At 28.7% G+C, this 110,649-nt stretch overlaps 2 protein-coding genes and 1 long non-coding RNA gene across 9 annotated transcripts; 2 read left to right on the forward strand and 1 right to left on the reverse strand.

The window, feature by feature from the left end:
- Nucleotides 1–20,584: 20,584 nt before the first annotated feature.
- LOC132928449 (1-phosphatidylinositol 4,5-bisphosphate phosphodiesterase) lies at nt 20,585–73,655 on the forward strand. Of its 6 annotated transcripts, none has more exons than XM_060993123.1 (22): nt 20,585–20,739; nt 60,104–60,314; nt 60,573–60,632; nt 61,134–61,271; nt 62,479–62,558; nt 62,669–62,804; nt 62,871–62,971; nt 63,329–63,495; nt 65,805–66,015; nt 66,099–66,192; nt 66,448–66,612; nt 66,674–66,862; nt 67,403–67,556; nt 67,626–67,783; nt 67,911–68,282; nt 68,409–68,613; nt 71,737–71,928; nt 72,231–72,411; nt 72,477–72,680; nt 72,756–72,921; nt 73,029–73,109; nt 73,174–73,655. In XM_060993123.1, the coding sequence occupies exons 2-22, from the start codon at nt 60,144–60,146 to the stop codon at nt 73,249–73,251; spliced, it is 3,303 nt and encodes a 1,100-aa protein (XP_060849106.1). In that variant the 5' UTR covers nt 20,585–20,739; nt 60,104–60,143; the 3' UTR covers nt 73,252–73,655. The 6 variants fall into 6 exon arrangements, with proteins under 6 accessions (XP_060849106.1, XP_060849123.1, XP_060849133.1 ...); XM_060993140.1 differs by lacking the exon at nt 20,585–20,739 and adding an exon at nt 38,151–38,197; XM_060993150.1 differs by lacking the exon at nt 20,585–20,739 and adding an exon at nt 43,594–43,615.
- A 4,517-nt stretch (nt 73,656–78,172) lies between these two features.
- On the reverse strand, nt 78,173–80,134 carry LOC132931856 (uncharacterized). The gene is made up of 3 exons (XR_009662783.1): nt 79,866–80,134; nt 79,295–79,400; nt 78,173–78,501 (listed from the first exon to the last, which is right to left on the reverse strand). It is a non-coding gene; the product is annotated as an uncharacterized LOC132931856 (long non-coding RNA).
- Nucleotides 80,135–81,872: 1,738 nt separating this feature from the next.
- LOC132931855 (homeobox protein vnd-like) lies at nt 81,873–106,237 on the forward strand. 2 transcript variants are annotated; one of them, XM_060997902.1, is made up of 5 exons: nt 81,873–82,575; nt 98,011–98,147; nt 98,307–98,411; nt 103,707–104,176; nt 104,942–106,237. In XM_060997902.1, the coding sequence occupies exons 1-5, from the start codon at nt 82,145–82,147 to the stop codon at nt 105,197–105,199; spliced, it is 1,401 nt and encodes a 466-aa protein (XP_060853885.1). In that variant the 5' UTR covers nt 81,873–82,144; the 3' UTR covers nt 105,200–106,237. The 2 variants fall into 2 exon arrangements, with proteins under 2 accessions (XP_060853885.1, XP_060853886.1); XM_060997903.1 differs by lacking the exon at nt 81,873–82,575 and adding an exon at nt 92,519–93,222.
- Nucleotides 106,238–110,649: the final 4,412 nt, after the last annotated feature.

The raw sequence follows: 110,649 nt of genomic DNA on the forward strand, positions 1-110,649 counted from the left end.
ATAAAATCGAAGGAGCGCTGCAGAGTGCAGATATATAAAATCACGTGTACTGGTGCACAAACTGTCATTTGTAATTTATTCTCACGAAAGGTAACTTTTTATTTTTATAATCATCTCCAAACATAACTTCAGAAATTGATTTATTCGTTGTTTATTTTGAGGTAGGTACATCGAATGTGATACGCACGTGGGTAGATACAATTATATGGCAAACGTTACTATACAAATATAAACCTTACCACGCAGTTAATCTGTTTTTGTTGATAAGAGTTCATATTATAGTTTCTATGTAAGAGGTATAATATTATATTTATTTCATTAAACTTTTTGTATTCAATACACTATCAACGAGTTTGACATTGACCCGGTGCAAACAATAAAAGTCGAATCAGATATCAATGTCATATAAATAACTTAAAAAATATAATATTTTTAAATAATGCGACGTATCTATACTTAAGTACAGTACGAATCCCCAAACTTTCAAACCTCAATCAGATTCTGAGCAAAGCTAGGAGTGTATTGATTTTATAATGGTGTGGGTCTTTGTAAATACTTTTCGGGGCAGTAAAATGCTTTGATTTTCAAAACGGGCGTGATTTCTTGTAGCAAATTGGATTTAGTTGAAACTTTATGGGATCAACAATTTAGAAATCCCTAAAAGTAAATTTTATAATCAGGGTAAACCCAATACCTAACCCAATAAAAAACCTAACGGAAAATGTTATACGAATTGATTTAGTTTTTTTAGTGTGAATCGAGAATGAACTACCGTAGGATACTTAAAATTTTCACCAAATTTTTATAATATTTTTTTTTATTTATACCAATATTTTCAATATGTTTTAGGTTTTTATGAGTTATCTATAGGCAATGCCTATTAGGCATAACAAAATTTCAATTCTCAATTTTTTTCGTTTTATTTTTCTATAAAGGTCGAAAAACAATTATTTACTGAATCAAAATTCTTATAATTTAATACAATATCCTGTATATTAAGCTCACGCATAAGTTTTTATAACATTTTTAATTTTACTTGCTTAATGACCTTGTTATCGAGTATTTCAATTTTGTATATCATATAATTAATAATTTTCTAAGGGATTATGCAATATAAATTATTTATTTATTTAAAATGAAAATCATACTTTTTTTGCAATTTGTAAATTAGATAACTTGGATAATTTTACAAAACATCATTTATAATTTTAATAAATTAAATAATATTAATAATAATTTTAAAAAACATGAACTTAAAATTATCCTTATACACAATGTTAAATAATTTAAAACCACTCTTTCAAATTGATTTTGAATTTTAGTAAATGATAATATAAATTTGTATACAAAAATAAATCTGTGTGAAAATAGTCTGTCAGTTTATATCACTAAAACACTAAGTATATTTTATGATATTATATTTTTGATATCGTGATTCAATTATGTTATTTATTTTATTGGGTATAATAGTATTAAGGTAAATTTTTTCAAAAACTTTGCATTTATTATATTATTATTAGGGCAGGGACTTCATATCCTTAAAATCTTAAAATATGTATTTATTTATGACCTAAAAAATCACTAAACATGCCCTTAAATTATATAAAATCACACGCTCTTAATTATTATAATACTTAGTATATTTGTATACCATAATATATTATTGTTATTAACTTTTGAAAAAAATCATTGCGTATAGTAAATGCAATAATAATAAACATAAAAGTTTTAAGTACCTACTAAGAATGTTTTTGAGTTAAAATAAAATAGGTAATTTATATCGATATTCATCGCTAAAATAAGTAATTTTGTACAATTTTGAACTTTCAATGTCCATAAAAAAATAATTGTGTTTGTTTATTTTTGTGATTTGTTCGTTCAAATATTTTATTTTTAATTGTTTTTTAAATTTAAATAAATATATAATTTAATTTTACATAAAAAAAATACAATGGGTCCCATTACAAATTTGAGAAATATCAGAAATAACACATAACATTTTAATTGTCTAAAAAAGCTCAAAAAGGGTTCAACATAGAAAATATTCATATGTATTGAAAATTCTAATTTGAATATTTGGTTTAAAAAAGTCTAATTTAACATTAAACTGTTTTTCGTTTTTTAGTTACAGAAAAAAAAAACAAAATAGGTTGTTTCAAATATTTATCACTCTTAAGGTTAAAAATCAAAGTATTTTTATTGCCCTAAAATGTGATAGTAGACACAAAAATTAAAAACAAAAACCCACATAATTTGAAAATCAATATACATATTTATCGCTTCGCTCAGAATCTATAATAAGTTTTATTAGTCATACTAAATCTTAGTACTTATTTAAAATCAAGGTCATTAGGTGTATGCTTAAAATCCCAAAAATCAGAATTAGAATAAATTAATTATTAAAGGAAAATATGGGAATAGACACGCTTGGTGAATTATCCTGTATATAATTTAAATACATACACTCGTACAAGTATATGGGTTAACATTATGTATACGTATGTGTGTAAGAAAGAGAGAGTGTAGACGTGATTTAAAGGTCACCATGCAGTGTGTTGTATACCGTGCGTACATATAACTTAGTGTGAAAAAAACGAGAAAAAATAATAGTTACGGGGGCGTTTGTCACCGAGCTGTGGAAATAGAGTGAATTAAGGGTGTACGCGCGTAAAGGAAGGGTGGAAGAGAAGGTTATACGTCGTGGCCTGTACACACACGTAGTCACATACATAATATAATATATTGATGACGGCAATAATGGAAAATGTGAAGAAAAAGGAAAAAAAACTAACTTTTGTCGCGTGGGCGAGCATTCAATTTTGCGCGCGTATGTAAAAAAAAAAAAAAAAATCCTTTATAGGCGTCGTGGACCGGAACGGAAAAACTACAAAACTTCAATGGCATATCGTGCACAGAACAAATATACCTAATAACATGGCATATATTTATGTATCATAAATGTTTTTCAAATGTTATAAAATAATAAAATGTAAAGTCGTTTCGGTTTTACCGGGACTGACCTATATTCGTACGGATGGACGTCATATAAGCTTTTTGATGCCTTGACGGTGTAGGCGTACTTCCCATTACGAACATATAATATGTATGTGTATTATTATATAAGTATATATTATTAAGAAAAGGCATATATGTACTATATTTTGATCAATTATTTAGTTGTTTTGTGTGTGTGTGTGTAATATATAATATATAAATCGCGGGTATAGTCATACAATATAATATATTATACCCAATGCCATTCGTTTTTCGAAGGATACATAGAGCTAATGTATGTGTGATAATTTTAATTAAAAATGATTTAACAAAAATATAAAATAAATGTAGTGTTTAATCTGCACTTACGGTACACAGACAATTTTAAAAAAATTATTAAGTATTTATGTAATAGGTAGTATTAATAAGTACAATTTTAAAATCACCCTAACTCCCATGTATATTTTATAAACTTATTATTGTGGATCTAATAATATTCTTAGGACACAAAGTCAATTAATTCAAAAACTACTAGTTCGATATTTGATTTCGATACCTTTTGTTTTATATTTGTATACCTATATATAAGAAATTCTCATTTAAATAACAAAATGTAAACCACTTCTTACTACTAAGTAATATAAACAATCTCAAGAATTTGAAAATATATTCTTTAAGTATATTTAAAAATTCCGAAAATCAGAATTTAAATAAATGTATACTTAAAAGAATAATTGTGGTAAATTACTTAGTATATAATATATTATACATAGTGAGGGTAAACTACAAGCCAGCAGTTTAATACGCAAAAATGTTGACTTTTCGATTAGTCGAATTGATCAAATTGCACTGAGCTCTGCTCGAGCGTTACCAAGACTTTTTTTTTATTTCTTTCACCCCAACCCTTTTTACAATTGAGAAAAACTCTTCTTGTGACACCGATCTTTATTTAACTACATTATATATATCTATTACATTATATGATGTATGCATTATAAACATATATATGTATATGCAATATATATATAATATGTATATATATATATATACGTATATACATACATACACACACACATACATACATACATACATACATACATACATACATACAAATACATACATACAAAAAGTACATGAGTCTATCCGGCTGTAGATGATTTATGACATCCGATCTTATACGGCCGTCATTTCACTTATTTTTCACTCCGGGCTTCGGGTCCGAATTTGGTCATTCAATGTTCTTTTTTCTTGTATGTTTTCTCTCTTTTTCCTGGTTCATCATCGGCCACTATAGAAAAACTTTTCCATCGGCGTCGATATTCTAGTGACCTACTCTGGAAATCACATTATTGTACGCGTATATTGGTGTATTAATATTTAATAATAATATGTACCTAATATAATTTCCAAACTCACAAAATACCTATATGGTAATAGGGTTTTCTTTATTACGACATAACATTATTATTATGATTGCAATTTACAATAATACAGTTACTGGGCGAAAAATGATTTTCGTCTTATTATACATTATTATAATTTTGAATTCTATTATAACCGTACTCCGTCGTAGCAGCGACGTTCTCGTTAATAATTTAAAAAGATATATCGACCGTAAGAAAACTTTTCGACGTCCATGATCTACGGATTCCGTTCACATAATAAATAATAATAAATTATTATATAATTATATACTAAACGTACACGATGATTTCGAGAATATTAACTCCACTACAACACCCGTATTTTTGCAGTTACAATATAATACGTTGACAGCGACCCACCTAACCTATGTAATAATTACGTCTCAATATTATATTGCTCGACCGGTTTTTTTCTTCTTTATCGATCCAGAAAGCTTTAACGTCTCTGCAGTTTTCATAAAAATAACACTGTTGAACTCGGTTACTCGTATTTACATTTCTATAGAATTTAAATTAACAATAAGGCGTCGAATATTATTATTATTGCGCCGTTGTGGTTCCAATCAAACGATCGCTATATAAATAATTGGTCGACGATGATGGTTTATAAAAGATGATCACGTTATGTAAATTCAATTTTGCTGTGTGCTGCAGTATTTTTCATCCAAGTTAACTCTTATCTAAGTTCTATTCCTATATACTATATAAAATATTAAAAAATAATATAAGATTTCATTGAAGAGTTTAATTTGTAATTTTATTTTTTTGTATAATGGCAATATTATTATATTTTATATATTTTTTGTCTACGCGATATTTGACAAAAGCATATTATCTACTAGAGGTGCGTATAAAAAATGTCGTGTGTTGAACTTAAATAGCGATTTCTTGTTAATTCGTCGAAAACTATAATAAAACTAATACGTCTACCTATACATGTTATATAAAATATTAATTAAATAATTAAAAATATTAACATTATTTACACATGTTAATACTGCACTGTAATCATACATTTCGCTTAAAATCGTACAGTATTTTTATAGTGCAATGAACTCTTATTGATAATCTACAGTCTGTGATTCTGTCGTCAAATTGTACCCGGCAATAGGTAATCGACTTAACTGCGAAAGTCTCGAATATGGCACAACCTAATATCTTACGGAAGCGACAATATACTTTGAAAATGTTTGTCAAGTTTTCAAATGTGAAACAAACGAATCTAAACGGCGTTGATATAGGTCAAATCCAAGCTTACATATTGTATTAGTAAACTTTATAATATTATATACCGTACCGTGTGTTTGTGTTTTATTTATAATTATATAATATACACGACATAATGTTGTACGATAGTACATTACGCTTCACAACCTATGTTCATAACCTAACCTAGATCAACTTTTCACAGAGACATCTCGTTGTTTTGAAAAAAAATTACGTATTGGCCAAATTAAAGAAAGGTAGATAATTTATTGGTATACTGTTCTTCTTTACATTAGGTTTCAAATGGGTCACTATTAGAGGACTGTTAAATTGTAATTCAACGAAATACTCATATAGACGAATGAATGTACTCAAAAAACGATTCTGAGCGGAAACGGTCAACCGGTCTGTACTCTTTAATATCATTAAGTAATAATATTTTTTTTTTCGATATAGCTGTCAAAGTAATTTATTCTACTTTAAATATAGGTAGGTTGTAATTATTCCTGAAAATATTTCATTTGATATATTATTAGTATATTTTAATTATTATAATAATAAATATTTATACCTTTTTATGTCAACTTATATAACTCAAAATGCATGCAAATAATTTATTTTTAATTAACATTTATAAAAAAAAAAGCTTGAAATATTTTGAGAATTATTGAATTGTTAATAGAAAACTATAACATAAATATTTAGTGAAAATTTCAAATATCTAGGTTTTTTTATTTTTGAGTTACATTAAAAAGGCAAAATTGATTTTGTCGGAAATCTGATTTATGTAAATAATCTTGGTTTTCGTTATTTTTTTTTTAATTATTAAAATAAATACTGAAAATCTTGAAGTTTACTTTTCTTAAATATAAATTTGATTAAATTTGATATAAAACCACACAAATTTTTAAAAATCGAAGATTCGACAATATATCGTGCATTTATACAGCTATATACACAAAAAAAAAACACAATTATAATAAAATAAATACAGTCATTTGCGTACCATGTCAACATCGTTAAGAATCTAAAAAAAGTTTATACTTTTAATAATGACAATTAGTATGTAGCCATGTTTGCTTGCTAAAATAATTACTTTGTTAAAACAATCTTAACAAGTTCGCCTTTCCTTCCGTTTTTTCCCGTTTAATGGATTATACTAATAAGATATAAAGTTTAATGTATAATATAAATATACATAATATTTGAATATGATAATATGAATATATTGTGATTTAGTTAAAAAAAATACGATTTGTTTTTTTTTTAATTAGGTACCCAATTTAATCGGGTAATATTATTTTGTAGATACACTGTGAGTAATGGTTTTTAAGCAATGAAAACATTATTAAAGTTTCTGAAAAATTAAACGTAGCGCCATCTGTTATATAGTAACGCTCAGAGAAGGGAGAAAAACGCAATGAAAAATCGTCAATAGTAAATCAGTCTAAATTTGTTCAGACCGGGTGGCTCCTTCTCTTATTATGTATCTGCTTCAGACCGTTTCATCTTTTTATATTTTCGAAACCCACTGCAGTATTTTTACAATAAGTAAACGATCTAAAGCTTTCAATATACTTAAGAATGTATATTACATAAAATCGGTATAGAACTTATGTATAGATAGAGAGAAAAGGGGTGGCGGAAAGAGAGTGATAAAGAGAATAATGTACAGTATACAACGAACCTAAATAAAAGCCACATACATTTAAGTGTACATTTAAGTACAAAGGAATCTACGAATTGTTTCAAGGCGACGATTGCGTGTTTTTTGATTGTTTATAAATGTACATTATTTTAAGGACGCTTTTCTTCAAGTTGTACGCGTGTGAATGCACAATCTTATTGTCAGTGGGACATAATCGCGGTTAACGACATTTCTGCATGTCACAAGTTTTTTTCGGAGTGTGAAAAGTGCAAAAACAGATATCATACCATGTTGTTCGTAAATAAAAATTAAATTATATTTTAAGTATATTATTTTGTACATTTTATAATACTTTATTACACAGTACAGGTAGTAAATACAACAAAATATATCGATGTGCGATTAATTTAAGTACTTATTAAATTATAATTATGAAATGACCCAAAACGAAATGTTCAAAATGTTCATGAAAACTATGTGATTGTAAAGTGCACATACAGTATACAATATATACGATTCTAAAAACGTCGTTCATTGAGTATATTTATAGTTTAATGATGGTGACACATTGCATTATAAATACAATATTCTGTTTAGCCTTTGATGCTCATTTCAGTGCAATAATAATGATTGCAAATGACACATGATTATATGACATTTTTACAAAGACGTCTGGTTTGTCATAAATGTTATTATTTGGGTTAATACGAATGTTGAGTAGTTCAAGGAAGACTTAATTTTATTGAATTGATCAAATGATGGTTTGATTTGAAATCATGTAAGTAACTATTTTTTTTAGGTTATAGGATACTCCTTAGAAAATTAAATGTTAAAACGTAATGTCAATGATACATATTTAATAGTTATTGATTTTAAAATTATTCATTAGTTCATTTACAACACCATAATTTATCATTATTATTTATTACTAAACAAATAATAATTACAAAATCCAATACTGATCGCCAAAAAATATATGCAAAATTACACGAATTTCGTATAAAATAAAAAACGATTCGAGTTCCACCGGTTAAGGCGGATGGCTTGCAAAAAAAAAATCATTCGGATTATAAAGGTTTCGGGTGTTGGGTTTTATGAGGACTTAAGTGGTGTTAAGGTCTATTATTGAGATTAAGGCCCTGCAGGTTTCACAGACGTGGATTACGCGAGTCTGCTTGCCATCAGAGATCTACTACGGGCTCGCGGAAAAAATCGCTCGCCGATTACAGTTGCCCCTGACAGACATCGCGATGCTGAAACTCGTGCGGGAACCGAATGACGAAAAAATATTCTGTGAAATATTCACGGCAGTTATATCTACTGCGCCGAGTCCGAAAATTCAGCAAACAGCAGTGTACGATCGCGGGATTGCGGCTATATTTGACGTCAACCGAAACACCGTTGTCAAAATATTGTTTACGCCAACAAATCCCGAAGAACTGGAAAAACGATGCTGTTTTGCCTCGTATTATTATTTATTATTTAAACGGTCGCTTAGCAACCGACGACGATCCGTTTACGGCTGTCTGCGTAGTATTCACTGGAATCGCCCGTCACTCGTGGACAGGGATTTCATTTGTTTACACACATTTTAATGTTTTCAGACAATTGATTACGAGTAGCACGATTACTAAAATGTCTATACGAATAATTTTAATACGGTCTGTTATTGACTAAGCGTAGTATTATCTTTATTAGCAATGATTATAACAAACATCACATATTTGATTAATTTACATCAGCACACAGAAGAGACGTGTCCACGTTTAAGTAATTATCAATTACTTATTAAAAGAAAATAATATTATGATATTATTATTATTAGTTACCATATAGTATGCTAGCAACTTCTAATAATTTTATGAAATAAAATATTTGTAAAAGAAAATAATATAACGTTAACACAAAATGTGTGAGGTCACATCAGTTAAACCATTTTAACGCTTTTATGATTTTATAATATTATGTATGCAATAAATCAATATCAGAATATAATGTATAAAAGATACTTATGTATGTAACACTTTAAAAATTGAATTATTTATTATAATAGTAGTAGGATTCTCATTTTACTTTACGAATTAACCCGTATTACGGTTCAAGTCTCAATTCAGTCACTTCATTGTTAAAAATAAAAATAAAAAGAACGAACAAGTTTGAATATAAGATTTTTAAGAGGTCACCCGTCTGTATTGTCTCCGTTTTATGTTTTACGTTCACAATAATCTATTTTACTTCATTAAGTATTTTTTAAATCGCAGTAAATAGCCTATCAATAGAAATTTAAGGTATAATTATTATTTAGAATAGTAGAATATTTTAATTTTAAAGCAAATTTTGAGCATTAAAACTGCAACTAGGAAAGTTATAAATTTCATTAATAAAAATATTATTATACTTATTTTTATAAATTTTAAAATGATCATAATTTATTTCAAAGTCATAATATTTTATATTAATATATATATCTTATAATAAAACCCTCTGAAATTTCTTAGATAATAATCCTACCTTATTAAATTTTATAATGGGGCAATTCGCATTAATTTTAAAAATAACAGTGAAAAATATATTATTGTGAACGGCAAAATAATAAAGCTAAGTGCTGCAGCTTCTAAAAGATTAGAAATATATTTTTTTTTATACATACCGGGAAAGTCGCTTTAATAAATACCTAGTAGGCGTAAAATGTACTTTGTCATAGACTAGGTCACTGTAATACGCATGATCTCCGATCTCCAAGTTTTTTTTTATTCAATTATTTAGAGTATTTAGTATGTGATTTGTGCCTTGGTTAGGTCCATTTACCAAATTTGTAAAATTTGTTTTTCGCACAAATAAGAACTCAGGTAGAGCTGGTTAAATGTTAGTAGCACTCCCAAATGTTGTTAGGGCGTATTTTATGGTCGCATCATTATTAGTACGGGATTTTTATGCCCATTTCCGGATTTTATATAACCCCCTTTCCATTTTAAATAGTGATTAAATGTAGGCGTTCCCTCTGCATAAAAACTATGTTGTTAGTGCAATTTTTTAGCTCTTATTAATTTAGTATATGAATTCGCATGCTATAGTGCCCAAAAATTATAGTTAATACAAAGTTTATTTTTAGTTTGCTTGATTTGAGAAATTTAAAAAATGATTCAAACTCAATCAATGACTCAACATTGTAGAGGTTATTATAATAATTATTTATAAATTAACAAATTTGCCATTTATAATTCTGAAATTATTCGTATCCATTATTAGTATTAAAATTAAAATTAATTGTTTTTGTTTTTATTTTTATCGCCCTCTAGAGTGATAGACTGCTAACCAATCTAGAATACAGTAACTTGTAGCTAAATACATTTGTAAGGGCATAAGTGTGCAATATACATACAGCATACACACATGTCCAATTTTCGGAAGAAAGCAGTTAAAGCAGTTGACCAGGTGTTTTATTTTAGTTTTTAATTTTTATCGAGCTATTTTAACATTCATATCGATAGCCAAAATCTACTCGATAGTCGAATGTTATACCACATTCGTGTAGTATATGCAGTTGATAAAATTTAAAATTTTAATAAAATAATAACCAATAATTTAATTTTTTTTTTTTTTAGTGAAAATATATATTTTTTGTTATTTTATCTTATCTCAGTTTAACTATTAAGACTTTATTCGTTTTTTGCATGTTTTTGATCAGTATAAGCAACAACTTTGTGCAATGTATAATTATTATCTTATTGTTATTATATTTTGTTTTCTTTATAATATTTAATATCTTAATATTGTATAATATTTTACTTATATCGACTTCTATTATCAACTTTTTCTCTTGTTAATTTTACAATTTTGAGACCACTGCATAAATTAATTAGCATAATATCATATTTAAATACGTTCATTGTTCCTCTCAGAATTAAAACACATATCACCATATCGGTGCTTTAATTTTATTTTTGACAGGCCAAAGAAGGCATTTTATAAAAATATACATAAATGCAGACCTTGCACTATCTCAAATGATGCGCCTGCTGTTGTTGACGGACCATTTTTTTTTAAGTATATACGATCGTATTGGTAATGCATAACAGACGTTAATAAATGTATATGTTACGGGCAAAGTAGGAAATCCGGACATTGTTATACAATACATGAACATTTTAGGCAATGTAATAATGATCACTTTAATACTCGAATTGTTCATACATTGGCCGATCATTGTACGAGATTGTCCGGGCAAAGTGTACCATATCCGGATTCAAGTGGCCAAACTAACTAGTTTTGGTGGATTTCGGGTTTTAATTGGAAAATATATATAGTAATAAAAAATAAAAGTATTTCACAGAATATATTTTTTTTTCATATATATTAAGCTATAATCTTTATAACTAAAATAAAACTTATATTTTAAATAAAAAATCTCTGTTATTTGTAATAATGATTAATTATTATCGAATAGACAGGATTACCTATAATGGCTAATACTGATCATTATAAATATAAAAACAATGGTTAATTATTAAAATTCACAAAAATTCCGTTCAAATAGTTTTATGAATTCTCATAATAATATAAACTATAAAGTCATAAAGTATTTAGCTAAAATAATATAAATGATATCAAATATGTAAACATAATATTGTGTAGATTCTTTCAGAAATTATAAATAATTAATATTAATTTTTGACGTCGAGAATTTTGTGATATCTAATACTAAACTATTTTGACACTGGTTAATCGTTTTCGATAAGTAATTAATATAACCTTTAGAAACGATAAGGTCATAATATTTTCCGACCAGAAAATAGAGCGCGACGGCCATATTTCCGTAATATTAGATACAACGTAATACGATTATTACATTTTATAGGTAGGTACACGAATAATAGAAGGGCGTGTTTCCAATCAGTAAATTTTCTTCGCTTGCCTCAAGTGCGTACTACCATCATATTTATCGGCGAACCGATTTTAATGAAATTTACAGGAGCAAGAAATAGTTTTATAAAAACGTGTCCTTTATCCGTGTATCGAGAAATATTGACTTTTGAATGGGTAGAGATTTAATGTTAGTTTAATATTTTCCTAAGCGACCTAAGCAGACAAATATTGTGCTTTACCGTATACACATTTTTATGTTACACTAAATTTACTGAGCCACTATATAGTTCATATTATAATGAATATTCATTAGCTATATAACACTATGTTGTAATAATATAATAAATTTTAGCATTATTTTTGTGTTACTTATCAATATTTTATTGAAGTATTCGATATAAAAAAAAATCTATAGTAAAATATAATAAATAAATGATATTATGTTAAGCGAATTTCTATCTGTCCCGTTTTCATTGTTATTTTATTTTTTAGACCAGTAATTAATTTTACATTTTATCGAGCTTAAGTTATTGTTTTAGACATTTTAATTATATTTTTGAAAAATCTGTGAAAATCTACTACATTTTTATAGATTTTATGAACTAAATAAATGAATTGTTTTTGACATTGTATTAAAAGTGAATAAATAGTAAATGTTAAGTTGTAATAATAATATTGAGATATGATAAGTTTATTGTAATTTATTATTAAAATTTCAGTGTTTCTTTCATTTTCCAATGTTAATGCTTTAAATCAATTTTGTTGTATGATTTATTAAAAAAAAAAAAAAAACTATGTATGTTTATAATAATATATGCCTGTTAATTTGAATTAATATTATTTGTTTAATTCTGAACATAGCAATGTAATGGTTTCTCAATGACGTGTGTTTTTTTAAACGACTGTCATCACCTTTTGGGCCAATAAAAATATTTCCATTTTCCAAATGTTTAACCATGGGAGGGGTTTTTTAGTTGTAAATTGAATTTACTTGGTACGAGTACTTTGAGGAATTAATTGTAAAAATTCCCCACTTCTTTTCTCAATAATTAAAGAAAAAAATAAGAAAAAAAAGGAAACGGTAAACTGATTTAAAAAAAAATGATATATTTATTTTGTTATACAACTCAAAGACGAATAATTTTAATATTATTTATTTATAACTTTTTATGAATCTATTCACACTATTTTACGGATAAATGGTATTTTTTTTTTTTTTACTTGAAAGTTAATAATAATAATAATAAATAATAATATAAAATATTTAACACGACTTATAAATATACCATTATAATTAAATTAAATACATACTAATAATATAATAATATACTAAATACATTATTATCGTTGAAAATTAAATCAACCTACCGTAGGGCATAGACTAATAAGGCAATAGCCAAATAAATTATTTTAATAGCAATATTAATAAACATATCGTGAAATATAATTAGTGATATATCAGGCTGATATACCGTCTCCGTTCATAATCAATTTTCGCATACAATGACTTATGATTAAATTCAAATTAAACACATCCATTACAGTTACCCACGCGTAACCACTGCACGGCAGAGCGGTAAAAATATAAAAATACAAAATATATTGGATAAAAACAATTACCATATTTTATTCAAAATCAATTAATGTGATGCAATTTTAAAGGTATTACTTTATAATATTATAGAATTAAAGTAATAAATTATTCAAAAAGTTGAAAATAATTTTAACCAACTGAAACTATTTGTCAATTTTATGAATTATTTGTATTTTTGTCGTTATTGTTGTTCCATTGTACTCGCAATATCTGATTTTACTAGTGTGAATAATTCGAAAGATTGATTTTTAGCTTGTCGGTATTAATTAAATAGAAGTCAAAAATTTAAAAAAAAAAACAAAATATTTGAATAATCATCGCAATCAATCGCCGTTTCACAATAACTGTGTATTTTACACATCAGTTGTCATAGCCGGTTAATGTTTTCCTGAAAATCTTTACTTTTGTGTTTAATCGTTTGCTTTTATAATAGTTTGTAAAGGAAAATTAACCAGATAATATTATTCATAGAACTGATATACTGAAACTGCACAACATAATATTATTATAATATAATATAATATATTTAAAACTTTAAAAGTATTATGATACACATATGTTTGAATCGTTGCATATGAAACACTCTATTATCAATAGGTAGTTTATATTGTATACCATATTAATTTAGTAACTTTTAAATGGATTATTTGTTTAATATTATATTATCGTGTTAATCTCACAACAAACATCTCCTGTACATTATTATAATATTATATTATATCGGCTATAGCCTATAACAATATTATTGGGCCATAATCTAAACTACCAGTAATGTAATTTTGACTTCCGAATTAGATTAACTATATTTTAAATGATATATTATTATATGCATTGTTTGTAAAATAAAGTGCTATAAAATTGTAATACGATCGATTTTATATAATAGAGCATACTGCGTAGAAAGCATAATCAAAACTTATTTTGGCGTGTATATTATATAATTTAAAAATTAGTACACGCGCAACCCGTTTATAATTAAGCAATCGTTCGAATTTGGCGTTATAATATTATAAGTATAATATATAGCTAGGTGAGTAATGCTTTTAATTTGATTTTTGATGAAAGTGTTGATTTTAACTGCAATACCTACTTTGCGGTAAAGCTTTTCGCGTCAGTCAATCCTTTTGTAATAATATTATTTTATTTATGTTTAACGTGTATTAGAGTTATATATAATAAATGGAGTTGATTTAAATTGAAAACTACTAATCGCTTTAACCTTTAAAACCAATTTCCGACGGTTGAAAAAACGGTAATAAATAAACAATTTTCCATTTTAATTCTCGGGTTGGACTTTAATAATATTAATCATAAAATAATTTTACATTTAAAAAATTAATCTATTTCCAATTATATAAATGCAGTATTCGTTGTATCGTTTATATTTAAAAAAATCGATTAATACGATGCGGTTAAGTAGGTATTATTGTATTACACATTATAGCAATAAATTGTTGAAAAATATTGAAAACATTGTTTGAAAATTACTAATCAATTTTAATAATTACTAAATATGCTTGGTAATTACTTATTAGTTATTTTTTATCGATGCCACGAATCCGTATAATAATTATTGTATCACTTCGCCACCAGACCAGACGATCAATACGTCGACAGTAGGTATTTAATCTAAAATCTAAAATTTCTATAGTCTAAATCTTACTTGTACATACATTTTATAAATTAATATATATTTCAAGAAAAATGGTAAAAATATTTCAATTATAATATTTGAATTGTATTTTATTATATTTTAATCGTGGTAATATTAGTACGCTGTTAGCTTGACGGTATATCGTAAATGCAATTTAAATACTATATTATATTTATATTTAATTTATTTAAAAATATTGTTAAAAATACATTTTAGTAAGTTAGTTCTCACAATATTTAATATAGACATTCAATAAATGGATAAATGGTAGTTAAAGTAAATACAATAGGTGTTACTTTAGAAAACTTTCTTACTGTTTTATGTGTAATTATTATGAAATATTAATAATTAACTATGCTATTATTAACAATTATTGTTATTATTTACCATTATTTAAAAATGTTTAACGGTAAATTATATAAATGTCATAGTACAAGGGAAGGTAACCTGGAGGCAGATTGTTAATTTTTATACCACGTGGGTTGAAGCGAGAACACACAAGTACCTATCATATCTTGTATTATGTACAAATCTCATTTTAATTGATATCCGTTATTTCATTGTCGAATCATTTATGTTCCATACAATTTGTCAGCGAAGAAGTCCACTTATCATTAGTCAAATGACTCAATTTTTTAACACATAAATGTAAATTAAGTAAATATATCGATAATAAAATACGTAGTATATCAAATATTAATAGCTGATTTTAATACAATAAAATTACTATTAAGTTAACATTATTTTTGAAAATAATAAGTTATAAATACTTATGTGATATAATTGCTATATTAGAATCTAATAATTAGATTATTTTCATAACATCATTATGCAATACTATAAAATATTTTTGTTATTATTATTACTATTATTATATTGCTGGAGATACGTAGATAGGTAGAGTTATCGTGAATAATATGTATTTTCGCATTTTTTTAGAAAACTATAATTTGACATTGCACTATCACCCATAGGATAAACAGGATTGTTTCAAAAATATTATAGGTATTCGCTAATACACTTACTGAAATCGAAAAAAAATACAATATAATAATAAATTAATAATATACTGGGTATTAAAAATTTAGAACATATAGTATAATGCAAAACGTATTTAGGTATTATGATAAAAGGAGGCGCTTTTTAATATTAATCCAGGAAAAATATGTTCTCATATAGAAACCTATTAATTATCGTAGCAATAACCTAATTATTTTGGATCTGATAGGGAAATTGATCCAGTAGGAAATCCCATGACATGTCATTAGTAGGTTTTTAGACCAACATTTTTTTTTTCAAGCACCAATATGTAAACTTATCAGATGTATACGAGACTCATGGGTATAGGGTGGTAATTGGGGTTCGTGCAGTTAATATAAAACTGAAAAGTATGAATAATAATTACCAAAGTAATTACCTTACTCGATCTAGTCAATTCTATGTAAAATTTTGGAAATTTCAGAAATCAATATAACATAACTCATAATAATAAATAATAATAATACATTAATACATAAGTAATACAATTTGATCTAAAAGCGACTCTACGATTAAATTATCTGGTGAATACAGGTTAACAATAAAAGATGATTGCGAAGCTTGGATTTTGACTTTTCTTAACAAATTATTTTTGTTTTAAAGAGAAACCATTGGGTTTTTCTTTTGATTTCAGTTGGATGGCTTTTTTTGTTTGCGTTAATTATATTAACTATAGTAATATAACTCTCAAAGTTACTTAAATGATGAAAGGTATGTACATGTAACCCGTGCAATGCGGCTATAATCTTGTTAAATAGTTTTAAATAATAAACTACTTACACTAATGCAAAAATTAAATCCTTTACAGTTCTCAAGTATATCATCGAATTTGAATGTATATTTAATATCTGTATAGTATTAAGCATTGTGCGCTTTTACTTCTAACTAACCATTAAAATGAGGGCATCAAATAGTTAAGAAACTTTTTTTATCTTAACTTTTAGGCCAACTATTAATTATATCTATATATTATAATCACATAGTTTGTTCCAGTTAATTTAAAAAATAATTCATTAGATTAAAATAATGTAACTAGCTATTTCTTATTTAATCAAGTTCTACGTAATGATTTTAAATAAAAATAAACAAATAAATATTTCTTGATTAAAATAATTTAGACGAAACTATAAATATATTATTATATTAACATATAATTGCTTAAACCATTAGCTACAGTTATTATAAGAAGTAGGTTGCATAATATTATATTGTCAAATATATTTAATTATTATTTAAAAATATCGAAAGTTGCATTGCACTCATTTTGCGATCCTGGTAATAATGAAAAATAAATAATATTTTTTTTTAACATATTTTTTTTAACATTAAATTTAAACTTAAAGTACATTGTTTGCAATTTATTAACAATTAAATAATAACTTAACATTCGTATTTAAAGTTATATTTTTTAAGAACTTTCCATCTTTGATTAATATAGTCATCCGCATTTATATAATTATGGCAATATAATATTTAATAAATCGATAATAACTTTTTTAATTGACAATATATTGAATAATATGTAAATACTTCATGTGTATAATAATATAATACAGCTAGTTTCTTAATATATAAATTTATTGACTTGTTACCAAGCTTTTAAAAAGAATATCGATTCATTTTTAACAAAGAGAAAATAAAAGTAAATTTACCTCGCTACACAAATAGGTAGTGCAGACTGCAGGATATCAAAATCTACAAGTGTAAATAAAATACATAATTTTCCAAGGAACGCGATAAAAAAAAATTGTTTTTTAATTATTCCGATAGTATTATGAATTATAATGTGTAAATAGTGCATACAGATTAAGTATATTATACACAACCATTTGATCTGGCTATCTGAGATGATAATAAATAATAATACAGTAATTTGGAATTTTGATCAATATGGGTAACTAATACAATTTAATATTTAAACGCCATAATATATGTTGGTCCAGACGGAAGTTTGTAAAGTGTAACGCGCAATAAATCCCTAATATTATTACGAGTATTTGTCCAAAAGTGAACCTATAAATATAATATACATTTTGTATTGTCTCGATATATTGAAGTCTGCAGGTTATTCATTTTTATAACATAAATGTGTTATTTTGACCTGAATATCGATCGTTGTTAAATGAAAAAACGAGAGCAAATTATTATATTTTACTCATTTTCTTATATAATAATTTAATATTTTAATGCAAAATTAAATTTTACGATCGAATAACGCATCATTAGTTTTATTTGAACATAGGTATACTTAATATAATAAACATTCAGCACGTTAATTTAATTTCATTGGCAATTTTTTTTCAACTGTATAATTTTATGAACATCGCAGAAAAAATTATCATTTTAAATAAAAAGAAAATGAGTTAGTATACTATATAAGCAAACATGTTTTAAATTGATTGTTTAAAAAGTGTCCTTGGTTTTCTTTCAGTCGTAGTTTTTTAAGATACAATATTATTTTTTTTATTATTTTAGCTTATTTTTAAATAGTATATAGGTAGGTATTAGAGAAAATCTTGAACAACAACAAGACAGTGTATTAGATGTTTTTAAATAAGACATAATTTTATACTATTTTTGTTCTATTTTGGTTACTAATTTATTAAAAAATATGAATAATACGAACCACGCCATTTCCTTATTTTTTTTTCGATTTCTTTTATCGGATTTTATTTTGAATTATTTATTTTTGGAAAATGATTATCGACAATGCACGCATCACTTTATCACATGACATTTGAAAATATATGTAATGGAATTTCTTCGCGTTTAGTTTACCTATATATATATATATATATATATAGAGAGAGAGAGGGAGAGATACGTATACATATACATAATACATATAGTATTTGTAAATAACCAATGCGTGCGATGATCTTTACATTCATTAAACAATATTGTGGACGACCCGTACTATTATGTTTTACACCGATACGTCTACTTCCATCGTCCACACTATCGTTGTAATCATTGTCCTGCATATATAATTACCGTGTACGCACGGCACACGCTCACACAATATTACTCTAAACACGAGCACTTACACATTCGCTTACAGTCACAATGGTGTCTAAATTGACTGCGGTCCGACTTTTATTATATTATATACACTCGGACCATATTGTCCATATTTTAATATATAACGCACACGCGTAACTATACTATATAGCTAAATATACTATAATATAATATATATACCAACTATATATGTACAATATGCAAAGTATCGTTTGAGCGTCTATTGGGTATATGAATATAATAATATTGAAAAAACAAAAATATGTTTAAGAGCGAAAATTGATCATTCGTTCTTAACCCACGCACTCCTATATATAGTCTGTGTGTAAAGATCCCACAGCCGTTTTATAATATTAATGAATTTAGGCATGCACTAAACGCCTACTGTGTATAATTTATACTTAGCCGTTCAATAGATATTCTTTATTATCATTCGAGAACGTCGTCGAGAATTTCAAAACATACGAAATCTCTTATCAACGCGCCGAGCGACCGAGAAGCGCGCGTAGCTCGCGGGAATAACGGAATCGTATTATCGTATATATATATATAAACGATGACGAGATGACACGATGTATACACAATTGACCAATTAGATGCTGATGCCATCGTCTATTGTGCGAATTAATAGAAGAAAAAAAAAACAAACAAAAAAGTTCGCTACTCGTTTTTGCCCGTCGCAGAAGACAAACCTCCGAAGACATTACGACGATGACTGACGATGATCGTCCCTATACATTATATACGTCATTATAATAATATATAAACGATCTCGCTGCAGACGAGACGAAAAAAAAAATAAAAAAAAAAAACGGCGGGATATTATTTTTTTACGTCTGGCGATCGACCCTCCCACCCGATTTGTCCGTCAGTGTCGGTCGTCTCCTATCGGCGAGCGCGCGCGTCTGTGTGTGTGTGTGTGTCCGTGTTTGTGAGGAGAGTTTCCACGCGCGCTTTTCCGATCGATATTGCGTTTTGTTTCGCCTCCGCCGCCGCCGCCGCCAGCCAGCCAGCTATTACGACGACGGGCGGGAACGGTTTTCGTGAATGTGCGGCGGACGGGCGCGGACGGAGGCGAGAGGAAAAAAACACGCACGCCGCCGTGCGCGCACACACACACACACGCGCGCACGCCGACGCTGCACAAACGTATATATCACGCGAAATCTTTCGCTACCGTAATCAGTACTTCCTTGACCGCCCACGCAGCAACATCGTCGCCGTCGACGTACAACAGCAGCCGCCGTCACCGCCGAAGTCGTCGAACGGCACCGTCTTCATTCGAGCTGTCCCGGTAAGAGCGACTATCGCATATATTAATACAATAATATATAGAGTATATGAATAATAATAATGATAAGAAGAAAAATATAGTCAACTATATGTAAATATCACAATAATAATCGTGATAATGATAATAATAATATGTTATAATGCCTATACCTAATCTATATCGTACGTCATAAATGGTTCGAAATTAAAATAATAAAGAATATTTTATATAAACCCTATGCAAGAAGGCATTAAAATGTATTACGATTTATTGTCATTACTCATTATAATATAAATTCATCTATGTTATATACGACGTACCTATATATATTATTATACATGTACTGAAGTAGCATACATTTTTCGTTCTCATCGAGTATAATATTAATAATAAGATAGATACGGATCCGTGTAGTAGTTGTTATCGCAAACGGAATTAATTCAGTAATATGCGATGATAATAGTAGGCAGGCTATTTTATATTTTTTAATATAATACGGTGGAACTATATTCAAAGGTGTAAATAATTCATACTCAGCAGTCAGCAATAGTTTTGGCGCGCGATGTGATCGATGCCCATTCCTAACGTGTGCAATAATATTATAATATTAGGTGTGTGTAGGACGATTGGTATAGGTCGAAAGTTTTTTTTTAAGCGGGAGTGGGGCTTTTACACGCGTGTAAAAAGCCTGTTGGCCAAAGTTCGTTATATTTAAATGGCCATTCAATTATTCACACGCCCGCCTTAGCTCCACCCTAATCTAATTTATAAATTAAATGCAAGTAGGTAGGTAGATATTTATATTGATACTATAATTTGTAATAAAAAACAGTTAAGTGTATAAAAATAACACCATTTAAACTGTTATATTATTATTTCTTGAGTTTTTTTTTTGTCATAATACTTACAATGTTTTAATAATATATGATGTATTACGAGTACTACAAAGAAACCGTTAGGTAGTATTTTCAAATATAGTAAAAGCAGCGTTTTACAAGATAATTCCCAAAACATGTTCAATGGGGACCTCCATTTTTTCATAATTATAACGAATTTACTAAATTCCGATTGAAAAACCAAGTTTTTGAACTGAAAAAAGGGAGAGTTGCATACTTGGCAAACAAATGTACATATGGCATTTCTTTCGAACACATTATAGATAAAGTTTATTTCGTTTCATTGTTTTTTAATCATCATAATGATTTTCCGGTTTCATATCCAATACAAATTCTAATTCATTGATGAAATTTTATAATTAGGCAAAAGTTATTTATATTTAGAATATCAAAGTAGTTTATTTTAAATAATAGGATATCCACCCAAATTTGATCTTGTTTTTATTTTTGATAGTCAAAATAAAAAAGTTCCCCGTACTTATAAGTAGTACTACCTAAAAATTTAAATAATATTAATTTAAGTTAATACATTTTATATTATTATTTTTTAATTATATCTATGCACAATTCAATTTTCAAAATATTTATCATGAATTTTAAACTATTTATTAAATTAATTTTGAAAAGCCTTAAAATTTAATAATACCTAATAAATTATAACAGGTACAATATTATAATTATAATAAAATAGAATAAATGCAACATTTTTAGAAAAATAAGTTAAACTTAATGTATTACAATAATAGTATGGATCAAATTACTAATTGTTTTATAAATAATATATCAAATATCCTATAGAAGTAAATGTCGACTTATCATTCTGCTCAAAATCCTTTTTCATAGCTATATGCAATGATTTATCAATGAACTAAAATTTAACACGTCAATTTCCATTGTAAACGAGATACACTCAACACGTCATACTGTTCAACATAGGGAATTCCCTATTTTTTTTAAATTTTAATACGTAAACGAAGGTGTCATAATACAAATAATAATATCATAAATATTCTATATTATTATTGTCATAAAAACAATTCTGCATAAATTGTACAGACAATTTATACTAAACAATCAATTATTATTAATAACACATATAACGGATTATTGATGTTTAACAACGCCATAATCGTATATGTAGGTAAACAAAATTATAAAGTACGTCACTATGGTTTAACATAGTATTATCTCTGGCTATATTGTATATTCTATGTATACCTAAATACTACCTATATGTATTGTGGTGATTTATTTTTTACATAGTAAATTAAAAATGTAAATGTATATAAATTCATCATGACGAATAATTGTAGGATAGATTTGCATTTATATAGGTATTAAAGTCATATGCTTATATATTATAAAGCATACATGCAATTACAAATGAACCTGTTTGTGCTGCTGGTATATTTTGAGTACCTATATGTGTATAATAAGTGTGTGCGACCCTAGGGGATTGGTAATGGTATATAAAGTCAATTACCTATGTATAAGCTGTATAATATGATGTATATACACATGTACGTGCCCGAGGATCTAAAATCCTAAACACACTACTAATTAAGACATCGCAAAGTTAATTAATTAATAATCACTCATTTTTTAAATATAATTTTTATTATAGATACGTATAATAGTAATGACTAATTTGTTTTAAAAAAATAGACATAGGATAAGTAGATATATGTAGGTACGACGGTACCTATACGTGCTTAGTTATGTCAATATCGGAAAATTTTAATAATGTCTTAAAATTATGTTATAATATTTTGGGAATTTTATGGAAGCGTATCTAACGGTATCTGGGAATCAGCGGCTGTTTAAACAAAACAATTTTAAATCATTCAATATTATTACAATGCTATATGAGTGTATTCAAATTTTTAATATACTGTATAAAATATAACACAACCAGAATATAAATTAAAAAACAAGCAAATCAATTATGCGTATATAATTTATAAAATCTATATAATGTTAAATTAAACAATTTTTTCAAGCTAAAATCATCCGAAATATTAAAATAAAAAGCTCGGCTAATCCATAATCTAGCTGTGGCCGTGTTTCAATTTTAATGTTGGGGTGATCGTATATTTTATCTGTTAAAGTTTATGGTCATATGCCCGTTTTTATTTTTACATTTTTACATAAGGATTTTACAGATTAGTTTGTGCGACCTAGGCCACCAAAAGACAAACGCGTGGTGAAAAATTTTATCATGTTGATGTATCATTAGTCAATTTTCCATATTATCAGATAACTATTATGACATGTAACTATATATTAAATAATATATTTTAAAATTATGTTATATAGTTATAATACCATGGTCAAACAAAGTTAATTAATTTAATATTTCTGATAACTAGGTTTCATAACAATTTTTTTGATTACAATTTTAAATATGAATTTGATATTTTAGTTATACCCTGTGAATAAATTAGAATTATTATAATATTTTGAATACAAATGCGCGTATTAGCTATTATTATTGTTATTATTTTTATGTACCTATTTAAAAAAATAGTATTGAAAATTTAAAAATTATAACACTGATTGACAGCTCACAACTTTTATTATTTACATGAATTATCCACGTATATTATATATATATATATGTACCTATACTATTATATAAACTTTAGATACATATTATTTTTAAATTATTTTATTTGATACCACGTAATTAGAATACTATGAATATGAGTTAATCACAACTTAAACACACACTCTATACAGTTATATTAATTAGTTATTGTTGTCGTATTCGATACATTTTGAAAATATCAGCCCTCATCACATCAAACTAAAACATTATTACTTATGCATAGTTAACTACTTAATACATTGTTCAGTTATTACAATTTGTTTTCCAAATTCAATAATTTATCATCGCTTATACTTATACAGTACATATTTAATATTACCTATATATTTGTGATTTGTTATAATTATACATGTATACACTGCTTTTTTATGTTATTACCACAATTTATTACTTTTATGTTATGTTATTTACGATAAAACTTATACATAAACTTGTTGGTTAGTACAAGTTAGAAAAAATATACAGAAATATTATATTCTGTTATTCGGCCCGAACTTTTTTTAACACTTTTTTACTTAAAATACACAAAGTTTAAAAAGTAAAATTGATTATATTTATGACAAAAATTCATAAGTAAAACAGAAAATATTTTAAAGTATATCCAAAACTATTAAACTAAAAAATAATTTAAAAAAATATAACACGTCATATATGTTTATGCTTTTACAATAATTTTTGGAAAAATACATATGTAGATATAATTTTTAATTCGAGCTTTATGTAATATATTTTCACTATTAATAATATAAAATAAATAATATCAGTAAAATCAAACCAAATGACGATGGTAAAACATTATTAATATAATGCAATCATAATTTCAATTACTTTTTCTTAGTTTTTTATTAAGAAAAATAAAAAAAAACTAAAATTAATAAACTAAATTTTTTTAATATGTTAATGTTCTAATTATGTTTTGAACTAATACAATTGTTAGTTGTACAATTATGAATTAATTAAGAAGATATGTAGTATATTGAATTTTTCCAAAATGTGTTGGTGAAATTGGATAGAGACTAGGAATTAAAGTATTACTTTTTTATTAAAATCGAAAATCGACATAATATAAATATTATTATGTTATTTATTTTTATTATTATTGCTTTTTTATTTGTTGATGCGATTGATAGGTAAATTTATCTGTTTTTTTTTTATTATTGTAAATACGTTTATGAAACAATAACCATTATTTTTATATGCTTAAATCATATGAAATAGTATCATAATTGTATGAACAAATATGAAATAATAACTTCCAACGAAATTATGTTGTTTTTGTTACGATCGTTTATTTAAAAAAATATTTACAATACTATGTGATATTTTTAATGATAGTATCTATATGTACATTGTACATAGATATTTGATGTTATTAAAAATAGTTATCTCAATCACTGATAAAGTCGATCCAATTTTATATTTCTATGTAATTTGTATGCTATAATAGTGCTAACATAAATTAATTTTAAATTGTTTATTCTTTAATACTATAAATATCTAATTCTAATGAGATGTTTTAGTTGCTTTATAGTTTATGAAATGTAATAATGATTTATAGTTTTAGGTAGTCAGTTGATTTTTTTTGTAAAAGTTGATGCCCTAAATGGCGCTGTATAAAACGGAGCACCTTATTTGCGTCTCATTTAAAAGATATACAAGAATTTCACTATAATAATTGGTTAAGTAATACAGTTTTTTTTTCATTTTTTGAGTTCTCGTGGTGTATTTTTAAGGGTGGCTGAGATTCTTGTATAGTATTCCAAAATACATAACATAATATTATGAATTACGATTTAACATGGATGGATTTTGTTCCTAATTTCTGATTAATATATTATAAACAATAATAAACAAGTTTTCGTTTATCGTCGTCAAATTCATGAAAATCTTATTCTCTATTAGTAATATACTATCAGTGCTTTGTATAATATATTCATGTTTACGTGTGTAACTTTATACTATTTAGTCTCATACTAACTAATATAAAATACTTGATTAAATACAGTGAAACAGATAATTATTATTAAATATTAACCAAAATCGTAACCTAATATTAATGATGTTTGGTATTTAATTTTCTATCTAATCTTCGTTCGTTTTTTCTGTGACAACTGATTTATATTTATATTTTTATAATGAAAGTATAAAATATTATAAATAATGACAAACAAAAGTATTTGAAAAAAAATTATGGTTTTAAGTTCTGTTTATAAAAATGTTTTGTTAATAATATTAAATGTTGGAAATATACTGAAAACGTGTAGAGTATATTTTAAATTCAACGACAATGAAGACAGTTAAATCGGTCACCGACAATTTCCGCACAACCACGAAGTACTATCTAAAGCAATAACTAATCGACAAATTGTAAGTAATTCTTTCAAAAGAAAAGCACACAAGAATTATATAATGAAATACCATATAGCTAAACTAATGCATCAGTATTTAAAAGAAAATATTGATATAAGTGTTAAAAATACATTAGCAATTGCATATGTTCACTGTATAAAAATAAATTATATCGAGCTTGAAGTGTAAAACTATCAAAATCACCAACAACAATTTTAACTATTCATTCATAAATATTAAATTCCATTAACTGTAATACAAATGAAGATGAACCATTTTTGTTTTTATATGATTCTATTGATGGTATAAAAGGTAATGTTAACATGAAAACTGAATTTTGAATTTTTAAGTAAAATTAAAACAGCGTAATGTCGATAACAGATTTGAATATTATACAAAATTGTTAACCAATTATTATTAATTATTATTGTTATTATTACAGTTCACGGCCTTTTTAACTATAATTATTACATGCCTTGAGTATATTTTTTTGTTTTTAGATAAACAAAAAATTACCTATACTGAAATATTTAAACTGTAAATCTATTTATATAAAACATTTAAAAATATGCTTTGGTTTTAAAATTGATTTGATTCCTGTTGACTTCAAAGCATCTATTCAAAAAGCAATTCAGAAAATATTCGCCGCTTTAAGCTAAAAACAACGAGCCCCACGGGTCGAGTTTTATTCGACGTTTTATTAGATTAAATTTTCACTTTTTTAATAATGATTACGTAAACCGTTTACAGGAATCTATGTACCTACCTACCTACCTATTATGATAATTTTGATTTCCGTTGAAATTTAGTGTTAAATCACAAGAGAAATCTAAATTATCGATGGTAGTGTATATACTATATACCCTAATATAAACATGTGATATTCAAACGAGAAAAACACCACTATTCATTTTTTCATAATAAACATATGCGTCATAGTGCTATTTAGGAGTTATGGTGAATATCTACTTACTTTAATATGAATTAAAATATAATATAGAATTCATTAATGAACACGACTCCCGAATTCGATTACTATTCGATTATACTAACTCAAATAGTTTGACATACGTATATCGAATTATTTCTATCCAGCCTGATTGCACTCAATCATGTTTATTTACTGTAGATAAAATCATGCCAATAATCATTTTTGTTTTCTACAAGAGCTTAATACACAATGTTATTATAGTCTGTCATAGTGCAATTTGGAATTTGGGATTAACTACATTAAAGTTTTGTTAAAGAGAAATCACACGCGGTCACACATTTGTCGGCATTTTACAATCTTCTTATTTACATAAAATACGCGTAATTTATTCCAAATCGAACTACACAAATAAACACTTCGTACACAACCCGATGTAAATTTAATAGAACACAATTACCAAACCGCGCTATATTATTATTTCCGTTAATTAAAACATTTAATATGTAGATTTTATTTATTCCGAGTAAATCAAAACACGTGCTGTTTTAGGTATTCAACAGTAGTAATATTTATATAACAATATATTAAATTATGAAATTTAACGCTTGAAAATAACTTAAACTGTTGTGTTGGTAATATAATTCATTAGTCATTTAAGTTCACGATGCTATTGATGCTATAATATAATATAATATTATAACTATTGTACTAAAAAATAATCGACAAATAATATTTTACCAGAAATATTAAATGATGGCTTATTGGATTTAATAAACTGCCTATAATACATATTTAAATTAATATCTTGAAGACATTAATATAAAGGTGTTAATAAAAAGTTTAATAGCTATAATCATTCACTAAATGTATTAAAATGTATAGTTATATTTGCACAAAACATTATGATTAATTACTTATAATAATAATGTTATACAATACATTAACCTTTTCAAAGTAATAATTTAGATACTTTAATTTAAGTTTTAATACAACTCGTAGATTATGGTACTTACTAATTAAGATTTAATGAAAATAACGTAATTTTTAATATAAGTACATAGGTATTTTTTACTAAAAAAATATTAAAACATATAATATGTATAATAACATGTTCTAAAATTATGTTAGGTACTCTGCAGTATATACTCACTACACATTGTTGTATGTTTTAAGAAAAAAACCATTGCGTTTCTATCGATTTAAAATATTCAGAATTCTGATTGCAATCAGTTATTTGGTATAATATATTTTTATTTGCACTCATTTTTTTTTTAATAATAATAACAAATTTGCTTTACAACGCATAATAATCTTTCTGAATTTATATAATGTTATATTTCATTTTTGGTTTCAATTTATATAGCTATTATATATAGACGAATTTGCTGCAATGTAGTATTTCGATTTGGAGCATATTATTTTAACGTGCTTAAAGGAAAGTCGAGCGGATTTGTACAGCAGAAAATGTAACAAGGAACAGACTTTATTTTCACTTTCTTTGGATATTAGAGAAATGAATAAAATAAACAACAATAAACGAAAACGAGGACGAGGACCCGAGAGGCCAAGAAAGTTTGCACACCACGCTGAGTTGCCGCTTTCAAAAGCAGCGAGTGTCCTCAGACAGCGATATAGTTTTCGATTTTCATTAAAAATTATGCTAATAATTCAACCATTTATGTGCACGTTAATTAATATGAATTTATTCCCAGCCCAGTCATTAAAACTATTTTATTAAAATTTCGGCTATTTGTTTTTAATATTTTTTGTACAAATCTGCGTATAGTAGGTACCTAATATGAGACAAATAACGATATAATTTACTCCCAAAACGAATGATTTTATTAAATTTTTATTTTCTATTGGTACGACATTTACGTATTGTACATTTGTACATAATATGTAAGAATAAATTATTATTAAAATAACTTTCAATAGGTATATTTATAAAATTATAAATATATACAAACTATAAAAATATACAACATCAGCACTATGGATCGGAAACGCACTACTTTTATTTGCGCTATAAGCAGAAAATCAAACAATACTATACTCGTGACCTTTAGAAAAATAATATGTATTATATTTTTGTTCTTGTTAACGCCCAAATACTTTTTTTCACCCTACGCACACGTGCCAAATGCTAAGACACCACATAAGTCGCTTACATACCTATATTCAAAGACTTGTCTTTAATCTGATTATGATATACCTATTTAATATTATATTATTTTATTATAATTTTTATTAGACCATAGTTAAATAAATTAAAATTGAATTAATTTTAGTCAAATATTTATTTTAATTTTATTTTTAATAAAAACTGTAAGTTAGGTACTTCGTATTTTCTGTTCGTGTTTTTGTATAATTTAAACCTTAAAAAACTCTTAACACTATTATAATTTCTATACATTTTGCTAGAGTTAAATGTTTGGCAATTATTTTTTAGATGATTTTTTTCTGTATAAAAAATATTTATACACGATATAAATGATATAATAATATTTAAAATAATCAAAAATATTTTAATAAATGGGAATGACCAAAATATGCGAAAAAAGTATCCAGGTATAAGATACTAGATACATACAATTTTTATTTCCAGCTATAAAATGTAAGATTTATAATATATTTATAAGAACATATTTTTTTTTTTCAAAAAAAATATTAAATACTTGATACTTTTGTTTGTCTATATTAGATAATATTTACTTTATCGAGACATAAAATATATTTGATCAAATAATTTTTGTACGGGAGATATGCAATAAACTTAAAAAATAATAATTATTAGATTCTAATATTATAGTCACTGACCTAACTATTAGTCAGCTGCAGTATGATATAAACTAAACGTCATTGCATTAAAATTTTTATTAAAAAGCTTACAGTATGATCGACCATGAAGTTAGGTTTTAGCTTTGTTTAAATTAAATATTTATTAATACATTCATGAAAAAAATACATTATTTTTTTCTGGGATCTCAAATTTTTTTAAATATTTTTCATATAATATAGCGACAATTTCTAACGAAGAGGTTTGAAATTCAGACATCTTATGTAAATATGTAATTATTAAGTTTGAATTTTTATAAAAAAAATACAAAAATACGTAAATATGTTACATAAACTGAATAGCAACAAAATATGATGAGTTATAGACGGTATAGGTATTTCAATTAACAACAAAAGCGTACTAAGTTCTAAAATAGGTCGTCAATGTATTTCTTACATTATATGAGATATGAGCCCATAAATAATGAATATACAAGGTACAAGTCTACAATATATAGAAACAAGTGATAACTATTTTGTCAAAAAGTCAAATAACCAATAAAATTATATATTTATATAGGACTGTACATTATACACATCATTATATCTGCGTTAAGTAATATAGTTGTTTTTTTTTTTTGCTATTTCATAATAAATTATTTATATAATACACTAATATTCAAAAATAAAATACATAGGTATTAATAGTTATTATTTTTCAGTTTAAAATAAATAAATAACGGGGCATTTTACCGCAATAAACTATAAGAACCTGATCTCCGCTAAAAACCCTCCAAACATTAAACACTCATAGCCTATATAACCCGAATGATCTTTTTTCCAAGAATTTGTTGTATGGCTCATCCTATTTTTTTTTCTGGCTTATTGAACATTTGTATATTAATCAATATTAACTCGAGTAATAAAATATTTGAGTGCAAAGTCTTAAAAATAAATGAATCTTTCTTTGTATTTAGTATTTTTACATACACTTAAAAAAAGATACAATATAATATACCAAAAAAGTATATACACATTAAAAATATATCTAAATACAATATTCTTAAATAAAATTAAAAAATATAGATACAAATATACATATTTTAGGTACTGCCCATCCTTGTTAATAGTTACAATATTACTATATGATGTTATTTTAATAGATACTATGATATTGTTTATTTAATAATAGTTTTAAGTTCAAATGAGTTTGGAATAATGTAAATTATATTATATTATTTAGATTGTATAACAAAAGTCTAAAACCAAATAACCTAGTGCCTTTTTAAACAAATTATCATATTTGATGTACCTACAGGACTATATATATAAGTCTTAAATGCTTCCAAATTATAATTTATAATAAATAATAATTGAAAATATGCAAATGTCTCGAGTCTATTAAGCCCGATAAGAGAATCTAATATCAGGTCTATGATTTAATGACACTCTGCGTGTAATAAAATCTAATTTATAATATATACATAATGTACTATATTATTAAATTAGTGCATTGTGCAAACTGCTTTATAGTGTTCATAATACTCGCGAGTATTACAGCAATATCGTCATTAAGTGCGCGTGTATAATGTAATATTACGTTATATAATTTGCGAAAATTTTGAATTCCATTTAGAATGGTATATCTATATATATAATATATATATGTGTGTGTGTAGTGTGTATAACAAAATAATACGCACATAATATGCATAATTTAATATGAAATTGTGTGCATGTCTGCATTTGTCACCACCACGGGGCCCTTATTGCATGCAATGACACCCGATGTTAACAAGTTGTTTTCGCCGCACAGAAAATATAATACACAATATTATAACATATTTTCGGAAAGTTTAACGACAACTATATTATTATAACGTCACATGTGTCAGACTGCTCTTTTTAATATATAAACGCGTTTATAATATTACTTTTATATTATATAATATGTAGAGTATACGTATATTATATTTACATAAGTGAAATGTATGACGTGTTTTCTGGAGTGCAGCATTTGCGTTAAATATCATACAAATAATATAATAACTCAAGTAATCGATAATTTATTAACTATTTTAAACTATTCTGTGTAATATCCCGAAATTCCAGTGTCGCCTAACCTTAGTCATCCGCGGAAAAACAACGGGAGTTTCCACAATATTAATCTATAAGAAAATTCTAATTTAATAATAATTTTTAAATGAACCATTATTCTCATAAATATCAAAAATCTAGGTCAACTTTTACTCAATTTAAATTTTTTTTATTATCATTATATTCTTGTTTAAAAAAATAAAGATGGCTATTCCAAAAGTTGAATGGTATAAAAAACATTTTTTTTTTTTAGTTTATAACATAAATTGAAATTGTAAAAGATTTACTGATTAGTGAAATGATTGAATTACTGACACTCTCATTGATTTGTCACAGAGATACAAAAATAATACTGAAAGTCCGCTGAAAGAGGACTTTTGGGATATTTCATATTTAGTGTATAATGATAAATTGATAACTAATATACTAAATATTATTGTATAAATGACAACGCTCTATACAGTATATTTATGGTCTGACTCGGTTTGAGCAAACGCCATCTTCGACATTCTCTATACCCACGCAATGATAAAAAGCATTGTGGGTAAACGTTAAGCATTATTCAATCATTATTATCATACATATTACAATACGTTACGTTCGAATGCGAAAAGATCGAATTTTCTTTGGTTTATCGCAAGCACTAAACATAATAATATTATATATACGTATTGCGTGTGCACGTAAAAGCACGCGCGCGCCTGTATTGTACGTGCCATAGGCTTGCGGAGAAGAAGCGACGATATATAGAGGACGTCGAGCCTTCGGGGAATTTCGAGAACCGTCTGAATGTGAGCTTTCCGGCTGACGAGTGGTCGGCAAGTACCCGTGTGCTAAATAACATAAATTATTTTGTACAATATATTATATTTTCTTTTTATGGAGGTTTTAGGGTTAGCAATTACACGAAAAGTAGTATATTATAAATACTGCAGGCTGATTTTTTTTTTATCGCTAACCACACATGATAATATAATATCCTATCCACGCTATACATTATTATATATGATTTTATTTTTGTTTTAAACTTTAAAGGATAACGCATACAGTCTATATTTTATTCATAAATATTTCTTCATAATTCAAACACGTTTACCTACCTTATAAAGGTTATAAAAAAAATAAAGTAGGTAATAATAAAATCATAATAATATAATGCCTGGGGATAAAATTTCGCCCTATTCGCGATAAAAAAAATGTTGTTATGTATATATTATAGTAGCGGGTTTGGGGGGGGGATATAAAAAAGTACATGTAGCCTATCCGACAGGTGTATTATAATGCGATATAGTCAGTAGAGTGTGTGTACAATATATTATATTATTAAATATATTTTACTGGACGGGCGAACATTGGCATCGGACAAATTGCTTGTAGTTCGTCACGCCACGCTGCCCGAACGAGTGATGTTTAAAACGATATTATCTATCGTCGTGTCTCGCGCGCTCGAACGATATAATATTATATTTACATTCACCCGATATAATAAAATTATATAGTAGCTAGTGCTTAGACACTATACTATAGGTACTATAATACTGATATACCGACTAATATTTGCTTCCTATTTTTTTTTTATTTTTTTTTTTATCATTATCGTTTTGACGGCTGTACCTATAGACTAGTATATCATAGTAAACCGCATATTGACTTTTCACACCCATTTCACCACCCCGCCGTCCACCTCCGCGGCGACCGATCGGCTGTACACGAGTTACATTAGTTTTTCACGTACCTGTGTATAATAATAATATGCTCGTCGCGACTCGCGGGCAATTAACGTGCCGCCGATTTTCAATTATACGAAAACCCGACTCGGATCGCGCGACCGTATAAATTCGTAATAGGTTTATGCGTATCAATCGTATCATTGCATTAAAAGTACACGTCAAAACGTATATGTTATCCAATAACGCGTCGCTCTACACAGACACCGATATAACTCTCCGCGGTAATAATATTATATATTATACTATGCGGTTATCGCGTACGGTTATGCGCGCGCGAGTGTAATGTATATTATGTTATAGGTTTTATTTTTATTTTTACCGCGACCGAGTCGATCGCAACCGTATGTCGATCGTTTTAGCACCTTATTATGAACACGATCATATCGAATTTTACAGACTAACTGGGGTCCTTACGATGTGCCCGTTCGTGACTAATTATACGTGATATAATCACATGTATAATAGCTATATGGGCGGTATATTATTATGGTTATTATTTTCTATACAATATCTCACTCAGCTCGCCGCGCTCGTTAAATCGTTTATTTATTCCTCGATATTATATTAACCTATTAAAACGGTTAAAGTTTCGTATAAATGATCTCTCCGTAGGCAATTACAATTTAAAACTTTATTGGAATTCATTAATACAGTTACAAATTAAAGTTAGTATATGTTACAGGATTTTTTTTTATTTCGAAAATATATCGCAATTACTCGTACAGGACACACGAGAATACGAGATAGAAAATAAAAACTCTTAAAGATTTATTTGTATATAATACACTTAAGCTTTATTAACTGAAGGAAAATACTGAAAAACAGAATGAAAAAACATCTATGGCATATATTTTCGGAGTATTCTTTTGTATCAAAATTTTCAATTTTAAACTTTTCTTGTTATTTCTTTTCTAATGCAGTTCTTGTTATTTTTTTTTTATGTTCTCTATAACTCCATTTATATAAAACGATCATTATAACGAGAAAGTTTAGATTTTTAATAGTAAAACAATATACTAACAGTATTGATTTATTGTTCTCGTAAAAAAACTAAACAAGTGCACATAAATCTTCATTGAAATTCAATAAAATAGCAAGATATAACTATTAAAAATTTAATAGTTTTTTAGTTTTTATAAGAACAATTTAAATGTTTGCTTTATGAGGGAGAAATTATATAAACGTATACCACACATGCAAGCTTAGCCCTCCACGCATCCATAAACTTATCTTCTTACCTTTTACATTTTCATACTACATTTTATTAATACATTGTCATTATCATACTTATACCTGTTCTCCCCTGATACATGGATTGTAAAATCTAAAATTCAATAAATTACAATACTGAAAATATAAGGAAATAGCGTTATATAAAATAAATTAAAATAAATAATCATCAATGGCTGATAACACAAATTAAAATTACCGTATCTATTAAATTAAGCTTTTTCTACTATATCGTATATATAGGTATTTGTTCCCAAAAATTAAAAACATACATAATTGATTGAATGCCTCTCAAATAATTTCTAAACACGTAATTGCTTTGAATTCTAGACCCCCCCTTCCACTCTAGAAAGAGTTAAATACACACATTTTTGCGTGTGTAGAATTAAATATATTTAACTTGTAGGTAGGATGAAGAGTTGTAGCAAAGTTCTAGGTAACGTATTAGTCGTATAACTAACAATGTGTTACCTTCTACATTATATGAGTAAAGTTTACTGCAATTATGGTTGCAGTTAGTTGGTTAGACAAAAAAAAATCTTATCCATTTTAAAAATTCCATAAATTATAAATATTCATTATGTGACAATAAAATTATTTATTTATCATAAACATCTTAATATTTTAGTTAGGCAACTAAATGAGTTTTAGAGACAACCCCAATTGCACGTTGATAATATTTGAATCTAAGTTGTATAATATAATTTAGATACCTAATACATTTTTACATCAATATCAACTTTATCATTTATATACATTTTAGAATAGATTTGATGTAATTTAATCTGTTTGAATATTAATAACCATATAAAAGTATATAAAGAATTAATAACATGTTGTATTTAAAAGACACGTCATTATTATTCATCGAGTCTAGACCAAACGTATTGTGTTGGACTGTCAAAGAGTATTTATCTGGATACTTAAAATAAATTAATTTGTCCTCCAAATGGAATATTTATGGCATATTATGCTTTCTTCACGTGATTTCTACACTATGTATATTATAATATAACAATTAATAATTTATAGTATTATTCATCAACCATCATAATTTCTTAAAGGATATTTTTTTTTTAATAATTTTGAAATATATGAATTCAATGTTTATAGTAATTCATTAAACACATTTTTCACATAAATAATAAATAAAGTTTTAGAAGTAAAATACATTACTATAAGTTATTTCTGGTTCAGAGTTCATGTTAGGTTAGGCTGAAGTATAAAACATATTCAGACGAATTTATTAATTTCAATTAAACATAGTTTGTACATTATCAAATAGTTATAGTCTATAAACTTATAATTTATCTATGTATTACATTTTTAACTTCACTCCATTAATAAGCACAATAAAACTAAATTGCTTAATACATTAAATCTAAGTTGTTATACTTCTATAATGTCATAATGTAAATATCATTATATTATTATTTATTATTAATATCAATTTTTTGTTAATTGACCTCTATTTTTGTATAGCGAAGATATTTACAAGGTCATGGACTAACAATCGTTTCAAACTCAACCTAACTAAAATAATTTACACAAAAAATGTTACATAAAATATTTATATATAATAAAATAGTATGTTAAAAAATAATTAAAATTTTAATAAAATTATATTCTAAGCCTCAATTGAATCTAATAGTTTTAAACTATGTATTGTTTTTTTAGATTCACTATTAAGATTATTTAAGATAAAAATAAATGTTCTCCAAAAGTTTTATTTAGCCCCTTTATTCCTGTGAATTGAAAATGTAATGCATATGGTGTTATATTGTTGATAGAGATTAAACATTATCAATGGTTTTTGACATTTTTCATTAAACTGTTGCTGCTCTAACAGTGATGTGATACAAAACTACAAAAGTGATCAGAAATCAGAGTTCTTCCCACTTCCATCGGGGAGGAAATATTTTTCTTTCATATTTTAAATTGTCCAGATTATTTGATTGTATTTATACATCGTGTTATTGATATTGTGATAAAATTTTCAAACGTATGCAGTGGAATGGAGACATAGATTAAATTTCAAAGAGCTTAAAATGTAATACAAACCATTATCTGCTAATCTGTAATATTATGCACGAAAGGTTATTTCAAAACTATTTATTATTAATAATAATAAAAATAAGGTACATTTTTTTTTCAATTACATAAAGTTCAATGAATGACGGCGGTTTTTAATTAATGAATTGTTTTATATTTCTTTTAGTTCAATAATAATTTATCACATCGCTTTCAAATGTTTATTAATGATAATTAATAATAATACTACAATTCATAATCTCACGCTGACTGCCGAGGTGAGAAAAACGAGACAACCGAACATATTATAATACGATAAAAACCAAATTTGTTTCATGCTTGTTAATTGTTTACCGAATACAATCAATTAAATAATTCATCAACCGTATGTGTGGTGTGCATATATTTTATACAAAAATGCAGAATACGTATAATATCGCTCACTTTGTAAAAACAAAAAGTATTTGCAAAAAAATTATATTAGTCATTGCCCTTTGGTGGGTTTGAGGCGATGCGATGACTTGTACGGCGAAAAACGAGTTCATTTTGTATGGTTTCTATGTACCTAGTCCATAAAAATATCAGAATAACGTTTTAAACGTTACCTCGTTATTTTCTCTAAACATTTAATATGAATGTGACCTAACTGCAAGTAACTACGATGGATATAGTATTAAGTCAACTTTTTTACTGGTTTTAATTAGATTCGATCCGTTGAAACCTTTAAAGTTTTTTCTATGATATAATATATTACATCGTAGCACGTACCGAGTAAAACTGGCAGTATTAGCTGTAGATGGAAGCCATGCGGACGAACTTTCGACCAACAGTATGTCAAAGTATTAAACTATTATATATTGGCTTTAATAAACTATCGATCGCAATTATTTTCTGTTAGAATTTACATAGATTAATAGCGTTGAACGAGTAGTTTGAAACGTATAGACGGTAGCAGGTATGTGCGTTCTTCGTGGTTTGTATTGTTTCAATGATTAACGTATTATTGTATACGCCATACAGTAATAGTTGTAGTTTTTATTTCACACTGTTAAAATAAAGGGTTGTTTTTATATTTTTTGTCACCCGAACAATGGAATATAATTAGAGCGGAAATTTGTGATTGTTCATTATTAAAAATAAATTTGTATTTTTGTTTTCATTTAAATTAAAATACAATACGTTATGTGTGTCCCGCCAAAACTACTCACTCGCTAATGACTTTAAACACCGATTTAATGACATTAGCTCTTGAATGTATGGAGTGACACTATAGTATTATACCCAATTCTATACCGGACTATTCATTTATCGTAACTCTCATTATTTCAAAAACTGTAAAACAAACTTAATTATTTTGAAAATAATTTAAGTCACTAAAAACGACAATTTTCGAAAAATAACTGATATTTTACTAATTTTTTTTATCGTTAAAACTTTTTTTAATGACAACATGCAAATAGTTCTTTAAGAGTATATTATAATTTGAATAGATATCGATATTAATTATTTTTTATAATTTAAAAACATTATTCGTGATAATTTAACATTTTTATGCACCTTTATATATATTATTACGAATTTTAGTATACGCAATAACATTTTTAATTTCTCTTAAGGTATTATCTATTTTTACTCTTTTACAGTATTTACACTATTTACATAAATATTATGTTATTTGATATTAAGTTATATAATTTGATGTAGTATGATGTAAATATATATATTCGTATATATTATATTATTATAATAATTAAATACTAATAATAATATAATAAATGCAATATTATCTAAAAAAACCAACAAAACTGTAATATTATAAGCACAGAATAAATGAATTTATTCTGTATTATAAGTAAAACAATTGACTTTAATACAAAATCAAAAACCCATCTTAAAATAAACTTGATGATATACTAGGTTGACAGACCATTTCTGCTTAAAATCGTTCTTTGTATAAAATGATATATCATTGAATTCAAATTTAACTTTCGAGTGGGTCTGGTGACCCACTCGACACCGAATATACAACAGACTACAGAGCCGGGGGGTACTGACCCACATGCCTACCTTTTTATAGATTGAAATACTCTGAATAATATTATTCTGCTTCTGAATATGAAATTAAAAATGCATGATGTCATTAAAAATATTAAAAACTTAAAAAATGATATAAATAAAAAAATTTAAAAAATAGAATTTTGTTCTTAAATATATTGCTTTATATCAACTTAAAATTATCTAAAAAAAATACATTCATTAACGTTAATATTATTTAAAATAATATGTATCTCAAGTTAAATGGATCACTCCGTGTGTATAATATTATTTATATTGTACACGAAAGTTGTCTGAAAACCATATTTCAAGTTTTTGTTACGGTTTGAATTTGCGAGCACAAAAGCAGTACAAAGTTATTATTTCGCAATCTTCGGTTGAAACAAATTAATTTTGTTGCAACGAAACAACGCCCGTACAGCGTAATATATAATATACATTCATTATCATATTTTGTATTTATGCCACGAACGATATATTGGTAGGTACCTATGTAATTATAATACAATAACATATGGGAACCTATACGCATGTACAATATATTAAGCGAACGTCGTCATATATATTTAAGAATTTTGACTTTTGAGCGGTGATAACTGATAATATAATTTCATTAAAAATATTTTTTGCGCTTACATACTTGATTATAAAGATTTCATAACGAATTTATTTAAATTTTCTGATTTTTAAAAATTTTAAATATATTTAAAGAACATAATATTTTAAAATTATTAAAATATTATTGTATTACCTATGGATTGTCGTGTGATTATAATAGAAGCTACTGTTTTTCAAATAAAACCTCTTTTTTTACTGTAAATTATTTAGCAGATATTGTTTTGCATAAATGAATATACCCAATTCAAAATTCCATTGAGTAGTTTTTCAGTTGTATATAATGTATATATATTATTAAGATTAAAAGTCTTTAAAAGTGGTTTTACAAATATTTATAATAGATGTTATATAAGATATAGTGTTCATTATATTTGGATCATTTTTAAAAATTATAAATGTTAGATTATAGTGCACAGAGTTTAATAACTGAAAAACTACTCGTGTGAATTTTAGTTATATTTTAATACGTCAACATTTTCAAAAAATATCCACTAAATGATTAACAGTTAAACAGGAGGGGAAGTTGATTTCATTTGAAAATATAAATTTGTATCTCTACTGGATACTTATTCAGATTTATAGAACTACAATAATCTCAAGAAATTTAAAATATGGTAAAATATAGTACTTTTTTTTTAAAAATTTCCAAAAATCAAATTCTAAATAATTGCGTTATCGAAAAATAAAAGGGGGTTAACATGCTATCTGTGTAAGTTTTAAATTATCTAAGAACCCAAATTATGCATGAAAATGTAATATTAATTACATGATAGATATAACAGAAATATATCCAAAACACAAAATAGTAGATGGATTATAATTATTGTAGTATTATGCTCTTTATACTTATATGTATATAGATGTAATTAATAATATTGTTATGTTAATATATAATAACCATCTGTCCATCTGTACATTTATCTAATATAATATTACAATACGTACCTGTCAATTGCATTATAGTATTATACATACATAAATACCATTATTAATTATTATAACTGTTATGTACCTAAAGTTAAACGAAACAGTTTAAATTCGATTTGTACAAACATTTCAGTCTTAAAAATAACAATGGATAAGTTAATTATTATTGTTTTATACATCAATTGAATTTCGTTTAATAGTTTATTATTTTTACGTTATTTCTCTATACCTTTGATGTTATAAATCGGGTATTTCTATTTCATATGCATCCAATCGTTTTTCTTTTCGAGGTCATCAAAACATATTCATAAAGTTAATTGAAATGTTATATTAATATAAAGTTATACATCAATAAAACAGTATAGGTATACTACAAAGATATGAATGATAAATTTCCATCTGTATAATAAATAATAATATCTTTTATAGTCGATACATTTTGTTTCTACAAAGTACCTATAAATAATGTGTTAATTTAAATTATATTTACGATTAGTATTTACATACTTGAAAAAACATAATCATTTTATGCATACTCTCATCGTATATCATGATCTTATGATATTATATCAAAACAATAGACTAATGAAAATACATTATTATGAAAATATATTTAGTATCATTAAAGAATTAAAAAGGTCTATCAAAATAAGTATCTTACTTTTTCGTGTTTATTCTTTATAAAACCTTCATTAATACAAGCATTGTTTTTTTCTACACTAATCATAACTTCTATTTCAATTACATTTCTTTTTCCACTAACGTATTATATGTATTAAATATCAAATAGATAATAATATTAGAGTGCGTGTGCGGTGTGCTTTGTGTTTTGTCCTTTGACAGTTGTTTGGTATCGTTTCCGTGTACAAATCTCTCGAGTAATATATAAATCATTTCATTTGTTATCAATAATTAAAAAATCGATTTAGAACTTCTCCGTATACTATATATTGCATATTATGACTATGACTTGACGGGCCCACGAATTATATGTCCGTTTGTCACGCGACGAAAAAGCGATATTGTTCACAGGTCATTTGCTCGGAACACAGTCCAGCAATATTTAAGTAAAACAATATTATTTTTTTAAATATATATATATATATGTCATCCATAATGTAGTTCGGCATCGTCAAGCCGACACGGGTAAACGACAAGACTCGGTGTGAGCGTATGACCCGCCCATGACGGTCTGTAATATTTTTTCTACCTAACCAAAAATGAAAAAAAAAAACAAATATTTAATATACAGCTGATAAGGGTTCGGTTTGGATGGCGTCTGATTCTTATCGCGGCGCCTACCGTATACATAACAGTCCATCGGCTCGTCATTGGCGAGGTTAGGTCGGCGAGGTATACATAATAATATTATTACGATAGTGCAGAACGGGTCGCTTATTATTGCTGCGCGACTTCTTCCGGCCGCACAACAGTACAATAGTGGTCATAGTAATCGGCCTAAAAGGTTTACACGGGAGAGTCGTTAAATCGTACCAGTGCACAACACAATTATAGAAAATATGCGATTATATATAGTCGATAATTGATAAATATTATATTTTCCGAATGCACTGAACATGTACACCCACTCGTAAATATGAGAAAACACCGTCGTATCGCGTTAATCAGTAAATGTTTTATTGGCGCGACTCCCGTACAGCGGTGACGTGGGTAGTAATGCATATAACTGTGAAACGCGTGTGCGGCACACGGGATGGTCGTCGAGACGATTCGACCCCCTTCGATCCCCTGGGAGATTTTCTCTGCGGTCGTGTATCGTATGTAAATCATATTATTTTAATACCTATACATAAATACGCGCGCGCGGGTGTGTGTAAGTGAATAAGGGTGTATACCGTGTATAGGTATAATGTGTGTGGAACGAACTCCAATATGGTTTCCACAACCCACAATCCCGGACGGATGTTACCCGTTTAAAATATATTGTATACATATAATGCTGCGCAATCGCACGCGCGCATGTCATATATTTTAAAAGGATGTGTGTAGGTATTAGAGTAATTTTAATTTCCTGAAATCCATATCACCACAAAGGCGGTTCTCGACAAGTCCCGTGACGGTGGGATGAAAATTGAAAATACGTTACATATTTACTCGTCTCGCTTTTATCTCCATTTATAGGTTCACCCACCTTCGTGAGAAATAACCGTGTGCGCAGTGTGCTATACACTATAATTCATACCCATTGAAATATTCAAATATCTATATTAAATACAATTTATTTATAAATTATATATTTTTTTTTCAAGACTATCGTGACGACTATAATTACTACGTATCGCACATATCATGGGTGCGACGGGTGTGTCCCATTCATTGCCCCCCCCCTTCGTATAAAATCAGTAATCACCACTCCATCACCATCATCACCAAACCGAACGCGCAGTTTACAGATTTATTTAGTTGTCTTACGATATAGTATCCGGGAGGCCGAACGTCGTTTGCCCATCACTATAATATTTATTTCGAACTTTTTTGTAAGACTGTTGCACGTCGTTCGGTTTTTGAATTATACATATAGTTTGGGCATCGACACTGTACCGTTCATCTCACGTCAAATTATCGTGCATCAGCTGCGCATTAAGAAAATAGAACTGGAAAATATAGTGGTGTTCTAGTCAATAGCGTAAGTTTCTCACTAACTTTCATCATAACACGTAACGATAACGTTCGTAATATTAGATTTTCAGTTATTGAGTTGGTACGAGTATTTCTGTGTAAAAATGTATGTTACGACGAGATTAAACTGCAGTATCATAAGTGTGTGACTCGTAACTACGATGCATATTATACATTATAATCATAACTATTATTTTAAGATTTAATCAAGAGTCCAATTTATTTTGAAACTCTATACTTATTATATATATATATATATATATATATAACGTGAATTTATTATAACAATAATTGTTGAACTACTTATAATTCGACCAGAATTTTCCAATAAAAGCTCTTTTAATGTGTGGTGTTGCCGTGTACTCGTGAACTTTCCAATATTTTTATACCTACCCTCTATTGTTCGATATTATGTTGATGCGCAAACGATATAAACGAATATACGATATTTTGGCACACGAACAGACGATGCGCAAACCACGACCGAAGCAATCTGAGAATATTATGTTTAAAGGTTATGCTATACGCGCGCCTATACGCCTATACGTATACAGCAGATAAAACTTTGGGGTTGGGTTGCAGATTACCGCGTGTACACAAATCGCTTCGACGGGTTTGGCATTATCGCATATATATTATATATACTTATTGGCAATATATTATATTACCATTCAAAATGTATTATGTCGATTTTTCGATATTTAACGCTGCAGATGTATAGGTACTTATATATAAATAAGACTCGTCGGCTCATCGGGAGGATCAATGATTTTACTATCATATATACCCTTATGATAGTAATATATATATAGTTAATACCCGGTAGGTATATATTTATACGCGTGTTTTATATACACTGTGTATATATTGGTATATATATAGGTATATAGCGCGGTCGGAATTCGAATCTATTTTGAATATTTGTATAACCGTCGGTGTATAATATATTGCAACGTATAATATACGAATAATTTTAACACCTATCCTAGTACAACATTATAATATTGATGATGATTTAAATAATATATCGAAAACATACCGAATTTCCTTTGCCACCGGAACATTATTTGCAGGTTATTATTATGTTATGTTTTATATCGGAAAAATATAATAAACTAATAAATAATAAACGGTCGACAATGAACGTGAGACATAATATTATAGATTTTTATACATGTAAATATTACTTTAACTTTATATAATATCAAAAGTTAAAAAAACTATTGTGCGATTTTACACCTGCGTTTGACAGACACTACAATATGGAGATATTATGTACAGAGAGAGAGATTATTTTAAGGTAAAAATTACTTTTTTTTAAAAGTTAAAACTTTTTGAAAAAAGTAATTTTTACACTATTTAAAGTTTTTGAATGATGATGGCATACATTTTTCATTTTTATTTCGTATTCTCAAACAGAATAACTTTCTGAGAATTTCAATACACTAAAGTCGGATTTCAAACGAGTAGTTAATTAGTTATAACTTAAGTTTTTTTTTAACTTATAAATAATCATTAACTTATTTAAATGAGTATAATATATTTTCATTCAAAACACTAAAATCATAAAAAATAAAAATTCCAAAAACATTTACACTTTTCGAGAAAATTAGTGTTTACTTTTTGAAGAAACACTTTGTATTTTATATTATCGCATACATTATTTATTACACGAAGTGATCATCGTGTATATAGTGTATTATTATACGTCTGAATCCCAAATAAAGTTTAAATAACTATGCATTGTACGTATACTTACTCGTTTATCGGCTTTCATTTTTATTTTATTTTTACCTCCGGAAAAATCGAGTACGTTTGATGTTTTGATGACTTATTCCAAACATGAATAATAGGATTGATTTGCATATAGCCGATGGATCGTGGATATAATATTATTACAGACCATAAATAGGTACCGACAAACCAATATATATATAGCCTACCTATATAATATTACACAATAATACGATGCTTGTGCCGGTTTATTCAATATACTCTAACTCAAAATATTTTACTTTAATCTATTGTGTTTTATTCCGAGTGTTTAATCGACACTTACGGATTCGGAAGACAATAGCTGCGTTATGACTTATAATATGCTTTCATTTTTATTTTTGTCGGACGTACACAAAATTATAGCATACACATAATGACTATAAAATTAAATATTTTTTTTTTTTTTAGAACCATGTGTTCAACTTTTAAGGTAACTATAATTATATCAACTGGATGACCTTGCACTTTATTCGGGGATTTTCCAATGAGCCGAGGCCATTAAAATACACATGATTTTATAAAAATAATTAATGTAAAACATTTGTATACTTTTAATCTGCGCATGTATAATACAATTAATTTATAAAGTTTTTTAGTTTTTTACGCTTTCAAAATATTTGTATGAGAAATATCACATGAATTTCATTTTAACCAGATTTTGCACATTTCCGTTTGGTTTCACGTAATAAATAAGTATAAATTAAGATAGTAATAAAAATTAAATTGTGAAAGTATAAACAACTTTAGAAATCAAAGTTGTTTGAAAAAAATTATAATTTAAATCCAGTCTCAAAAATGAGGTATTTATTGAAGAAAAAACGTATTTATCTACTCAAGCGCAGACAAAAAGGAAAAAAAAGATTAAAAATTAATTTTTTATCAAATTAGGTATTTGAATTTTAACGTTTTCTCCTCTATTCAATGGATAAATCCTAAATAAAATGCAAGGCCATTCAGTAGAAATAATTAGTGTTGCCTTAAAAGTCGAATACGCGGCGTAGGTGTAATATATTATATATAATACCAGTGGGGAATGAGTAATGACACAACGTACCTAGTCTCACCAATTGTCCAAAGATAATATATTATGTGTGTGTATATATGTATTAAATTATTAGACTAAAAATATACTTAAAAATAAAAATAAATTATACTCAAAAATGGACTTAACAACTTTTTAATTGACATAGTATTTATTACAACGCCCACCATCGCTATATTGTTTTATACAGACTGAATAATAAATTGTTGAATACTGTTATAGTAATAATAAACCACCAAAAAGTGTTAAGAGCTGCACATATTCACATGTGAATTTATTCAAAACAACAATTTATAATTAATTATTATAAAAATATATTATTCAACATGTATAATATTGCGATATATTATTTCTCCGTTAAAGATGTTAACAGCGTCAATTCTGAGCCCCTGATTCCCACGAGACCTGCGATCCATTCTTCCAAAAATTATTCAAAGTAACATATTTAATTTAACCATCCATTTTCAGTTGACTTGAAATTATTCATAGCGTATAATATTATTTTTATTTTAAACCGACAATAGTTTTTCACCTTAATAATCATTCAAATTTAAGTAAACATTTCGATATTATTGAATTTAAGTCCGAGATCTTTGAGCAAGTACCTACAATTTGTATTAGGTTCCAATAATACATAAAAAAATATACACATTAAACGTCATAAATTAATAATATTATATTATACTATATAATTTTAGTATATTATATAGTTGCACGATTCAATTCAAAATATCATATTTAAATCGTGTCCTCTACGAAATAAATGTATTTAACAGTGTATATTTGATTTACCTAATTTACAACATTTCAGGCTAACCGTAAATCTAAATTTATAATTATTATGACTTATAAGAAAATCAACCGCACAATATTAATTTTAAAAATAATTAATACTTGATAAAAAGTTCATAATATTTTCATTAAAAAAATCAATTATAGGTATAAACCATCACAATTAATTGTTCAACATTTATTTAACAAAAGAGTTTATGTGAATAAATTTTTATTTCCATACAAAAATTGGGTCAAATTCAATTTTTACTAAACTTAAAAATACATATAGCCACATATTTTGTATACAATTTATATTCTACAGAAAAATAAAGTTAATAGTTTGTTAATTTAACGAGCGAGCGGTTATTGATTAAATTATTATTATGGTTTAATAACAGTAAAATACTAATTACCGTATAGTTATGCTCATCAATCATACACATAATAATGTATCATTAATTATCTTAAGAGCCAAAATAAATTAGGTGTGTAAATGTGAAATTTAACATTATATTATGACAGAAAATGTAATAACACTTAGTTGTCTAGGTATGTACCTTAATACTAACGCCGAAAGTCGTTTGACGAGTTGAAAAATATATTTTTATTTATAAAACAAAAAAAAATGGACGTATACTGTATGCGAATCAACCGAGACTAAAATACGATTGTCGGTATTAAGTTTGTTTGAAATAAAAAATAAAATGATATTTGTTTCTATTTTTACTACTCGTCGCACTATAAACTATTGTGGGTTCTATCTTGGCCACTTTACACGTTTCACACCAATGATTTTTATATTGCAGTTATATATTATAATAATATGTCAACCGTTGACCCATGTAGTGATGTTTTGTAGTCAGACGAATTTAAATGTAGGTATTAAGTAAAAGAGGCGGGAGATATTTCTGTGAAATTCAAAGCAATTTATATAGTGTACCAAAATAACAAATAGGTAGGTAGGTGATCATATTTCTAGTTATTAAAAAGAGAAATTTACGCGGTGTAATGGCGTTTATTAGTAGCTTTTTCAAATATTAATATATAATATAGTCTGTATAAAACCCATTATAATAATAAGCAATATTTTATTCATTTTATCCATTTTATAAAATCAAATTTTCATGGAGAATGCGATTATTAAATAATATATCAACATTTATATGATTACAATATTATTTTGACGCATACGCATTATAATAGATTAACGCATAATTGGTTTATGTTGTAATGCAACTATCGTGACAACCAATCATTCAATCGCTTATCAACATAAATGAAAGCATATAATATAATCGCATTTACACTAAACAATTTAGGCGTATTGTCGTAAAAGAAACTTGTCGTTAAAATGTAAAAGCTCCAATATATAGCGTTCAATTCAAAATGTTTTCTCTCTTTCGCCCTACAGACTACAGTGTATAATAAAAATGCAATTTTCTCGTTGGTTGGGGCGGAGACGAACTTACATACTTCTTGTACCTATTACCTGTGTGTATGGTAACACAAAATATTATTATGTACAATAATATTTATTATACTTGAGAGCCCAATATGTTAACAAACTTAAGAGTTTTTTTAATGATCAACAAACGTCTTTATGGTCTAAACAACAATAATTAATTGTAACTGCAATCAATATTTAATTAATTTTTAAAACACGTTTTAAAATGGTTGAAAATGGTTTCGCACAAAACAAAAAAATGATTGTGTAATATTCACGAATTATTCACGAATATTCTACGAATTGTATTTCAATTACTCATTAAGATCCTACAGGCTTAAACAATACCTACATCATTTATAGCTATCGATCCACTATTTATTATTTCATCAGTTGATAAATATTTATAAAATTCTTGTAGAAAATCACAAATCTAATATGATGACAGGTTACCAATAACCGTACAAATTATATGCGTTAACATTTTAAGTGCTCGTGAATATTTTTTTTTTAAATTTCAACAATATAATTAAAATGTTTATTCTTCGTTTAAATATCTAATTTCATCCAAATTTGAACTTCGAATACACATCAAAAATAATTTTGATTAAAACGCATCTAACTATCTAAGATATTATGGTTTCAGAATAAGCAACTTACAAAGAACCTTGTATATAATTTAAAAGTTTTTTGACTGAGTAAAACATTTTTTGTTAACAATTGTTAAAAACTCTAAAGAAATATATCAAAAATGTCACATACCAATTAAAAAGTCAAAATATCTTGAAAATAATATCATGCATATAAAATATTAATATAAATTTTGGTAAACAACTAAATAAGAGAATCGTTTTCATCGTAAATGGTTTTGCATACAAATTCCCGTTTTTCATAATTATATTTTTTGTTTTCTTTTATCACAATAAAATTATTAAAAAAAGTAAGGACTTGACATTTTTTTTATTTTTGATCCCACAAAGTACTAAGTAGATTCACTTTCCTGTCAGAAAAAATATTGAAATTGATAATAGACGCATTTTTTTACAGTAAAACATATCGATCACACTCAATAAAAAAATATATTATTTTAAAATCAATACATTTATCACTCTGTTTAAAATCTAATATTATAATATATGGTTATGTATTTCTGTTGAAAAAATAAATAAAAACCACTAAAAAAATAAAATAAAATGGCTTTTCTTACCCTTTTGGCCTTTTCAGAGGTAAGTAAATACCTACTTATTAATTATTTATAAGACAATATTATTATACAGTTTATTACATGGTATTGTATAATATTATATATTACTATATTATTATATATATTAATTCGTTCCAAAAACACGTGGTATTTTACATTCTTAAAACAAAATAATGTCATATTATATAGTAAATACATAACACATAATATTATAATATGCGGTTAATAAACTTTATATAATTTATGATAGATTATTATTTATTATTAAAGAGCATGCGCGTCACATTATAATACACGTTTTTAGCGTCTATATAAACATATGGCTGAACACTTGTGTACAATAACATTAGGCTTAGCGTCGACGTTGCACCGATTCACTAGATATACGTAGGTAAAATATGTCATTTCAATAATATACGATACCATTTCGCGCACTAAGCATTTTTAATTAAAATTGTTTTGACTATGTGTTTGCGGTAAAATATTATCGCACGCGAATACGAATTGTCTAGAAAAACGTCTAGAAACTACATATTTTGGTATACAACCAAAAGCAATCTATTTAGTGCATAATGAATTATAAATTGTATGTATGACGTACTGATTGCAATTTTGGATAGTAATAATGAAAGTAACGCGTAGACGCGTGTAGTCGCTGTATAACGATGTTACTATTTGTAAGGCGTCACGTATTTTCGTAAAGTATTATTTCCTAGTAAAGAAAATTTAATGAAAATTATTTTTGATAAGTAATTGCTAAAATAATAAATGTTACCATTTCGACTATTTCGAGTATAGAAAAAAAAATGTAATTAATCAGAAAAATGAATAATATACTATAAATTCTATAATAGTAGGAATATGTAAAAATATATAAATTTAAAATAGTAGGTATATATTATGTTAATTTTCTCAAAATTAACATTAGTAGTTTACAGAGTATTAATAAAATTATTATTATTATTTTGATATCGCTAACTACTACCGTGGAAAACTCGTTTTTTCTTTATATTATAAAAATATCCATTTACACTTTGGTCAACCTAATTTCGGTTGCCGACTTATACACAGGCTCGTGACTCACTACACGGTAAGCTTAGCTTACAGATGGTTGATTCGATAGCGATGACAAACGAGTATTGCTTGACCACCGCTCAACGAAAACTGATCATTTTTACTCAGGTACTCTCCGCCGACTACGTTTTTTTTAAGTAGAACAGAGTATAAAAATAAACATTTTTTTTTGGAATTCAAACAATTATAATGAAAATAAAAAAGGTCCTAAGGAGGATCCATCTCCCCAAACTAAGACTATATTTTTTATTTATCTTATTTAAATTAATATTGAAATATTATTGAGCCTCACTGAGAAAAACTCATGTTATTTTAGATTACAAATAATTCTCATTATTTTAGGTACATATTTACGTTGCTATAAAAAGACAAATGTCAAATAAGGAGTTTTTCATAAATAAATCACATAAATAATTTCAGTAATATTATACAAGCTTTAATTATAATAACAGTATTAAGTTTTAACACATCACATTCATATCGAAGCCAGTGGGTAATTTTTTTTTTTTTATTTTTTTATATTTTTAAAGCGTTTGAATATGTTCCAGCTTACCTATAATGTACCGTTACGGAAATCGGCCCTAGTACAAAATTTAATTGGTTATAATAATAATATCGTGCATTTAATATAATAAAATGAAATTTTATAACCACAAGAATCTACATGTTTTTATATAATAATTATATTCAAATTGACTAATTGCATTTACTTAATATTTTGATGGTGCAGATGTAGGTAACACAGAGTTTCCAAAAGGTATATTATGAAATTTGAGAAATTTTAAGCGCCGATAGAATCTATCGGTTAGGTATTTGATTGTGTAATGTTATACCGATGGTATCGTATTACAAATATTACGATACTGAACATTTTAACTTTATTAAATATACCCATGTGATGATAATATATATAGCCATTGGCGTAATTGTAGGGGACAAGAAGGGGCACTTTCCACTGAATTTTTTTCGAAAAATACCAACAGTAAAAATCTCTAATGCTTCTAAAATAAAAATAAATAATGTACTTGATATTTGTAAGATGAAAAATATAATTTTCCTCAAAGTATTACATAAAGTAACTTTATATTATAGTAAAATACATATATTTCACTTTTTTTTTGTTGGTAGTATAATTATATATTGTCAAAATTATCACATTATTTGAGTAAAAAAATATCTCAATAATATTATTTCATAAATTTGATTATAGGATTATCATTACATTACTTTATTCAAGTAAAGTTATAGAACCTTATTTTTGTTTTAATAAACTCTTATGTACTTGATATTTTTAACGATATGAGTTCCTTATGGTTTGTTTCTAAGCTATAACAGAAGTCTCGTCCATTTATCTATAATAATATATGTATTCAACTTCCGAGTATGTATACCTATACCGAACTCAAATAAATAAGTGAAAATCCAACCCAATTGTACGATAGATAGATGAGTACAGGAAATGATATGTTTTTAACACGGACGTGCTTGGCACAGAAAACATAAAAAGAAATATTATGTGAGTCGCTTCGAAACTGCCTTTTGAATACTGAATGTCGACTACGGTATTTGACTCCTGCTCGACTTCAAACACCAGTGCTTAAATTATTTATTACGTCGAAAAAAGAAAAAGAGGAACCAGTCGAAGCGGGTTTTTTTCCATAATAATAAGGAATGATAAAATATATATTAATAAGCTTATACCATACTTATACTGCAGGGCATCTTCTCTGCAGCATCCGTATAAACGAAACGACAACACTGACATATATAATAATATAAAATGCGTAGATACCTACAATCAATTTATATAATACAGACCAACTAATTGTATCGATCTGGCGTTGGTAGTGTTTCTTTAAAAATAGTTTTTCACTTTATACTGCGAAACATCAATTTCATCACTCGTACAACAATAGTCAATAATGCTACAACTTTACTACGCTGCGCTGTTTTTATTTAATTTAAAATTCATACGTATAACCTAATAATTTATTCAAATTGTTTGATTGCTTTCTTTTTTGTAGACATTTTTGAAGTTCTTCACTTAGTTGAGGGCAACCCGTATACTATTTCAATTCCATACATCCTGAAAAATAGGAATATTTTCCGTAATTATTATATAAATTATAATATAGTGTAAAGTTTAACTAAAGTAAAAGTCAGTCTGCGGTCGAATAAATCCCTTAAAGTTTTGATATTCCATTCAGCTCATCAAATGTTCAAATACTTATAAATAATAAATTAATCAATTGATAAATATTTTTGTTTACTTGAACATGTTCAACATAACAAATTTGCAAATTTAGTAAAACCGTATTCTCAAACCACCTTTAAAAAATCAATACTCAAAAACGAAATTTTAAAATACTATAATTAGTATTATTATTTGATATATCCTGCACATCATTATAGTAGTAATCAAAGTACTATTTGATAGTCTAACCATATAAAGCATATTATAATGTGTGTAGTGTGCACTATGTATGAATACTATATTCTATTGACTATTCTCACACTATTACGATATACTCTTTGGTTCCCCTGTAAAACAAATATTTTCGATTTACCTCCATATTTGATGTAAATCTTTGTCTAAATTTAAAATTAGTATAATATTAGACACATTATATTATTGCAGAGTGCCAGGGCATATATTTGATTTTAAATGGGCCGATTAATATGTGTTGGTTTGTAGGCTAGCAACGATGTGTGATTGTTTGTTTATGCATACGCTTGACGTCGATTTTAAGGAATCATTTGCAAATTATACTTACACGTATTATAATAACACGCAATGAGTCAATGTTAATTACATGAATATAATATGAAAGATCCCAAAAGTAAGATGTCCATTATTAGCAATGTCTTTGAATATAAACTAATTTTAACTTTTTTTAAGAGAAAAAAAAGGATTAAATATACTATTTATATTACTTTTTTAAGCCGTCTCTAATAAAATATCGTTTTATCTTTCTAGTGTAATTTCTTGGAATAATTAAATTAGGACATTTGATAGAAGATTTGTATGTTAGTTGTGAAATCTATTGCATTTTAATGTAATATTATATTATACTGAAGGGCTATATTTGTTTCATGTTTGAGTGTAGAGATACGTAGGTCGTTGTTTAAATTAAGGTTAGATACATACCCTGGAGGCACGGACATCCAGTAATTAATCATAAACTAATTGCCTGAAATTCTTCCACGCAGTAGACGAATGTTTGATGGTTTTGTTTAATCCTAGATTTGGATGACATCCGGCTATAAATGGGAACTAGGGAACTATAGTAGCTTTATTATAGATGAGCATTTAAATTTTTTAGATGACTAGACTAAAAGTTGAGTGTGAATTCTAATAGGTAAAAAAATTCGGTCAAATTATTAGTACTTTGGGAAGTAAAAAGTAAAAATTGTCTTAGTATTGTTCAAATGATCTAAAAAAACAAGTATTCTACAAAACAGATATTGGTTTTTTATGGTTATTGTAATGTATTTTATTGTAACTGTGAAATGTAGATACTTGAAATTTTGACCAAATGGTTATGTTAACATTTTCTTCACATAATATAATTTTCAAAATATTTTAAATCTTTTTAAGCTATCAATATTTAAAATATCATATTTTTATGAAAAAAAAAAAAATTATAATATACATCCGTTGCTTTACTCAGAATCTAAAATTAACCTTATAAGCAAAGAAACAAGTTTTTTTCATTTTTATTTAAACTTCATTTTATCAATTATTTTCTCTTCGTCCATATTATTATACAATGATTCTTATTATAATCATTATAAGACCATGCGTACAACAACATATTAATATATTATACCTAGTAGTAGTAGTATATACAAAAAAAAAACATAGCATTACAGCTATAAGTAACTACAACCTATCATAAAATATACGTATATGTAATATGTATATGATGCTCAGGATGCTGCATAGAAGAAAATTGATGAGAGGAATTAATGGCGGAGGTGCTTATCTCCACCATTAATTCCAAAAATGATGTCCAAAAATCTGGACATGTGAGTTTAAAACAATTTATATGTTTAATTTATCAATTAAATAATATTATTATATTTTTTTTTTTATTAAAAAGAAACTTATTTTTAATCTATACAGTATACATTATGCCAATATAGTATAACAAGTAAGTTTGATTTCTAAATATGTTTACTTAACTTATTCGGTCGAAATAGGAAGACTTTCATCAGTACCACTTGATAACACTTATATTTACATACAGATAATGTGTATATAGTATTATATTAATATATCTGTGAATTTGTAGAAAAATAGATTATTTTACTGTAAAATATGAAAGCCGTTTAGCTTATTTTATATAAATATTGAATTAAATGCCACTGGATTCAATTTTGAAACTTTCATCTTAACATTTTTGATTTAATAAATCTTTTTGAGACATTTTTTGTACTACTTTTCAGATATTTTTATAATTATTCTCATCAATTTTTTATATAACTATTTTTATTTATTTAATGTTCGTCTTATAGATATTTTAAATGTTCTTTGCACACGATGTACGCCTACACGATAACTGTTTTACACGTTTACATATTATTATTATATTATTTTGTACTATTGTGTGGTTCGACTACACGATGGGTCATGGGTATGAAATATGAATAGTTATGATGAGAACTAGCGCGGAAGAGAATATATCTATGAGTATATCTGAATATACTATAGTGTCGGTGAAAATGTGGACAATGGATTACGACAATACTATAATTTATATTTTATAGTATATATATATATATACATAGGAATGATATACACCTCTACATGGCAAATAGCAGGTACTTAAATAAGCAATAATGAGAAAAAAATATTACAGACAAGGTGTATACTCGCTCGTATATATGTTATAATAATATACGATTGTGCTTGTGTTTGTAACTGCAGTTAAATAATATATTGAAATTCAATTTTTGTGAATATTTTATGATATGGCATAGACATTTAAGCATGAATGTATCTATATTGTTTTGGCGTTAGTTCCAAATCAACAAAAAAATAGAAGTTGTGGTGTTCTGGATGTTCTGTGAATAAGCGTTTTGCGTTCTCTCCTAGACATCTCGCGTGGTTAGATGTATACAGTTTTGATAACAATCTAAACAATCCTATGTTGTTTATGTAGTACACAATTCGACTTGATTCTTTTAAAAACTTGATCGTGGCTTTTTAATCTTAGTGTATTTACTGAAATGGTATTTAGTTTATTCTCAGCTCAGCAGAACTTTTACAAGTGAATTCATAAGCTGGTTATTATTCGTTAATAATTTTAACATAATATGTATATATGTGTTTTTTGGGTGGATACAAATTTTTGTTCTGAAAAAAGTATTTCTAACCTTCGCAATTGCCATAGAAACTAAACTATAACAAAAAGATGAAGTTAATGTTAACTTAATTTAGCGTTATAGTACCTATAGTTGCCAGTTGCCCCTAGCAACAGAAGAATAATATAATAATTACGTTACCATATCCGTTACCAATATCGTTAATGAATGCACTTTTTTTATTATAATTGTAAAAACCTATATATATTTTTTCAGTGTTTTTTCCGTGCAGAATAGAAAATATTGATAACATCACGCTACGTTTTTAATATAATAGTTTTATTTTTCTTATTAAAATGTATTGGTCCTATCCAGACGCATCGTTCGATCGGTATAATAATATACTATAATAATTGTTATAGTATTATTTGATACCTATAAATAGTTTATTACTATCACAAAATACTTAATAGTATTTCATTTTTGATGACTATTGGGGAGTTTTGTAATGGTTTCGTTAACCGTGTTGGTTTCCGTTTTCTTAAGTACCTATTGCTTTGTTTCAGATAATGATTATAATCCAATTGGATTTAGACGTTTATGACATAATTTGGTCAATACAACCCCGATCCAGTTGAGATCAAAGATTTCGTTTATATAGTGGAGATTTTCTTATTAGACTGTAATAGTATAAGTACATATATAGTGTTTTGTTTTATGATTTTAATCGGCGGCACTAATAGCATTTATTTAGCGCACGTTAAGTTCTGTTTGGCAGGAATTGGCGTATTTATTTTAATTTTTATATAGATATCAATGGTTAAGTACGAACTTTTCATTAATTAAATAATTTGTTCACAGGCATTGAGGGGGGGGAAATGCCATTAAGGAGTAATATTCACAAAAACGTGTTAGTCGTAGGTAGTTTCCTAAATATATAATAACATCACTTAAAAAAACGATTAGTTTTAAGTTCTATTTTTTTTTCTAAAATGACAAGAGCGTGACAAAAAATATGCATTGTGACTAAATGGCAGCATAAGGCTATGACTATAGGTTTATACATCTATATGCAAAATGTCTTATCCTCGTCAAACTGTATTCACTAAAACTAATTTAGGTAAGTAGTCTGCAGTGCAGTAGGTAGGTATATATAATATTATAATATTACATTAAGGCTCTAATATCCATTTAAAATCGTGAAAATCCGTACTTTATGTTAAGAATCGGGTAGATAAAAAAAGGAACATCGTAGACATATTATATAGGTAATATACTGTATAGTTATTTCGCTCAATAGTAATATACTAACATATAATTTATACTATAAGCCACAACTTATATGATAGACAATTTGAATTTCAGAAAATATAGACTTGATGTTTATTTATTTTATAATAATAAAAAATAATAAAATATAAACGTAAAACGATTGAACGGTGTATACAGAATACAAAAAAATAACATAGGTACCTATAATTATAAATTATAATATTACATGGTTTCTATATGGAGGCTATATTTTTTTTATTTCATATTATTACTAGGTATTATCAAATTATATTAAATAATTTATTGGAAATAGTCAGTCGGAACGTAAAAATTTGAAAAATATTATTTTCTGAATTGAATAACTATATTAGTCCATTACTCATTATAGTTATCTAGAACCGTATTCATTTAGAAATTTATTTACTCAGAAACGTATTTAGTTTGAAATTTATTTATTCCAAAATGTTTGTAAATCAAACCGTTGGAAAATATCATTTAATTGAAACCTAATGTCTGAAAAGTACCTATTTGTTCGGAACCGTCTATACCATATATTTATATCCTAATAATACATATTTCCAACGAAATGTTTTCCGCGATACTAAGTTTCTAAGTAAATACGATTCCGTACAAATATCGTTCAGTAGGTATATTACTGTTCCGCATCAATATACATCATACGTATATTATTATGTTTCCAATTGAATAATTTACATAAAATTACGTTTTCCGAGCGCATTTGTTACCGATATATAATAATATATTATGATATATTTAAAACGGTACCAAAGTAGATACCTACCTAATATTAATAATATTATAATTTATAATTGAATGAAAATTCAATTCCAACGGGCAAAAATATAACATTAATGTGTTTCCAACGAGCAACGAGTCATGACAATTTACGACATATTTTTCATTGCAAAAATACGGTTCTAAGTGTTCCAACATTTTATGAGTGCCTACCTATTTTAGTATTTTATTCCGATGACCGCCGCCGCCGGTGCACTGCCGAGACGCGTGACAGTGGTTCGCAAAAGTGCAAAACAGCGCGCGACCTCCGGCGACGGACGACCACTGATTGCACGGTATAATCACTGATAAGATCGATAACAGCCGCGGCTAATCGGTGACGGACAGTAGTTTGTTATTATTTTGATTCGATGAGATTTTGTTTTTGAATTATTGTCCACTCCGCTCGTTCACGTTCGATTTGTTTTTTTATTTCTCCCTCGCAAACTGTCAATTATTTGAACTACTGTCGCCGATCCGTTGCGCTTGTCGCGGTTTGTCGGACGACCCCACGGGCATACCGATCCGATACAGACCGTCGAAACTGTCGTTACGGGGATTGACGACAACGTAAATGTTAGACATTATCACCGACGTCGCAGTGCCGTGACCACCGGAGTCGCCGCCGAATGACGGTTGCCGCACCGGCGATGGTGGTGTTCGCCGACGGACCCGACAGTAGACGTCCGCTCGCCATTACAACCGTCAGATATCCCGGGTGACAGGCAAGACGTCATGGCCGCAGTCCGTACCTAATTGATTGTATCGTCGGCAGTAGGTAACGGTCGTTTCCGAGGGAAAATTAATACATACGTGAGTAATATTACTTAGGTACACGTCGAACGTTTTTGCCCGGTACCATTTCGTAGGTTCTCTCGTCTCGTCGACGATGTACGATGACAATTGGTTGATCGTTCGCCACCTATTCGTCAGGCAGTTGGAACACCACGTATACCCGCTTGTCCTTAGACCTCTTTTGATTCGACCAGTGTTATTACACTTTATAGTTGTGTCGTAATAGTACCTATCTATTTAACTACGAGTTTAGATTTTGCTTACTCAAAATTTAGGATTAGGCCAATCGTTTTCATACTGGTTTTTTAATTTTATTTATGTTTTGGTTAATTTTAAAAGCCATTTTGGTACTAATTAGTTTTAAATGTAAAACTCAACTGTATTTTGTCGAAAATCGTTTGTAAAATTATATTACATATGGTACTTAACAAATATTTTACTCTTAAATATAGACACTTATTATTATAATATAAGTACAATAAGTAATGGTTGGTCAATAGAATCTAACAATTATTAAAATCACACGTAAAATAAAATATACCCTTTCTATTCAATTTTATATACAGAATTAAATTTAATATTTGTATTTGTATATACCTTAATATATGTACATGTAAATACTTTTAAGTTTAATTTTCATAAGGTTATTAATAATAATAACTTATTAGTTATTCATAAAATATTAGCAGTTTACTTATAAGTTATAATTAATCTGGTTATAATAACATATAACTACTTAGCCATTTACATAATCTATTATATCCATCGCATTTTAGTCTTACGGTATAAAAAAGTAAAATTCTGTTATGTCTAGTATGTCTCAGTATTAATTAATTTATTAATTTTAATTTAATCATTACATAATAATAATAATAGGTACAATATAAAATGCATTGCATCCAAAAATCCATCTCAACCTTAATTGCTCTTTTATTTGCTACTTAAAAACCCATTAAATTTGTTTTTAATTGTAGTTGATTCTGATTAATTACTCACTTGTTTGTTTCAATAGTCCATGAACACAACGTGAACATAACGGCCAATCGGTCGCAATGACAAAGAAATTTGAATTCAATTGGCAGATCCCAGTTCCGGAAGTGTTGTTACAAGGTTGTGTGTTCGACCGCTGGTCTGAAGAAAAAGACAATGTGGAAATCGAATATGGCTGTACATTCAAGGTTGATGAATATGGATTTTTCATCTATTGGAAAAGTGAAAATCGAGTAAGTGCTATTTTAAAATAATGAATACTCAATTTTTATATTATTATAAACACTTTTTTTCAATCCATTTGAATAATTTTTCTTAAATTTTTTGAACATAATATTTTCCTTAAAAGTTAATTTTTTTATTAGATACATTGGTTTAGATTACATCAAACTTTTATCTAGTTGTATAAGTTTTTTTTGTTCATTATCGTTAATAATATTATATTTATAATTGTAATTTAAATCTATTTAAATATGTTCCTCTATTTTTAGGATGGGGACGTCATTGAGTTGTGCCAGGTCAGTGACATACGCTCTGGAGGATTACCCAAAGTAAGTTTTTTTTTTAAAAAATTGTCAACTTTAAAATATGACATTATGAGACCACAATTTTTCACTTTTATACTTAACCCAATTTTGAAATATTTTATAAAAAGACGTTATACCCACATATTATATTTTCTTCATCTTACAAAACTACAATATAGCAAATTTATGTTAGCCAAACGAACTTTATGTTTTCAACTTTAAAGTATGAATTGACCTTATATCAAACTTAATGGTTAGAACTTTATCTATGTTTGTATGATATTTTAATTTTTAAGTGAATCATGAGTATGTAAAATATTGTGGTATAAAAATACTCATAACAAGCATAGATAATTAGCTATAAGTTTTTATTACTTAAATTTACTTGAATATTAAAGCAAACTACACAAAATTGATTTTGCTGAACATAAAATATCTATGTTATACTTTTGTAGACTGAGACAATATTATAATGCAGGTGTGGAAATCCATACTTAATATAAAATATTTATATTGCTTTTCCAGGATACCCGACAACAACAGCAGTTGATAAATAAACATGGTGATACCTTGGAAGAGAAATCCCTAACTATATGCAGCAACACGGATTACATCAACATAAATTATCAGCATGTTATTTGTCCAGATGCTGCTACAGCTAAAGTAAACAATACTGAATAATTACATCGCTTAAAACTATTTAATTCATAATATTATGTATTAATATTAAATTATTCAAAATTATTAAAATTATACTATTATCTAATACCATCCTACACACCTTAGATATTATAAGTTAATATAATTTAAAACTATAGTGTAATGAAAACACTAAAAGTTACATTATATTACTGAACCAAATCTATACAAATTCTTTGAAAAAAGTTATATGTTGATCAATATCTTGGTTTTTAAATAGGTTACCCATATTTTTAAAACTAATATTTAAATTAAATTGTTTATATTAGTAACTTTTAATGTATATTAGAGCTTATTCTTCTATATTCTTATGTTAATAAATAGTAATTAAGAAATTATAATACAATTATTTGCTAATCATTAACTTAATAGGCTTTTTATCCACAAAAAGCAATAGATTTTAATTTAATTAATTGGTTACAGCATTCACCTTACAAAATAATTTTAACGGGATACAAGATACTTTTTTATTTCTTACATGTTTCATTTTCATGTATTTGGTTTGCAATCATCCATGTATGAGTAACAGTTATAAATTCCTCAGGGAAATAATAAATAAATCACAAGTATAATATTAAATTTTTATCTACTATACTTAATATAACTAAACTTAAGTTTAATGAAGTACCTACATTTTATTAATGTATTGCTTAGTATAAATAATACATTTATACTACATTTGAAATATTATTGTGGTTAATTATTCTATGTATTATGTAATTTTTCTTGTGTACAAAAATATTGCCGTAAAGCATAACTTAAAATTAAATAATAAAAATTGCAAAATTTGTTATTTTATTTAAATATCAATCTTCTGATTTATGGTATTCATCACCATTACTTAAGAAATCTTTGTTAATAATAATTTTATTTTTATTTTTAAATAAAAAAAATAACATTAATGATATAAGTAATAAAGCAAAATAAGCAACAATTTTCCAATTTAAAATACATTATATAATAAATACAATTAAAATTGGTTTAGTGTAGGTATTATTAATCTTTAATTGCTAGCTGTAAATTAACTTGTTTATAAATAATAATGATATTATTCTTTTTATAGTTTTAGAATTTTAATAAATAATTTAAATTATTTGAATTTGCATTTAACTCACTTATGATAACTATTAAATAAATACTAAATTTTTATGTATATTTTATTTCAATAAAGCAATGGCAAGAAGGCCTTCGTAAAATTACGCATAACAACAAAATGAACAATGTTTGTGTACGGACCAATCTTATGAAACAGTGAGTTTATAATAATTTATCTAATTATCTTATTATTAAATATAATATACATTATTTGTATAAAATAAATTTATTTTGTGTCATTAATTAATATTAATATTATATTATAGTTGGATGCGATTAGGCATGTTAGTGGATCCAAAAGGTAAAGTTCCTGTAAAAGTAATCGCTAGAACATTTGCTTCAGGTAAAACTGAAAAAATGGTTTACCAGTGTCTGGCTGATCTCAACTTGCCTAGTGGAAAAGTATAAAAGATTTAAAAAATTGAATAAAAAAAAAATTATATATGTATAATTTTATTATTATTTTAGAATGATACTATTGAACCATCAGATTTTACATTTGATAAATTTTATGAACTTTATCACAAGATATGCCCTAGAAATGATATTGAAGAACTTTTCCAGTCAATGTGAGTAATTAATTAATTATATGATTATTGCAATACCAAAATATATAAAAAATTTGCTTTTATCCTTGATTTTTTTTTTCATTTCAATACTTAATGTATTATTAATTTAATATAAAATCATATCGACAGTTTAACCTTAAAAACTGCAAGGAACTCAAAAATAAATTTGACTTGTATTTTGTGATGAGTATATTATGTATATTATGCATTTAATATATTAATAAAATTAATAATATTAGTTGAGATTCTTAATTTAGATATTTCAATAAAAATGTTTTATAAACAAATTAAACATTCTAAGTACTATCTTTTATCTGTTTTCCAATACTACATACATAATAATATTTTGTGTTTTAGCACTCAAGGAAAAGCTGAAAATATCAGTTTGGATCAATTTATCACATTCCTAAATGAGAAACAGCGTGATCCTCGTTTAAACGAGATTTTGTATCCTCTGTATGATGAAAAGAGAGCAATTGAAATTATCAACGATTATGAACCATCTGAAGAAGTGAAGAATGAAAGTAAGCATTTTTAAACTAAATATTTCATTAAAATTAAAACAAAAGTTCAGAAGAGCTTCCAAACTTTTTATGGAACTACCCATTTTGGAAAATGTTTAAATTTTAGCAACCTATAACATATTAATAATACATATATACAGGCAATTCCTTTACCAAACACTCATTATTTAGAAATCTATTAATGTTTTTTAGAAAATATTTTTTTTACATAATTTCTATTCAAAATAAACAACATTTTTTACAAAAAAATTATTATTTAAATATTTTTGTTATAATATTTTTAATTTTTAATTTTTTGAATGACAACATACAATTTCAGTATCATGTTCTGAAGTTGAATATTGTTGGTATTTTTTTGATGTATATAAAAATCAAAATTTAGGTCAGTGCAGTGGAGAGGTACAAGGATATCCCAAAATATGTCAGTCTAATATTCCACTTATAAATCATAAACTACTTGTCTGGTTTTTGATTTTTATATCACAATATATCATTGAAACGTTAATAGTTTTTGAAATAATGAGTGTTGTTTGATTAAAGAATCACTCAGTATAAAATATATTTCAAAACTGAGTAATGAACTAAAAATATACTGCAATCTACTGTTGGGAGACCTAAAGTTTATTACTTACAATTTTTTTAATTATTTAATCTGAGGTTATTATTATTATTGAATGTTAAAATTAAAGTCGATTCAGTTGTTGGTTTATATTTTTTATGTCTATGTATTATTTTATTATTACTATTACTTTAAAGCAATTTAATTGAAAGAACCATAAAAATATACAAATTTACTAAAAATTAATAATAATATAACAGTTTAATAAATTGGTTGAAAACATTTTGATAACTTTTATTATGGTAATAGTAGGCCACTTGGTTGAGCACCAAGAATTGGATTATTCCATGATTACATAAAAATAGCTTTTTTAAATTTATCTTGGTTAATAGATAAGTATTATATGTTTATTTTCATGTATATTTTATTGTTGAGGTACATCATATTTTGTAAGATTGATGAAGTTATTTAAAAACATACAAATAATGAACTGTCATCATTTACATTATTTTGATATTCATCATGTACAATGCTTTTCTTTTTCTGTATTCTACTTATTTTTTCCGTTACCTTTAGTACTACACCATTTTGATCAGGAAACATAATTGGTTGATTCTTTAACACTTTTTTTGCACTGTCTTCTGTCATAAACGTCACAAATCCTGGCACAACATCTGTATTAGGTTCTAGGCTTTTCTCTGTGGTTATAACTCGTGCATTCACTATTTCACCCCACGCACTAAAAAATTGTTTCAATTCATCAGATGTCACGTCAACTGGAATATCGCCTACAAATAGCTGATGACTATTCGGAAGATATCTGTTTTCCTTGTATTGGTATGTCTTTTTTTTCTCTTTGACGACTAACCACACTCCAGTTTTATTTGGGTATGTTATTGGACGGTTTAGTAATACTGCTTGTGTGGACTCAGATGTAGCATATGTTATAAAACCGTAGTTCACATTTCTTGTCATGATCCTCAAACTGTATAGTTGACCATACTGTTCAAAAAATTGACTCAGGTCCTGAGGTTTTGTATTGACTGGTATACCGGACAAAAATAACTGATTACTTCTAGGTGGATACATAATTTTATCATATTGACTTAAAGAATGCATTTTTTTATTTAATGATTGGTTTTGCGATTTTCTTATACTTGTTATTACCTTTTTGTTGTCTATATTGAGCTGTGCTCTGTGATCTAAATAAACAAGTGTATCATTTTTTATTATACATTCATCTTTGATATTGCGATCCAGAACAATTGTTTGTGAAAAATTTCTCTGATCATTATTGTGTTTAGTCAAGTCACCATTAATAACTATTACTATATAGTTATAGAGCTTTTGAGTGTTAACTGAAAGTATATTGACATTACATCCTTTATAGCCCAGATGGACCACACAATCATGTATGTCTTTTTGACCAACCACAAATTGAGTTTCATTGGTCACTTTGTGGTGCACAAATATTGAGTTTTTTTCATAATATTTACTTAAATTATGTGGACATTTACTGAGTATTGTATAATATTTACGTACAAAATTATTGCCAAATATTTTGAGATCTAAATCAACATCCATATTCTGATTTATATTACTACATAGTACTAATATGAAAAATCATAAATGATTTTGAGTTTTTGTAATTGTGTTTATATGGTTACAGTCAATATATGAATTAATAACTTAATATTTAATTAAGGCCAGTATAATAATAATAATAATAATAATAATAATAATTTTTCAGAGCAATTATCAAAAGAAGGTCTCATTAGATATCTAATGTCTGATGAAAATGCACCAGTTTTTTTGGATCGATTAGATTTCTACATGGATATGGATCAACCTTTAGCTCATTATTATATTAATTCATCTCATAACACATATTTATCTGGACGACAATTTGGTGGCAAGTCTAGTGTTGAAATGTATCGTCAGACACTTTTAGCTGGATGCAGGTAAGGTTATTTCAATAAAATTAAAGCTTCTTTTTTCATTCAAATTAATTTTTATTTTTTAAAACTTACCTTGAAATCTATAGATGTGTTGAACTCGATTGTTGGGATGGTAAAGGCGAAGAAGAAGAACCTATTATTACCCACGGGAAAGCCATGTGTACAGATATTCTATTTAAGGTATGACTATTATTTTTTAGTAATTTTATGTTATTTTTTTATTGTTAAATACTGAATAATCATTTTGATTTCTTGAATTTTTAAAAGATTGAAGTAATGATCATACTATTTTATTTTATTTTTCAAGAATAACTTAAATTCTATTTATATATTGAAGTTAAGAATAATAACAATAACTATGTTATGAACATCATCTTATATGTTTATAACTACTTAATTTTAAATGATAAAAGGTATTTGTTTGACTAAATTTAGGATGTAATCTATGCTATCCGAGACACAGCATTTGTAACATCTGACTTTCCAATTATTTTATCATTTGAGAATCATTGTTGTAAAAGTCAACAATACAAACTTGCCAAATATTGTGATGAAATTCTTGGAGATTTATTAATGAGAGAATGCCTACCTGATTTTCCAGTAAGTTAATAATTGTTGTTTTAATGCTTATAAATATTGTTTTAATAATATATTTTTTAAGTGTGATCCAGGAGTGGCATTACCTCCTCCGTCATTGCTTAAAAGGAAAATTATGATTAAGAATAAACGGTTAAAACCAGAAGTTGAAAAAAGTGAGTTAGAGCTGTTTAGGAAAGGTCAGTTTGTTATTGAGGATGAAGAAAAAGAGGATGCAACTGCAGTGACTTCAAATCCACCTGAAGAAAAAAAGGTAATACAAGACTTCAAATAATATTAGATATTATATACTTCTATTACTTACTTTTTATAATTATTACTGATAATTATCTATCACATGATTTCATAACAATATATTGCTGAACTTATAAAATGTTTAATTCATCTCTAAGTAAGTTTAAATTTTCTATATTATGCCATTCATAAGATCTTTAAAAGCTATTGTTTAGGATGATAGTATGTCCATCACTTTTCTTGAATTTGTTGGTCTAAAAATGGGGTTTCACCATTTGTCTTAATATTATACTTAGATTTCATATGTCACAAAAACATTAGATTATTTAAGTGTGGGTTTTGGTATGACTGTATGAAGCAATGTTAATTTAATGTAAATGTATGCCTTCTACTTATCAGTATGTTTTTGACACTTATATTTTTACTATTATAGGTAAATTAATACTTCTATATCTTTTGTTTTATTAATAAAATAATCAACATAATTCAAGTCAAATGTGCACATCGCATACATTACTTCTACTGAAATGAAAATAATTATTTTATTTTTTCTTACAAGGTTGAAGTACCCGATGTGGGAACAGGTACTGAAGGTGCCGAGGCACCACCACCTATACAATATACTGGATCAACTACAAATGTACATCCGTGGTTATCTTCGATGGTTAATTATGCACAGCCTATCAAATTTCAGGGATTTGATGTAGCTGAAAGTAAGTTTGATAATGTAATATTTCTCTAATTAATTACCATGTATAAATATTTTTTTATGTATTTATTAGAAAAGAATATTCATCATAATATGAGTTCCTTTGCTGAAAACACTGGACTTGGGTATTTAAAATCTCAAGCAATTGAATTTGTAAACTACAATAAAAGACAAATGAGCCGTATCTATCCAAAAGGAACCCGTGCTGATTCTTCAAACTATATGCCACAAGTAAAATTACAAAATTGTTATCATAATAATTGTATAATAATTTATTAATGTCAAGAACATGTATTTCTACTTTCAATTTTAACAAATTGTTTAATCATTTTAATATTAAAATAATATTAATTTGTAGGTATTTTGGAACGCTGGTTGTCAAATGGTATCATTAAATTTTCAAACTGCTGACTTGCCTATGCAGCTTAATCAGGGAAAATTTGAATACAATGGTAACTGTGGATACTTATTGAAACCAGATTTCATGCGTAGAGCAGACCGAAGCTTTGACCCATTTGCAGAATCCCCTGTAGATGGGGTGATTGCTGCCCAGTGTTCTGTTCAAGTGATTGCTGGCCAATTTTTGTCTGATAAGAAGGTTGGTACTTATGTTGAAGTTGATATGTATGGCCTTCCTACAGATACTATCCGTAAAGAATTCCGTACCCGGATGGTACCTAGCAATGGTTTAAATCCAGTGTACAATGAAGAACCATTTTTATTTAGAAAGGTAATTCTCATTTTTTTTTATGTTCTGTACATAGTGTATAGTATTACTTTTAAATGTAATTTATGCTTAAAATGTTTGATCATCAAGTGTATATAATATATTAATTTCTATAATATTGTACTTTAGGTAGTGTTACCAGATTTAGCAGTATTGAGGATTGGTGTGTATGAAGAAAATGGAAAACTATTGGGACAAAGAATTTTGCCTTTGGATGGTCTACAAGCTGGCTATAGACATATATCATTAAGATCAGAAGCCAATTTCCCAATGGCTCTTCCTATGTTATTCTGTAACATTGAATTGAAAATTTATGTTCCTGATGGTTTTGAAGGTGCGTTAAATATTTTATTAAGTTGTAATTTTTCCTCCAATGGAACGCTATCATAATTTTTTTTAAATAGTTAACAAAAGTATACACTCTTTATTAATTGAATAATTTATCTAAATAATCTTGAAAAAAAAAGTTATAATATACTATAAACTATTCAGAAGTTTTGAGACTGTAAAAAAAAAACCATGCCTAAACGCCTAGTAATATTAAAAAGTAAGAACCTAATTAATTGTGAACTTGTTTCTGGGATGGGAAATGCGACGCGTGAACGAGTTTTATTACGAAAAAAATTGCGCGCAAAAAGCAACCACATCACAGTCGAGAATAGATCCTGAACGCGGACATCCATAATAAAAATTGAATTAATCCTTAGTACTTTGAAAACCTGTTCCGCGATACCGTTTGTCGGTGGGGACGGCGATAATATAATATTTCCGAGTGAAGCCGTTTAGAAACTCTGCGCACCCATGTCCCATTACACTCCACAACCACCATCACCACCACTCTTTCACGAATTATTATTACGACGAGTTAGGTACATTAATATAATTATTATTTTGAATTATGATAACTATTACACGTAACTTGCCCGGTGCCGTATATAATATTATACCTCCGTTCAAATTATTATCAAAATCGAGAAGTTCCGGAACTGCTGCTATTAAAATCGTAGCAACAGTTGGCCGCGTTTTCGCAAAAGTGTGTAACGATCGTCGCGTGACATTAAAAAATACTTACAACAAAAAAAAGGCACTTTTATACCGCCAAGTTTCGGACGGATATACCGGTAGGACATTTTTACAGTTTTTAAAATCTATAAAATTGTTTCAAGAGTGTAATTAATTATTTTAATACTTACCTTTTATGAATAAATTGTGGTAATTTACGAATATCCGATGATACAAACCTAACCTTTTATCATTTTTTTTTTCATTTTTCATGCGAATGGATTAATTAATTCAAATACGATTCACTTAAGTAGAGTAAAATTTTTTTTTTTTAAATACCCTCTTGTTTTAAATTTTTGGGCTACGTCTCTAGGTTTTTTCAGAAAATCCAAGAAAAATATAGGTACCTAGAGTTTCTGAAACATAATTTTACTTCATTATTCTTAATACATACAATCCGGGTGATTGTCTTATATTTTCAAAATGGTCATTTATTTTAAGCCGATAAAAAGTTAGATCGAGACTAGACCGTGTATTTCTCAAGTATCGGGGTTTCATAAATTTATTTTCTTTGAAAATAGAGAACCTTTGTATCTATGTTTTCTAACATTCTAACAACAACCATCTGTGGTTTATCGTAAGGTGATCATACAAATGTATAGTGTTGATTACGATTCCAAGTATACCACTAACTGCATGATCTTGGATTGAAATAGGGTTTTTAGAAAGTGAAAGTGTATCCAAATACAATTTTAACCCTTTCGTTACGCTCATACGCAATACCACTTACTTTTTTTTAAGTGGCTATTTTTTTCTATTTTAAAAATTGACTATGTTAGAGTAAGCTCAAATTTGGATTTATGCATAATTCGTTTTTAATAAAATTTGAATTTATGACCTCTATAAATAATAAATAAAGTGCCAATTAATAATAATTATTATTATTGTATTTAGTTAACTGAATTAATTAAATCAATAACAAAATAGTTAAAATAATAATAGTAGTAGTAGTATTAGTAAATAGTAATGATAACACAAAATATAATTGTTTTTTATTTTTATTTTAAAGAATATTTACAGTCTATGCTACTAAAGCATACTAAGCAAATTTGAATATAATATAATTTATTAAATAAATTTATCTTATGAATTATTCAGTTTTCTCCCTTATGTTCTAAACATGATTCAACATTCAAGTCACCTTAAAAATGCAGTCGCAGTTTCCGCTTTGATTTGAATTCTATCTTAGAATGTTACATGTTGCTTGTATTTTGTTTTTTAATACTAATTTATGCATAAATTTAAATTTGAACTTACTCTAACATGGTCAATTTCGTAATAAGAAAAAAATAGGTAAGTCTTTAAAATAACGTAAGTTTTATTGAACATGTTATATTCAACAAAGCTTAAAAAAAATTTATTTTTCAAAATGTGTAATTAGGTATACTCTTTCACCTCTCATAAACCCCATTTCAATCTACGGTCTTCCAGCTGAGATATTTTAGTAGTTCTTGAAATCGCGATCATACTGTATACATGTATATTTTATTTTTAAATTAAATAAATTTGTCCACTACTATTATATTGGTATAATATAGTACATGGTTATACTAATACAGTATTAATGTATAAATAATATCACTAGAATCGACATCGATGAAAATACGTAGGTTATATATAACTTTATGTCAAGACTCGAACGGCGATCGTGATTCGTGATCCAATCAGTTTTCGATTAATAAAAATAAATGTGATTTTGAAATCGTTTATTTTTGTATTCATTTCCTTATTATTGTTACAATAATCTTTAACGCAATATTTTAACATCCTTATTTTATAAAATTAAAATACTAAAATATTAAATTTAAAAAAAAAATGTAAATGTAATACAAGAAGGTGCTATCTACTCCCAACTTAAAAGTCGAATTTCCGTCTTTAAGAGATACTGACAAAATCGGATATTATTTTTTCTTATTTTAATTTTTTTAAATATGGTCACCCTAGTTTATTGCATAATGTACTACGATGCAAAAAATAATTAAATATTTAATCTTTTTTACTCATCAGATCAATTTTAGACTGAACAATATCGAGTCAATCCCTTTATTTTTCACTAATTTTTATTTTTAGCCCTTTAAATATTTAAACCATTTATAATATAGTCTTAAAGTTTAACATAGACAAGTTAATAAATATTTTTTTGTATTATACTTCGGAAGGTTACATTTTCTTTATTAGGCATAGTTGGATAATAAATATACCTATTACCTATGTAATTAATCGTTTTGATTTTTATCATTTATGTATAACATATTGTCTTCTATTTTTTTTTTTTCAAAAATTGAAAGAAATCTGTAACAAATATGATAAAGTTAATTGTCACAGCTATTTCTTGTTCAATAGATGCTGCTATAATTTTTATGAATTGCTAAATGTTTTTTGTATGTAAATATAGATTTCATGGCTGCTTTATCTGATCCAAAAGCATTTTTGTCAGCACAAGAAAAACGTTTGCAGCAGATGAAGGCTATGGGTATCGAAGAAACCGATATTAATACCAAAGATATTTTAGCTGGTAATGCAGGAGAAGGCGAGAAGACTGGTAAAAAGGGGAGCAAAAATAAAAAGTCTGATGAACCAAAGAAAGGTAAATATTGAAATATAAAATATTTTTTGTTTTGTTCCCAACCATATATACATATAATATTTATCACCCTTCATAGCCTCCCCACCTATCTATTCTTTACTCACTAGCTTTTTTCATGTCATTCTCTATTCTGTCTATTTATCTAATTTTTAAGTCAAGTCTTCTTATTTTTATTTTTACATTAATTTCTATAATCACTCTCACCGGCTCTGTGACATCACCTCTCTTCATAATGTGATAAAATCACTTCAACCTATTCTAATTTAAAATATCTAAACTTGAATAATACTATTTTGTTGTAGAGGAAGAACTGAAATTCGAAGATATAAACCTCGAGTACCTGAGAAATGACAAAGGATTTCAAAAAGCAAGACGAAAGCAAGAAAAAGAATTAGAGACTTTACGCAAGCGACAAGCTAAGGAAAAGTCTGCTATACAAAAACACCAATGTACCTCTGTGGAAAAAGCTGTTAAAGGCAAAGAGTGAGTATAATTATAATATTCAATGAGACGTTTTTTTTATTTCTTAACATGGTATGATATTTTAGTAAAACTGAAGTAATCAATGATGGCGGTGTTAAAAAATTGGTGACTGAGCAAATGACTCAGTGGTCTGAAATGGTTGAACGTCATAGGCGAGAGAAATGGGCGTTACAAAAACAACAAGCTACTGAGCAGCAGGATGCCCTTTTAAAACTTATGGAGAACCTCCAAGCTGCACAAATGAAGCAGTTAGAAGTTCGACATGAAAAGTATGTTTCAACTTACACACAGTGGTACTAAACACACATTGCGATTAAACTTAATGGACATTTTATTGCTTATAGAAATTTAAAAGACTTGAACACCCAACAGGCAAAGATATCTGTTGAAGTGATGAAAGAGGTGATGAACGATAAGACGTTGAAGACAAAAGGTGACAAGGACAGGCGATTAAGAGAAAAGAAACAGAACAACACTAAAAAATTCATGGATGAGAGGAAATCTGCTCAGGTAAAAACATTTGGCTAGATTTTCCATGGGGAATGAGTACAAAGTGAATTTTAAACAGTGCGTTTGAGTTTTATTATTAATATTACACTTCAACTGCAATGTTGCAGATTAAACAAGCTAAAGATAAGGACAAGTTGCAGGCGAAACATGAGAAGCAAAAGCAAGAGTTGGTTAAAGAAATAAACAATGTACGTTTTAATGTTACCCGGTTTAAACTCGACTTATTGTTGTTGTCTTTTCATATAATCTTAGATATTCGATCTGTACATTTTAGCTTTTGGAGATGTACAAGAACGAGGAGATCGAGTACGAGCTGAGCAACAAGACTGAGTTTTTCGTATGATGCCGCAACAACGACGTAACGAATAATGACTCGCATGCCGTTGCAACGGCTATCGTGCATGCCCAATTTATTATGATTTCTAGATTAAATATCTTGTTTAATGTTTATAACTTTTTCATTTAGTAACTAAAATAATTATAATATTAACTATATAATTGTCTAGTATAAAATACACGTTGCGGTAGACCCAGTGTAATGTACAATGATATTTTGAAAAGGTCAACCTAGTCAATCCTTTCTGACCGTCATTCTTTGGCCTAGAATAATAACAACTTTCCAGTCGACATTTTTTCGTGTCTACATACATAGTAATATTGTTTTAGTTATAAATCATAAGTTCTATAGTTAAAATTATTATTATTATATATTTATATATATTCTGTGGTTGAAACTATAACTTTTATGTGTGTTTTATTCCTTTTATTTTATAGTTAGAATATTTTTTTTTTTTTTTTGATTTTTGTTTCATACATAATTTTAAGTCATTGATTGTATTTTATTTTCCTAATTTGATGTTTACTTATTTGTTGGCTAGTTTTTTAATATTATACTATTTAATGAAATAATAAATACAAACTTTGTTTTAAATAGAACCCTATCCCGTATGATCAGCTCTTATACGATCATTGAGTTGAGACCTAACTGAGATTTGTCAACAAGATTCAAATAATACTATGTACTTTGATACCAACGCTTGGATTTTATGATCATATACAGGGGCAGATAATATAAGATATTATATTTATTGAGTTATCATTGTTTCTCTAGTGACTATCAACCACAATCACCTGTGTAACTATGAACAAATTGACTATATAATAACTGAGGATTCTATACTGAATTTCCCATTTCATAAATCCCTATTCTTTCGAAGTTCTAATTTTTTTTATCAATTTTAAAAGAGTAGATAGTAGATACAGATATCTAATTTAAATTATATTATCTCCAAAATATATTATTAAGAGTTAAGACTAAGTGAAAAATACATTTTATAAAAAACTTGTAAAAGAAATGGCTTTATCTACTATTAAGTCTCAACATTGTAAGTTTTAAATTTTAATATTTTGGTATAAAAACTACATTAAAAAGTATAAATAAATTGTTTTAAAACATAATTGACCTAAACAACTTATAACCTCCCAATAGCTACACCCTACACCTACTTGCTGTGGATGTTTATGATATAGCCCAACTTGTTGCATAACGTGATGAACGAATAATAGAGAGGTATAGCAGATGATTATTTATTTATTTTTATTCAACTCAACAAAGGTAACATGATATAAACAACAGGAAACCTATAATTTAATACATGAGTTGATTACTCTTCCCTTTGAACAAACTGTTGGTGAGGGGTCTTTCAGTATATATGATAGATATTAAAAAGACAAAACAAATTAAGCAAATTAAGTTATTTGAGTACAACAAAATCTAGCAAAGAATAAAGATAACAACATGACAAACATTATATTTAATTAGAATATTTACAAATAACTACAACAATAATGTCTACCTAATAATTAAAAATTGCATTTTCGAAGTATAATTTGTTCAACCTTAGTCTTGAATAACTATATATTTATCGTTATTAATTGAACTTCTATGGACAGCTAAGCAGCTTATTAATATAGCTCTATAAACGTAATAATTCTGACAAGTAGTAATATTGTATTTAGGGATCTTGAGACATCCTTCTATTCTTCCTTCGGAAATTTTAATTAAGTACATTCCATTACAGTATTACACCGAATCTTTGATTATGTATAAATGCATATAATTGAATAATTAAACAATAATCATATACTAATCATAGTTTTAAGTTACATTAAATACGTTGAGAATATAAAGTAGTTGAGTGTTGAGACGTATTTATTCTATTGTAGCATTTTAAATTTTAATGCGATTCTTATTAAAAAAAAAATAGTGCAGTATCGTCCGCATAAGCTAAATCTGGCTCATATAAATCATTAACATAAATAAAAAAATAACACAGACTCGAGTACAGTACATTGAGGTACTGCGTATGTAGTATATATTTTAATGTCACTAATTAAATCATTAATTTTTACAATTCGAGTTAGCTCAGATAAATAAGATTTAAACTGATCTAGAAATTAATTTTACTTAACAGCTTATGAATCTTGTATGTTGGTAGATATGTCAAGAGAAACTGAGTCAAACTTTTTGGCAATATCATAATAATCATAGCCAAACATTTGTCACCATCATCGAGTGCCTCATAAATAATACTACAGATGAGTGAAGTAAATGCATCATGAGTGCCCATATTTTTTTCTAAAACCATATTGAATTTTACAATTATTAATAAAATTCTTTAAATTTAAAAAATAGGTATTGGACTTGTTTTTTTTCCAAGCATTTCAAATATTTTACTTATATTTGATATTATGTAATGCAATAGGACGATAGTTAGACATATTCGAGAACAGATTGCTTGTTCATATTTTTCGGATAAATGTCTGATTTAAAACTTAAGTTAATTAACTATGTCAAAGGCTTAATCAATGAAGACGTAGGTAATCTTTTCAAGTAGGCGCCTATATTTCAGTAGTTATATTATCGAGTCCAGGAAATTTACCTCTTTTTAGTTTTAAAATGATTAAAGAGTGATTTAATACTTTATGTAACACCATGATACCTGTGAGAACGCACGTGTGTGTGTATATATTTATAAGACGTCTAAGTGTGCATTTCTACAACTACAGGTTTATATACGTATAGATATAATTATTTACCTATTATTATATCCTTGCAGTCATATGTCAAATATTAGTTTAGACGATCCATCGGAAGTATACGTTATATTACGCCTACATGCAGTGTACAATACTACAATGTACATACAATGCACAATTATATTGTACACAATATATATATTATACATAGGTGTATAGTACGCTGGTATATTATATCATATTGTGCAGTGTATGGATAATACCTGTTTAACTGATGACATAATAACGTATGTAACGTAAAAACCAGACGATTTTGGGTTATTTGCGATTTGCACAACAGCTGATAATATTATTATATGTATAACAAATCGACTATGTTACTCATTAAATTAATATTTGATAATATAGTAACAAATACATAATATTATGATCATTTTATGAATGGATTATCTATAGAAATTGAAAAAAATTGTCATTATCCTATGCATATTTTTGAGTTGTTTGACTGATTGGAAAAGTCATGAGTCTAAAACTCTTTTTTTTTGATAAATAAACACCTCGTTAAATTGTATAGCTTTGTATTTTGTACATAACTACCTGTTTTTAATTAAAATTTTTGTTTCAAACACGGACGGACAACCATCGAGGCCCCCAATCTATCGATACCTATGTATTTAAACTGTTAATTGGAAAAGGACGTCGTTGGTCGTAAATTTAATGTAAGTATAATAATCAAAATTATTGTGACATTGTTATTATAGCTATTATATGGACTTGTCATATAATAATAGATTAATATCTATATCCCGTGCATACACCAGTCAAATCCATATTCAGAGTTAATATTTTGTTGTTAAGAAAATAATCAACCATATTATAATATATTATAGGTATAAATGTATAACATCATTACTCATTAGTCATTAGATATAATATATGATAGATTGTAGATAATACTTGGATTTGATTGTCATACTTTATTATTTATAATCTTGTAGACTTATGGTAACATACTGCACGACGGCAGATACCATACAATACAACAAATTATACTGAAAAATGTCTAATTTTAATTATTAAGGCCTTAAAGCTGATATCCTTTAAAAACCGAGAGAAGTTAATATACCTATTTAATAGATTTTGTAAAAATAAAGTCTATATGATCACGTCTTTTACTTAATGGAGATATTCTACATTAATAATAAGACGTATCAGCAATAGATAGTCACTACATGTTTAATTTAAATGCGATCAGTTCAATGGACATCGTTTTATTGATTAAGCTAGTGTATCAAGGGTTCTAAACTATCGAATGAAACGTTTAAAGTTTAAAACGGAACACATCAAGGCAAAATAAAGAACTCTAGTTTCGGGTAGCACATGCAAAATTGCAGACAATTAATAAATATTTAATAAATCAATAATGAGCTAATAATAGTCTCTTAAGCAATATCTGTGGCCCACGATTGATCCATTAAATTTTAATAAACTTTAAAACTAATCAATGTTTTATGAAATACTGCATTACACTATTTACACTCTGTTACGTTTAATAAAACCCGAGTTTCTAAAAGCTTTCCCACAAACAGTTTCTATATGGGCTTTTAAAACTAAAGTCAGATGATGATAAATTTATACGTTAATCTCTTACATCGTTTACCATACTAATCTCAGAGCCAACTATATTATAGCTGTATAGAAGAATCGCGGCGTTAAAGGGGAGGGGGGCATAGACTACCCATAAATAATAATTTATTTCAGAAATCTGTATAGAAGTTCAATGTGTTAGTGTATATAAATTATAATCACGATATCTGTAGATAGAGTTAGATTGAGAGACAAACATAATATTATAAATTTGTTTTTAATTTTTTAATATAACTATTTGTATTTTACATTTTTACCTACAAATTTTATTATTGCATATATCTATATGTTTTTCTAACGTATTATAACGATATGAATATTATTATTATTACATAAAACATAACTGTGTAATAATTACTCTCAGATGCGCACCGTAGATACATCATTGGAAATAATACAAAACGATTTATATAGGTTAACAGTATGTTAAAAATATATCGTTCGAATAATATATTATACTGTGACAGCAATATTCTTATGGAAAAAAACGAATTTAATGACGTGGTGGTCCTCTTCTTCCCCCCTCCCCCAAAAAAAAAAAAATCAACCACGAGGTGTTGTTGGTCCTGGTCGTTTTAAAACTGTTCATATAATAATTAAAAACAAGATTTATCGACGAGATGTACCTATCAACTCATACGGCATACATATATATATATATAACACGTAGGCGATGACGTTTAGTCTGAAAAATAGTCAGTAACACGCATCGTGATTAATGGGTACAATATTTGAATACCATACAACCATATAACGGTTTTACGACATCAACGGAATAAACTAATGTACACCTATATATATTATAGTTGCCTGTGATTCCGACGTGGTCGAAAATAATATTACGATGTTACGACGGTGAAGCGGTCATCAAATTTCAATTCCGCGCTGTTCTACCTGCAACGAGACGCGTTATTTGTAAATCTGAGTAATAATAATAATAAAAAAAAAAGTTTTTGAAAAACACACTATGTTTGTCTATCATCGGTTAGTACCTTTATATTATACCTAATATATATATATATTGACGTAATATATTTATATATAATGGTAATGTTTGTTGTTTTAAAATTATTGCTTTATTCGAATAATTATTCTCATCGTCTTTATTGTTGTGAACGCATAGACCGCGTATAGAGTTATAATAATAACTAAATAACACACACACACACACACACTTATTTGTGTATATACTCGCTCACATGTCATAATAGTATATAACTATTAGTTGCACACGCATCGCAATAAAACAAGACATTTTATGGTCTAATAATAATAATAATAATAATATACACACGTTCCCGTTGTTAATATAGATAAATATATTATTAGGAAGTATAATATATTATTATATTATGTAAAAACCTAAGCAATAAGTATAATGTTATTATTATTATTATTATAGCCCTCTCCGCCTCATCAGCGCGCAGAGTCGTCTGCACGTTACGCGGTCCGTGTGTGCCGGACAAGTGGCGGCGGTGGCTGTGGCATCGGTGCAGGCTGCAGTGGCGGCATCATTACACGCATACGCATAATAATATTCTACAATTATACATACCAACTACCGCGCACTTTACAATATTATTATTATACTACCTCGGAGTTATTATGGAGCTATTATTATTATTATTATTAGTTAGGTAGGTATATTATGTTGTATTATGGAGTACCTCTCCGCACGGCCACTTACGTTTCGAGCTACTCGTTTTGACGGCGATATTCTGCCGCAATTGCCGAGTGTTGTTTTTCAAGATAGAGTTCAACGCGTGTTATCGCCGCGACCGCGATTCTATGACCTGAAATCGAAAATCAAACATTCAATAAACTAATTTTTTTTCCTTCAAATTTCAATAATTTTTACCAACAGGCACATGCTACAGGTATATTATTACTTACACAAGTCATAAATCATTATACACACGATTACCTAACCATAAACACAACAATAACATAATACAATAATATATTCGTATATGATTGCAGTTCTTTATAGTTAGTGCTGCGGTATTCCGTTCATATACTATATACAATACACATGACAGACGAATAGACGATAAAGTATATAAATATGGTTTGTCGAATTTATCAATAAATATTACGTCCATATATAATAATATATGTAGATATATCACCTGTTATTGTTTGTTTTCGGTGTATTTTGAAGTATAATTTATGTGACTTGTGAGTAAAATGTTCTACTGATATTTAGAACAATATATTAAAACAGTGAAAAATAGAACGATACTTTTAGTACAACTTACTGATGAGACTCCCTTTGTACACACCCCGATGATGCATTCGCAGTATATAGGTATTGCACACGATATAAACGTTATAATAGTGGCACAAGGTCGTGCCATTTTAATAGTTCAAATATAGCGACATTATAATATAATACGATAGGTATGTAAATGTGTGTACACATTATAGCTATATTGTACGTACACTTTGTAACACATATTATCGTTATTGTTATAGTATTGTCACACTTACACGCGCGCACACACACACACACACACACACAAATTGTTCTATATGACTTATTGAGGCCTATAGATCAGACTATATAATGCACTACATAATACTTTATAAATAAAAAGATAGTATTAATAAATACGTGTTTATCTTTCCGTGAACGTCATTACAGCCATCTATCAAAAATAACAAACACTTTGACGGCTCTTTCGCGATTGGCGAATTCGTTTATTTGTAAAGACGTATATAAATGATCGAAACGGAGATTGGCCATAGAATGTAGGTGATACGTTTTAAAGGCCACATTATACAGAGTGCAAAAAATAAAAATATATTCGTCCAAATTACACAGATATAAATTGAAGTTGTATAATATGCACTTTTCAACAACAGTACCGCAAGTCCGCAACCATACCAAAGGGTGCAAGAGGTATCATGATACGTACTTGCAAGTGTACGAGCTGCACGTGTGGATTCTACCGCTTTTCAGATAGTGGTCGTTATGATCGGATTTATTGCATGTAAATATTGTATTGGTCATAATTTTTATCGACCTTTAAAATTAAAAATGTAAAATCTTCCGGTACTAAATTTATGTATAAATATATTAAACCGACATCATTAAAAAAAATCAAATCCAAATTGGCAATTGCTATATATATACACGATGACGTTACAAAATACAAATACACATATTATATACATATACCGTATAAAATAAATAAATAAAAACTAAATTCGCAAACTCAGTATTATTCTTTATCAGAACAGAAAGTCAACTTTACAAATGTATGTCGTCGTTATAATCATATTCATAAGCAATACGGTAATAATAAAGAAAATCAAACATTTAAACAATACAAATGATATCGAACGCGTTGTGCAATTGATATTAGTTTTAAATAAGGAAAAAAACGCATGATAGCTCTTATAATCGAATTTAGTTTTAATTTGAAATTAAAATAATTACGACGAAATCGGTCAAAAAATAAGATCGGTGGAGTTATTTAAACTTATTTTACAGGTCAAATGTTAGTTTACCGGTGAAATTTACAATAATCTGGTTGAATTGTTGTTAATTTTTTTTTTTTTTTATCGATTGAAATAACCACAGCAGCTAAGACCATTATTTGTTTTAAAATATTATTATGAATACATTCACTTTAAAAAATGTATATTATATTAATTATCGAAATCGAGTAATAATCGCAATTATAAAAGATTTTTTTCCCCGTCCGGTGTCTTCGGGGAAGGAAATGAGACGGTGATAAATTATATTTTGTCCCGGTCGGTATATTACAATATGCACTCGCTCTTCCGCCGATCAACACCTATAGTTTGTGACACTGCAGCCTATAGCTCCGCATACAAGTAATATCATTATTGCATTGTAAACATCGACAATATGCGTGTCGTTGACAGGCGTGATGAGACGCGTTGAGTCGTTTTGACGTGCTCGGGCGATGCGAAGCTATGTATTTGTCGAGAAAAATATACGAAAAATAATAGATATACTCAGATGCACCCGATTAGTATATTTTTTTTTATTAATTTTTTTTTACCGAAATTCGTGTTACACGCGTGTGACGTAGTCGTACTTGCAGCGGTTTAGAGAATAAAAATGTCGAAAACCTTTGGAGACGTTCAACGATGATAAATAAAATAAAATCGTGTCGTCTACGCGTGCACACACACGTATGTGTACACTTATGTGTGTGTATACGTACAAATACGCACTGTGTACACACACACACACACACACACACACACACACACATACACATCCAAGACGTAGATATATCCACAAGGATCCGGTGCGTCGGATAAGAGGTTGTCTTATCTATACCGCCTTCGCGGTCGTCGTCGTCGGCGTGGCGTTTCCAATCGGTCGTTCAGTGCGTCGTTCGGCTGCACAGCGACAAACGCGCGTAGTGTGTTCGACATAAATCGATCGATTTATAGATCGGAGAACACTGGAATAGAGACGGACACCACCCGACCGGCCGATTACCGCAAACACGACAACGGTTCGATCGCCACACGCCACGAATCCCGAACCGCCGACATGTACCACGCGCACCACGAGCACGACGTCTTGACCGGAGCCGACCCGATGGTCTTACAGCAGCACCACCACCATCACCAGGACCATCACGGGACCACGTTTATGCCGATCATGAACGATCAACAGCAGCAGCAACAACAACAACATAATAACCATCAACACCACCATCACCATCACCTGCAGCAGCAACAGCAACAGCAGCAGGACCAACAGCATCACGAAGATCACATAATTCTACAGCAACAACAACTACAACACCACCACCACCACATCGAACCCACCGATTCGACCGGTGCTCTGGTCCCTTTCGGCCCGCAGGAATCTGTGGGCGGAGGCGGTGGCGGAACTCAAACGGTCGGGGCATACGAGACCAGCTGTTGGCAGATACTTCCACCGGATTACCCGTACGACGACGACCTGAGATACGACAGGTAAGCAGCGAGCTCCGTCGAGCGCCACGAACTTACGTAGTCTTTATTTTATATATATATATATGTATGTGTATGTCAGAGTCCAACTTAGGGGGGATTCAGTACCGGGCCCATATGTTGATGATTAAATATTAAAGTGGGCACTGTGAAATTGTATGATGTTATTGATTTTGTTAGACGTTTACATGATGTACATCAGTAAACATTATCATTGGTATTTTTCATTTATGCTGACATTATTATAACTATATCTATAGATGGTTAATAATCATATTTAAATATTACACAAGTATAAAAAATGTATTTATGTTCTTTAAATAAAAATTGTGTTCGCTAATGCAATAACTATTATATGTTATTTTAATGATTACTGCATTTAACAAGTATTAAAAGCTCCTAAAGTTATATTGTTCATCCGGGCCTATATTTCCTGAGTTTGGCTCTGGTGGGGGTGTGTGTCGCATGATTGTATAATTGTAACAGTCATTCTGTAGTTTTTTTTAGTGGGCAGTTTGTGGAAAACTGTACACATTATAATAACCTAATTTATCGTTTTCCGGTCTTGTGCAGAAGACCCGGTATAAAATTGTATCACGGGCTATACGGCTTTCGACGCATACACACAGATTAGTATCGATATACTCGCCTTATCGTTCAACTTGTTCTGGCGATATGCTCACCTCACAACTCGCACCCTTATAGATACCGAACTTCGCGGAAATAGTGTCTATTTCTACATCCCTACAATAATACACAATAATATTATAATATTCATTATGTCGATGTTATTGTTCACGTCGTTCCACATTCGGTTAGTAAATATTGTGCTACTCGACTTCAAATCATATTTCGTATAGTTAAATAATAGTTATTGAATTAGATATAATTAGTAGTTAGTACACATAATTAATATATTATATTATATACAATTATTATAATCTATAAAACTATTTAAAATTGTCTTCGATTAACTATGATACGCTATCGTGGTACTCCTCCATACATGTCAAATGTCTAACTCAAACACAACGATTCGTTACCACGTATACGGTATTAGGTATACCGTGACGTGTTGCAGTTATTCATCGAGCGGACGATTTCGTTCATGGCGTTTGGCTAAAGTGCACTCGTAACGCTATGCGTGAATCGAAATGACATCGGCGCGTGCGGTGTACCCCTTACCGATATTCAGTCGTAAAAACGAGCTGTACGACTTTCCCCGTTGTCGGGCAGGATTTAATGTGACATAATATATTATATTCTATATTCTAATATAATCGAAATGGGAAAGCTCTCGACGAATTTGCGGTCGTTCAAAATGCTATCGTGTTCGGTAGTCGAGAGTCTATTATGTACAGTGCACAGCTACCGAATATATAATATTATATGTACGGCAATAATATTATATTGTCGATTGTCATACCCCGTGGCATGCGAGTATTTATTATATAATATACCGGTCGCACAATACCAATATAGGTGGGCGGTAAGGTATATGCAGAGGGGAGCGAGGACTTCGGATAATATCATGACAAGAGACACTGGAAACCGAAAACTTGTTAAAGTCATTATACGCCGCCTATAGAGAGATAGCTGAAGTTCGCGTTCGTTATAATGTTTATTGCGCCGAGTGGTTGGGCCCCTCGAAGTTTGCGTTTGTCGTTATTGTTATTCGTTATACCCTCCACTGGGCCGACCGTATAATATATACTTAAACGTGGGCACACATTTCGTACCGAAAGCACACGAAACGACTTAAAAAAAAAAAAAAAAAAATCACATGATAATATTATGACTATATATTTTGTGCATACGTATATATATATACTAATGAGGTACATCGAGCTCCGTGAATGTATTATTACTATATACACGCAGGTCTTTATATATACATATAATGTAAGTGTACCTACCGACGGAAAGGCCAAAGGAGGGCGTGAGAAAAACCGTCAGCTGCGGCCGATGATTAGACGTGCACAACCACGTGCCTGGCACTGCTGGTTTTCTTTTTTTAACCGATCGTCAGAAACGTGCAAAGATTTTCATGATTAACGCGCCAAATACCCAACCATTTAATGTCCCGAAACCATTAACAATATACAAGTACTTTGCCGTTATATTACTTTGATATAACATATACTATTATGTAGCTGCGTATATGAATATATTATTATAGTATATATAGGTAGGTACTTACGTCAAATTCGAACGGGCTGCTGTCCGTTTTTCAGGTTGCAGACAAATAGATGAGCGATATTTGCACGATCAATTTCAGCTTGTCTTAAAGTACGCCGTTGTACGCATGGACGTAATATTATAAACTCGTAATTATTTTTTATTTTATCGCTGAAAATCTAAGTTGGTCAGTATTTACATCAACATATGAAAATATCTACTGAAGTACTGAATAGTGAGTAATAATAATATTATGCCCTGCAAAACCCTATAATATTATATAACTCGATGTAAAAAATAAAAATCCGTTGACCCATTTATTTTAGGCGCAAATAAGTACAGCACTATTTTATGTAGGAGCCTGCAATTATAAAATAAGTATGATACTGAGTGGATTTAAAAAAATATTTACTATCAACAAAGAGTTAAAAAAACATAGTCACGCTATAATTTTTAACCTTCTTCAACCACGTTATTATTTTAACATTCTTTTTATGAGTTCTAACTTTGATCTACATTTTAAAATTAATTAATTAAAACCGTTCTAGTAAAAAGTTATTCTTATAAAAGTATTAATTATTTATGTACCTTATATAATATAACATATTTACATATTTTATTTTATTTATCCAATGGTTACAGTTACCAAACAATATTATCATATTATTTCTACTTTCAAATTTCGAGTTTCTTATAGTTAATTAATTAATTATAAATTGCTTCTTATTATCATTATTTACTTATTTGTTTTTTTAGAGAATTTGTATTTATTGTTTTGATTCATTCACATATATTGTAATTTACTCGAAATAACACGAACAATACATTTGATTTTCCAATCATTCGTTATATTCTACCATTTACTTTTACTTAATCAATATAATTTTTATACATCGATGTATTATTGATATATTATCATGAACTATACTCGTATAAGTAGAACCAAAACGATTCACCGCACAATATATACACCGTATTATTCTTGTCACCTTCCTATTTTATAAGAAAAAAAAATTAATATTATATTACATACAATACAATACAGGTATCTTGTATCTATTTACTGCAATATTGTATACGTATGTCGTATAATAACCAATAACTCTATTTTTTGCGTTCACGTGCGCTCTTCTAAATAAATTAATGAAAAAATATACAATATTTTCACCTGCTCCGGACGGGGTTAGGCCAGCAGTCATATTAACGTAAAACATAACAACAACAACAAAAAACAACAACAGTCATATTACCGGAATTACTTATACCTGAATCAGCTATGTAATATGGAGTGTCGTGCACACGCGTACCTATATACGATAAAAAAAAAGTGACGGGGTATAAAGTATAGGTAATAAAGTATATATATACATGCGAAAGTGGGTGGTGGGGGTGTTATGTAATTAAGGGCAGATGAGCTTCAGTCGGGTCACGAAGGGAGCAGTCTAATTGCTCGGAACGAACGCAATTTGTCGGTATATTAAAACAAAAATAATAATATAATAAAAACCATATCGCTCGTCCATTAGTGCTCTACTGCCACACACACACACACACACACACACTTACACACTTGTGCAATATTGCCGTTGAACAGGCGATGCATTTAAAAAGCCTTTTTGTCGCCCACCGCACGCGTGAGGTATAATATAACAGCGATATGGTTATACAGTCGTGTGAGTATATTAACATTTGTACTTTTGTATTGCATATTATAAATCAATAAACTTGGGTGGTTTTTTTACGGGTTTTTAAAAACGATTAAATCAAAGCGAAAAACAATGTTACAGCATTACACGAGTTGTATATAATAAGGCGATGCCCTCAATTCGAAACCATTGTTGTAGCTCATCATGATTTGACGGGTGCTTATTACATTTATCATTATATTAGAAAATTTCTCGGAAGAACTAAGAGATGTTTGAAAAATCACCACTTCCTAAGTTAAAACACCCGCGTTTGATTTATGTAATATATTAAGTCCAAAATTATATAGCGTGAAACGATTTGATATTATATAAGCATCCCAGAAATAAAAAACCACAAATAAATAAACATGATTACGATTTTTTACAAATTTCTACGTCTTGATAATATTATATATCTACGATATCCTTTAAAAACTCAAAACATTCGATGCTTACATTCTTGCATACATATTGCGTGTGTTTATATTATATCTTCAAATATATTTTTGGTTCACGTATTTCATCATTATAATATACTATATATACTATATACACGCGGTCTAAAAACAATATGATTTAATGCTGTATTAAGTATTTATATATTATTATATTAATATATAGACAGTACAGTTATTTTTTTAAATCATTTTAAGCCGTTGCAAAAAAATATTTTTGAAAAAAGAAATTTTATCTTTGTAGTTTTTTTATTATTTTTTACAGTTTTGCATGAAAACATGCATTTTTAATTTTATACATCAAGAAGTAGAATATTTCTATGTATAAATTCAAATTTTGAACGAGTTAATTTGTTTAAGTTCTACAACATTTTGCGGTCCAGTCCTATTGCGTTTTCTTCCGCTCATTTTGACTTAAAATATATTTGAACTTATAATATATAGTTAATAGTTATATTATAAAAAGTATTCGCACGATATGCATTTCCCATAGTACATTAAAGTACTCCAAAATATATTTTGTTTTATAAATAATAAATTAAAAATGTAGGTTATCGCTACACAAAAAATAAAAAAATACATAAGATATTATTACGACAACAAATATATAGTTTAGTGACGACTTAAATAAATGTAAATAAATAATAATTTAAAAAAATTAAAAGTTTTTGAAATAATGAATGTGCTTCGATAAAAGAATCACTAAGTATACTATACAATACTACTATATTAGTACATCACTGAATATTTACCGATCGCCAGATTTGTTGTGTGCAAAGGACGTGTAGCTGAAGGATGTACACAATGTGTGTTGTGCAGTTAGCAGTATATATACGCACGATATCGCCAACAGCAGCAGAAAAATAATATATTAACGCGCCCCATTGTATTCGATCGGTGGTATTGTATACATTACATTGTATCGGGGCTTTGTACAATAATATATATATATATGTGATATATCATATCGAACACATACCGTTTTAATATAATATATTTAACAACGACGTCCGGCGTCGTGTGTATTTGTTCTGTTTTATTGTGTTTCCCGCGCTAATTTTTAGTGTTATTAATCCCCGTCCATATTATATTTATATACACACATAACACATAAAGTTTTATATTCGCACTCGATTTAAGTGTTATTGAACGACGCCCGCGCCCACGCGACACTATGGTATCGTACCTATTTCCCGGCGGGGTGAATAATGTGCGTGTGTGTGCGTGTGCAGTATTTAAGTATATTGTATTGCACATCAGACTCCAAACGAAAATATTAATAATAAGTGTAATATAACATTATAATGAGTAACGATTTAATGTAATACATTTAAGTATTTAACGAATAAATCTCAAAAATAACACGCATAACGGTTGCGCGCGCCGTTTACCACGCGTCGATGGCGGTGGATTACAACTCCGATTCGAACGCGACACGTGCATAACAATGCGGGGTAATAAACTTTATGGATATATTTTGACCGACAGAATAGATACGCGGTGTAATTATAATATTATAATGTGTATAATACATAATACACGTCCTATAGAGTATACAGCGGCGGTATAACGCATGTATATTGACGCTGCGGTATTAGCTGCGGTTTATATTACACCCGCACCAGCATAGCATCGCTATTGCTCGCACTGTTATAATCGCCGTATTACCTATACATAATATATAAGTGTAATCACTGCGAGTTATTGATGTCTCGTCGTATTAGAGGCGGACGACAGATACAAATATTATATGGTTCAATGGTTGACTGCAAATAGGCGAATACAAATCGGAAACAAATTGAGTTTTTTTATGCATTGCATAAGCTGTGTTGAACTCGACCGATGAGTCCTCTTTAAATATAAATACTTTGAAAGACAGTAAAGTTACATTCAAAGATATTGTACGACCAGTATAGATATTATAGTCACAATGCTGCTGGTCATCGAGTAAAACCAAAGAAGGGAGATTACAAATATTTCAGAGTAATGTACCTTTATTACCTCATTACATTGCCACAGCAGCTGAATGCGCTATCATTTATATTTCCCAGATAACACAATATTGTGCCTCGTAATACGCACAGCTCGACACTATAATATGATTATACAACTTTCAGGGAGGTCAGTTGCCACAAATTATTCACGAATTATTATTTATTGCATTAGATTTCGTTAAGAATTCATTGATGGCTAAACAGAACCATTGCCATAATATCATGCTAAAATTTAAAATATGTATTAATCAATCTCTATTGTCTTATTGTTATAACTGGTATTTAACTAGAATACTAGATCACCATAGTATAATAAAAAAAAAAATAGTGAACTGTATTATGTATATACCAATGTACGTTGTAGGTACCTACTTACATTTAATGTCACAAGTGCTTATAATAATAGGGTACTTCAATAATTTACAAAAACAATAACATTTTGTTTTAAATTACAAAATCTAACCGAGAGAACGATTGAACCACGTCAAGATCACTCTGCATGTATACAGAATAGTTAAATATAAGCCGATCATTAAAACGTGGTTAGTTGGTTCTAATAAGCCTTTACCGAAAAAGCATTGTACATTATAATATTAAGCTGTTTTTGATCTATTTTTCTATTTGATGTTGAATTTTGATCTATCACGATGGATATACGTTTTCAATCATTATAATACAAATTATAATAGTAACTTTACACTATACAGTACAAAATAGCATGTATAAGTATATCATAATATTGTATTTTACTTTAAAAAAAAGGCTTGTTGACGATGTCACGGAGTCCTCGAACGGAATTTTTCGTTACTATTATTATTATATTTTTATGGGTCTCTCGACACGACACGCACACGCAATACAATGCATGTAATAAGTATGCATATTTTTTTTTATAATATACTTGTCTGCGAGCACATGCGAACGGGTTCGAGGGGCTGTTGACGTCCATCGTGTTCGGAATTCACCGGAACAAATCAATGTTAGACACTCATCGCTACCATTTAATTTTGGAGAGACTCTAGAGAAATGGTTATACCTATTCTTAATTCTTTTATATAATATTATTAGCCCACTCTTCATATTATTATTAGTATTTACGTTAAAACAACCACTTGTAAAAACATACATATGTATCTATTGCTGTTTAACATTACTTAACATTACAATAGTAATAAACATATTACAGGTATAAACGAAGTCTAAAGTTAAAGCTAATTTACATTTTTTTTTAATGTAACTTTTAACTTAACGAGTTAAGATTTGTTCCATTATAATATAATATTAAACAGATAATAATTATTAATTTCATTTTATAGTCCCGTAAAGTTAATTCTTTTCCTAATATAAATCCTATATAAATTTAGTATACATATGTTTTCTTATAAAAATTATTACAAGAATTAATAATCGTAAGCATTATTTATAATATGAATGTAAATACCTAATAAATGTAGATTGACGAAATATTTAATGAAATATAGCAGAGATCTATATATACCTATATAAATTCAATTTTATATACATAATAATACATATCCAAAGAAAATTATAGTCTCACACAAACCTATAATATTATAATATTTAAAATCACATGACCATAATACTGGTAGATAACTGAGTTCACTGTTACTAAAGATTTTGGTGCTATGATCCCTTAGAAAATTAAGCCTAATAGTAGGTATTAGTATTATTATACATTTATAACTAACGTTATAGTATATAAAATTATACAATATATAACATTTATATATTTTTGTTGTTGTGTATAAAATATATTCTTTTATTGAGTTCGCTTATTGCAAAGCATTTAGCATAAATTGCATATTATATTCAAAAAATAATGTAGCTGGATTTTAACTAAGTTAAGTTACTTCTTTTTATATTGGACTGACTTGTAACTTTTACTAGGTATTTAAAAAATATAAAAATATTAGGTAATTATATTTCTATATTTTCTTAACGAGTTGAAAATATTAGTTAACTAAATCTCAATACTACTTTCGAGTTAAATAATATTGTTCCGCGAAATAATTTAAGTACAATTTGTGGTGAATAGTTTTCGGCTAATACTTAATATTTATTATACAAGTTTATATAATAAGGTTTTTAATCATTTATATTATGTGTTAAATCAATAACTGTACAAAGTATAAAATAATATTATACAAGTATATATGGTTTGAAAATGTACATACGCATTATTACTCACTAATCATGCGCTGTATAAAATCGATTAATGTATGTAATAATAATAATTCTCTGTCTTTAAATTGGTTTTTAAACAATATTATTTACATTTGTTGCAATATATTATTTTTGACGAGCTTAAAGCATAATAAACATTATCTATATCCAGCATATAAACAGTATTACAGTGTGGTATTATCTACTGTATACACGAATTAACATTTTATATGTATAATAGTTTAAGCAAGCATAGATTAAACCACATATTTAAAGTCTTAATAATACATTAAGCGCATAGGTAGACTACAATAAATTGTATTTCATAAATGTATACGACTTCGTTTAAGGGGTTCCCACACGTGATTGTTAAAAACCGTTTCACGCAGGAAAAAAAAACACATCGGCTTTTAGTTTTAGAAAAAACAGATATTTTCCATAAAATAGAAGATCTTTAGCGGACGTAGAGCATAGTTTTATTTTTATATAATACTAATACGTTAAAGTCATAACACATAATTATTCAATAGCTTTTGAATAACCAAATGGGTAACTACACCAGTTGAATCAGTTTTTAAAACAAAATAAAGTGATAAATCAATATTGTTTTATTATTATTAAAATAAAATCATATTACCTATTACAGTAATACACTGAATCCTGTAGTACCTACTTATAAATAATAACATACGGATATAATATAATACGTCAATATGTAAATTAAATGAATCTGTAAATTATAAATAAACAAAAACCGTTATTAGTACCGAAGTTGCGTGATTATCTGTACCTGTATATTGTTATGAAGAATAAGAGATTTACGAATAAACATAATATTAAAAATAACATTTTGAAAAAAAACCGTTTACATAAATATATCGTTTCACTAACAATCGCTATTCGCTAATAGGAATATTTTGTGTAAAAAATTATTAAACATTAAAATAAAAGTAAAAAATATTTATGGATCATCATTAGGTCGATTGGAAAATAGTATATATTAACGTATACACAATAATGCATTATCGGCTGCAGTGCTATAACTATTATATTATCATAATACAGATATTATAATATTACATATTATTATAATTATAATTACCCGACACTATATCGTCTACGATATACGGCAGCGAGCCGTCACTGGAATCGATCTACACACACACACACACACACACACACACACACACACACACACACACACAAACAGATGATGACGATAATAATAATAATAATAATAATGCGATGATGTATCCGACGCGGCCGGTCGCCGTCGACGGACAACGGTTTTTAGGGGCGCGCGCGCCGCCGCCGACACTTTCTACCCCCTTCCACCGCAGCCACGCCTGCCGTCCAATCGCCGCCCCGGGCCACTCCCCATTCGCCGAGTTTTTCGCGCCCTCCCGGCCAACACCGCTCCGCCGACGGGGTCGCGGCTACGGCAACGGCAGCACCAGAAGCAGCCGCAGTCGACTCTCGTTCAAGTGGGTTGCTCGTCGACGACCACTGCACCGACGACCCTCATCGCGTCTCGAGTGTCCGATCCGAAGACCGCGTTTCTCTCCGATTCTCGACAGCTCTCGTCCGCGACCGTCGTGTATGCGCGTTTATTATAACTATTATTATTATTACTATTAAATTATCACTAGCTGTTACTGTGTAGTACGCAAACACCCGAAAACTCGATAGATTTACGCGAGTGTGTGTCACAATATCGTCTTTAAAACTATTTTATGTGTGTGATAAGTATCATCGCTCACGGTGTTGAGAACTATTTTTTTTTTTAATAACATTATTATATAAACCGCGTGACCGTTTCCGCCCGCGACTGTTGGGCACGTGCGACTTCGCCCCGGTCTCTCGATCCCGCGACAACGTAATAATATCGTTTTAATATTTTTCGTATATATTATACGCTTATTAGTTTACCGCAAGTGCGACCCGCGCATAACATTTGCACGCGATCGCGCTCGCCATGTCCGACAGCGAAAGCCCGAAACCCGCGGAAGAGGTTCTCATGCACCACCACCATCACCACCACCCGAGGATACCGCCGTCGCTTCTCGCGTGGTGCCCGGCCATCATGCCGCCCTGGTGCTCGCTGCTGCCCGCCGCCTGGTGCAATCCGGCAGCCCTCAGGTCCGCATTCCCTGGGTCAGTATATAATATAATCATAAGTTTATTAGGTCGTACGAGATTTATGTGTGTGTGTGTGTCTGCCCACAAACCCCTTGCCGATGACGTACAGGTCACGATGTAATATCACGATGATATTATAGCAATATGTATTTGACATCGCGCGCACGTGGGGTGGTGTTGTGCGGAAATCCTCCAACACAAACATATTACAGGGTTTTGGTATAGTCATATTATTATATACACGCCGATACGTATATATAGTTTGTATAATAATATATTATGTGTACCATAGTGATATTCACGTTTAAATCGCTGAGTTGTTCAATGAACATTGTTATACCTAAAATTATGCTATCAATTACTCGTTAACTCTGCAAGTTTTAACGTACTTGTGCACGTATATGTATTAATTGTATTATAAATATATGTATAAGTTATGTTTTGGGTACTGTAATCATTCCGAATTTGATCGTGTAATATACTACTTATTTCAACTCATATTTATTTTAGTACATATAATAGCATATTAAATTAAATAATACGATTATAGCGTGAAGACATTTTCGGAATTTTTAACGTACCTACACGAGATTTACATTTTAAACATAATCATTTTTGAATATTGCCTTGAAAAATTTTATTATATAAACTAATCTGTATGTATTTTTATGAGAAATACTGTACTTAACTTTTTAATATTAAAATACTAGTTTTTATAATATTGTCTATCATAGTTATTATTATTAGGTACACCAATAATTTATAGTACTTAAAATAAAAAACAATTATTATTAGATTTCTGGTGCACGGAATGTATTACTAGAATATATAAATACATTAACGCATTTTAATATAGATATTTGAGTATTTAAAAATCCCAATAATTCAATAATTGAAAAATCGTATTTGTTATATCATATTGTTATTGTTGAAGAATAATTTGTTTCAAATGTTTTTTAAAAATCGAAATATTGATGTTAATTGACTACTAATATTACTCTATATTTTATGAAAATTAATTATTTACATATTATTATTACAATATAAAGTCGAAACAATGAAATATGTAGGGCATGGGATTTTACGGGAAACTGATATTTAACTAATTTGATATCACTAAAGTTAACAACTGCTTTTTTATTTGCTTTTAATTTGTTTGTAAGGGGGTGGACTAAATTATTTGGATATAAATTGTTTTTCCCCTTCCTAAACACAAGCCGCGTTGATTTAATATCTACAATTAATAAGGTACACAAATATATGAAATATATAATACATATAGTGTATATACAGTACAATATAGTGTAGTTAATTGTAAACTTAAATATTTTACGATTAAAGAATTGTATTAATGTGGTTAAGTGTATACAGTCTCACGATACACGATAATAAAAATATAATTTTAGTAGATAGGTACCGCATAACTTTTCTGTAATATTAATAAACAATTTAGATAGCATAGTAATTTTGTAGTAAATAGTTGTTGAAAAATACCGAAAATCTTCACTCGGAACTCCTCACAATATTAAATTTATATTTGGTGGGTACTGGGTCATTAATTGTAATTAATAATAATTAAACTCTAGAGTAATAAATCCTTCAAATTATTAAAATTGTAATTTAATATTTGAAAACAATGATTGAAGTGGGTGATAAATTTGATTTAAAATTAATTTTTAACCATTAAACTACACAATAAAAGACGAAAATTATTGTTAAATAAATACACCATAAAATTATTGTATACGGCTTTTTTTTTCTGTGGTAAATTATAAATTTATTTTAAATAATTTCTTAAAAATTATTATATAAAAAGAAGTACCTATTATAATATGTAATAGAATTATATTTAATAATTTATTCAAAATTTTAAATAGGTACCTATGTTTTTCACTAAGAGATTAACAATTATTATTTGTACATGTCAATCGTAAAACTGGTCTAATATACATAATATGTCTTTCGTTAACTTAAATTATTATTTATCTATTATACACGTCTAATTGTACACTATGTACACAATCTTCTCCAAAAACACATGTCACTATACCTAATATTTTTATATCATATCTACATCCATTCATGTCCCATAAGAATTAATATGCGACATTTATTTTTTCTATGGACCATTCAGATTTATTCGATGATGTATATTATTTTCAGACGGCATTAGGGTTGGGTTAGATATATTGGTATATAATGTGTATGACATGATTTTGAGGTACAATCCATCATTGGTAAAATATTTAATTATATAGAATAATTACAGTCATTATAACAGATCGTAGTTAAGTGTAAATATTTCGGTATGAGTTAGTACTACAAAATCGATGTATGGTAAATACGTCCGTCCTATAGGATATAATATAAACGCTGTACCACCCATCGATCAGATAAAGTGCGTATATAATATTACGTATTATTATCATGTCATCTGCAATGGATTACTGGCAAAAAACAGCGTGTTTTTTAAAAACAACGAGTGGCAAAGTGTGTATCGAGTAGATAATTTATAGGTACATAAAATAATGAAATATAATACGTAGGTACCTAATAAAAAAAATTATATAATGTATGAATTTCGTCGACTTAAAATTTATGATGAGGAAAGGAAACATGTTAAAAATCAGTTTGTATTAAAAACAAACTTGGATCCAAAATATAAAAAAAAAAACCGGTAATGGCGCGATGATTTCACATTAGTTATCATAATAATGTACTCGCGTATTTATAGCATGCAATGGCTCAGCAGACAATTCAAAATTACGAAGCGGGAGGGTCGGGGCATGGCGGGTCTCGTAAAGTAATAGCTTTTAGTGCATCTCACACTCGCGCACACGAACATAATAATAATAATATATGTGATACATTTATTATAATAATATAATATATAACATCGTGTACATTATATATATATATAATTATATATCGGTTGGTCTCGATCGGCAGTTGCAGTCGGTTTAGTAATAGTAATAATATATATTATATATAGTCGTTATATGACGACGTGTCGACGGCTGTGCGGCGATCCGTTTGTATAATAATAATAATATGTACCGGCTATACCTAAAATGTTATACCGTTTTATTGGTGCCGCCGATCCGCGCGCTAAGGTGATATTATATGATTATATTCGTGGGGAAAACGCGCGCGCGAACGAGTCCGGTACGTGACTTTGAATAAATTTCGGCAACATTACCGCCGCTCTCCAGGTATTATATTATAGGTATGGTCGTAAATACGACGCCGCCGTCGCGGTGTATGTTAATTTTAGTGCAGCCCGGTTTTACGCACTCAGAGTGGACGAAGCTTATAGCGTCTCTGACGATATCGTGTCTTTTATTAAAACAGGAGCTAAGGCCCAAGGATCCAAGCCCAAGTCAATTATTCTGTATTATATTTTGCACCAAGATCTGTTTGTAGTACGTTATTATATTATAATTTAGTACCAATATGTATTTATTATTTTTTAAAAGTGGAAGTCTACTACTTGTGGAAAAATACATTTCGTTCTTAGATAGATTTTATGGTTATTTAATACATTCAACCGCTTCGAAACATATAATACTTACCTACATATCTATAAATTATCTTCTTCGAAAGTCACGAGTACACCATAATATATGATGTATAATTTCTAAATGTACACAAAATATTCGTGCTTGAGAACGCGACGATAGTCCATATTATTATAGAATCTATTATTACATAATAACACTCTAAAACGTTGATTTTATCGTTGAACTTCCTCGCGAAAACTCTGTAAGATTTATTTGTATATAGTTTGGAAAACCGTCGATCGACAATGTTCGCATATTATTCTTACGATACTTCGGAGACGCTTTTGGCGAGAGCCACGGATACCACATATTATACGCGTCATGTACTACCATCTCGCGGCGTTGTACGGACAAATATAATAATATTATAATACTTTGTACAAGCAGTTTCGAGTGTGTGGGTGTATAGGGCGGCGTAAAATAATATAATAATAATATAATCACAACAGGTGTCGCTTCCACTTCACGGTCGATCGGTAGCAGGGTTGGGGGGCACAGGAAGAACGTGCTCGATTGGAATTCCCGAGGATTTGACGACGACCGAAATTACCCAGTGTCATCGGAACAGAAGGGTACTTACGCACGCATTCACGCACACACACGTATATTTATTATGTGCTGTTTGATGTATCACTTGCGGTTCGATTGTATAAAACTCACCGCCACCGCGATTTATATATTATATTGTTTTTGGGCATCGCGTGGGCCGAAGGAGAGTGTTATTATATTATATAGATACCACTTATATATACCTAGTATAGGCGGTACCTACGAATAGATACCTATACGTCGAGTGGAGCGTGCGGTGCTCATATCCTATATATAATGAATAATACATTGCAGCTTTCGTAGCGGACAAACAAACGTCGTTAAATTCAATGCGCATTATGGTATACCACACGCGTTACGCGAAACATCGGCTGTATGTATTACACGCTATATCGCTAATATTGCACACCCTCCTCATGGCTACTCGGACGTCACGGACCAATTGTACAATCCAAGTTCTATGCCTGGATCCTTTACAGAAGAAAGACGTAAAACTCCAAATACACGCTTTATAAGCGGGGACTTTTAAGTGGCCATTTAGATACCCTATACGTCAGCGGTTCCCAAACTTTTACAACCACGGCACCCCTGAAAAATAATAAAGCTATTTGTTGAATAATATATTTTATCATAACTATAATAAGTGGCGAAGTTTATTTAACAGGTTTTTATTTTTATTTTCTGTATGTTACAGGCTTTTGGATAGTATAAAAATGCCGAGCAGTCAAACACGACCTTCAGGTTTCCACATATGCGACATATTGGACTTGAACGATGGCAAAGTCAATTCCACTGATAACACGAACACACCACTGAGTTCCCATATCAACGGTAATAATATATAATAAGATAGATGCAATAGTATTTAATATTTATAATAATGTCACCAATCGGATATCGGATAATATATCTCGACTTATATACGTGTCTTGTACAACAAATTCACGTCTAAAGAAAACCGTTTTATATCATTGTTTTTTTTCCCGACAGCTCCCGACGTGCACAACGTAAGCACGGGCTTCCAGTTCCCTAGCGTTCTGCAATCATCTACCGAGCTGTTACACCATTGGCCCACGTCACTCACCGAACTCCGAGGTAAGAACGATATTAAATTTCTATACATCACTGCAATAATTTAGCAAATTTTTCATGATATAATAGATTAGGTATAATAATACATAATATAAATACAACGACCAAAATTTTGATTTTATTATAATGTTACGATTTATGAATTTCGAGCGATTTATACAACGATACGGTGTGTTTCTATATTGCGTGTCCATGACGTAATGGTGTGCCATGTTCAAGTAGGATTAGAATTTTTTCTTCATATGCACGCAATTTATTTCATGTATGGCCTATGGATGGGGAGAGTGTAATTTACTTTATTTAGCCATATCGTCGCGATATATATCATGTAAAATATTTAATTATATATATTTATACTTATATGATTTGCTGTGGCGTTAATAATAAGGTATATCTAATATTCGGGAAATGCAGCAATGAATTGAGGGGGGCTATGTTTATAAAACAAATTGGCCTATTCAGAATACTGATTTATATTTTTTTTTTGTAAAAAGTGTAATTTTGGTTTTTTACACCAGCGGCAAACTTTGACGCCACTGCCTGTGATATGTGTATATGTGTAGGCATATAATATATTCCACGAATCTATAAATATATATAGAAACCGATGATCGCCGAGTAAGATAGAAAATGCGAACACTCAACAGTCCTCAACACGGTTATATAATAATAACAATAATATATTATTATGTGTCTACATAAAATTATATTATTATTATACGATATTACACAAGCCGAGAACTGCAGAAGTAGCATCATATATATATATACGTACATGTACACGACGTCGCGTCCTAATAATGGCGGTCGGACGGACGTTAAAATTTAAACCCGTTATACGGACGCGGGGCCCCGATGGAGAGCTCGCGAAAAGGGCGGCGGCGGCGGCTTTGTCGGCGACGGAGTGCGGCGCTCGCGGGGAGGTGTATACAAATTAAATGCATAAGGCTCCCCCGTCGTTGTCGTATCGTGCACACCCCGGACGTATACATGTTTATATATATATATATATAATATACGCGAGGCTCGTGAACCCAAAGCTCCCGTTCGCCTCTAAGTGGATTAAAACACGCTCCCTCCCGGTGCGAGCAACAGATTTACAGCGGATTTTCCCTGCCGTTTAGCGCGCCGCAGCCGACAATGGTTTTTATTAAAAACCTAAGTATATTATATACGTATACACCTGTATGTGTGTGTGTGTGTGTACGCGTGTATATGGAGGTACACACACATACATATTATTATATTATATACACGGAGGGTTTTGTGTACATGTGGGTTGTAGTGCTCTCTAGTTTTCGACCGTTATTATCGAGCGCGGCTCGCTGGCTCTTTATGGAGCAAAACTCTAAACGGCCGCCATTCTCGATGAAATTGTCCCTCCCTTCATCCGGAATTTGGAGAAAATAAAATATCGCGCGCACCAGTATAATAATATGCACTGTAAACAGTATAAACTATAAAGCGTCCAGCAAAAGCGATCACGGGTAACGTGGTACACAATTTCCGCGCAATTATTAACACGCAGGTCGGTTCCTGCAACATATAAAACAAGATGACCTGCACATCCGAGTGCCGATAAATCGTCCCATATAGTAATATTTTATGCTTTCCGAATGGATTTCCGGATTAATGTCGAACATCGATCAGCCATACTGATTATCACGTGAATAAAATACTATTAATTTTTAAAGCATCTACAAATAAAATCGTTATTATTGATATTTCATTTTCAGTTCCTCAGTGCTTCCAGTAATATTGTAAATGTATGTTAAAAATATGCGTATACAATATATACATAATATATATCAATCAAAAATTAGTAAATGATGATTATTAACAAAGAACCAATAAAATCTCTTTTTATAGTTTTTTCTAATAAAAAGTTTTTAATACGTAGTATTAAAGTATATGAGTGTGTATAGTAATTCATGCTTTAAAGTTGTATACACTATTATTGATTATAGTATATAACGTATAAAAGGGCAATAATAGTTACCAACGGTATTTTAACGACCAGAATAAATGGCGTATTTTGGTTTAAATTTTTTTGGAAGAGGAGGCAAAATATAGTGAATAATATATATTGTATCAAAAATTAAAGTAGGGGAAGAAGTAACAACTTTATAGTCCACAAATAGTTTATCAATAAAAAAATCTACACGAAACGTAAACAAAATAATATACTGCAGTCCTTTTTTAATTGCAGTAAATTGTACAAATATATATACTATAAAGAAAGTATAAGTTCTACCTTTATTATAATCAGCAAAACTTTAAGTGCGCCTATTATAATATACTCATTTTAATGGCGACTTAGTAATAAATCACATAAAACACACGCAGAAAAATAATATTGAAGCTCAAGCGTGGTTGTATTTGAAAAATAAATATGTCGTAATATTCGATTATGAATTGGAGCTAAAAAACGAAGGGAGGCCCAAACAATGTATTTTTCCCTCATAAAATTTCAGGGACAAACTATCAGCTTGCTCCTTCCCACAGATTACGCCATTGGCTGGAACCGTTTCTGCGTACGTACTCGCCGAGTGTTTGTTTGAAAACGAAACGGCAGCAATGTTCGGATATTTCGAGAACCTTTGACTTTTTTCCGATAGGTACTCGGATATTTGCGGTTAGCGTCCAAAATGAGGGGGGGGCTCCACCGCGAACAGCTGCTGCAGCGATATCGTATATCATCGCGATTCCGGCGAATATAATATTCCAATTCTGTGTTCCAATACGAACGGGCGTCTCGCAACTCACAATAATACAATACTAATAATAATAATGCATAATAACATTATAACGATAATCGTCGGCGTCGCGACTTCGGCGAGATGTGGCAAAAAACATAATACCTATGCACATACCGTGTTACGTCCCATTATAGCGATAAAACGTCAGAACGGATATTGTACGCGGCGGCAGTATCTATATAGCTGGTGGTAGGTGTACATCGAACGTCTCGGACGAGCTGCGATTTGAAGAAAACTATTATATAATGCGGTGGTTGGCTTTTGTATACAGTTTCTGACAAATAACATTTATTATTATCATTGTTGTTGTTGTTGTTGTTAATATATAATATATTATTATATTACGCCCAGCACAATGCGGTTAACTCGCAGCCGTATAATTATATACATTATAATACATGTCCATCAGCTGTAGCGATCCGTGTACGGGTCGTCCGGCCGCCCGCGAGTCTGTCGCGAGCGCGCGCCCACCACGCCGAAATACGTTTCGTATGACGTTTTAAAAACTCGTGTCGAACATCTGCGACACAATATCATACATCATACCTAACATTATACCATTACAATGCGCGTATCGGTGTGGGATAGGTGTGTATAATATTATAATAATAATATGTATAATATATTTTACTACGTTCACGCGCGCGCGCGCGCCCGCCCGAGAGAGTGTGTGTATAAGTGAGAGGGAGAGGGAGAAAGACTCGCATGTACGCGATGCGGTGTGTACAAACTGGGTGGAGTTTGGCGACAAAAGGGCGTGACACGACGGCCGTTCAAAGGTGACCATTGTGCGAATTACACGGGGGCTTAGACGCACAAAAAGAAAAAAATATATATATACATTAAAATATAATGTATAAAATATCCGCGAAGGGAAGTACACGCAACGCGCGTTTTTATAATATATGGGGGACGGTCTGGGGGTTTTTTTTTTTAAACTAAACAACATCAATAGGTACACGGATAATCTGACGACGGTCTCGTGTATGTACCTATATAATATAATATGTACGTACATCGTATAACAAAAGAGCGGACAAAATGGTTGCCCTCTGCTATTCATATATATATTATTGTTGTAGATAGGTGCATACCGCGTCACGTCACATATTATATGATATAGGAACATTAATTGTTTCGCCCTACCAGCTCACGTACGCCGTCTATATAACATAACATGATATACAATTACAATATAATAATATACAGAGAAAGAGATGATGAGGAACTTAAGAAAAACGATCGACACGGGATTGTATCGCATAATAATAATAATAAAATATTACGCGTACATCGGAATGATATTATAGAGACCAGTCGGCCGGGCGAGGCAGATGCGCCGCGACAGGAATCACGGTGACAATACGATCGGCGTGTAAACGATTAGTGTTTAACGACTTTTTTGTTGTGTGAATGACAGTGCACACGCCGTTGCAGGGGTGGCTGTAAAGGGGGTTCGGCGCGTAACTGATACCGTGGTTTAGTGAAGACCGATGACCGTAATCTGCTGCAGTGTCTTCTACACGCAATATATATATATGTATAGTGACGAGTGTTCTTCTCGTCACAGTATAATTACGTATATATTATGTTATATCCTCATTAACGATATTAAACCGATAAATATATCAAATAATTTACGATCGAATTCGTACTAATAGCTTATACACGACGATTATGTCTTATACATAGGTAGGGTCCAACGAATTGGTTATATAAAAATGATCAAAATTATACAATCCAAATTTCAGTTTAGAAGAAACACTGCATTTCTTAGACCATTTTAATAATCTCTATAGATTGAGCAGTCGAGTTAATAACAAGAATATAAAAACAAGAAGAATATGAAAATATTTTTAATATTTAGGATCTCTTAACAGTTAAAATTTTAGTTTTTAATAGATTCATATTATTATATACTAATCGATATTTTTTCGATACTGGACTGATTAAAATGGAACCCTTATTGTATTCGTTGAAGAGTGAAAGATGTTATTACCTATAGTTTTTGTTTTTAATAAATTAATATAATATAAAAATACAACATTTTATTTTTTAATGAACTGTTTTTATGACTTTATTTTACTAATTTGATTTTATTAAACATTTTATATGGTCGCATTGTAATAATTGATGAATGATTTAATACTAAATATAAAAAATGTTATTAAGTTGTTCTTCCGATTAATAGAAATCGTAAAATATGCTCTAAAGTAATAAGGTTCTATATTTATTTATAATTTTAAAATTAAAATATCCGCATATAATCGGAAATATTTATTTCTATAAAACAATTTTACCAGAAACTGTATTCTATGGATTTTACAAAGCTGTAAAAAAAATATTCATCAATAACCATTAAATCCTATAGGATTAGCATATATATATGCTGAAAAATCGGATATTTTTTACATAGCACCATTTTACTCTTAGCCCACGTAATACAGTATATTTGTGTTTTGATATGCTTTGATATGTTTTGGTTATGACGAATGCACAACGGATATTAATGAACGGGGTCGCGTTATTTGTGTTTTAGGATTCGGAATGAACCATCACGGTGCCCAGCAAGCTAGCCCAGACAGCACGTCTCCCGGTGTGACAGACCTGACGGACACGTCAAGCACGCCCAGCGGATTGGCGGCCGACACTTCGAACGTGAACGCGAACGTCAGCGGGGGTGGCGGGCCTGGTTCCGTAACGGGCGCCGGCGCTAAGGACGAACCGTCCGAGGCGGACGGCGACGATATGGACGACGATTTCGAGGAAGAGTCAGGCACCGGGGGCGGCGAACAGGACCGGTCCGGTTCGTCCGGCGCCGGCGGTCACCCATCCGACGTCAGTGGCGGCGGTGGCGGATCCGGTGCGGTGCACAAAAAACGCAAGCGTCGCGTCCTGTTCAGCAAGGCCCAGACGTACGAGCTGGAGCGCAGGTTCCGGCAACAGCGGTACCTGTCGGCTCCTGAACGCGAACACTTGGCCTCGATTATCCGGCTGACTCCTACGCAGGTCGGTTTGCTTTTCATTTTCAATAGTATATTGTAATAAACGTATATAATTTAGTACTTACATAAAATTCGTTAATGTACGGAAAGCGTTATATATAGTTATAGTTGAGCAAGGACTTTCGTGCACTTGCCTATTTCTCTGATTACTTTTATCGCACTACTATATGCTTGTAGTGTTATGTACCTATAAACACAAAATAAAATACTCCACATTTTTAGTGCGTATGTATGTTTACAAATTTTGAAATTTTTATATCAGATAGATGCTATAACTACGTGATTCGGTCGTCCTCTTAAAATCCGTACAATCAGTGACGTAATTATAGGTATTTTCTACCCTACTTTTCAATTCTCCGCCTTTTTCACCCTATCCTTAATCTCAAACTTACATAGTATTATAACCTATAGGCTATAACCGCGTGTAAAAATTCTAATGTTGGCTTGATACCCGCGAGTGAAGTCTAAACTAGGCACCCTTTAGTCAATGTCGCTCTGGGTCCGTGCCTATATACACTATGCATGACTTGTGCCCGAATACGATGCTCCCGCATAGCACTCGAATCATCACGGTATGTACCCGCGAATATTATAGTCGCTAACATTCGACGTAGGTAGTCTCCGCAAAAGGTTTCCGATTCATCGCGCGCTATATGAAATAATAATATATATTTTAGTCGTCATTCGCTCTGCTCTGCTCGTCTCTTATACATAACACTTATACATCAACGGCTGGACTGACGTTTCCATGTGTTTTGCATCGTTTCAGGTGAAAATCTGGTTCCAGAATCACAGGTACAAGACGAAACGGGCGCAACAGGAGAAAGGCATGCACGTGGACCATCACGCGGCGGCCGCGGCCAACGCTCTGTCCTCGCCGAGGCGGGTCGCCGTGCCGGTTCTGGTCCGGGACGGCAAGCCGTGCACCAACCAGCAGCCCGGTGCCGGCGGCAAGGCCGAACAGATGGTGTTGCCGTCGTACTCGCATCCGCTGATGCACGGCCAGACGCCCAGAACGTGGTGGTAGTTGTGCGACCACGACCGCGGTATAATATTATAGTGTGTGGTCATCGCGACGGCCAGTATTGTCTTCCTATGTAATAAAAATAATAATAATAATAATGATAATAATATATGTACCTAACGTATAAATACGTATATAATTTACCTGTCAAAAAAATTTAAAAAAACGTTTAACTTCCGACCGCCGCGCCGTTATGTAATAATTTAATATTATTGTTATGTAAAATATTCGATTATGTGAATTCGACCTAGGTTTTCACGATATCCGATGAGAATAAAACAAAAAAAATCTGGTTTACTCGATAAATCGTCCTATATATATTTATATTATACTCGAAATATATATGATGTACATATTATATACCTCAATTATAATAATAAAAAAATAATAATTATGATTGTAATAATAATATTATGTGGCATTAAAGTGTTTAAATAGATTTTTTCGGTCCCTCGTCAGCGTGGTTTCGTTCGAAAGTTGACGATCACACGCCGCGCTACGACTGTGTCCCCCTCCCTCGTTTTGATAAAACAATTATGTATTTATAAGTAATTATATTATATTATTATTAACGATATTTTATCGATCGGAAATACAGTAGATAGTATAGCGTACGCATGTATATTAATAATATTATTCGGAAGTAACTAATACATTTTATAAAAAAAAATGTCCATTTGTAAAAAAAGTTTTAAAAAAATTAGGCTAATTGTATTATCATTAAATATTATTATTTATTTATTTATTTATTTATTATTATTATTATTATATTACTTAAATAAGAGTTTAAAGAAACAAAAGACTAGTCATTACGTGTATTTTATTTGTTTATATATTTTTATTGTTAGAACGTTATATTATACGCACCGACGGGTTGCATATTGTAATTTTTGTAATTTGTAAGTTGTACATAAAAGTAAAATCGAAAAACATATTATGTTTGTTGAATAATGTTATTCGAAATACGAGACAAAATGTATGACAAATTTACTTGATCATTATATAGATAAATAAATAATTGTTACGATATATATAATATAATATGTAGTTATTTATTTCGACTTAAGACTAAACCCCAATCACTACGTTCTAATTTTTGTTCAGAAATGTTCGATTCGAACACATAGTCACACATACGGTTGTTCACTCGTAAATCCATAAGTGTGGATCTAGTGAGACTCTCGAAAAAAAAACTTGGATCGCCCGTAATGGTTCTGCGGACCGCTACCGCCCTCGGAAAAACCAAACCAGGCCGATCGTCGCAGAAAACGTAAATAGGTAGGTGTACTTATATGGAAACATTGGAAACCGCGTTTTCGGTACAAAATAATAATATATTATATCGTCGACCGAACGCTACGCTACTGCGGAGTGCCTCGACTTGCGGTATCGACAACAAATATGACACGGCGTCTCGTGAATTGTTTTGACATATTACATCGACAGTGGCGGCAGACGAAACACATACAATTCTATTTTATGACGCAATGACCGCCGTCGTACGGGTAATACATTATGATATTATTATAGAGAAGAGCGCGGCCTCGCCTTGTTGACAAATCTGCACGCCTTTTTATCGATCGGCTTGTACACACACCAGTAACATATTATTATGTTATGATATATATATATATAATAGACGTGTATCCATGTCCCATATACATATTATATTAGAATATTAGATAAATAGAGATATCTGCTTCGACGGTGTGTTCGACGCGTACGCACGTGATATGATATTTTATTGTATATTATAGTGAAACAACAGGAAAAAAAAACCAATAATTATTAAGTATACCGACGTGTGTTTGCGTTACGGATACCGACTATAGGCCGTGTGCGTTATTTGTACGCGCGCGTACGACGATTTCGTGCGCGATCAGACGATTTTTCACGTTCATAAAAAAAATATATATATATTAATAATAATAATAATAATATATTATAACCGTTCGGTCTTATCTGACACGACACCGCGTTATCAGAGGCAAACAAAACCGTGTCAATAAAATAGCGCCGCCGCCGCGTCGTATAATATATTATGTGCGCGTGTAATATTATATTATTGTACGATATAAATGATTTGTATATTGTTCGGAAAAATATATCGATCACTGTTTACACACGTTCGATCTAAGATCGACGCACGTGCGTCAAACGTGTCGCGCCGATGCCGCCACAGATATATTATATTATATACCTATTATAGGCAGGTACCCGATATTATTGTGTGTAGCACACGAGCCGCTGCAGATATAGTGTTATGTATTACCTGCCTAAGTTGTTATATATTCGCGATTAATGATTTATTATACAACGTAACGCCTCTTGCCCGCGACGCAAAATACGATCGATTGCAGTCGAAACCGTCGTCGCGGGAATGATTATCCAAGGTCACGAATAGAAAAATTATTTTATTTCATTACGACCAATATAATACCTATTGCACGACGAAGCTTTGACAGGGCGGAACATGGCTGCCGTGCCAAAGTTATTTGAGTAGCGTAGGTCGCGTATATTTATTGAACACGTTTATAATTATTCGCCGATGGTGAGAAAATATTTTGCTGTGTCCCGCAATGTACACGTCGGTGGGCAGCCACTACAATAATAATATCGTAACATTGAAATATTGAACCAAATATGATTTGTAAAAATTGCGTTTTTTTACTAAAATACATACCTACATTCTGTAATAGCAAAAAGAAAAACATGCAGGGCATTGCAACCGAATTATTTATACGGTTTTTGGGTGTAGGGCGCTGAATATATATTCGCGTGTTCAAACACTGGAATAAAGAATTTAAACAAACGTGTCGGTGTTAAATACCGTTTTTATTCGGGTTACTATGCGTTAACCGCCCGTGTTAGCTTAGTAGTTCAGAAAGAACTTAAAAAAATATTAAAGGAGTGAACAGATGCATCGATGCACCGATGTTAATTTATACCACATGAAAGAAATGTCTCGATTTTCATCAAAATAATTTAGTGCACAATGTACAAAAGTAACGAAATACCACCGTAATGTGCCTTGTGACAATAAGCTTTAATGATAATTAAGTTAGTTATGTACATTTATTTTGCACAAAAAAAATGCATTTCATCTTTATTACCTATTTACCTATTATATTTCCAAAAGAACATCAGCCATTAATCGTGATGACTAACTACAATTCATATTTTTGAATATCTTTGTATCATTTTCTAACTTTATTTATAGGCATAGTAAGAAATAACATGACAATAATATAAATTTCTATACACAACAATAGATTTCATTATTACATACTATTATTATCGGCAGTTAATAATTACATTATTGGTGGTGTTTAATATAATACATATAGTACACCTTACAATTAATAAAATTTAAAATCACAACAAATAAAAATCATTTCATTTTTATGACGTTAGAACTTGCCGAAAAGAACACCGCAGTTTTTGTTTATTGGCGGAATATACTCTGAGATTTATTTTTATTAAATTGTTCGATGTACGAAAGTGTATGAAGCAAACTTTGTAATAAAGAAAGCAACATTTTAGAACATGCAAGTAAAAAATTAAATTTTAATTTAATGTTATTAGTGTATGAAAAATAATTTTAGGTGTGAGACTCAAGATTCAAGTCTACTACTGAATATCATGCATATATAGGGTTTTAAAATTTCATGAAATTTATTTTCTTAAATTATTATATCTTAAAGTTTATAATCACGTCAATTTGCAAGTGAAAATTTTCAAAAGTTGGTTTATTGAGTGAAACAAAGAAAATATGTATAATAAATAATAATAATAATAACCAACCAATAAGGATCCAATTAATAATACAAGTGATAAATATCAAAAATGTATAGTGTATATTTTTGCATATTTACCATCAATATTTTCTGTATATAATCAATATATTATTTCGAATCAACTATAACCGAACACATTTAAAAAAAGAAAAATATTTTTCAATATTTCATTGAAATATTTCAAAAAGAGTGAAATTTTTAATTTTGAAATATTTTAAATTTAGAACCCTATGCATATATTCTATATAGTGATGACTTTAACATTATTTCATAACATTTCTTAAAAACAATTGCATGTGGAATCTGACTCATATTTTTCTTTGTTAGAAAATCACCTAAACTGAGTTAATTTTATAAATTATACAGTAAACCTATTATTAACACAATTTTATATAGTAATAATTAATATTATATTATAGATGATATCTGATGTACTACTCCATGATATTAAGTGATTTTTTTTTTTTAAAAGTACTAATGTGTAATATTATTATAGTAATGAACTCTATATTATTCTATGTTTACTATGATTTTGATGATGCTAAACATATTGAAACGCGTATTTACAGAATATATAGATAACAAAACAGACTTAAACCTTCTATATTCTCTCATGACTATTGTATAAAATTATTTGGAAGATATATTAAAAATTATTATTTGATTCTATAGTATAATACGACTTATACGAGTACCTAGTACCTACTATATCATAAACCATGTCTAACTTTTAAAAGTAATATGTAATAAGGAGGGTGATTACTGATCACACTAGTTAATAACCAGAAAGTAATAACCACGAAACATAAATCCTTTTGATATAAACCACAGATAAAAAATTAACTATTTTCTTCAAATAACTTTTGGTATTTTAGGACTTACAGTGCTGATAAAAAACCCCATCACCTTCTAGTATTATGCCTATAGTAATTCTACTATAGCTTAATAAATACAAATAAATACAAGATAATGTATCATAGATAATAAATTGTAATGCATTAATGTTTAGGTTTTTCTATTACAACAAGTAACACAACATTATAAGCAAAATACGATATAGACTAAAGACTAAATAGTAAACAGTAAATATTAAAGAGTAAAGACTGACCCAGCATACGGAAGTCGAGATGAATGTCAATAAATTGACAATTTGCCACAAATAGCCTAGCTAATAGAATATATAGAAACACATTTTATCGATAGTGTATTATTATTCGTTACAACATCAATTTACCAACTTAACAACATGACATTGACTTATTTTTTAATTTTCTTAAGTTATTTCGAGCAATATATTCAGTATAATACATTATAATTTTATATTGTACATTAGTACATGATAAATATTAAATACAAAGTTACTTACAATAAATGAATAGTTAATAAAAACACATAATAATATATTAATTATGTATCAGATATATTTATTTATACTATTATAGTAGCATAAATGAATAATACAAGACATGTGGTGGCAAAATTCTTAACGTCAATTACAGTAAAATAGTATTGTTCTTAAATTGATTGTAAATCTATTAAAGATAACGTGATTTTAATAAAAAAAAATTTCTGACTTATTATCTGAAATAATAAAAACTTTAAATGCATTTAATGTTTTTTACTCATTAAATTTTAAAACAAATAATATATTTTATG

The sequence above is a fragment of the Rhopalosiphum padi genome, chromosome 1 (assembly GCF_020882245.1).
Source record: "Rhopalosiphum padi isolate XX-2018 chromosome 1, ASM2088224v1, whole genome shotgun sequence".
NCBI classification, from domain to species: Eukaryota; Metazoa; Arthropoda; class Insecta; order Hemiptera; family Aphididae; genus Rhopalosiphum; species Rhopalosiphum padi.

Excerpts from the sequence above, each read along its gene's own strand:
- LOC132931855 (XM_060997902.1), top strand. The coding sequence starts at position 82,145 with ATGTACCACGCGCACCACGAGCACGACGTCTTGACCGGAGCCGACCCG. Across the intron at positions 98,412-103,706 it reads GTCACTCACCGAACTCCGAG|GATTCGGAATGAACCATCAC; the intron begins GTAAGAACGATA and ends TTTGTGTTTTAG. Across the intron at positions 104,177-104,941 it reads TCCGGCTGACTCCTACGCAG|GTGAAAATCTGGTTCCAGAA; the intron begins GTCGGTTTGCTT and ends GCATCGTTTCAG.
- LOC132928449 (XM_060993123.1), top strand. The coding sequence starts at position 60,144 with ATGACAAAGAAATTTGAATTCAATTGGCAGATCCCAGTTCCGGAAGTG. Across the intron at positions 61,272-62,478 it reads CAGATGCTGCTACAGCTAAA|CAATGGCAAGAAGGCCTTCG; the intron begins GTAAACAATACT and ends ATTTCAATAAAG. Across the intron at positions 66,863-67,402 it reads ATCCACCTGAAGAAAAAAAG|GTTGAAGTACCCGATGTGGG; the intron begins GTAATACAAGAC and ends TTTTCTTACAAG.